At 39.3% G+C, this 144,179-nt stretch overlaps 3 protein-coding genes and 1 long non-coding RNA gene across 4 annotated transcripts; 3 read left to right on the forward strand and 1 right to left on the reverse strand.

The window, feature by feature from the left end:
* The first annotated feature begins 13,844 nt into the window (after positions 1-13,844).
* adgrl4 (adhesion G protein-coupled receptor L4) lies at positions 13,845-77,938 on the forward strand. The gene is made up of 16 exons (XM_051673407.1): positions 13,845-13,937; positions 15,298-15,447; positions 30,775-30,924; positions 31,098-31,244; positions 46,468-46,538; positions 51,513-51,680; positions 54,880-55,063; positions 56,007-56,123; positions 56,222-56,421; positions 57,037-57,213; positions 59,494-59,697; positions 60,598-60,818; positions 62,068-62,134; positions 68,126-68,217; positions 76,031-76,199; positions 76,323-77,938. The coding sequence occupies exons 1-16, from the start codon at positions 13,892-13,894 to the stop codon at positions 76,383-76,385; spliced, it is 2,226 nt and encodes a 741-aa protein (XP_051529367.1). The 5' UTR covers positions 13,845-13,891; the 3' UTR covers positions 76,386-77,938.
* A 3,867-nt stretch (positions 77,939-81,805) lies between these two features.
* On the reverse strand, positions 81,806-83,982 carry LOC127426420 (uncharacterized). Its single transcript, XR_007894773.1, has 4 exons — positions 83,739-83,982; positions 83,347-83,502; positions 83,165-83,251; positions 81,806-82,135 (listed from the first exon to the last, which is right to left on the reverse strand). It is a non-coding gene; the product is annotated as an uncharacterized LOC127426420 (long non-coding RNA).
* Positions 83,983-94,187: 10,205 nt separating this feature from the next.
* vtg3 (vitellogenin 3, phosvitinless) lies at positions 94,188-116,304 on the forward strand. Its single transcript, XM_051672169.1, is given in 19 exon segments — positions 94,188-94,361; positions 94,492-94,614; positions 94,616-94,744; positions 94,846-95,007; positions 95,108-95,253; positions 102,554-102,592; positions 102,594-102,636; positions 102,763-102,821; positions 102,823-102,915; positions 102,987-103,006; positions 103,009-103,151; positions 114,495-114,596; positions 114,686-114,714; positions 114,716-114,791; positions 114,893-115,082; positions 115,192-115,279; positions 115,631-115,780; positions 115,782-115,808; positions 116,289-116,304. Coding segments are annotated over 19 exon segments (1,809 nt in total).
* Positions 116,305-128,335: 12,031 nt separating this feature from the next.
* Positions 128,336-135,986, forward strand: ifi30b (IFI30 lysosomal thiol reductase b). The gene is made up of 7 exons (XM_051673107.1): positions 128,336-128,525; positions 129,541-129,729; positions 130,790-130,858; positions 131,015-131,104; positions 131,403-131,555; positions 131,668-131,736; positions 134,907-135,986. The coding sequence occupies exons 1-7, from the start codon at positions 128,385-128,387 to the stop codon at positions 134,973-134,975; spliced, it is 780 nt and encodes a 259-aa protein (XP_051529067.1). The 5' UTR covers positions 128,336-128,384; the 3' UTR covers positions 134,976-135,986.
* The last annotated feature ends 8,193 nt before the right edge of the window (positions 135,987-144,179 follow it).

Consider the following 144,179-nt stretch of genomic DNA (forward strand, 5'->3'; position numbering starts at 1 on the left):
ATTCTTTCTAATTTACCTAACTGAGATTTAGATGCTGATCTGTATGTTATACAACCATAATCAAATACCATTCTTATCATTGTTGTATAAATGTTTTTTAAAGCCATTCTATCAGCCCCCCATTCACTTCCTGAAACACATCTCATTACATTTAACATCTTCTTGCATTTCTCTACCATTTTATCTATGTGTATTTTCCATGTTGCTTTACTGTCAAACCGTACTCCTAGAAATCTTACTTCTGAAACTCTTTCTAATTCCTTATTATATATATCTTTATTTTTAAATCTTTATTTACCTTTTTATTTGTAAAGAAGATGGATTTAGCTTTCTCTACTGAGAATTTAATGCCCACTTATGGGACCATTTTTCAACATTATTTAAGGCTGATTAAATTTTTTAACTATATTCTTCATTTCCTCCTCTGAACCAAAGGGCTCCATCATCTGCAAACAGCGATTTACCCTAATTAATATCAGCTGTAGCAAAAACATAATTAATCATAATAATAAACAGTAATGGACTTATGACACTTCCTTGGGGTGTCCCGTTTTCTATCAAGCCCCTATAGGATATAACTTCTCCAATCTTCACTTTAATGTTTCTTTCAATTAGGAAATCTTTAATCCAATTATATATTCTTCCTCCTATTCCAATCTGATCAAATTTTATTAGCAGTCCTTCCTTCCATAACATGTCGTACGCCTTTTACACATCAAAAAATACTGCTATTACTGTTTCTTTACTTATTAAGGCTTTCCTTATATCCCCCCACTTTGGTATGGGGATAAGAAATTTCTTTTCTCCAGATAGTACATTAATCAATCAGTTATCATCTTTTCCATTCATTTACATAAATGTGTAGTTAAAGCTATAGGCCTGTAATTTAATGGTTTGCTTGGGTCTTTCCCTGATTTCCTTATAGGTATTATTAATGCACCTTTCCAGTTCTGTGGTAAAACTCCTTCCTCCCATATTATATTATAAAACTTTAATATTATTTCTAATGAGTCTTCACTAAGTTGCTTTAACATACTATAGCTTATTTTGTCTTGTCCTGGTGCTGATGTCTTCATTTTTTAATGCTCTCTTTAATTCCTGATTTGAGAAAGGTACATCCAACATACCATTCCATGTTTCCCTCTTTTCCAATAGATGTGGATATTCTTTTGAGAGTTTCTCTCTCATTTCCTTACTCTCCTGTGTCAAATTGGCTGACATGTTTATTTTTGTAAAAGCACTCCTGAACATTCCAGCTTTCTCCTTATCTTCTATAGCATTCTCATCTTCTATAGGTGTGTTTTTACCTATTTCTTCACAAAATGATCTCCAGTATTCTTTCTTTGCTTCTCTTATTGTTCTTATTGTTTCTGCCTGAGATTTCTTATATATTATCATATTTTCCCAGTTGTGGGTTTTCTTCAATATTTTAAATGCTTTCCTTTTCTTCTTTACTGTTTTTATACATTTCTCATTCCACCATGGTACTATCCTCTCCATCCTCTTTCCTTTACTTTTTGGAATACATATTTCTGCAGCATTCTTTATGGCTGCAACTATTTCTGTATTTATCCTATCTATATTTCTTTCTTCATTAATCTCAATTCTTTCCAATCCTTCCTCACTCATTATCTTAATTTTTTCCCAATTGGCTTTCTCATACTTTCATTTTTCTGCATTTCCTTGTTTTCCCTTCCTTATCTCACTTGTATTCATGATTGTACTTCTTATTGGGTAATGATCACTTCCAATTGTACATTTCTTTAAAACTTCCCAGTTCATTATTCCTCCTAATGTACTTGATACATGTGTTAGATCCAGTGCTGACTCTAATCCTGATTTTACATCCACCCATGTACAATTCCCATCATTTAAGCATACCAAGTTTTTTGCTTCCATTTTTCAATCATCATTCCATTTATATCTGTTCTTTTTCCACCCCATAACGTATTAAAATCCCTACACCATATCACCCTTTCACCAATTTGACCTTTTATATTTTCTATATTCTCCATTGTTAATTTTTGCCATGGGTTATAGAAGTTTAGTATTACATATTTCTTCTTTTCCATCCATATTTCCACTACTATATATTCCATTATTTCTCCTTTTTCCAAGATTCTATATGGTATTCCATCTTTTAAGAATGTGACACACCCACCACCTTTACCTTCTTCCCTGTCTCTTCTCACACTTGTTTATCCTTTTAAAACAAAATCTATCCTAGGATTCAGCCATGTTTCCTGGACTCATATTACGTCTGGTTTATTTACCATATGATTTATATACTCTTTAAATTCTTGACCATTAGCACATAGACTTCTTGCATTCCATTAATAACATAATCGATGTTATCCAACCCATGACTCCTGACTTTGTTGACTGTCCGTTTGTTAAGTCCTTTCCTTACTGTCTCCCATGTCAATCCTCTTATATCTAGAAATCTCAGCTGCTTTTACTATGATCTGAATCTTTTCAGTTCTTCTTTCTGTCTGGGCTGTGCAATTAATTACTTCTGCTACAAAGAGCACAAAGTTTTTCTTGCTTAATATCATTGTATCTTCTGTTATTCTGCTATCACCATTTAATCTCCTTGTCTCTTCATTCTCTTTATCATTTCCCATTCTTTCCTTTCCACTTTGCTTGTTCCTTGAATCTACTGCTTTAACTGCTTCCGCATATGTTATATTATGCTTGACTTTTTCTTGTTGTATCTCCACTGCCCTTTTCCTGACCAAAGATCCTCCACATGCCATGCTGTGATTTCTTCCACAATTATAGCATTTCACTTCTGCTCCAACTTCATACTTCCCATACTTTTATGTATGTATGTGTTAATTTTTGTATCATTTTTGTTTCTCCATTGCAACTCCCAAAGGGACCCCAGAAATCACTCCATCCACCCATGCATTTTAGCCAACTATCTTATAGTTCATTACCACTTGTCTGCCCACCATTTGTAGTTTTATTGCTTTATTTTTCTGCTCTTCGTTATTGCACATTATCATCAATGCGCCGTCCTGTAGTGTTTTAGACAATTTAATTTCACCTACTAGTTTCCTTAATTCATGAGTCAATGCCATTGGATTCATTCTTGCTATACCATGTCTTCCTTTAAATTTCAGTATTACCCAGTATTCCTTCCTATTCTTATCTCTTTCAACTTCCTCTCCCTCACTATCTAAGGAACTATTCCGATCCTTCCTCTTTCCTTTTTTTCCTCTTTTTTGTTGCATATTTTCCTGTCCTTCCTTCTACCTGTGTCCATCCTACCTCCATTTCGTCCTCATCTTCACCTGTGTCTTCCACTCCTCTTTTATTCCTTGATCCATTCCCATTTCTATTTCCTTGAGATCTTGTCATCTCAAGAGAAATTTTATGTTTTTTCCAACCTCACACTCCTAAATCCTTAGTAATCCTACAGCGAATCTCTGCTCCTCCAGAGTTGGTTTTCTGCCTGATTCACCATGTGTAAGCTTGGTAACTTTGTTTCCAATTAAAATTGTAAAAACCTGTGCACAGCCCCAATTCCCAACCAATCAGATTGGAGATGTTATACTATTTTTAATATATTTAAAATGTAATATTGCATGAATATTTCATGAAAAAAATTCTAATTCATCAAGTATTTACTCAACTTAATTTAATGTCACTTCAGTTCCATATGACTTTCTTTCTTCTGTGGAACACAGTTATCATTCTCTCTCAAAATCAAATACTTGATCATCAATATTGGGCAGTTGTGATGTCATGACGTTTGGTCACGAGACAAGCAAGAACCAATGAGGTTTGATGTTATTGACGTCCAATCTGGGCTGTAATCATCATCTTTGATATAGCCTCAGTCAACTTAAATTCCGGCTATTCATCATGCAAAGTAACCATATGCCTTTAAAAGTCTAGATATTAAAAGCATAAGTCATAGACTACTTTTACTGTTGTTTTACGCTGTCATTATATGGCAAAAAGCAGTGTTAAGATATATATATATATATATATATATATATATATATATATATATATATATATATATATATATATATGTATGTGTGTGTGTGTGTGTGTGTGTGTGTGTGTGTGTGTGTGTGTGTGTGTGTGTGTGTTTTTTCCTTTTGTGTTGTGTATAAGTTAATTGGGAACTGGTTTAGGGAAGTTGTGTTCCCACTGGTGTGTCGATCAGGACACAGGAGGCAGGAGTTCGAAGTTCACAGTCTTTAAAAGTTTGACAACAAGCATTTGAAATGGGTACTGCAGTCCAAATAAAAATATTGGAGAGTTGTCTGCCCCGCCCCAGACTCGAAGCTCATGCGGGTTGCCAGAATGTTGACACACAAATTAGACAACTCAGCGTCCGTTTTAAAGGATTTCTGGGCTATAAGCTGTCTCCATCTTCCAAAGGCATCTCCAATATTTATCCTTGTTTTACTACGCCTCTGATCATGGTGGTTTTAGATGGATGGCGAGGCTTTTTAGGTCAGGTGGAATCTGTTATCTCTGATCCAGTTTGTTTGCTGGCTTCCATGGCTGCAGCACGCAGTGTTGTTAGCCTGCAAACTTGTTCAAATCTGGCAACCCGGCGGTGTGGAAATACTATTGGTGAGTAGGCAGTGGACGGGATCACACAGGCCAAAACATAAAACAGAAATTCCTGCCCGGAATGTAAATGTGAATTGCTTCGTGCTAGGTCATCAGCCGGGTTGCTATGGGAGTCCACATACCTCCAGGTACATCCAGCAGTCCGCTCCTGGATCTCTGCTATCCTTGTCCCAACAAACATTTTGAATCTGTATGATTCAGAATTTATCCAAACAAGGACAGTTTTGGAGTCTGTCCAGATGATTACTTTATTGACTTTCAAAGTGAGCTCGGTCTTGAGGAGTTTGGCTAGCTGAGCACCATTCAGGGCTGTACACAACTCTAGTCGGGGGATGGTATGCTATCATTTAGGGCAACTCTGGATCTTGCCATAATGAAGGAGAGCTGGATGTGGCCGTGGTGATCTTCTGTGCGTAGATAGGAAACAGACCCATAAGCCTGCTCAGAAGCGTCACAGAAGATATGGATCTGTCTGGTAACCCAAGACTTTTCAGTATCTGACCAGAACTTGGAATGTGGAGCATTGATTCATGTAATGATCCCTGCTATCACAGTAAGGACAGAAGGCATTGCCATTTTAAATTTTTTTAGCTGGCTACGGCAGCATCTGAGCTAAAGTTGCATGATTTGTACCATGAAGGATAGTGGCTGGCCTAATCTGGGGTCTTTGCAAAAATCCACTTTTTATTTCCCCATGTCTTCCTCGGATTTGTCTCTGCCGAAGCTCTCATGGTCTTGACACCATGACTCAAATTTCAGCCACTTTGCTGAGTCAAGGAGTGTGTAAACTGTATCAGGTTCATGGCTCATGTTCCTTCTAAAGGCTGCCCATAGATCTGGTGGTAATTTAGTGAGAAGTCGAGCCACATGGGAACCACACCGTAATTCAACTTCTCCCTCTGTTCCCAAAGTCTTAAGGAGGCCTACCAGTGCCTGAACCTGGAGAGCGAAGTGCTCAAAGCTTGGTGTGTCGCCAGGTTGAATGTCTGGGGAGTCCAATACGGCTGCTATTTTACTTAGAGCCAGTTGACGAGATCAACCAAACCTCTCAGTGCTGCCATAGTCTCTGAATATGGGGTGAGTGAGTTCAGAAATGAGTCTGCTATCAGACGTGCTTCCATTAACTTGAAATGATCAACTAGCACCTGGTATTTAAAGAGCTCAGTTGCATCTTCTGGTTGCAGGTTACCAAAGGCTAACTTAAGGCAGGCAAATTCACCTGCGTCTCGATGGATTAAATCAGGTATGGTTGACTGAGGACCCCTATAGGTTGTCTCCTGCCTAGTTATACTTGTCTGCCACTGCATGGGGTTTACTGTAGACCCATAGGGTTGAGAGTGGGAATAAACTGCAGGTATGTAGGGAGTAGAGGTTTTCATCTCAGTCTTCATCTGCCGTGTGTCCTGATAGTTTCTGGAGGGATCAGGTGTGCTTAAGGGAACATGACTTACTCTCTCAGCAGCAAAGCTTTCTGAGTAACGATGTCAGATTGGTGATGGAGCAAGGTGGGCCTCTCTGTCTGTAACATCAGTAATAACTGGCATTTACACTGATAACTGTCCAATGCAACCATTAATTACTTGGCAGTAGTACCACTTTTCACTGCTAGGACACCATAAATGGAGTTCTCTCTAGAGACATCTTTTTGCTGAGTCATTACACAATTGGTTAACTAATGATAATTAATACTAAACAGAACTATACAAGATTCAAATATATAAATTAACACATACATACATATATATACATATCACTTATTAATACCAATGTTGTAATAAATGTAAATATAAGGTAAATTATCTTGAAGAGCAGATTATGCAAGGCATGGGAATATTCCTATCACTCAATAAGCGAAGGAGTTCACGACATCTTAATTATTGTTATAATATATATTAAGTAAACAACACTCATGAAATGACTTACTCATTGTCATTTATGCACAAAATCAACACATATGCACTTTAATAAGGCAGCAGGTGAGTTCAGTCCTTGTACTGGGAAGACCACAAGTTACTCAATGCTCTCCACTCATCGGAAACGGAAAGTGACTGACATCACACTATAACCAAAGCTCTGATTGGCTGACTTCCGTACATGTGTTACATGAAAGAAAGAAAGTTGTATGTCATTGAAGCGACATTAGGATGAGTAAATAATGACAAAATACTATTGTTTAATGGTAGTATTCTATTTCGAAAATAGCCTAAACTCATGGTAACAACATTCAAGATGGGGGCAGACACCCCATATCAGCTATCAGGTATGCTCAAAGTTCCTCTGCTATCTATGCACTTTCTGAGTAAATGGACTTTTCAAACCTTGTATTTTTTGACATTTCCCACCAAATGAAATTTTTGCATTTATATGTTATTTTGTAGTTAAACTCTTGATTTTTATTCATTTGTAGCATTTTTACAGTCCCTAATTTTTTTTTTTTTTTTTTTTTTTTTTTTTTTTTTGCTAATATATTGGTGTTAAATGCTATGTTCATAGAAGTAAGATAATGAAAAATGGACTTTCAAATCTGCTGTTCAATGTTCAGACTAGAGGTCGACTGATATATCGGTTTTGCCAATTAATCGTCACCGATAACAGAATGGTTATCGGCAAAAATCCACACTGATAGTTTTTCCCCATTGCGTCTGGTACTGGAGCAACAGGGAAGGGTCTGCTATACAGTATGAGAGCGGCACTTCACTGATGCCTTGTGGTGTTTGTTTTGACATGTGAGACTATACTCTGCATGGAACGGAACACTTCAGATGCGGATTTAAAACATCAACAACGAAAAGGTATGTACACCGTACACTACAGTACATGTTGTCATATCATTATAAAGTAATTAATTTGTTGACTAGATGCTGCATTAGTAGAGAACAGCAGTATGTTTGCCGACAAGGCTGAGAGGACGCTAACATTAAAGCTAACTGCAAGCGGTTAGAACAATGTGATAAAAATATACGCAAGTCCTACCCAAATGTTTAAATGTTACGATTGTTACCATCTATTACCATCTATTTGCATTAGTTTATATCTAGCTGGTCATGTTTATGCATTTGTTAGCCAGCTAATTTGCACATTTAAAGCTAGTGAAGTGAGAAAGCAAATTAATATCTTCATTCAGCTGAGAGAAACGTATAAACAAATCAGAAACGCATCTGATTTCAATAAAAACATTTTATGCTCTCTGTAATATGATGACTTCAGATTGATCACATTCTTGTGCTAAAAAAGGCTAGACACAGCGCAACAAATACAGTTTAACAGAAAGCAGGTGTCTCAGTATGCTTTTAAAGTTCTTTTTAATTAGACACATCATCTAAAAAACTGCACTCCTGCACGAGACGCTGAATAAACAAAAATGAAGGGAAACAAAGACGTTCGTCTAGCGCACGTTTACATAGAAAAACAAATGGATGGTTGCAAAAGCATTCGGTGCAGCCCCTTACAGTAGGTGGAGGTCTTTGGCCATTGCGTCTTGCTCTCTTATAAGCATTTCTCAGATTAAGCAGTGAGTTGTTTAAATGCGTTGTCAGGAAAGATATTCAACTTGGAAATATGTGTCTCAATATTCTCGCTTTCGGTTCCAGTCTGTTGTGTTCCATCTGTTTGAACAGCCCCTGGCCTGGGCTCATAGTCTGAGCCGCTTCACCACCGAGTAGAACCGAATACCACTGCTACTCTACATACAACTGGACTGAATAAAAACCAATGTGGTATTTCGCTGTTATTATAAAGCTTGAGTTTATTTATTTATGCTCATTAGCTGAAAATGAAATGCTCTTTTTTTAACAGCCAGGATAGGAATGTTCTATGCAATAATATAATGGTGCTGAATGGTTTATTTATTTATTGCGCCTAAGGACCAAGGAAACAACGTCAATTAAAAAATCAGCTGACTTTAAAATTTGAAAATTAGTTATTTCATTAAAAAAAGTACAATACATTTTCATGGTTCAGTCAGTACTGTTTATTTTTGTAATAAAGTTAAGCACTATTTTACTTTGAATGTTATTTTTTCATTCTGTATCAATTTTAAAAACTATCGGTTGATTAATCGGTTATCGACAGGTACTGCCCAACTTAGTTATCGTATCGGTAAAATCCACTATCGGTCGACCTCTAGTTCAGACAGTTTTAGCCATCAGTTGGACCATTTCAGGAAAACAAATGGGTAGAATTTACTAAGACAATAAAAACAGGACACAACTGTACACTGATATTTCTTATTTGATGCACATTCAACCTGTGCTTTGTGTCTGGCAAGATGGCCACCAACACTTTCAGAGCACAAAGGTGACTTCCATTAGAAGAGTGGCCAATATTGCTGGGTTTCCTATGGAAGTTATAGTGAAAGCTAAGTATTGGCTAATAATAGTTTTTTGAACATGAGATACTGAGCTCTCTGAAGAACAGCAGGCAGTCATAAGTCAAGAGTCTATGATAAAGAGTCCAATGTCATCTATGTTATTTTGTAGCACTTACTTGGCTGATGGAACGCAGCACTTGTACTTGTAGCGTCTAAGTTGTATGCCAGTGTTTTAAATTAAATATTAAGTAAGAAATTGTTAATTTAAAAAAATAAATTAGATTAAAATACTAAATAAGAAATTGTTCATTAAAAAAAAAAAAAATAATAATAATAATCAAAGATTCTGGGATGCTTAATTTAACTGAGCAACCAAAGCTGTGTCCCAAATGAAGCACTATACACTATGCGCTTACAGAATACACTATGCACTCAGACATGTAGTCTATACATTTTCAGTGTAGCATCATCCCAAACGTTTTTGTTTTACTACACGGAAGCATTCGCTGTTTAACAGCTAATGGAATTGACGTTTTTCACTTGATGTGTTGCAAGTTTGCCGCAAAGCTCATTTGCATGTGAAAATTATCAGTGGCGAATTTGCTTCAAGTTTGTGGCAAATTTGCCATGAACTCTTGATTTTTGTAAGGGAGTACAGAAGTGTACGGTCGTGCCGGCCTGTGTGGCGGGGGATGTCAGCTTCCTGTGGGGGGCTCTAAGTTGGGGCCGAGAACTGGGCTCGAGCTGAGGCGAAGCCGCCTGTGCTTTCACCGCCGCAGGGGGACGCCCTCGGTGAGCAGACAGGATACGGGATCTTGAGCCGCGCCGGGGCAAGATGTGTTGTATAGCCTCCGTCTGCTTCCTCACCACCGAGAACTGCTGGGTGAAGTCCTCGACAGTGTCGCTGAATAGGCCGATCTAGGAGATGGGGGCGTTGAGAAAGCGAACCTTGTCCGTGTCCCTCATCTTGACCAGATTCAGCCACAGGTGGCGTTCCTGGACCATGAGGGTGGACATCGCCTGCCCAAGTGCTCGCGCCGTGACCTTCGTCTTCCGGAGGGCAAGGTCGGTCGCCGAGCGCAGCTCCTGCTTCACATCGGGATCAGGACTACCCACGTGCAGTTCCTTTAGTACCTTGGCCTGCTGTGCTTGCAGGAGGGCCATGGCATGCAGGGCAGAGGCAGCCTGACCAGCAGCGCTGTAGGCTTTGAGACAACGTCGTCCTACAGGCCTTGGAAGGGAGTGCCGGGCGATCCCGCCAGGTGGCTGCGCTTTGCTTGGAGGGTGGAAGGTTCCACTCCAACCAGACACACGCAGCGGCCCGGGCAAGCATGGCGGTCATCTCGTCGTCAGCCTCAGACTGGGCGAGCTGACCCGAAGGTGGCAGCCGACCAGAAGGTGGATTTACCCGGCGGAGCCGCGCCCATTGAAGCCCCCAAATCGCCTCCAGCACCAGCCGGGCCGGCCTCGTACCCGGAGGTAAAAGGCGAGGTGCGGGGGATGGCTAGAGTGGCTTTCCCCCAGAAGAAGGAAAGCCGCGACCGCAACGTTGCCATGGTCATATTCTTGCAATGAGAACATGAACCATCCACGAATGCTGCCTCAGTGTGATCGCTGCCCAGACACATGAGGCGTGGCCGTCGGACGCGGAGAGATAGCGAACGCATCCAGGAATCACACAAAGACGGAAAGACGTTCAACGTCAATGTGTGTGCTCTAATAGAGAAAATATACTCTTTAGCAGGAATATACACTCTTTTAGGACTGTCGAAGCGCCCAGGGGCGAAATCTGCACTCGTTGTGCAGAAGGAGAGAAAGCCGCTGGAAATGCGCCATATATCCAACAGCATACGCTTCTTGAGAGGTGAATGGATCAGCAGTAGTATTCAGCTCGCTGATAGTACAACCGCTCGGCTCCAAAGAAAAAATCTGAATGAGTGGTTGCGAGCCAACTCCTTTTATACCCGTATGTCTGGGGGAGTGGCATGCAAATTCCACTCGCCAATTCTCATTGGCCTTTTCTCAAAGATCTGAGGTATTCGGGGCTCTCAAGATCGACCCCTAGTGTCACTACATCGACACAACTTCGAGTGAGTAACAGAAGGGGAAGTGTGAATTTGCATTTATGCATGAAAGTAAGGTTCTATCACTTCAAGATGTGAGCTATAATATGCAACACAACAAATTTTGATTAAATATTACAGACATTTTTTTTCATGAATCATGCAAGCAAGTAAATAGTGTTAATTTAATTTCATGCAGGTTTAAACCATTTTAAACAGTGTGAGGGCGTCATCATACAACATTAGCCACAAGAGGGCAGTCTGGATGTCAGGATCAACTCGATGAGAACTTATTCAATGATTACAGTAAACACCATCCCTGTTCAGAGCGGAAGTGTGGCCGGCAAGAAGTCCGGTCTTATTTTTTGAAACAGAAGGAAAAGCCGCACCCTCTATCTTGCTGTCATGGGTCACACAGGGATACATTTACAATCAGACCCACATCACTGTGAGAGAAATAGAGAGTTCATGTCACAGTCAAGCAAATATACAAACACAAAGTTTTTACTTTGTTTTTTTAAATACATTTTCTATTAAAAAAAAAAAAAGGTCATGCTTGAGGAAAGATTAACTTTAAACAGTTAGACATATGTTGTCCCAATAACTGCATATTACTCAAAAAAATAGGCTACTTAAACCTAATAACATCATTCAGATGTCAAAAGCCCTGATGTGTCCTGTAAAAAAATAGTAACAGAGATCAATTTGTAAACTTTGTAATGATTTATACTCTTTTTAGTATCATGTTGAATGTAAAAAATAAAAACAAAATAAATAAATAAACAGTGGCCCCAAAAACTATTTGGACACTTAAGCCAAACTTTAAAAAAATGTCTTTAAATTACATAACTAAATATTAAACCAAGTGACATTTTTTAAAAGAAAGACACAAGCACAAAACACTTCACGAAAATACGTTTTTTAGGATTTAAATTAAAAAAATAAAAATAAATAAAAACAATAAGATAATAGATACTGTATACTGTTTTCTAATAAAGACAAAAAGTATTGTGAAACGTTCTGGTATATCAATTTGTAATGAGCTAAACCAATTTGATCAATTTGTAAACTTTGTAATGATTTATACTCTTTTTAGTATCATGTTGAATGTAAAAAATAAAAACAAAATAAATAAATAAACAGTGGCCCCAAAAACTATTTGGACACTTAAGCCAAACTTTAAAAAATGTCTTTAAATTACATAACTAAATATTAAACCAAGTGGCATTTTTTAAAAGAAAGACACAAGCACAAAACGCTTCACGAAAATACGTTTTTTAGGTTTTAAATAAAATAAAAATTAATAAAAACAATAAGATAATAGATACTGTATACTGTTTTCTAATAAAGACAAAAAGTATTGTGAAACTTTCTGGTATATCAATTTGTAATGAGCTAAATCTGTGGTTTCTATAGGACACCTGTGAACTTGAGGAGAACTGACTTACAACCTCTAATAAACACCTTAAAATGTAATTGCAAATTGCCTATTGGTTAAGATTTGTTCAAAGAAAAGGTGCAGCATAATTTGTTTCCAGCTAATGCAATGAAATTCAGTCCAAATACTTTTGGGGGCTATTGTATCTGGCCTCTGTAAATTAAACTTTTTTTTTAAGTGAAATCTCGAAGGTCAAAATGAAACTAAAACACAAAGGATTCTAATTAGACAATATGAAAAAAACAATAGGTTTAAGATAAAAATAATAATAATAATAATAATAATAATAATAATAATAATAATAATAAAATAAATCGTATTCAAAAACTTTTTGTGATTCTGAAGTTTCTCTTTCAGATTTCTCCTATAGTCTGGAGAGTCCAAAGTCATCTAGTGGGTGTTGTGGTCCAATTGGTCCTGACAGGGCGCTTGTGTTTCTTATCTTCAAGCACACAGACGTCTAGAACAAAGAGGCTTGTGGTTAAAAATATACCTCTCCACCCAAATCTGATACTTAGACTCTGTTGATAGAAACGTTCAGAAATAAAGCTTTTGGCTGCAAGAAGTGACCATTTTGTAACACAACAATATAAACAATCACAGTCCAGTGACATTCTCAATGAATCTGAAGTGTGAAATAAACAAATCAACATTAAACTTGTGCTTGCATAGAAGTGTCTATACGTTCACGTACATGCGTAGAGTATTTTTTAGGCTTGTTTCACTTCAGTGTCTCACACAATGAGCTCTTGCAAGGAGAAAAAAATCCTTGACTGCAACGTTTTAGATGTCTACAACAGAGAATTTCAAAGTAAAACTGTTTTTAAATTTACAGTGGGTTTCAAAAATCTACAATTTACAATTATGATTAGGAAATCAAATTTAAGCACATTTGTGACATTGATCATGTTAACTCCCTTGTACAAAAGATCAGATTTCCTTGCTTCCATTAAAGCACACAAGATGCTTTTTTGGAACATTCTCAAATCATGCTGGGATAACATGGATCATTAGCATTTGCAATTTGCACAAACTTTCAAATTTTGTAAGATGGAGTGCATGCTGTCATTAAAGCAAAGGGGGGACATACCAGATACTAAGAAATTATGCAATTTTCAAAATTATATATAATATATATATTATTATTTTTATTTTTTTTAAATTTCCATGTCAACTCAAATTGTTATGCTTATAATATTATTTGTAATGATATATTTTGCTTTTATTTAGATTTTTATTTTTAATAATTCCAAAAGACTTTTGGACCCTTTTGTATATATATTTTTAATTTTTGTGTGTTAGATTACAGTAGTATTATGTGTGTGAGAGGATGAGTTGCTGTGTCCCTTATGCTGTTTTTGTGATTTGATTGAGGCATCAGACAGGAAGGGTCAGGATTAGAGAAACAGGAAACTGACATAGGGAAATGCCGTGCGTCACAGACAGTCACTTACTGCTTAAAGACATTCCAGCCTCGGTTCTGAAATGGAGTTTTTCCACAGTTCTCCAATAAATCTCCTGTTTTTAGCTGGTAAGTCACTTTGATAACACCGATCAGACTGCATTTGATGATTATAGATGCACTTAAAATGAACCTTTAAAAAAATAAACTTTAAAATTAGCTTAATTGTTTTTGTATTTGTGTAGCTGACAGATAACATAACCATGAACTTTTTTAATCAACATCAAGATTTTAGGTTAAAATTTTATGAATGTATATGGGAAAGTGTATCTTGTTCACCTTTTAAATTGATCACCATTATGAATTGCCTTTTTGCCTTCACTTGTACATTTTAAATGGTCCTGCAGTGACAAATATTCTTTTTTTAGTTGCATATATTCCATGCAGTCCCTCAATTAATATAAGGTCATAAAAACTGCATGTATAATAATTATAAAAGCATTAAAAAAAGAAATAATATTAGAAAAAATATTTCAAGTCAACTACCCATTTGTCTATTTTTCGAATATGTTTAACAAATTTCAAAGTTGGTCATTTGTATTATTGTGATTTATGAAGGATAATAGTTACAGTATTTATGCTGAAAAGACTCAAAGCTGAAGAAATCATAAATATACTATATATATATATATATATATATATATATATATATATATATATATAATGTATGTATGTATGTATGTATATATAAACAAACCTAATTTGTTGTAGTCTAATTTAGGAGAGACCGCGGTTAGTCGTCACACCTTTTACTTCAGAAAGTATTTCTCAAGGAAGGTTTATTTTTGAAAGTCAATTTTTGTACAGACACATACAGTACTGTACCTTAAAGTCTTGGCAACAAAAGGTATGAACATTTCCTCTGTCATTGCCCAGGAAAAAAGGTACAGTTCATGTAAGTTATCAATATGGGAGCCTGACACTGAAACATCTTCAACATATCTCTATTTTAAGTGTATTATAGGCTATTTAATAGCTTTTCTGCAAAATTATAATGGTCAATAATAAGTTTAAATGCAAAACAATTCATGAAGTAATTTAAACTTAATTAATAATTTAATGAACTTAATAATTTAAATAAAAAACTAAATATTGAATTGTATGCAATTGCAATATTTAAAACACATGTGAAAACTTGCCCCAATATAAATATGACAACATGCATGCCTGACTTGACATTTTTGAAATATATCAACCTTTTGGTTAAAATCTAAAATTCTTAGTTTGAGACTAAGAGACTTTGAACTAAGTGTTTGAAACCAACATACAAAACAACTGCTAGTGAAATTGGACTTCCAACTCAATACCTTGTTGTAATTAAGATTAAGCCTTTTCTTCAACTTACACGTGTGACCACTAGCCCTGTACTCCTCTATGTATTTTAACAAGTGCTGTAATTCATGCGCAGATGTTGACCTTTGTTTTAAAGCCTGGTTTTCAAGTGTGCTGGATCCATGCAGATTGTCTGACATTTGCCAGTCCTGTCATCAGCATGCCAGTTGTCCTCTAAATGATGACGTCAAACATGCCTGCTTCTGCAAAAATGGTTTCACTGGTGATGGAATCAACATTTGCCAGGGTTCGTAATTTATTTTTATTGTATAAAAACAAATGATAAATGTACTTCAGGGCTTTTGTTATTTGTATAAGATAAAAAATAAAAATAAAAGAAATCTGACAATTCTTACATTATTTATCAATCTTGGGTGTAATGTAGCAATGTTTTAGGTCAATATCAAATATAATTCTTAGAATAAATGTGAGTCAGATCAGTGCCAGATAAAGCGTCAGTTGACTTATGCAATAAACATGGGCTTGTATCAGTTATGCAGTATATGAAATGGCCCATCTGATTATCTGGTGTAACATATGGGCTTATTTGTTATGAACCTGAGACACTGTTTCCATTGGTTGTTCTGTATGTCAGTCACACCCACTTGACAGGTATGTGACATGCCTCTGTATGTGTGACCAGTGAGTTAAACGCATTCCAGTGTCCCGTCTTGATTTCTTAAAAGCACACGTAACATGGAAATATATTACAGTGGAGACGAGGATTGAAAGGGGACATGAGATAGACTGTTTTCGCTGAAAAAGAAATTGCAACAGTGCACTTGTCGTAAAAAGGAATGAGGCACGAGTTGGATTAAGCGGCTAACAGGTGTGCGAGCATGGTGGCGGGAAGACTTTGAATCCTAACTGAAACATTTTGAACTGTGGATGCAAGTCAATGATGTCGCAACTAAGAAAAAGGTCAGCGTTTTTCGGTGCGAAAACTTATGGAGAAATTTGGTCACGGCGATGAAACTGAGCTCCATGTCGTATGATGAGCTAAAAACAGTGCTTTTAGCACATTACAGACCACAGCCACTATTGGATATTGCAGAACTATTTCAATTCCAGAAATGGAACCAAAAAGAGGATGAGTCAGTGGCGAATTATGTTGTGGCTTTGAGACAATTATCAGTTAATTGTGCTTTTGGACAGTATTTGGGAGATGTATTAAAAGACAGATTTGTGAGTGGACTAAATTCGGAATCATTGCAATGCAAATTGCTGAGTCAAAAAGGCTTAATGTTCAACCAGGCATGTGAAATTGCGTCATCAATGGAGTCGGCCTCAAGGAACGCACTGGAATTTGCAGGAAAGACAAAGGATGCACCATCAGTGAATGCAGTGCAAGAAGCAAAACATTTTCCTTAGAGGGGGAAAGTGCAGTTAAAAAGCAGTACAGATTTTTCAAAGGAATGATTCCAAAAAAATTTACTCAAAAAAGAAATGCCAGCAAATGTTACAGGTGTGCAGGGAAGCATTTGGCCAGGGACTGTAGATACAAAAATGAAAATGTAATGTGTACAGTGAAAAAGGACACATTGCCAGAGCCTGCAGAAACAAAAGATCTGCTGTACAGACTCATTATGTGGAAGCTGGAAGTGGCAGTAATATAAGGGAGGATGAGACTGAACTTTTTGGGGGTCTATACAGTGTACTTAGCATCAAATGGAACCATGGGAAATACAGTGAATGTGAAACTGGATGGTAAAGTCCTTGACATGCAGTTAGACACAGGGGCTGTGGTGTAACATATTTCAGAACAGTCTTACAAGGTGGCTCTGTCACACCTGCCATTGAACAAAACAAGTTTTTAGCTAACCACGTACTCAGGTGAGAGGATTCCATTGCTTGGATATGTGAATGTGCCAGTATGTGACATTGCCTTTGATAATTGTAAAAGGAAACAGGCCATCCTTAATAGGCCGAAATTGGCTTGAGAAATTTCAGTTCAATTGGCAGAACATTTTCACTGTTGAAAAAGCTGAGGTGACTGATGACCCAGCTGTAAAATCAGTGCTGCAGCGACACCCAGAGGTGTTTTCAAATGAGCCTAGTGCAACAAAAGAGTTCCAAGTTACCATCCAAATCAGACCAAATGCAAAACCCATTTTTCAGAAGGCTAGACCAGTTCCTGATTCTCTAAGAGAAGCAGTGGATAATTAGCTGGAGAGACTAAAAACGGGAATAATCTCAAAGGTTAAGAGGAGTGAATGGGCAGCACCCTTTGTAGTTGTTCCAAAAAAGTGTCAAGTCCATCTGCATATGTGGTGATTATAAAGTCACTATAAATCAGAGTCTGGAAGAGGACACCTACCCATTGTCAAACACAGAGGACTTGTTTGCGACCTTGGTGGGAGGGACATAGTTCAGTAAACTTGATCTGGCACATGCTTACCAGCAACTGAAATTGGATGCTGATTCAGAGAAATACTTTACTATACCTTACCATAAATTCTTACATGACTGTATAGGAACCACCATCTCAGCTATGGGGTTGCTAGTGCTCCCTCATTTTTCCAAGCAGTCATGGATCAAATATTACAGGGAGGCTGGATGAGGTGCTTACCAGACTGGAGAGATATGGACTGAGAGTGTAAATTCATGCAAAGTAGTGTGGAGTATCTAGGAAATCGCATTGACAAGGAGGTGTTGCATCCTACTGTAGAAAAGGTTGCTGCAATTATCAATGCACCTAAACCAAACAATGTCACCGAACCACGGTCATTCCTGGGTTTACTCAGTTATTATGGCCGTTTTCTCCAGAACTTATCCAGCCTACTCCAGCCATTGTATGTCCTGTTGAAAAAAGAGAAGCACTGGACAGCTGCCTGTGATGAAGCGTTTGAGAGAGCAAAACAGCTGCTGCTTAGTAGCAGAGCACTCGTGCACTACGATGCTAGAAAACCACACAAGTTGTCATGTGATGCTCGCCTTATGGTGTTGGGGAGGTAATTTCTCATATCATGGAAAATGGAGACAAGTGCCCAATAGCTTTTGCATCTCGCACACTGCCTGAGGCAGAGAAAAAATATGCCCAAATTGAGCGAGAGGCACTGGCAATCATCAAGTCAAAAAGTTCCATAAATACATCTACGGTTGTAAATTCATGCTTATAACCGACCACAGCCCTCTGCTGACAATCCTGGGGCCAAAGGCAGCAATATCCACCCTAGCTGTCCTCAGAATGCAGAGATGGGCCTTAATTCTCATGGCGTACAACTACAACATTGAGTACCGAAAGTCAGCTGACCACATGAATGCGGACGCCATTTCCAGGCTACCTAGAGCTGAAAAGGACTGTACCAGTGATGAGGCGAGTATATTTTACTTTTCTCATGTTGGAGAGCTGCCTATGTGTGCTAAAGACATTGCACAGGCCACAAGGAAAGATCCAGTTCTATGCAAGGTGTGAAATTACACCGTAAATGGCTGGCCCAACTATGTGTTGGAGAAGAGCCTGAAGCCATACTTTACACATTGACATGAGCTGTCTGAGGATCAAGGATGTGTGCTGTGGGGGATGCGTGTAGTAGTACCACCTAAATACAGACACAGACTGCTGGATGATTTGCACCATGAGCATCCTGGTGTTTGAACCATCCGTATGAAAGCAATGAGTTAAAACACATTCCAGTGTCCTGTCTTGATTTCTTAAAAGTAAGCACACCGTAACATGGAAATATATTACATCTAGTATTTTATTTGTTACCTTAAAGGGATAGTTCACCCAAACATGAAAATTCAGTCATTGTTTACTCACCCATGTGTTGTTATAACCCCATACGACTCTCTTTCTTTTTCTTAACACAAAGGGAGAAATTGTGAAAACGTTGTGCTCAGTGATGTCATGCAATGGCAGCTTATGGTGACCACCTCTTCAAGATTTAAAAGGACACAAAAGTATAATTCAGGAGTCTAATACAGTAAATTATTGTATGCGACTTGTGTCTTGTTCTGAAGGAATACGGTAAGGTTTGTTGAGAAACAAACTGAAATCGAATGCATTATTTAGTGAAAATCTTCAAGGACCACTGGTCTCCTGTGTGCATTCATGAGACAGCCTGCACGTGAGCTTTAGAGCTCCTTGCAGGAGAGAATCAGTACACTGCATGAAAAGAGTCAAATCTGGAAAAATGTTGGAATGGTAAACCCCCACATAACTTCAAGTTTGTCAAATGTATTAGGGAAAAAACTGCCCCAAGAAACATGTAACCGTTAACGTCCACAAAGCCACATTCCTCAATTCAGTGGACATTTAAAGGGAACTGTGAAGTTTGATGGAAATTTACAGAGGAAATTCGGCTGGTTGTGACGACTGATGGCAATTATGCTGTGAGGGCCTTTTATATGTTAATGACTGGCAATTGTGTTCCAGGAGCTACAGAAGAGACTTGATGCAGACCCACACTATACTTGGACTGATCACTTTCATGTGATGACAAGTGACAGAGTCATTTCATTTACGGAACTCTAATTGAAGTTTCACAATGTGTTTCAGATGTTTGCATATTTTATTATTGTTATATTTTTTTATATTTCACGTTTTTCTTTTAAATAAAAATATTTTAACCCAATTATTGTCTCAGCATTTAGGTTGACTCAACATTGATTAAAAGCCTGTAATAAGAGGCATAAGATAAATGCTGTTTGGGATTGGGTGGTGTAAATTTTAAGTTTAACCAATAAAATATCTATCAAGATTTATTGATGTGTTACATGTCTGAAGAGTTTGTAGTCGAAAAATAGATGCATTTATTTGCCCAGAACCATAGAGAAAGGCAGAGGGAGCGGGAATGTCTGTCACCTCTTCTCCATTCTGTGTGTGTGTGTGACAGACCTCTGCCTAAATAGACGTATGCGAAAACAGTTGGTAGGTGTTACATTTTCTGCCAAAAACAAGTAGTTTTAACCAGCAAGTGAAATGCTGGCTTCAATATAATGTTATCAGAATGATTTTGGAGCGGTGCCAGTTCATAGCAGACGCCACTCATGGCACACTGCCAAATATAGAAAGCAAGTGATCAGCAGAATGTCCCGTCACTTGTCGCAGCTGCTTAGGACAAAAACTTTTATTGCGTGTCATTTGGAATCTGGTTAGGACACGGTGTGACTTTAGCTACCTTCAGCCCCATCTCTCTGTTTGAATGAGGACTCTGGTTCAGACAAATAAGGCTGGTCATAGAAATGCATCTATTTTTCGACTACAAACACTTCAGAAATGTTTTGTAAGTTCTGTTCTCTGGTTTGTGTGCAGCCATGTTGTGTTTTCTATTGTTAATATCGCTGGTGGTCCTGCTGAAGTGAAACATAATGAGTTTTCGCTTGAACGAACCACCACGCCAGCGCTGCAGCGCTCTGCTCTCCTGCAAGGAGCTCACAGGGATTGAAGCTCGTGTGCAGGCTGTCTCATGAATATGCACAGGAGACCAACTGTCGTTGAAGATTTTCACTTAAAAATTTGATTTCGGTTGGTTTCTCAACAAACCTTGTCTGATTCCTTCAGAACAAAACATGAGTCGCACAATAATTTATAAGACTCCTGAATTATACTTTTGTGTTCTTTTGAAGCTTGAAGAGGTGGTCACCATGAATTGCCATTGTATGACATCACTGAGCACAACATTTTTTCACAATTTCTCCCTTTGTGTTAAGAAAAAGAAAGTAAGTCATATAGGGTTATAACAGCATAGGGGTGAGTAAACAATGACTCAGTTTTCATTTTTGGGTGAACTAATCCTTTAAGGTTTTATTTCTGCCTGATCTGATCCTTAAAAATAACTGTAACATGTAACATAATATAGTCAGATTGATTCAGTGGTATTAAAAATATTTTTATCTTGATTCTTTCCGTGTTATGGCCATTTGTTGTCAGGAGACTTTTTCACATCTGAGTTACATTTGCATTTCTCACCTTTAAGATAAAATGGTCACCCCTATTGGTTTTTGACTTGACCAGTTAATTTAGATTTTACCACAATCAATTTAGAATTGCACTTTTTTTCCCTTACAAAACACCTTTACAGTACAATGTAATTTTACAATATAATTTGGTAGATATTTACATACGAACCTGTTAACCCATTTCAAAAAAAATGTTCCTGCTTATTTTCATATACATTTAAGCTATGATGAAATATTCTTTATTAAGTTTTAATTATTCTCAATCTTTTAAAATGTTGAGCCACAACACAGTGGATCAGTGGGTACTAGCACTGTCGCCTCATAGCAAAAATGTCCCAGGGTGAGTCCCGGCTCAACCTGGCCCTTTCTTTGTGAAGTTTAAATGTTCTCCCTGTGTTTGCTTGGGTTTCCTCTGGGTGCTCTGGTTTCCCCCACAGTCAAAAGACAATGCAGGTCAAGTGAATTGGACTCTAAATTGCCCTTTAATGTAAGTGAGAGTGCGAATGTGTTTGTCTGTGTGTGTTTGCTCTAAGATGGTCTGGTGTTCAGAGGTGCAAAAACTACAGTAAATATGTAATGCATGCAATGCATAGGGGCGCCAAACAATGCATAGGGGCCCCACACAACGGAGGGTGCCAACAAGTGCTAAGGGAGAGAGCTAAACAATGCTTACCACATCACACCAAATCATAAATTCAGTCAAGTATGTTTAGGTAACCTGGGTGTTACCAGCTAGACACAACCGTTCTTAACAGCTGGATGAAGCAGAGAATGCAAGGATTGTCATGGCAGATTCCTCAAAACAGCCATCGAAGCACAGTCGAGTCAAAGATTTCTCGGAGGCACAAAGTTCTGATTTCGAAAATAGACTTATATTACAGAGTAACAAAGCCGAGGTGGTCCATGGAGCACTAAAATTACACTTCAGAATCATGCATTTTTTATACAGTTTCTGTTCCCCCTTATCTCTTTGAGTGTTGGCCTCTTCATCCAATTAAATCATCTTATGCCTCTCTAGTTTCATCTTCGCCGTCTCCCTTCTAGCTGGTCACCCTTGACCCCAACGTGCTTCAATGATGGCAAAAGCATGATCATTTTCTATGTATAAAACACACTGTAATCACTTCATATGGTTAGATATTTTATATTGACTAACTATCATTACTTTCTGCATTAATTTGATTAGTATATTAAATGATTTCCCTTATTACAGTCATTGGTTACACACATTCCCAAAAATGGAGAGCTGTATGTCCACCCACATGTTTCATCTCATTTCTAGCACTAATTAATGCACATATATCATCTGCCTTTTTTGGACACAAGGCAGTTCCTGTCTCTGACATTAAGTCATTATTTTAATATCCACACACACATCCCCTTTAGAATCATATAGAGTTTAACAAAAAGAGGCTGCCCACATATGTGTTTCATGTCATTTCTAGCAATAATTAACACACATATATTATCTGAATTTTTTGGACACCAGCTCTGCTCTTATTAAAACATTAAACCATCCTTTTAGTATCTCCACATATCTCCCTTAGAGTCATACAAATTTTAACAAAAAGAGGCTGTAATTCTCCCTAAAGAAGCCAATCTGCATTTTCCCATTAATTTGCACCTTGATTATTAAACTGAGTAAATGATAATTTAATCAATAAATGAATGATTAAATATCGAACATATTGAATCTGTAATGAATGAGGCTGGTGTCCCTTCAGCCGACCACCAGAGGGAGCCCTCTCCCGAATACTGACACTGTATCGTTTCTTCTATGGTGACTTCCTGTTTGCATCATATAAATAGCCATGCTTTTCCATTGTTACTTTGTGAAGTATTGCCAGTTTCACTGTCTTACCAAGTGTTATTTCCATTGCCTGTTTATTGCCTTCTTGTTATGACCATTGTGCCTGCTTCATTGATTACCGATTCTTAGATTACTGTTTTGCTCTGTTTGCCTGGTTGGACTGATTACCTTTTAACAACTACTTTGCCTGCATCAACGATTACTTCTCTGCCTTGTGTCTTGGATTTTTTGCTGTTTGTTAATAAACTTCCTGCATATGGATTCTACCTTCGCCTCCATGTTGATTCCCTCACAGAATACTTTGCCACCAATGAATCCAGTGGAAGTTTTTCAGCTCCAGGCTGCATTCGCTTACCAGAGCGAACTTCTCACAAGTTACCAAGAACAACTGAACAACCTAAGAGCTGCAAATGAGAACCTCACCCACTACATCCGCTCTCTTCCATCCCCACAAGCTACACCGGTAAGATTTGCTCTTCCTGATAAGTTGGATGGCTTGCCAGAGAAATGTAAGTGATTTTTACGTCAATGTAAAATATTTATCCAATCAACAAGAGTCATTCAGCCAGGATTCAAAGAAATGTGCATTTATGATGACATTACTTACCGGAAAAGCGTTAGACTGGGCCTCAGCTGTTTGGGAGAATGATAGACAACTTCAAATGCCATTCGATTACTTCGCTTCCCAGATCCATGAAGTGTTTGAATACCCAGAGGGAGGTAAAGATGTCTCTGTTCAGCTGCTTTATGTATGCCAGGGTTCACATTCTGCAGCTGACTTTGCCATACACTTCAGGACATTAGCAGCCCAAAGTGGATGGAATGAGATCGCACTCAAGACTGTGTTCAGAGAGGGACTGAACTACAACCTGCAGGCCGAACTTGCATGCAAGGGTGAGTATTCAATGCTCACTGAATTAATTTTGTTGGCTGTAAAGATTGATAAATTATTGCGCAATTCACCACGCTCAAGGATTAGCTCCAAGTCACAACCATCAGTCCATAGTCAAGTTCAGGCATGCCCCGAAGCTCCTGAACCGATGCAGATCACCTGTGCTAGAGTTTCTGATGAAGAACATGATCGTCGTCATAAGGAGGGACTGTTACTACTGTGGTGAAAGGAGTTATCGAAACTCTGCATGCCCTCACAAAGGCAAGAAATATCTAATCTAGAACAAATGTGACTACCAAGAATATCTCTTCTCCCGTACACCACAGTTTTTCTCTTCCCATCGAACTCTCCTTTGATGTTAAAGTAAAATGTGTTTCTGCACTCGTCGACCCAGGGGCTGCTGTAAATGTAATTCATCAAGATCTTGTACAAGAACTCAATATCCCTACAGTACCGTGCATACCCACCATTAACATCACTGCTGTGAATAATACACCTATAGGCACAGGCATCACTCACCAAACCGTTCCAGTGACACTACGAGTTGGATTATTTTAACAGAAAAAAATCTGTCATCAACTCACACAAGCATATCCTCATCCTGGGTCATCCATGGCTGGCTATCCACGATCCCATCATCTCCTGGAACCAGGGTGAGCTAAAACAATGGTCAGACTATTGTCAAATTGTCTTCATGTTGCTGTCACCATGCCATGTTTAACCACTAGCACTGAGAGTCCTGATATTCTAACCCAAATCAAAATCCCCAAGGAATATTCAGGGTTTTCAGCAAGATCAAGGCAACACAACTACCTTCTCATCGTCCATGGGACTGCACTATTGAGTTTCTGTCCAACACGGCACCCCCCAGGAGCAAAGCCTATCCATTATCAAGACCTGAGACCATGGCCATGGAGATCTACGTTGAGGAGGCACTAGCTTCAGATTTCGTTCGTCCATCCACCTCACCAGCTGCAGCAGGCTTTTTCTTCTTTGAGAAAAAGATGGAGGGCTTCGTCCATGTATTGAGGGCTGAATACAGTAACCATCAAATACAGGTACCCACTCTTGTTCCATCTGCCCTTGAACAACTCCGTGAAACATGCATCTACACTAAGCTTGACTTGAGAAGTGCATACAATCTAATTCGTATTAGAGGATATGAGTGGAAAACCACTTTCATCACCACTAGGGGGCGCTATGAATACCAGGTGATGCCTTATTGCCTGGCCAATGCACCAGCTGTGTTCCAATCGTTCATTAACGAGATTTTCAGAGACCTCCTCAAGTGTGTCATTGCCTACATCGACATACTCATCTACTCCCAAGATAAAGCACAGCACATCAAGGATGTCAAGATGGTCCTCTCACGCCTACAGAAACACCAACTCTACGCGAAAGCAGAAAAATGTGAGTTCCACGCTACCCATACAACATTCTTGGGGTATATAATCAGTAATGGAGGTGTCGAGATGGATAACTCCAAGATCCAGGCAGTTACGGAATGGCCAAGACCCAGTACTGTTAAGGAGCTACAACATTTCCTGGGCTTTGCAAACTTCTACAGGAGGTTTATTCGCAACTACAGTCTTATCTCTGCCCCTTTAATGTCATTGCTCAAAGGTAAACCATCCAAACTACCATGGAGTGACTGTTCAAAAAGCCTTCGAAACCCTCAAGACAAGTTTCACGACCGCCCATTCTCAAGCACCCCGATCCTAACCAACCATTCATCGTGGAAGTGGATGCATCAGACTGCGGCATCGGGGCGGTTCTCTCTCAACGCCATGGTAACCCTGGAAAACTTTATCCTTTTCACATAAACTGAACTCCGCTGAAAGAAACTATATGTTGGAAACAAAGAGCTACTCCATGAAGGCTGCATTAGAAGAGTGGCGCCAATGGCTTGAAGGATCTGTTCATCCATTTCAAGTAATCACTGACCATAAGAACCTCGAATACATCAAGGGAGCAAAATGACTCCATCCACAACAAGCCTGATGGTCACTATTCACAAGATTTCAATTCACTGTCACCTACCGCCCTGGCAGTAAGAACTGCAAAGCTGATGCTCTTTCCCGTCGTTATGATCTTCCTCACAACATACCTCAAAGTATCCATATTACCACCTTCAGTCATCATCGCACCCATAAGCTGGGACATTATGGAAGAAATCCAAAGAGCCCAACAGACAGACCCTGCACCACCAGAATGCCCTCCAAATAAGCAGTATGTACCACGCACTCTACATCAAAGAACGATCCAATGGATCCATACCTCCCTCAGCACTGGACACCCTGGCATCCAGAGGACAATAAGCCTGGAACGTAACTCATTCTGGTGGCCATCACTTATAAATGATGTCAATAAATATGTTAAGTCATGTCAAGTTTGTGCACAGTCAAAGACCCCCAGAGAACTGCCAGCCAGCCTTCTACAACCACTGCCTATCCCTCAGACCCTGGTCCTACCTGTCCGTCGACTTCATCACAGAGCTGCCAAACTCCAATGGGTATACCACCATTTTTGTTATCATTGACCGTTTCTCTAAGTCATGCAGACTAATCCCCATGAAAGGTCTACCCACTGCCATGGAGACCGTTAACGTTCTTTTCCACCAAGTTTACAGGATCAATGGTCTGCCAGAAGACATAATATCTGACCGGGGACCACAGTTTACCTCCAGAGTCTGGCAGCCTTTCTGCAAACAACTAGACATCAATGTTAGCCTGACGTCTGGTTATCATCCTCAGGCAAACGGACAGGTGGAGAGGCTAAACCAGGAGATAGGCAGATACCTCAGGTCTTACTGCAGTCGTGAAAACAGGTGGAGCGACTTCCTCCCATGAGTGGAATATGCCCAGAACTCACTCGCTCTACTGGACTCACTCCCTTCCAATATGTGCTGGGGTACCAACCGCCAATGTTCCCTTGGTCAGGTGAACCCTCTACAGTGCCAGTGGTGGATGATTGGATCAGGCGGAGCGAGCAGGTGTGGGACAGTGCGCACGTCAGATTGCAGCAGGCCCAATTGATCCAAGCTGATCGGAGGCATCCCCACCCCGACTACCAGCCTGGTCAGAGAGTCTGGCTATCTACACATGACCAAGTTACGGCTACCCTGCAGGAAGCTCAGCCCCAGGTATGTTGGTCCATTCAGAATTATCAGACAGATCAATCCTGTAACTTATTGACTGGAGCTTCCTGCTTACTACCGCATCTCTCCTTCCTTTCATGTGTCATTGTTGAAACCGGTCCACCCAACATCTGGCCCTGGGACCACGGATCCATTGGAGATCGACAGATCACCTGCTTACATGGTCGGAGAGATCATTGACTCACGTTGTCGAGGGGGCCAGATGCAGTACCTGGTGGACTGGGAAGGTTATGGACCAGAGGAGAGATCTTGGGGAGCCGCCAAGGACATTCTGGACCCATCATTGATCCATGACTTCCGAGCGCACCCGAATCATCCTGCACCACGACCAAGGGGATGACCCAGAAGAACAACACTGGGAGTTGTTCGTAGAGGGGGAGGTTCTGTAATGAATGAGGCTGGTATCCTTCAGCCGACCACCAGATGGAGTCCTCTCCCGAATACTAACACTGTACCGTTTCTTCTATGGTGACTTCCCGTTTGCATCATAAACAGCCATGCTTTTCCAGTGTTACTTTGCGAAGTATTGCCAGTTTCACTGCCTTATCAAGTGTTATTCCCACTGCCTGTTTATTGCCTTATGACCATTTTGACTGCTTCATTGATTACCGATTCTTGGATTACTGTTTTGCTCTTTGCCTGGTTGGACTGATTACCTGTTAACGACTAGTTTGCTTGCATCAACGATTACTTCTTTGCCTTGTGTCTTGGATTTGTTTGCTGTTTAATAAACTTCCTACATATGGATTCTACCTTCGCCTCCATGTCGACTTCCTTACAGAATAACATTCATGATGCAGTTATTCGTAGTACATTGACTACACATTATCATTGTTAAAGTATTGCATACATGTTAATTATCAAAATGGAATAACTGAATGATTAAATGAAAATATACCATAGGATCTCGATACGTGATTTTCATAGTTTAACCTATTTTTAACTTGACACAGCGTCCATATGTGACACTGAAAACCAGTGAGACGCTCAAAGTGTCCGTCTGACGCATAAGCACAAACAATTGTAGGAACCGTATGTGTTCAGAATTCATTTAAACTGTCCTTATTCTACGTCATTATGTAAGGAAATGTTTAATGGAATTAGTCGCGTTCAACCATTATAAGAAAGATAAATGACAAATAATTTGATTGTGTCTGACTAGAATTCTCCACCATTAAAATACAACGTCTCATATCCGCTCACAATTTCTATTGTAAGGAATTAGCTTTAAGGGAATTGATTAATTCACTTATTGGAGTGAAATTATTCTCATGGCTTACTGAAAATAACATCACCTATTTTAGGTATAGCTTTGAGGCAAGATCTTTTAAAATCATGTGACGAGATTATTTATCAAAATATACCACAGTCAAATTATCTTCGAATACAACTTATTTTTATTGCTATTCTAAACATAAATGAATCTAACACATACATGAAACCGGTTGGTGAGTAAAGTGACAGAATGTGAAATAATCAATATGGAGAAAATGAACTTTATGGAGTCTGTAGACAATGCCTTAACCATTTATTCTTTATCTATAGTCTAAATCGATTTGCAATCAGATTACACAAAGTATTTAAATAATACACCAGCACTTTCAGCAAAAGTCTGGAGATGTACTTGCGTGTCGTTACATTTCCTTGCGTTGCTTTTCCTTGCTATGGCTTGGTTCTTTGGCTCTTTGTAGAAAGTTCATTCTGTCGATGTCTTGGACTCTGTTATGATCGTGGATAGTTATTGTCTCGATGAATGATGAGGATGGCTTTGAAGTGAGGCCTTCCACAAAGAGGACTTGTGACTCCCATTATGTGTGTAAACCATAGAGCAGAGAGTGAGAGGTTTCCTCCGGACTTTGTGTCCCGGGTTTCCTTGGACTCCACATGGCACGGAGGCTGCAAGCCACGAGGGCAAGAGCGTGGATGAATGTGGAGCTGCAGAGGAAGTGAAGAAGCAAGAGAGCCGAAGAAGAGAGGAGATCACCACCGTCTTCCTTGGTAGAAAACTTTTGAGCTGAAATTGGCCACACCCCAAAGCTGTCCTGAGCCAATCAGAAGTGGCTTTTCAGAGTCACATGGTCAACTGGTCTGTCCTTTTCAAAGTTGATTTACAATCCTTTGTGTGGATGATTCTTACAAACTTCCTGCTCATAATAGTGCATGTTTAATCATGAACTTTTATATCTTGGATACAACTGAATATATCAAAAATTAATTAACATAAACATACCAAAAATGCAGAAAGAATTTCAACAACAGTAAACATGAGGTGTTTTATCCTAAATAGTTACTATTCTTAGTAAAAATTACATGAATAACACAAGATTAAAGATTATAATAATCGATTTGTCAGTTATAAGTGATTACAAATCACTACACATATTTTAAAAGGTACATCAGGCTATACTCATAAATTTGTCAGTTATAAAAGTAATCAAAAAGTAATTTTCAGAATTATCTAGCAAAGCTAGGTACTGTGTACATTTTGGGTCCAAATGCATTCTGTACATTTTAGAGGGTTAAATCACAAGTACTGGGACTTTGTGTGAAATGTTCATGATTCCTTTTTAGCTGCTGTTTGCACAATAATGATCATGATGTCTCGTGATCTGATGAGTCTAGTTTAAGTGTAGCAAATTGGTTTATATAGAATGACAAAAACAGAGTGTATTAAGCCTTTCCCGGTGTTTCCAGGGAGTGTGTTCTCTGTCTTTTATTGCCCATAACCTCTGCCCTTAGGGTCTCTTTGCAGAGATGGTCTTGATGGCAGTGTCAGGCGATAACCATTAAATGTGGGGATATTTCCTCAGAAGCATGAAGTTCTCAAGTCATGTGCTATCTGGACAAGTCCCTTTTGATAGTTTTATTTGCCAGATGTGAGCGTCAGTTAGACTTCTTGGTGCCTAGTCAAGCAGAATATTTTAATTTATGATGTTGAGGAATTCCAGGATTAAAAGGTTGGGTTTTCTAGATTCAAGTCATATTGCAGCAATTGTTCGCTCTTCTGCATCAAATATCCTACACAATATAATTTAAAATAGCACAGACAGAATGTAAGAACTTGTCCTTTGAGAATAGGAAAGATTGACAAACTCAGTTGCAAAATGGATTGGAGACTGTAGGCTTATTGAGTTACACTCACTAAGCACTTTATTAGAAAAGCCTGTATACCTATATATTCATGGGATTATCTAATCATGTGGCAGCAGTGCAATGCATAAAATCATGCAGATATGTCAGGAGCTTCGGTTAATGTTCACATCAACCATCAGAATGGGGAAAAAAATGTGATCTCAGTTATTTCATCCGTTGCATGATTGTTGGTGCCAGACGGGCTGTTTTGAGTATTTCTGTAACTGCTGAACTACTGGGATTTTCATACACAACAGTCTCTAGAGTTTACTCAGAATGGTGCCAAATAAAAAAAAATGTCCAGTGAGTGGCAGTTTTGTGGACAGAAATGCTTTGTTGATGTCAACAGAGAATAGCCAGCCTGGTTCGAGCTGACAGAAAGGCTACAGTAACTCAGATAACCACTCTGTACAATTGTAGTAAGCAGAATAGCATCTCAGAATGTACAAAACGTTGAACCTTGAGGCAGATGGGCTACAATAACAGAAGACCACATCGGGCACTTTATTAGGACAAAATGTTCCTAATAAAGTGCTCAGAGAGTATATGTGTTTTGTGGGCCTTTCTCAGTTAATCTGATTAATTAATTGGCATGTCATATAAGTACTTAGAAATGTAAAATTTAATTGATTGACAGCCCTAATAGTTTCTGTGTATCTGTGTATCTGACCTCTCACAGATGACAATGAGTGTGACAATGTAACAGGAATATGTGGCCCAAATGCCAACTGCACCAACACTGATGGAAGTTATTACTGCACCTGTGTTTCTGGCTACACTTCAAATGGACAGCAACAATTTCAAACCAATGACGGCACCCACTGCAAAGGTATGGCATAACATGGATAAGAACCAAATTATGTATATTCATAGTATATGAATGCCTTATTTGTTTATGTCATATTTATGTCAAAATGATTTGTATACTGATCATTTAAACTGAAGTATAATTATATTTACATTGCTTTGCATGTGTAATTTTTTTGTGCATGCTAAATGCAGATATTGATGAGTGCTTGGATGCCGGTAGATGTGGTCCCTTCTCTAAATGCAACAACACAAATGGTTCATTCATCTGCTCATGTCTGAGAGGTTATACATCCCCAGCTGGTCCCTGGTTCAAGCCAGGCAGAGGGACAGACTGCACTGGTAAGAACAGTACAGTTACTCACTGCTCATACTATAGGGGGCCATTTGTCATAAAGAATATTTCTCAATGTAATCTTATTTTTTAAAGTCAGTTTCTGTATAGAAATGTTGGGCCTCATGTATTCAGATAGAAGACAAAGGCAGGCCTAACACAGTCGTAAAACCTAACTGAGGCCCACAAACTCCATCATAAATCTTACTGATAAAAACCGTGCCAAAATCAAACAAAGGGAGTCCAAAACAGACTACAAATCCCATGAAGCCTTGCTCACTAAAGGATCGAACTCTCAACTCCTATTGGATGAGGCACACGACAGAACACCCCTCAACCATGACGTCATCATGAGTAGAAATACATCTGAGATGCTTCCGGGATTTGTTTCCAGCAACTTTGCTTGCCGTGTGTAGACACAGCTCATCGCTGCTCTCAGGTGTAGCCTCATGGCACAAGGAAGTAACATCCGATTTGAAACTGTGGCCATACAATCTCCATCTTGCTGGACGAGTTGAGATTACTCTGTGTTCCACCGAACACTCTAACGGATCCGAAGGAGGCCGCCGAGCAATCCGCATCTTCATCCGTTTGCCTGCAGAAGTGAAGAGAAAAGATTTCTCTTCCCTCTTCAATCAAGTCGACATCGCTGATTTCTCCGCCAGCCCGCCTAGAATCAGCAGCCGTACCGCCCGCCGACAGAGCGAGGAAACGGCCTCCCGTCATCACCCAAGCCTCAAGGAACCGAGTCGGAGTCAAACGAAGGATGAACACACATTCTAACTGCATCCCCCTGCGATTCAAGTAAGAGGTTTACGTCTGGGCAGAGCTAGAATATTATAGTGTGTTATTCTTGTGTATCAAGGTTATTGCTTGTACAGCTACGGACCGCCGAGTCCACTCATTGCTGCTAATAATACTCAAGGTATTACTGTAATGTACTGTTATCACGAATGAGATCTGCTGTGTTGTAGTCCAACCACATTGGACTGTTGTGTATTTCCGCCATCGCGGGTGAGACCAACACTGAGTTTATCCATTCAAGAACCAAAGACCGCGGGATGGGTTATGAGCTGTCCACCGCGTCTCTGAGTGATAAACTAACAGTTGCTTTCTCTCCCACGATTGCGAAACCGGCTTTGGTGCCGCCACTTTATTCTCTCTCTCTCTCTCATACTAACCACACACACACACACACACGACCCCTCACAAACATTCTCGCACACACTTTTGGCTAGTAGATAACTTCATGATAAAGCTCAGCTTTGTCCCTAAGTTATCGTACAAGCGGAGACACATGGTAAACGGGCAGACGCCATTTACAGGTTTCTCTCCGCCCACATTCGTGGCCATATTCTCTGGCCAGAAATCTCACGTGACGTACCCTCCACGAGAGTCACGTCTGCCATTTTGTGCATGTTACACCTTACACACTCACATTCACACACACACACACACACACACACACCTACTTTCCTCTCATGTGTTATAGGCTTATTTTGGTTACCATATCTACTCACGTCACTGTTTAGTTTGTAGTTGTAAGTCGGAAGTTTATTGACTGCATTATATTGATTATTAATTGATATTACTGCATAAATAACTTTGTTATATTTCAAAGAGAAGTGTTTTGGTTTGTTTTGCATACACCTGTCAAATGCTGACAGGGGATGTCAGTGCTCAGATTCAAGCCTTCATTGTTTCTTTTCGAAAATCGATATTCTTCGGATGTCGATTTTCCTTTGAGAACAGTCTAATATTGAGACTGTTATACTATCTAGTTATTAGTCCCTGATTCCAGGGTAGTGCCCCGGCGATATTAATCCTCATTAATATTCTATTGATTTTTGATAATTGATAATTATCTTTGATGATTATTGAATTTGAAGGATCAATAAGCTAGTGTTAATTTTAATCAATGTTTCATCGATGTTAATAATTAATGATTATCTTTGATAATTGTTGATTTTAAGGATTAAAAAAGCTAACATTGATTCTCATCAATGTTCTATTGATTTTAATAATTAATGATTGTCTTTGATAAATATTAATTATTGCTAATAACCAAACCCGCTCCTGAACGTAGCGCACTACATTTACTGGAGCCCCGTATGAGGTTTTAATGAGTTCGATTCTATTATTTAATTTAAATATTAATTAATAACTAAAGAAATAATTATTAATTATTTCTGATAGTAACACTGATCTAAACAACCAGTAGAACCTACAGAAACATACCTGAAAGTCTTGGCTAAAAAAAGTTTCTTAACATTTCCACTGTTATTGCCCACACTGAAAAAAGTGGTAACCTAAAAAATGTGCTTCATGTGGTAATATCTAATCTAACTGGTTTGACTCAAGTCAAAAATATTTTACATGTCTGAATCTACTGCACTACATTAGATTACACTGACAAAAAATAATGTTAAGTGTTAGGAAATAGCACCTAAGTTCATGGGCGTCACTTTGTTTTAAAAAGTGGTGGGGACATCTAGCGGGGTGGTGGTGATGTCACGAAGCGGCGAAACTCATGCATATTAATTTTATTATGTGCAGACAATGTCAAATAATCTATTTAATGTTTTGATAAATAACCATTCTTTATGACCAATACAAGCGCTCCAATAAATATTTCACATAATTATTTGATAACTTAATATGTACATATTTTGTTAGTCAGTTAATAAATACATAGATCAGTGAGCTTTAACCATAATGACTGATTGGTCTCATGGTAAAGAATTTGCCACTAATACAAGGAGTTCTGGGTTATAATCTGCCCTAATATAACTTTTTTATTTAGTAGATTGCATTTGTATGTCAGTTGATGTATTTCCTTAATGGGGACACATCAGTTCGCATTTTATTTTGCGATTTAACTGTAAAGGAGTGTGAGGTTTGGCGTGAGTAGAGAACACATCTGGAATCCCGAGAGAACATCGCTGCCCACTGTCACTCAATGCCACTGATAACAGCCGCAACGAGCACTCATTACAACTTAAAAAATAACTCCAGTGCTGGATCGCTTCTTATTCTAACAAACACAAATGAAATGGAAACTCCTGCTCAAGAACTGGAGATGTTTATTCTGCATTTTACACTTACTTGAAGAAAGCTATTTCAAAAAGTGGTGGGGGCAAAATTGGCAAAGGCAAAAAGTGGTAGGGACATGTTCCACCCATAAATGATGCCTAAGGTAACAATTGCAGGTTACCACTTTTTACAATGGAGCAAAAAAGATATACTGTATTTTATTAAACACATACTGAATTGATCTCATCTATTGTGAGCATATAGCGGGACATGTTGGCACACTATTTATGTTGTCACAATAAGAATTTGCCATTAAATTGCATATCATAGGGAATAGAGCTTTTCGAATTATGAAACAATTATAACAATTTATAACAATTATAAATAGCAAAAACAATTTCTGAAACAAAATGTCAAATGTAACACACAATAATTGTTGTTTTGGCTAACATAATCTGCTTACAACATATTAAACATTGTTCCCAAAAAGTATTTGGACACTTAAGCTGCACTTAAAGGGGTCATGTCATGTCATGTTTTTTTTTGTTTTTTTTTAACTTAATTATTTTTTCTTGAGGTTCTCTTATAATGTCAGTAAAGGATTTTGCACAAAAACTATAGTACTAAATGACCTTTTTTCACACTGTCTCTGGCCCTCTGCCTGAAACACTCCATTTTCTGTGCTTCCCCCCTTTAATGACTGGCTACCATTTTTGAAGCGCTCCATGTACTTTTGCATCCATTCTCATGTGAGCGGCACCGAAACGCCGCTTTATCTGATTGGTGAACCTGCCCCATCTTCTGTACTGCCTTAATCCTATCAGCCAGAATTAGAGTTGAGATTGCTCTACAAAAATTTGTCACAATTTTCATTAAATATTGTCCCGAACAACCACTAACTGTAAACTATGCATGCCATATGTAGAATCTTGCTGCTTGGACGTCATTGTGTTGTTGTTGCGAGGTGCCTCTAATGGATGACGCGTGAGATATCACAAGCCACATCAATTGGCAATATGCTGACTGGGAGTTGGTCTATTATATAATATTTATATTTTTAATAACATTGTATGATTTTGTAGTGACTGTAGTGCCGCGTCCCATTGATAAATGTAATTTAAAAAAGTTGCGGCACTTTGTATAAAAGCCCCACGAGTTAATATGAGTTAACACAAGTTAATTTATTTTTGACATTTAATAATATATTTACTAAATGTTCATCCAGGCTGAGGCAATCACGTCGGAAGCACACTCTATTAGCATTCTACAGCTTGCAGAAATTAACATTGCACTTATGGAGATAGGGTGACTAGACGTCCCAATAACAGGGACAGACCTGATTTTACACGCCGTGTCCCACATCCCGACGGACCAGTCGGGATGCTTGTGTCCGAATCTTCGCTTTTAGAATATGTCCACTCCAATCCATGTTCATGATGCCTAAACATTAATTTAGCATTCGCTTCTATCCAAAGCAACAGGACTCTTTTTTAATTACATTTATCAATGGGACACGAATACACAGGTACTACTAAATCATATAATATTATAAAAAATAACATATAAAAGACCAACTCCCAGTCAGCATATGGCCAAGTGATGTGGCTTGCGATCTCTCACGCGTCATCCATTAGAGGCACCTCGCAACAACACCATGATGTGCCAAGCAGCAAGATTCTAATACATATGGCATGCATAGGTTTCAGTTAGTGGTGGTTCGTGACAATATTTAATTTGTCCCAGAGCAATCCCAACTCTAATTCTAGCTGATGGGATTAAGGCAGTAGGCTACAGAAGATGGGGCAAGTTGACCAATCAGATAAAAGGGCCGTTTCAGTGTCGCTCACATGTACATATAAAATATTCAAGCCATAAAAACATTTTTTAAACAATGGAAGAAAATGAAAATTGAGCCATTTCCCCCTTTCTCTTTATTCCTTTTTAAACAGAAAATGAAATAGTCAACAGAAAATGAGTTTGTATCTGCTTATTCTATTAATCAGTGTTAAAACCAATAACGAAGAAACCGCATTTTTCATTTTTCGTTTTTGGGTTAAAAAAAGAAAAAGGAATGGATGCAAAGTACACGGACCACACATCTGTATCCCGCCTGAATGAAGTGTTTGCATGTGTGTTCGCCTCTGTAGTGATGCAGTTTAAATAAACTTTCCGTGGGAAACATGGTGTTGCACCAACGATTATATTCACTGGTCAATTGTGAATGGGGATCGCGCTCCATCTATTTCACTGCTTAAATATGTGACAAAGGGCATCCCGTTGCATTTATATCTGCCAGAACATTGTGTCTAAAATGAGACAGATGAGATGCAGCTACTATGCTACACCGTCTTTCGTTGTACTCCGCATTACATTTATTCTTATATTATAAAATAATTATCTCTCACATCAAAAATTAGTGAGAAATTGTGCATTTCTTTGGTAAGTAACCGTGTAAAAAGCACAATCCGCTCCACATTGGAGTCCTGATCATGGTTTATTTTGTGATAAAAACGACTGATAATACAATTCCTTGCATATCAAACACAATTCCTTGCCTATCAAACAAATACAGACAGAAACACTAGTATTCAATTTGTTACTCACCGTGTCATGTTGTGTCCAGTGTTGCTGGTTTCTATGTTTCTTTGCAAAGTCTGAATCATAATAGTTCTCAAAAGAATCCTTAAAGAAATGTGCTGACCAAACCATATAATCCACATTGACGAGTTCAGGAACAAAAACAAATGTTGTCATCCTTCAAAAGGCTATGCAGAGATGCTAAATTTCCATAGCCAGGAACGTCTCTTTGTTAGTTCAATAACAACTACAGCAATAGTTCCTCTATGTGTGTAGGAATGGCTGCACCTGTCCAGTTCTCTCCTTGTCACTCACTCGAGCTGCGCACCAGTGGGTGGGACAAACAGGCAATGATGTAAATGGAGGTGTTGATGTCCTGCTGTCTTGGAGGCAGTCATGCATTAATGAATACCCTTTGTGACATCACAAATATAAAGATGTAGAGAACGAGGTGTTTCTGAAGCTTGGTGTCAATAAATCCTCTTTTTGGACTGGGGAGGAAGTTCTAAGTTCTGAAACTTACAGTATGTTTTTATAGTACAATGAACTCTTATATGTCAAAAGATCAAGGAAAATTGTATTCCTCATGACATGACCCCTTTAAAATATTTGTATTCCATTGCATTAGAGAACAAAATATCAAACCAAAAGGCATTCATTGTAAAGAAAGATAACATACTGAAAGCACACTGTGGAAGTGAGGGTGTAGTCGAGCGCCCGTCTGGGGAGAGAGACAGACCAGAGTCTTCGTGTCTGACCCCTGAGAGAGAGTCTTGTGTTGTGTGAAGCTGAAAAGCGGACTGTTTATTTGAGTGACTCTGAAAAGCTGACTTGTGTTTTGAGTGAAGCTGTACAGTGATTGCTGGTTATTTGTGAATAAAACGGACTCACGTGAACTGTGGAAACCGGTTCCTGCTTCCTCCTTTATCTGCCCAACCTGAACATTTGTTACACTGGTGCCAAAACCCGAGATAGAGGAGGAAGCGGGAATCGGTTTCCACAGTTCACTTGAGTCTGTTTAATTCATTTAATTCATAATTTAGAACTGTGTGTTTAATTCACTTTCACACAAATCAAGACTGCAACGGCTGATTATGACTTTATTAACACTTATTTTTCACTCTATTACTCACACACGGCTATGTTATGATATTGAAACACTTTTACTATAATGCATCATTTGAAAAAAGATACATTTTAGCGCTTGTATTACAGACCCACCTACATTGACACACATGTTTCAATGTGATTAGCTTCCACTGTAGCTCACTTCAAAGAGCGTTGGACTTTGGACTCGGAGGACTGTGGCCCGAGACCAGTCAAGCACGCAAGCTGACATGTAGGATGAGTGTGTCATAGAAGTGACACAAAATCACATGGTTGTTTCAGAAAATGTGCTTTTCATTTCTCATTTGGTTTTTGGACATTATTGTTTAGGTTTAGGTTAAAGTTTTAGGTTAGGGAGGCACGTTTTACTCATTAAAACCTCCAACTAATATTCACCTTAAAATCCACATCTGATTATGACACAATTTCACTTGCTTTTTGGTGCCCCCCACTGGAAATTTCACTGGGAAACTGCAGCGAAATCTTCATGGTGAAAGTTTTCTCATTGATGTCTGAGGCAATCCTTGCCGCTGTCTCTTAACTATGTCTATTATTCTGTCCAATTTGCTGGGTGTTTTAAATATTCTCAGTCACAAGTCCTTCATCTTTAAACTTTTTTTTACAATAAACCCAACTGTAAAGGATAGAAGATTACGTTTATTTGCTGATCTGGCAAATAGAGTGGCCTTCTTTGAGCAAACATCAAATGATCAAATTAACTACTATTATAGTTCAACATATTAACTATTTACTTGTTCCATTTCATTTTCACTATGCAAGTGTCCAAATGCTTTGGTTTGATATTTTGTTCTCTAATGGAATAAAATTAATATACACCGATGAGCCAAAACATTATGACATTATGCCAAATATGCTATTGGTCCTCAGCATGTCGCTAAAACAGCACCGACCCACCGAGGCATGGAATCTACGAGACCCCTGAAGGTGTTTTGTGGTATCTGGAAGCGGTATTAGATATTGTGGTATTTGAGGTGGAGCCACCATGTATCGGACTCCAGCACATCCCACAGATGCTCAATGGGATTAAGATCCGGGGAATTTGGAGGCCAGGGAAACACCTTGAACTCTTCATCATGTTACTCAAGCCATTCACCAGACCGAAAGCTCATCCTCGTTGCAAGCCGCGAACGACACATTAAACCCGTACTAAGGCAGACCACCTGCATTGCTCGACAGCTCGTCCGGACAGAATACGGGGGCTGAGCCGGCGGAAACACTCCCATGTCCACATCCAAGTTGCCCGTGGTGCTTGCCAACCTGGCCGGCTGAGTGTCAGCCCAGGATGGACCGGGTTGGGGAGCAACCGCGGTGGCTCCTTGCTTCACGAAGAAGGAAGTGATCCTCGACCGCAACGTTCTCATGTGCATGTTCTCACAATGAGAACATAACCCTTCCACGAAAGCCACGTGCTGGTGCCCCAGACACTTGAGGCAGATTTCATGGGTATCCGGAGGGGAGAGATAATGGGCACATCCAGTAGCGCAAACGCGGAAGGACATCTTTAAAAAGACACCAAGCGTTTGTGCGAGCTCTTTTAGAAGGAAAATATACTTTCTTGAATATACTCTTTTAGCACCTGCAGACTCAGGCTGCCGAAGCGCCCAGGGGAAGCACAGCACTCAACCATGCGAGGGTGACCGCTGATATGTCGCAGTAAAAATCCAGCAGCGTAGCATGAGGTGAGAGGACGAATACACACACACATGCATTTGGCTCTGAAGAAAAAATCTGAATGAGTGAGGAACGCCATCTCCTTTTATACCCGTATGTCCGGGGTGGAGATTGGCATGCAAATTCCACTCGCCAATTTTCATTGGCCTTTTCAATTTTAAGCAAAGGTGATTGGGGCTCTCAAAATCGAACCCCTAGTGTCACTACTGTGACACAACGTCGAGTGAGTGAAAGACAGGGAAAAGGGGTCATCATGGGCACTCTGACCGGTCTGCAACTACGCTGCCCCATACGCAGCAGGGTGCGATGCACTGTGTGATGTGACACATTCCTCCCGTACCCATCATTAAAATTGTCTGTGACTTGTGCCACAGTAGACCTTCAGGCGGTTCAGACCAGATGGGATAACCTTCGTTGCCCTCACGCATCGATGAGCCTTGGGCACCCAACACCCTGTCGCCGGTTTGTGGTTTGTCCCTTCTCGGACCACTGTCAGTAGATACTTACCACTGCTGACCAGGAGCACCCCACAAGCTTTGCCGTTCATAGATGCTTTGACCCAGTCGTCTGGCCATAACAACTTGGCCCTTGTCAAAGTTGCTCAGGTCTTTACTCCTTCCCATTTCTCTTGCATTCAACACGTTGACTACGATAACTGATTGTTCAGTTATCATCTAATCTACCCCTACCTTGACATGTGGCCTTGCTAGGAAATGATCAATATTATTTGTTTCACCTGTGAGTGGTCATAATGTTTTTGCTCATCAGTGTGTGTTTATGGGTAGCTTAAGTGTCTAAATATTTTTTGGGGGCAGTATGTGACAACTTGCCTCAATAAAAAGGCAACAACTTGCTCCAACCTGACATTTATGACAAATAACCTTGACTTGAAAACACAGTTAAACCTTTCGGTTGAAGTCTTCATTATATACAATATTTGACTCTTGCCATAATGTATGACAGTATGGTTTTATTGCGATAACTTATTTTACAAAGCTATTTCACAGCTATTTTAAAAATATGATGATATTGGAATCTTAGCCTTGAGAATAAAAGTTGCATAAATAAATGAATAAATAAAACATTATCCTACTGTCACAGACCCACCGGGCTCTCCCTCTCTTTCTCCCTCACTGCTGACACAGCGCTCACTCTCCCCTGAGTTTTGATCACACGCACCTGCACATCATTAGTGGATAATCAAGGACGGCATTTATACCCAGCTTTCACATACACCCTTTATCTGTTCTCGTCAATGTTTTCTCAGAGACTACGGACCTTCCTAGTATTGACAAACTTACCTGTTGATACTTACCAGATGTTATATTCTGTGGATATTATCTCCTTGTTGTTATCCTCATCTGGGTTTGTGTGTTGGTTCCTCCTCCGGTTATCCTCCAGCGTTGTTACTCTCCTGTTTCTTCAAAGTTACCTGCAAGTATCAAAAGACTATTGTGAGTTATCTATTCATCTGTACATTGTGTTATTTCCCTGTCTGGAAATTACTTACCTGCTGTTTGCAACACTACTCAAACTGGATTTACTCACCTGTTGTTTACATTGCTGTTTCATTCACCTGTTCAATAAAACCCCACTGTTGAGTCCATATCTCTGCCTTCATGAGTTTCTCCATGACAGAAGAACAGACCACCAAAATGGACTCAGCGGGGCTTCCAATATTCCTTCAACACCGATGAGCACAATCATTGAGGAGCTGGTGAATGAACTTCATCGGGTCATCTCTCCATCTGGAGTTTCAGATGGCAGTTCCTCTTCCCTTTCCTCACCCACCTCTCCATCTCCGGTTTTTCTTCATGCCAGTCCCATGGTCAATCCTTCTCCTTATTCAGGTATGGCGGAGGATTGCAGCGGATTACTGCTGCAGTGTTCGCTGATGCTCGAGATGCAGTCTCAGAGGTTTCAAACAGATAGAGCAAAGATCGCCTACATAATTTCATTACTTTCTAGACGTGCACTGCAGTGGGCAAACTCTCTGTGGGATCAGGATGGCCCAGTCACCCAGTCATTGGATTCTTTCTTCATACACTTTAAGGAGGTTTTTTTGGACTACCTGTTGGTGATTCATCGGTGAGTGAACAACTTTATCAAATCAAACAAGGAAAGAAGTCGATCACAGATTATGCTCTGCAGTTTTGCATGCTTGCAGCCGTGAGTGGCTGGAATGAACCGGCCCTTCTAACAACCTACCGACAGGGGCTGGAACCTTCTCTTCGGTTGCAGCTGGCGGTGCAAGATGACTCCATTGGCTTGGAATGCTTTATTCAGCTTTCCATATGTGTGTCCCAGCGGATGAAGACCTACATCAGCGAACAGAAAATTATGCAATCCCCACCTGCATGCCGTTATGCATGCTTTCCAGAATCAGAAGAAGAACCAATGCAAATTGATTCATTCAGATTGTCCCCACTCGAGCATCAATGGAGACTATAAGAATGGCTATGTTTGTACAGTGGAGCTGGTGGGTATGTGATCGCCAAATGTACTGTTTGCCCCTTACGACATACAGGGAGTCATGCTTATTCGAAGCCCATTATACATGCTCCGTTGTCTACTATAGTTTCAGTGATCAGTCAACAAGTTTCTCTCTCAGTCAAGGCCCTCATTGACTCTGGGACAGCAGGCAGCTTCGTCTCAAAACAACTCTGCCACTGGCTCCAACTCCCGTCGATCAAATGTTCCTCCCCGATCTCCATCCACTCAGTGATTGGAAGAGCTCTTGGAAGAGGCATCATCACACATCGGACTCAATCAATTACGCTTCGAGTGGGTTGCACACATTTTGAAGAAATGTAATTTATGATTCTGGAGGGCTCTACAGCTGATATCATCCTTGGGCATCCTTGGCTACAACTACACTCACCGCAGCTCTCATGGACTACAGGAGAAGTGATGGCTTTGGTAAGGAGTGTTTTCATGGATGTTTACAACTTCCCCGTCCCAAATGTTCCAGCGATGCTGTGTCTGTGTGTGCCACTTTAGTAGAGAGTCCTGCGAGTGAGCTTCAAGTAGACATGTCCCAGGAATATAATGCATTCAGAGATGTCTTTAGCCGACAAAGAGCAACTAGATTACCTCCTCATCGACCATGGGACTGTGCCAACGATCTTATGCCAGGAGCACCATTGCCCAGCAGATGGATTTATCCTCTTTCACTGCCCGAGCAGAAGGCCATGGAGGATTACATCGATGAGGCTCTGAAGCAAGATTACATCCACCCATCTACTTCCCCTACCGCTTCCAGCTTTTTCTATGTGGCCAAGAAGGATGGAGGCTTGCAGTCCTGCATCCATTACAGTGCACTGAACAAAGTTACTGTCAAGTTCCAGTATCCCCTTCCTGCAGCTCTAGAACTCCTAAGAGAAGCCACTGTGTTCTCTAAGTTTGACTTGCGTAGCACCTTCAACCTCGTTAATATCCGGAGGGGGGATGAGTGGAAGACCACCATTGTGACCCCAACAGGCCACTATGAATACCGGGTCATGCCCTATGGCCTGGCAAATGCCCCCTCCGTGTTCCAGAACTTAAGAACGAGGTGTTCCGGGAGTATCTCCAATGATTCACTATTGTCTATATCGATGATATCCTCATCTACTCCTGAACGAGACCGACTATTGTCAGCATGTGGCACTCATACTGGAGAAGCTTAGAGAACACCATCTGTACCTAAAACTGGAGAAATGTGAATTTCATCAACCATCTATTCATTTCCTCAGATACATCATAAGTCCCAGAGGGGTGGAAATGGACCAGGGGAAGGTTAGTGCAGTTCATTCCTGGCCCAAACCCACCACAATTAAAGAACTTCAGAGATTTCTAGGTTTTGCAAACTTCTATCATCGCTTCATACGCAATTACAGTTTTATGTCTGCTCCTCTAACCTCTCTTCTCAAGTCTAAGCCCAAGTCTCTGTCCTGGAACCAGCCCGCCTTGGAGGCATTCTAACGCCTAAAAGAAGCATTCATGACTGCCCCCATATTAGTTCATCCTGACCCGGAACGACCTTTCGTTGTGGAAGTAGATGCCTCCACCTTAGGCGTTGGAGCTGTATTATCTCAGCATCAGGGGAATCCACCCTTCTTCTCGTGGAAGCTCACTCTGGCAGAGCAGAATTATGACATAGGCAACTGGGAGCTACTCGCCATCAAGCTGGCGCTAGAGGAGTGGCTCCACTGGTTGGAGGGTTCATGTTATCCATTTCTGGTCATCACAGATCATCACAACCTTGAATAATTGAGAGAAGCAAAATGGTTGAACCCCCACCAGGCCCAGTGGGCCTTGTTTTTTACACGGTTTAACTTCTCTGTTTCTTATTGTCCAGGGTCCAAGATCACCAAAGTAGATGCTCTGTCTTGACTGCATGCTGTGGAACCTCTTAATGGTACACCTGAATCCATTCTACCACCAGCATATATCATCAGTCCCATCCAATGGGCCCTGGATGATCAAATAGAGGAGGCCACCAGAGAAGAACCTGCTCTGCCGGGGTGACCTGAGGGACGCAAATACATCCACACATGCCTTCGGACTTCCCTCGTCACTTCTGTCCACTCTTCCCTGGGCTCTGGACATCCTGGTTACCATCAAACCCTCTCATTTCTCCAAAATCGATACTGGAGGCCCATATGTCCCATGAAGTCCAGCGATATGTCCAAGACTGTCCAGAATGTGCCATCTCCAAATCTCCTCGCCATCTTCCATCTGGTAAGCTCCTTCCTCTGCCCGTTCCTCAGTGCCCCTGGTCACACCTGGGGGTGGATTTTATAACTGACTTACCTGCATCGGATTCCTTCACCTGTGTATTAGTTGCTGTTGACAGATTCTCCAAGGCATGTTGTCTGGTTCCGATGAAGGGCCTCCCCACGGTGCTGGAGACCGCAGAAGCCTTATTCCATCATGTCTTCTGGAATTACGGCCTCCCAGAAGACATAGTGTCTGACCGCTTCCCCCAGTTTATCTCATGGGTATGGAGGTCCTTCTTCTCCGTCCTGGGTGTATCAGTGAGTTTAACCTCTGGATATCATCCGCAATCCAATGGGCAGACGGAGCAGAAAATTCAGGAGATTTGTCGCTTCCTGCGGACCTATTGCCATAACCACCAGGACAGTTGGAACCGTTTCCTACCCTGGGCCGAGTATGCACAGAACTCTGTCCGTCAACCAGCCACCAGACTCACCCCATTCCAGTGCATGCTCGGCTTTCAGCCCCCTCTGTTTCCCTGGTCTGGGACTCAGCTCATGTCCATCTTCAATGAGACTCCTACTTACCATCCTGGGCAGAAGGTGTGGCTCTCCACTCTTGTCGAAAGTTGAATCCCATATACATTGGTCCATTCACTATACAACATCAAGTAAATGCAGTCACATACTGGTTACAACTACCCTCACATTACAGAATCAATCCCATTTTCCATGTTTTTCTCCTCAAACCTTACTATCCTTCTCTGTCTCCTCCTTCCCCAGAGCCCGGTGTGACCGAGGAACCCCCTCAGCCTTTGCTCCTGGAGGATGGGTCAGTGTACGAGTTTCGAGCCGTCCTAGACTCCCGATGTCGGAGAGGACATCTGGAGTACCTGGTAGACTGGGAAGGTTATGGTCCTGAGGAGAGGTCCTGGGTTGCTCGAGATGACATCCTGAAATCCTATTCGCCCAGCTCCGCGTGGACTAGGTCGGCCCCGATGTCAGAGACTCTGGCCCTCAGGAGCAGCCCCTGAATTGGGGGGGGGTACTGCCACGGATACACCGGGCTCTCCCTCACTGCCGACACAGCGCTCATTCTCCCCTGAGTTTTGATCACATGCATCTGCACATCATTAGTGGATAATCAAGGACGGCACTCACACACATCCTTTGTCTGTTCTCGTCTATGCTTTCTCAGAGACTACGGACCTTCCTAGTATTGACAAACTTACCTGTCGATACTTACCTGATGTTACATTCTGTGGATATTACCTCCTTGTTATTATCCTCATCTGGGTTTGTGTGTTGGTTCCCCCGATTATCCTCCAGCATTGTTACTCTCCTGTTTCTTCAAAGTTACCTGCAAGTATCAAAAGACTTGTGAGATATCTATTCATCTGTACATCGTGTTATTTCCCTGTCTGGAAATTACTTACCTGCTGTTTGCAACACTGCTCAAACTGGATTTACTCACCTGTTGTTTACATCGCTGTTTCATTCACCTGTTCAATAAAACCCCACTGTTGAGTCCGTACCTCTGCCTCCGTGAGTTTCTCCGTGACACCTACTCTGTAAAAAGTGGTAATTTGCAATTGTTACATTAAGAAGCTATTTCTACCTAGTCTAACCTTTTAAAATTTGTTGATGTAACCTAATGTATTCAGGTTTATTCAGTAATGTTAAATAATATGTTTGACTTGAATGAAACCAGTTAATTTAAATGGTACCACATGAAGCACATTTTTTGGGTTACTTCACAAAATGTTTTACAGTGTAATTATGACAGTTTTAAACTTGGTGTTTGAAACAAACATAGATAACCACTGCTAGAGAAATCAAGCATTTTTGCATTTGGACTTTTGACTCAAAATCTAATAGTTATTGAGGTACTTGTGACAGCTAGCCCCTGTCTCCCCAACTATAGTGTGTTTATAAAAGCAATCAGAAGATGCTTCAAATTTGCATTTCATCTTTCTCCCCATGTGCCTTTTTGTACATTTCTTAAACAATTGAAGTACAGTATATTAAAATAACATTTTCAAAATGTATGCTTTTTAATACTGTAATATCCGATTTCCATTTACATGCAATTGAGTGTTTCTGTGTTTTGTTTTGTTTTTGTCAGAAAACCCAAAGAAGCACTGCCATCAGGACCACAGGTGTATTTTACAGGCAGTTAACAACACACTGGAAACAGTGAGTTTCATAATTCCAGTCAAATATTCACTTTGCTCCATGATTTCACTATAATCACAGACTATAAACACTGTTGCTACTACAAAGGGAAACACCAGCTGTCTAACCAGCTGTTTGCCATTACACAGCAAACCACAGAGGAAGAAATATAGTAATATATGCTGGAGCCAAAAAATTTTCATCCTGCTTACTTAAAGTATGTGTAAACATTTTTGGTAACACTTTCTATAAAGCCTGTACATTGTGATATGCTTAATGCATTGTAATGGCTTACAATACACTTTATAAACAGTTGTATGTTCTTGGGAACAATTGTAGGCAGTTATAAAACATTATAATACTTACAGAATTATGATTATATCCTAAGAATTTAGTGCAATAAAACACATGATCAACACTCATTTTCATGTTGTCAGCATATAATGTGTTATCTTACATTATAATGCATTACAGACCTAGTCTTTAAAGGTTTAATAATTAATTTGAATATATTTAAGTAATATCACACAAGCAAGAATGTGTCGTTCTGTATATCAGTACTAGGGGTATAAATATTTGCTCTAACAATGATTCAGTTACTATTCTTAACCTAACAATTAAGATGCATGGTGAAATCAGGATTTTGGTCACGATTTGATTCTATCCGATTTGATTATTTTGGGACGATTCATAATTATGTTTAAATTATACAGATAATTGTTTAAAAGTTTTAATTGAATATTCTTAATTTAGACAGCACGGACATGCGCACTACAGTCACATGCATTTAGGACCAAGGAGGTTTGGCTTATGTGTGGCTGCATATGTAAACAGAAAAATAATATTGTAGTTACAAGCTTTATAGATCTGATACGAATAAGGGATAAGATAACATAACATCTGATGCAACATAATGACTTGATCCAAACACACACAGATGAAATGTAAAGTGTGAATTAATTGTAATAGATTTGCCTATCATGTAGGCTAATGTTAAGATTTATTACACCAATAATTACAAATGAAAAACATCATGTGCAGGCAGATAAGGCCCATGTTTAAATCAAGCAGGGCCATAGAATTAAAAACTATCTATTAGTATAGCATATAAAGGCGTTTTACATGGTATGTGGTAACTGTGAGTTCCCTATTCATTTTCAATGGCAGATAGCTGGCACCGGTGGCAAGCTCATTCACGAGAATTCAGCTGCATTGTTATACAGGACTGCTTGCGAGACAAAAATGTGTTATCTTTTTGCGGCTGCCGTGTGACATTAAACACAACCAGAAGTGACTTTAATCAACCATCATTTAGCTTTTAAGAACTGAAATCGCCACATATTCCCTATATAGTGCACGATGTGGCATTCACGATGAAGGTAATAAGTGAACGAGAGAGCAATTTCGGACACAGCAAATGTCAATGTTTTTGGTAAATTATTGGCTGCTGAATGCATAAAGCCATTGTAATTCAAGAGACTTTCAGAAAACATTTAATAACTTTGCACATTGTTGGACCAATGCGTGCTAATAGGCCTGTCAATAGATTTCAATATTTAATCTAAAGGATATATTTGTTTACTAGATGTGTAACGGTAGCCAGCTGGTTGCTGTGGTGTGCTGTGCAGGTTAGCTGTGCAGTGTGTAAACCTCACTCCCCTGGTCTCAAAAGGCGCACTAGCGACTTACACTAGAGGCTGTAGTCTTTAGTCTCCTCATTAGCGCACACACCTACCATGCCGGAGATGCCTGTTCGAATCCTGCTCGGTGTGGGTCGAGCAGGACCGGTTACAGATGTCCAATGTAAATCTAGATCCTGAAGCAAAACCAGTTGAGAACAAATGTTATAAGGCATTATTTAATATACACATTTAACATGGTCGCATACACAGGCTGCATAGAAAGAGTTGCTGATTGGGAAAATGGATGGGAAAAAGTATAAGGCTGCACTGTAAAAAGTTGTAACTGACAAATTTTACATTAAGGAGCTTTTTCTATTTGATCTAACCCTTAAAAAAAAAAAATCTGATGTAACCTAATGTATTCAGGTTGATTCAGTGATGTTAAATCATATTTTTCACATGAATAACCAGCTGTTTTAGATGTTATCACATGAAGCACGGCTTAACATTTGTTTTTTCAGAGTGCTTTATGAAGCATCTATTCAATCTATATTTAAAAAGTCTACTGTGTGCAATAGGTCAAAGACAGTAGACTAACTGATAACTGGAAATGTCTGAAGTTTAGTCATGTTCCTCTCACATGTTTTTCCTCTCACCTTGCTGAGAACAGCTATAATGCAGGAAACAGCTGCTCCTGATGTAACTACCAGGATGGACAGAGTGTTTCAGGAATGGTGTGAGAAGCCTCACTATATTGTAAAGAGTTCACCTGCAATTGTTACCTTAAAGAGCTATTTCTACCTAATCTAACCCTAGACAACTTTTTTTATTTTATTTTTTAGTGCAACCTAATGTAGCCATGTGTCACAGTCTGGCCTGACTGTGCCTCCCCTGACTATCTGTTTGTCTTGTCTTAGTGTTTTTTTCCTGTGTTGCATTGTCTCTCACACCCTCTTGTGTATTGCAGTTTTGTTGGTGTAACCTAATGTATTCATTACTAATGTACTGATTTAATAATGTTAAATAATATTTTTTGATTTGAATCAAACCAGTTAATTTGATGTTACCACATGAAGCACATTTTATAGGTTACCATAGGTTACAGATTAACATTTTTCATTAACCATTATATCACATTCATCTAAAACGGTGTTTCCCAACCACTGTGCCATGGCACACTAGTGTGCCATGAAAGACTGCCAAGTGTGCCGTGGAAAATTATCAAATTCCACAAAATAAATAAATGCATGGAGAAAAAAAAAAAAAAACAATTCAGGGATCCAAACTCCTCACCTTTCTGAGAAATTCACCGTTTTGAAACCATAATCGGTCACTTGTGTGATTGTGAAGAGCAGTGATTAATGTGCAAAAGTGACTGATATTGATACGCATTAAGGGTCTTTCACATGATTCATGTCGGCGCTGCAGAATACATTGAAGTCTATGAAGTTACGCCACTTTACACCAAAGTGTTTTTCACACACACATTTTTGCTTCACCAATAATGTCTTTGAGAGTACTAAGCAACAAGAAATATTTAAAAACTGTCCAAATCTGTGAAGAGACATTGAATGTCTCATAATTTCTTAATTAAATATTACCTTATCATTTCCGAATTTCAGAGACCCCAGTTATTGAACTTATTTAAATTCACCAAGAAAACCTAAACATAAACGAGTCCTTTTATTACTTTCTGCTATCAAAGCAACTGCAAGCTTTTTTCTCTCTAACAAATACATGTTTTCAGTGTTTATTGTGCACACCTCCCGCTTTTTTACATGGCAAACTCGTAAAATCGCCCTTCTGTGACGCTTTATGTAACGCTTGTCATGTGGAGGGCAATGCGGCACTTGACACTGGCGTTGAATGGAGCGTTGACGCCTCGACTCAACTCGTGAAATGCGCTTTACAATGACGAAAGAACATAATTGAAACTCAAAATTATTGTTATTTGTCTATTATTTATGCTCAGCAGTTTAAATAGTCTACTGTAGGAAAATGGTACCGTAGATCTGCTTTGTGTTTATAATTCTTATACTGAAGTCAGTAGATTTGTAGCCATGCAAGTTTTAATAAAGAAGGTAAGGATGTTATTGAAACTCACTATTATTGTTGTCTTTTTGGATGAAAAATAATGCTCAGACTGAAGGAAGACTATAGATCTGCTTTGTTCTTTTAATGCTTAAACACTATAAAGTATCTTGGTAGATTTCGGTCATGAACAACTCAAAATGATTCACTGACTCACTCATAGCACATAAGATGCTCATTTGTTGCCACCTAGTGACATTTCCAGAAGGGGTCACTGAACTAATCAGTTAATAAAATTGAACAAATTTGTGAAACAGAAGCAAGCCTCATCAAAATACTCTTTGTTTTGCAGCTAATTCTGCACAATTGTAAACTTGAATAAACTTGAATCACTAAAAAATATCCCCAGAAAAAAATGTTCTTACCTTTTTTGCCCCTCATGAGTTTGCATCCCTGGAATTTGTTGTGGCATTGCAAGAACAAATCTACAAATTAGAAAAGAAGAAACAATTTTTTTTTCATTACCCATTTAGTGCTCTTACCACCTGTGACCTCACACAGCATAGTCTACCTATGTGATTTTTTTTTCTTTTTTTTTTTTGCATAGGCGAATTTCAAACATTACAAGTAAACATGCTACTAAGACGGACAGAAAACATGGACAAGTTCTTGAAAAGGAAAAATATTGACGATGGTTAGCTATGTGGGATAGTGGTGTGATTTTTTTAGTCATAAAAAGTGTGCCAAGTTGGGAAATGTGACACTGATCTAAACACTGATCTAAAACAACTGGTTTGATTCAAGTAAAAATTCTTTGGCACTTTGGCAGATACGCAGCTCTTATTTAAGTGTGAGAGAATGGCGTCCCCTGCTGATACCACGCAAGATGTGCAGCTTCTCTATAAAGAGATGTCAGAAAAGTATCTAATTTCAGCAGTGCCCTTTAAACTGATTCATTTAGCTTGTTTGCTGGTTGTTGAGACCCTGTTAGGAAAAAAGTTCTACCTATATATATATATATATATATATATATATATATATATATATATATATATATATATATATATGGGGGGGGGTGCTTGCTGATGAAGAAACTGGAAAATGTTGTATTTCATCTCAATATATTATTACAAGATAGTGAAATCACATCTATATATTTATGTAAATGTAAGTATTAATTATAGATACCATGACATATAATGACACACATGAATAAGAATGCTAGATCTGGGTTTTCTGTATATTCCTGTGATGGATATTCTTATAAATTCTGACATTAACATTGCATCATATTCAGTCTTTGTGAGAACATTAAATCTCTTTTGCTCTCTCTTTGCTTTAGATGATTCATCTGTCAACTCCAGAGCGCCTGAGGGAGATAAGACATCAAACATCAGCTCACCTCTCTCCAGTTCTCCTCATATCGTACATCGAGGCTATGGCCAGCCATAAACTGAGTTCTACAGATAAGCTTGAACATCCTGAGGAACACATAAATGAAACGATCATGGTAATCTATACGTGCTGTCGCACATACAAGATATAATTTGAGAAAATTAGAGAAACGTGGCTGTAAGTTATAATAAACCTGAAACTTGAAACTGGTTGAATGATGTGGATTTTTAATGACTGATGCCAATAATCAATAGGGTGGCAGATGGTCGATTATATTTATCCTATGCCAACCTTATATCTTTGAGGTGAAACTATAACTACTGTTTGGAACTAGATAGGTAAAGTTTGCCAAGACAAACTTTTACTAGTTGTAAAAGCTTGATGGTTATACAGACATTACAGTAAGATAAACAGCTTGTTAGATAGTCAGACGGACTGTCAGATAGTCAGACAAACAGTCAAATAGATAGATGGATAGATCAAAGGCCTTTTGAGGGTTTGCTTACATTTACATTTTTGACAGTTGGAGTTTTAATTAACGAGCATTCGTTGGACAATTTGAACATTCCATCAATGCATTTCTTTTGAATTTTTCAGATTTTTGATCATCTGCTTTGTAAAAACTGTAAGTCTGATTAGTTAGAAAAGATATAGCACACTATTCCAGAACAGTCTGAGGGTATGTGCTGATATTGGTTGATGTAGCTTGGAGGAGTTACAGTCAAAAAATGTGGTCTTAGTTTAGTTGTTTTTTTTTTTTGTTTTTTTTAACCCTAAACCAAGTTGGTAGAATAACGATATGTTGGCTTCATCAAGCAAACATAATACCAAAGTCTTTCTAGCAAGTCAGTCAACTTACGGGCATGTTTGTAATGCTCTCGGGAGGCTGTTTCCAGTCATGACAGTGCAGCTATGTACTTGAATGGGGAAAGACCGATATCTCCAAAACAGTTGATCAAGATTACGATCAGATTTCAAATCAGAAGTAAAATCTGACAACACTAGTATCATGAAATTGTGATTCTTTTCCTCAGATTACACTAAAAAACAAAATTTTCCCTTCTTGTATAGTTAATGCGCATGTGTGTTATCGAGTTGATTGACAGGTGATGTCTGTATCTAAAAGGTAATTGGCTCGTCTTTTACCTGTAAGGCGAGACTTTCTTTCTACATCCGTTGACCGTTGGTCTACATTCCAATTTCTCCCATTCATTTAAATAGAAGTGGCCTGTCTCTGCTAAAATAGTCTGTGATAGCCCTCACTTCTGTCAGTCGGCCAATTATCTCCATGCAGATTCTTAAAATGGCCAAATATTGGCAGATTATTCGGCCAGGCGGATACACTGTATTGGTCAATCACTAGTTCAAGCTGCATTATGTACATTAACCATTTAAACTGAGAGTTTCAGCATTTACAGATAACAGCATGTATAAACTGATTCCATATCCAGGCCTCATAAACATCTAAACCTTTTTTACTGTAAATCTTAAAATGAAATATTGGGCTCTATTTTTGTGAGGTGCAAAGCGCAGCGCAATGCGCTACGACCGTGAGCAACGTTTTATCCAATTTTCATGAGAGTGCTAATTCTAAATGCAATTTTCGTGCAAATGGCCGTGGGTGGATGTGTTTGCGCTACTGTGGGTAGAGGCACGCAAACTGTGGGTGTATTGTTTTTAAATGAAGTGGTGCAAAGCGGAATTTGCTATTTTGCTAAGAATTCGGTCATTGCGCTAAGTGGTTTCAGTGGCGGAGCTAGGGGGTGGCCAGGGGTGGCCGTGGCCACCATGGACTGAAGCCTGGCCACCCCATTGGCCACGCCACTCACAATTGCCATTTTTGAGCACAAGACTTAACATGAACTGCCCAAAAATTTCTGTGCCACCACAGACTGATTGCTGGCCCCTGCCTGGCCAACCCTGTGAAAAACTCCTGGCTCCGCCCCTGGTTTCAATACCACCTGTTAACTCAGTTCCTGCATTTGCAGTTTGGAGATTTCACCAGCAGGTGGTAATAAAGTCCATGTCCAAATTCTGAAAGTACAGAACATCAAATTATGTCCCTGATGATCGCTGTTGAAGCAATTTGTTGAAACAAAAATTATGAGATTTGTGTAACATTTTCTAGATGTCATGGTTTATTTTTTCAGTTATTATTATTATTATTATTATTATTACTGCAAAAGGAGCCGGTGGAAGAAGGAGAGAGTAAAATATTTGGATTTTGGATTATTTATTTTTTTTACCACTTCGTTATTTTGATTATATTTTCATTTCGTTAGAAGTGTAATTTGAATTTAGAAATATTTTTGGTTAAATTGTTTCATGTTTCAATAAATGAATTTAATTTTTCAAAATCACTGTTGACTGGTAGAATTGAAGTGCGTGCCAGTACAGTCACTGTTAATAATAGCCATGATTTGTGTGTCAGTAGATGAAAATTATTAATAATACTTACATTCTCTATAATTTTACAGAGCCTACATCCATATCCTGAACCACACGTTCCATGCGTATAAAAGGAATGTGTCCCATTTAACAAGGATGCGCAACATTATGTAAATCCATATTTTTATTCTTCCAATTCATTGCATGCAGTCAATTTACACTACCAACTTCTTATGAATGTACTGTCTTTATTTATATATATTTTTATAGCTTGACAGGGAATGGACTGTATAATAGGACGGAAACGGTGCTGGAGATGAACCTCCATTGACCCGCTTAACGCCTTGCGTCGGCAATTTCGCCAAATCCACTTGTGCCTAGACTTAGCACACGTTTACCCAAAGATACCAATACTTCATGCCCATGCCCACTGACTTTGCGCTTATAAGTTAAGGCATTACGCTGCGCTTAGTGCTTGCACCCTTAAAATAGGACCCCTTACCTTCTAATAGTAAGGCTGTAGTGTATAATTTCTGCACCACTAGCTAGCATCATTTCCTACAATAATAAAAATCAGTTTTCAAAGCACTTTCCTGAATACTCTCCCAATCTACCATTGGTTGAACGAACACAATCTTGCTACAAACTTGCATCATTGGAGTCAATGTTGCTGTGCCTGGCTAGACAGGCCACTAAAACATAGAGAGCATTATTTAATAGCGCTAAAGAACAGTGTTGACACTTTTTGGTAAAATTCTACTTGACTGCATTTTAAGCTGGAATAGGGGAAAGTATTTTAACCTTGAAAAAACTGCACATCATATTCAATTAATGACTGTTGTCATTAATGAAACTGATTTAAAGATCTTAAATAACAGCTGATACATGTTTAATGCATGTTAGTTTTGTGTTTTTTTTCCTGTCAGGATTTGGTTTTTAGTGTGAATAATTTGGTGGAGAGTGATGAAAAAGTGGAATGGGACAGAATAAAGGAGGATTTAAGAAATTATTATCTCACCACACTACTTCACACAGCAGAGAAGCAAACACTGGCCCTTTCTGCATCATACACACACTCGGTGCAGATGCAGGTGAACGCTGGTGATGTAGGTGAGTTAGTCTGAGGCTTAACATCACATTTAACCCACTATGATTCTTTATTTATGACTCTTAAAGAAAAGCTCACACAAAAATGAAAATGTCATTATGTAATTCCTCATGTCATTCCAACCTTATATGCTGTTTTTCTTTTTCCTTTTCTCATGGGAACTCAAATGAAGGATCTTGACAAATCTTCATGCAGCTTTTTACAATACAGTAAAAATTCATAGTGACCATAGCTGTCAAGATCCAAAAATGACACCATAAATGTCACAAAGACTACACCACAGAGGGTAAGGTGGACCCAAATGCTGGGACTTTATTCCACAAATAAAACAGTAACCAAAGAATCCAAAAATCCAGAAGACAAAGGCACAAGCCAAAACAAAGATGTAAAACAAACAGAAATAACTTCAATAGTGAACAATCACAGGTTGACGACAAACAGGATAGAGTCCAGGATATCTCTGATGACTAGACAGAGAGTGCAGGCAATGTGTGTGTATATGTAGTGTGTGTGCTGGTTAGTGAATGGGGAACAGGGGTGGAGTGCTGATTAGTTAGTGGGGAACAGGTGAGAAGGGAAACCGTGGTTCAGTAGTCCAGGGAATTGGTGCGGATGGTGTCAGGGAGAGGAGAGACCGATGAGGGCGTGACAATAAAAGTGCAATAAATGTAGTTCAAATGGAATTCAAATGGTATATTCCAAGTCTTCTGAAGTCATTTGAAAGCTTTGAGGAACAGACCTAATTTTAAATCATTATTCACTAAAATCCTCCCCTCCACCAAAGTTCTAGCAGCATTCTGGTTTGGAATGATATGAGGGTGAGTAAATAATGACAGTATTGTCATTTTTGGGTAAACGATCCCTTTAACTAGTCCTATTCTTACTTTAGGATTGTTGAGTCTGACTATACTGCTATTTAATCGCTGTGTGCTTAATCATTTCTAGAAATGAAACTATTCACATTTGAACCGCACCAAGCACACAAGCATCCAGTTTCAGCCAACATGCATGGAAACTCCATTGCATTGACTCCTAAGAACACAAAGGATGAAAGGAAAAATGGTAAGTAAAATTAATTTTATGAAACTTCACAGTCTAACTGAAATCAAATCTGCTAACTAATGCAAGTTTATTTCTATATTGTTTTGTCTCTGCTGTAGGGAGCACCTCCATTGTCTTTCTCGTTTATAAGAGTATTGGGGGTCTTCTGAAGCCCACCGATGACCCTGGTGTCGCTGATTACACACGATATGCTGCAGCTGGTGAAATTACAGTTCATTCTCCAGTAATAGCAGCTGCCATTAGTAACCCAAAGACATTCACCCTGAACAATGTGACCTTCACTCTCATACACACAGAGGTACAGTGCAACTGATTGCTCCATCAGGGCTTCATCTGAATAGTTCTAATACACTGTATGGCCAAAAGTGGACACCCCATTCTTATTAACATTTTAAGTTATTAAAGTAATTCCAGTGAAGACATGTCTTAATGCTGTGGCATATAATGGCATTCCAGAGAATTGTGTGTTTCCAACTTTGTGGCAACAGTTTTGGGAGGGCCCTGTTCTTTTTCAGAATGACAGCCCCCCTGTGTAAAAAGCAAGGTCCTTAAATAAATGGATTGGAAATCTGCTGTTGAGTACTTGATTAGTCTGCACAAAGCCCAGACCTGAACCCCAATGAACACCTTTGGGAAGAATAAGAATTCTGACTTTGAGCCCAAGCCCCATCACTCAACATTAGAACCTCACTGATGCTCTTGTGTCTTAATTGGAGCAAATCCCTGTAGCCATTTTCCAATATTTAGTGGAAAACCTTCTCAGAAGAATAGAAGCTGTTTAGAAGGACCAGCTTTTAATGCCCGTGGTTTTAAAATTAAACATTCACAAGCCCACATGGATGTATTGTTTGGAAGTCCACATAACTTTGTCCATGTAGTGTATGTATTGACTGAGTTTAACTTTTTTATACAGGAAATAGACCCTGCCCGTGATGAAACAAAGTGTGCATTCTGGGAGTATTATCAGAGCATGGTGGGACACTGGAGTTTGGAAGGGTGTAAACGAACCCATGTGAACGCCACACACACTTCCTGTTCTTGTAATCACCTGACACACTTTGCGATTCTTATGTCCTCAGCTCAGGCCAATGTAAGTCACCACTGCTCACAATCATTCTTGTTGCCCCCTGCCCACAAAAACTTTATAGACACTTAAGCCACACTTGTCTGAATGTCATTGAATTAGATAACAAAATATCAACCAAGTAGCATCTGCAAGCAAATGATACTAGATATTTTTTCTAAACTAACTTTAAACTGAGTCATGCAGTTACTTTTAACCAACTGGTTTTAAGGTGATTTTTAGTGGATAAATGAAGTCAGTTACCTTTATTTTTACATAACTGTGACAAGGAGGAGGGCACGGCCGGGCCGTGACTATGCACGCCCGGCCCCCGATTGGGCTAATCAGCCGAGGAGATTAGCCCAATCGGGGGCCGGGCATGCGTAGTCACGGCCCGGCCCTGCCCTCCTCCTTGTCACACTAACATTACATTTATTAATGGGCAGATGCTTTTTTCAAAGTGACTTACAAAATGAGGACGTATACAACATAAGCGATTCATCTTAAGGAGACAGTAGTATGAAAAGTGCTGCATTACAAAGTTTCAGTTGCATCCTGTCTACTGAGATACTTTCATCTGATCGATTTTTTTTTTTTTTTTAAGGCAGCATAGATGCATCCTTTGCTGCCTATGAAATCCCACAATCCTGTGCATGCCGTTCTTCAACGATTGAGCTGAAGACAAAAAAAAAAAATGGCAGCCTAAGAGGCAGTTGATAGCCAATTTGTGTAAAACTGTATTTTTATTCACTTTTTCCAAATTTTGATTCCATTTCTAGTGAGAAAGTAGTATTGTAGTTATTAAATATGCACTTGGTTATTGCCAAAACTCTCTTGGTTTTGTTCTAGATTATTAGACTATTCAGTCCAATCGAACCACAATATAGCAGATGTGTTACCTTCAGTAGACACCAGATGGTTGGTATCTTAGCAACAATGTGACGTTTTGCTGCCTTAGTAGCCCGTCCAAAACCAGTTTTTGGAGGTACCTTCTTATGCAAATGCTGTCTGTTGAATCATTGACTGATAGGGCAGAGAGGCAACAAGGCAGCTACCTTTGGTTTCGGATGCAGCCTAGATCAAACAACTCTCAAAGAACACAGGCTTAGAAAATAATTTAAACATAGTTTATTTACCTTTTTGTTTGTAAGAAGATACTACTGTCAGCTGTTGAAAAGCTGTTGTGGCTCAAGAAGATTGCTTTAGCTTGCATAATTTTTAGAAAAACAAAAACACTGCCACCTTCAGAATAATGATTAAAGATAAAATATATCCACAAACTGTTTAAAGTCAGTGAAGTGTGTTGTATCTAAGTATCTTCAGGATATGTCAAGTCATTTTTATTTGTATAGCGCTTTTCATATCGTTTCAAAGCAGCTTTACAGAAAATCATGCTTTAACAGACAATGATACTGTAATATCTATAAAGTCATAGAGTCATCATTGTGTAATTTGATTAAATATTATTGTAAATTATGTATACAGTTAAATAATAATTGTATATAGAACCTAAGTGAGCAAGCCAACTACAATCTTGAAATGGAATACATAGACTATCAGTTAATTGCCAACAAAACACTTCATCAGCCAACTAACAAAGGACAATGCAACTGTGTGAAATTCTGCAGTTAATCCAGGATGGACTTCAAAGACATTAGTTATTAATCTTACAGTTCATACAAAATCTTTGTTTAAACACTGGCCCTTAACACTTACTTAGTTCACACATTTTAATCCATGTCTTTCACTGCACACAGATAACTAATATTGGCATTATATTCATGCTGTTAGCCAGAGAGGAACTGGCCCCCACAGAGAGCCTGGTTTCTCCCAAGGTTATTTTTCTCCATTAACCAACATCTCATGGAGTTTTGTGTTCCTTGCCACAGTCGCCTTCGGCATGCTCACAGGGTTTCTAAATACAATTATTTTTTAATTACTTATTTTTATACATACTTCATAATCATATTTAATCAAACCACACAATGATTACTCTATGACTTTATAAATATGACAGTTTCATTTTCTGTTAATGCATGATTTTCTGTAAAGCTGCTTTGTATAGCATAATTTATGTGTGTTGTGAAAGGCGCTATACAAATAAAAATGATTTGACTTGACACAGTTGACTGTGCCTGTGTAAACATGGCACAATTGGTAAAGTAGCATTTAAAATGTGCTTTTAAGAAGTCTTAAAGGGATAGTTCACTCAAAAATTCTCTCATCATTAACTCACCCTCATGCTTTCTTCTGCTGAACACAAACAACTATACCTTTAAAAGCCTGTTCCTGCTCTGTTTTGTGCAGTTGTTTGCGCACTATAATGTTCTGACGAGGATAACACAGCTGGGAATGGTTATCTCCCTTATCTGTCTGTTCATGTGTATCTTCACCTTCTGGTTCTTCCGAGACATCCAGACCACCAGAACCATGATCCACAAGAACCTGTGCTGCAGCCTTTTTATGGCCCAGTTCATCTTCCTCATCGGCATCAACAAGTTTGCACACAAGGTATCTGCCTATGATTGAGAGATGAGAAAAGTCAAAAGCATTTTTATTTCTCTCTCTCCTTTCTCCTTGACTAGAGCACAACTTAAAGGTATAGTTCAACTAAAATGAAAATTCTGCCATCATTCACTCTTCCTCATGTTGTTTCAAACCCATATGACTTTATTTCATAGAACGCAAAAGGCGATGTAAACCTCAGTCACCATTCACTTTTATTGCATCTTTGCACAATGGCAGTATTCCCTAAGGTTCAAGTCATAAGGGTTTGGAACAACACAAGGGTGAGTAAATGATGACAGAATTTTCTTTTTTGGGTGAACTATCCCTTGCAACACTCTCATGACGAAACTTCACTGGGACAACTTTTTGCCTGCACCAACAAACCATCAACATTTTTTGGAATAAATTATTGTGACTGCATTTGTATCTGTTACATCATTTATACTGTTGAGAACTGGTGAGTTTAAGACATAGGGGTAGGGTTAGGTGTTAAAAAATATCTATATACTGTGTAATATAAAATTATTGTGACTAATTTTACCTATCCTGTTCCATGTTTCATATTGTTGATTATTGGTTATGTTGAGGAATCAGGTTGGGTTAGGGGATCTAAAATATCGATATGATATTATAATGTTACTAAAAATAACATGTTTCTAACTATAACAAAACAGATTGCAAATAAACTCGCAATATAATACAAATATTGCAGAGCCTGTGAATGAATCATCCATACTGAGGAGAGATCGTTCTCTCCTTGATGTTTTCATGGTGCAGGAAATTGTCTATATGGTGATGAGCTTGTGAGTCTGCCTTGGTCCCACTTGCACGCCACTGTCCTCTACATAAAAAATAATAATATAAAAGAATGTCTGTAATATTTGTTTACTGTGTGTGTTTCAGTGGTTCTGTTCCCTTATTGCTGGCCTGCTCCATTATTTCTTCTTGGCTGCATTTGCGTGGATGTGTATTGAGGGAATTCATTTATATCTTATCGTTGTTGGCGTCATCTATAACAAAGGTTTCCTCCACCGGAACTTCTACATATTTGGTTATGGAAGCCCTGCTGTGGTCGTTGCCATATCTGCAACTCTTGGCTATAAATATTATGGCACTAGTACTGTGTAAGTTATTAGTATTGTTAAAAAATAAAAAATTATAATCCATAGATTTTTATGAAGTCAATGATACCTCAAATCATGTGATTTGCTTAGGAGAGGTGTGCTATTAATTTTCTAAGTGATGAGACTTACGGTTTTCGCCTGACGGATGATAAAAATGGGCAAAAAATCCCAAACACCTATATTATGGAGGCACCCGAGCCATATCTGGGGACCAGAATATCATGGAGACTTTGGGGTGGGCTCTGATTTGGGCCAGTAAGCACCCACTTTGCAACCACCCAGAACATCTTAGCAAATGCATATCAATGCCATGGCAACCACCCACAACACCCTACACTATAAAAAAATGTTTTGTCAGGCAACCTATAAATATGCTTCATGTGGTATCATTTCAATTAACTAGTTAATTAAAAAAAAAATTAAATGTCTCTCATCATTTACTCACCCTTATGCCATCCCAGATGTGTATTACTTTCTTTCTTCTGCTGAACACAGAGTTTTAGAAGAATATCTCAACTCTGTTGGTCCATACAATGCAAGTGAATGGTGGCCAGAACTTTTAAGGGCGAAAAAGCTTAAAGGCAGCATAAACGTAACCAGTGGTTAAATCCATATCTTCAGAAGTGATAAGATAGGTGTGGGTGAGAATCGGATCAATAGTAAAGTCATTTTTTACTCTAAATTCTCCTGCCTGTCAAGTAGGTGGCGATATGCACAGAATGTGAATCGCCAAAAACAAAAGAAGAATGTAAAAGTGAAAGCGAAAGTGGATATTTATAGTAGAAAAGGACTTAAATATTGATCTGTTTCTCACCCACACTTATATTGCTTCTGAAGATATGTATTTAACCCCTGGAGTCATATGGATTACTTTTCTGCTGCCTTTATATGTTTTTTGGATCTTCAAAGTTCTGGTCACCATTCACTTGCTTTGTATGGACCTACTGAAATGAAATATTTTTTCTAAAAATCTTAGTTTGTGTTCAGCAGAAGAAAGAAAGTCATAGCATGAGAGTGAGTAAATGAATAGAGAATTTTCTGTTTTTGGTGAACTATCCCTTTAAGTTCTACCAGCTAAAATAATTTTTAAGGGTTACATAAAAATAAATAGATCCTTAAGATAAAAATGGCATACTACCAATTTTAACATTGTAGCATTGTGGTGCCGAGTTTTGTAGTTGTCATATTTTCTTCAGACGATCTAAAAATATAGTTTTACAATAAATGTGATTTTATTTTTCCTCTTAAGGTGTTGGCTGAGCACTGAAAATAACTTCATCTGGAGTTTCATTGGACCAGCCTGTCTGATCATTCTGGCAAGTATCTGCTCATGAACTACTGTAATATTCAGTAAAATGCACAGACCCTCCATTGGCCAGGTGCACTATTCAATATTCACATACACTCAGTAACTTACAAAAGTCAGTTACATTAATGCAACTCTAAAGTACCTTGCATTATGCTGTGTACTCAGTGTTGGGTAGTAATGCATTTCATGTAATCTAGATTACAAAATAAGACAATAAAACCAAGTACTTGTAAACAGATTATATTGCATTACATAAAAATATGAATAGTCAGATGACATTTTTTATGGATTTTTAATTACATTACCAATCATCTAATAGCAATAATTAGTGCTTAATTTACTGATTATGCTGCTAAATTTTAAAAGAGCACTTTGAGCCAGAGCCTAAAATATTTGTGATAGGCCTAACAAGACAGCACAACATACAGTACGTTGAAGACAGTGCGGCCTTGTTCCTCATTTGACCACATCCAGAAATAACTTGACTTTCAAAGAGACAGGGGAAAAATAACAAAGCAAAGCAATCTTTTCCTTACAAATATTATATCCCCCATTCAAAAAGACCTCCAATCTTAAGAATCTTAATGCACTTTAACATTTGTAATGGTGTTGATAATGTATTGAAAGTACGAGTGTTTTAAACAAACCTGCGTCCACCTGTACATAATTAGACACTCAAACAAACAAACATGGGTGCCTGTAGGATTTAATCTGAGGGTACGAACATAAATCTGCCTAGAGGTCTGCACAGGCCTTAAAATGAAACCCGACCCGAACCCGACACCATGTGGCCTGACCCTACCCGGCCCGAATGATACTGTCAGATTTTAAGCCCCGACCCAAAACTGCTTGCTATCTAATTTCTTCTCCTAGTATCTTCTCCTAGTATAGCTGTATTTTATTAAAGCATATAGGTAACATTCTTAACAGTATTAAAACAGTACACATACACATTTTTAACAAGGTACGGCAGCCCCTTAGTACACTAGAGCAGAAGGGAAAAAATAATTGCCTTACCGTTTATTTGCTGAAACTTCACCTGGTGCAGAACAATCTGTAATAATATGAAACAATGCAACAGTCACCTCTATGCAGCCTGAACTTGTTCAGATTGCTGAATCTTTGTAACAACTGCGCTAAAAACAATTTAGACGCAGCGCAAAGAATGAAACAGAGCGCAGGTGTCTCAACATGCGTTTTAACACGATGTTAAAAGAGTGCCGGTCCTGCACGAGACGCAAATGTTCAAACAATGGGAAAGCAGAACAGACGTGCGCAAAAAAACATTCTGTGTAATCGACCCCTAACTCGTCCATTCACGCATGTCTGAGCGTGAGAGCGCATGCACGAAACAAGATCGGTAGGCCTGTTTATTTTTTCATTAATTACAAACCTGGACGTGGGTTGCAGACCTATAAATCTGCCTAATAAACCTTATATCTAGGGGGGTCCATGGGCATGCTTTTTTTTTCTGTGCAAAAAACAACACCAAAGCTTTCAATTTTGGTGACTTTGAGATAAGCATTTATTTATTTTCTCAAGTATGAGTAGCATTTATGTAATTATTGGCTAAAGTATTTCTTTCAGTAACCGTTCAGACAGACGCGTAATATTTTGATTTTAGATAATAATACATTTTGAGTTTTAATTATTTAAATAGTGCAATCTAATTCCCTGACGAAAAGGCATGTCAAAAAATAATGTACTATATTAGTTAAACCATCATCATAAAATCATGAAGATACACTAAACACAATCATTTTTAACTTTTATTAACTTCACTCAAATATTAGCAAACTTGGCCAGCTACCTTGAAACAACTGAGTTACCTAGGCATTGGCAAATTGACAATCGTGACAGTCCTTCAGCTTGGCTGAGCATGGTTAGCTGTGTTTGGCCCAATGGTGGAAAAGCGCTTAATGATTAGATTGATCAAAACATGCAATGAATAATCAAAAAGTAATCAGATTTGATTACCTAAAAGTGTTATGTTATGTTACTGTGGTGATGGGGGCCTGGCCAAGTGACATCTGTGGAGAGCGAGGCCAAGAGAGTGAGTGCTGTAAGGGTTGGAACCTGAGGGAAATCACCTCTAACAGCTGTTTTATGTTTGCAATAATAGCGGAGAGTGATTTAAAGGGTGATCCAGACTGCCGAAGGGGAGAGAGAGCCGAGCCTGCACGTGTGTGTGTGTGTGTGTCAGTGCAGCTAACATTTCAGTTTGAAGCTTTTGAGTGAGAGGAAATAAAAATACATTTTGAGTTTGATTCGCCGTCTCCCGCTTCGTCCTTGAGCGAGTTAGCAACTTTTGCCACAGTGGTGCCAAAACCCAGGAAGGAGAAAGGATACGCTGCCATGACTTCCTCGCCGCTGGAAGAAGTCTTCAAGTCCCTCGACCAGCATCCACCAAGCACAACACCAGGCCCTCATGGAGCTGCGGATGGAGCAGGAGCAGTGCTTCGAGGTGCTCCTCCAGGCCCAAGCGGAGGACCGGCGGGTGTTGCGGAGCTTGCTGCCCCCTGGAGGGGTCTTCAGCCGTAACCCCAGCAGTAGCAGGACCCCATGTGACACAAGTGAAGATGACACCGCAGGACGACCCGGAGGCCTTCATGGAGCTCTTTGAGCACACAGCCAGAGCTCTGAAGTGGCCGCGCTCACAGTGGGCGGTCCATCTGCTACCGCTGCTGTCTGGGGAAGCCCAACTCGCAGCACACCAACTTCCGCTGGCCAACCTCCTGGGGTATTCCGATTTGAAGAAAGCATCACCAGCTGTTTCGCACTCTGACGCTGAGCGAGGTCAACCGCCGTTCACCTTCGCACAACAGCTCCGCGATGCCTGCCGGGGTGATTGCTGGCTGAGGAGGAGGGCGACGACGTCATCAACATCATGATGCTGGAGCAGTTCGTCTCCCGGCTGCCGAAGTGGACGGCAGAGTGGGTCCAGTGCCACTGTCCGGCATCACTGGAGGAAGCGATCCATTTGGTTGAGGACCATAAAGCGGTGTATCCAGGGGACGGCAAGCCATTCTCTCTCTCTCTCTCTCTCTCTCTTTCTCTCTTTCCCCGCCTCACCCATCCACTAATCTTGGGTACAAATTGGCCAGCATTTACTGCTTTACTGAGGGAAATCTGTGTGGATGCGTCCTGTAACAGAGTGTTTCAGTGTGTGGTTTGCAGTGCACTGGCTGAGTAGGCGGAGCCGGGGCCGTCTACGTCAGCTCCGCGTCAGGGAGAAGGAAGTGCCGGCTTCCCCCGTATTTTTCAATTATCATGGATCAGTTGTATCGAGTGACACAGGATGCTCAGACAAAGGAAAACACAACCCAATTGTTAGCACCGAAGAGCCGTCGGGAAATGTTATTCCAGACAGCTCATTATAATCCAGTCCAATCCTTCCACATCTCTTTCTGTCCTTTTTAGAGCCAGTTGTCCTTTGTCTTTGAAGACTGTAGTGTACATCTTTGTATGAAATCTTCAGTTATTGACTGATGAGTTTCTAGAGAAAGCTGTTTCTTTTTTGCCTTTTTTTAAACCTAATATTGACCTAAAGACATGCCAGGAAAAAACACTGAACCATCAAATGGTGCATTTCTATTAGCTGGGCATTTACAGGGATGTTCGCAGATGGTGTGTGGCATGCCGTGAATGTCAGCTAGTAAATCTGCCAGCCACCCCAAGAGTGCCATTGCGGCCGCTTCCCTTGATCGAGGTCCCCTTCGAATGAATTGGCATGGACCTCGTCGGGCCATTAAAGCAGACAGCATGCAGGCATCGCTTTGTTTTGGTTCTGGTGGACTACACAACACAATATCCAGAAACGGTGCCTCTGCGCAACATCCCAGCACGTAATGTTGCGGAGGCATTCTTCAGAATTATCTCCTGAGTGGGGATTCCGAAAGAAATCCTCACGTACACTATGCTAACTGTACGAATTACTGGGGATTAAATCGCTTCAGGCCAGCGTTTATTACCCCCAAACAGACGGCTTGGTCGAACGATTTAATCAGACACTAAAGAATATGATTCGTAAGTTTGTGCATGAAGACATTCAAAATTGGGACAATTATTTGCAGTACAAGAGGTCCCACAAGCCTCCATGGGGTTTTCCCCATTTTAATTATTGTATGGGCATCCACCACGTGGCGTGCTCAACGTCCTATGGGAAAATTGGGAGGAGGGACCTTCAAACAGCAAAAATGAAATTCAATACGTTCTTGACCTGAGAGCAAAACTCCACACACTGGGGCAATTAACACAGGAGAATTTGCTCAAGAACGTCAAAGCCGCCTGTATAATAGGGGTACTCGACTACAGGAATTTACACCGGGAGACAAAATCCTTGTATTACTCCCCACATCGAGCTCTAAAGGCCCTTTGAGGTCACACGGCGAGTCAGGGAAATTGATTATGAGGTTAAACAAACAGATAGAGGCAGAGCACATCAGATTTACCACCTCAGTCTCTTAAAACCATGGAGAGAGGCGGTCCCCGTAATGTTGGTGACGGTGGTTCTGGAGAGAAATGAGCTCGAACTGGACTTAAAAGTCACTGATCGAGTCCCCCCGCTCACTTGCGTGGGGGGACTCAATTGCATACTGTGGCAACTCAAAAACAAACACAAAGACAATATTAAGCTTCAAACCAAACAACCAAATAGCTTACCACTGTGTTTGATATAATGGCAAGTGATTTTCTAGTACCAAATTAGCAATTTAGCATGATTACTCAAGGATAAGGTGCTGGACTGATGGCTGCTGGAAATGGGTCCTGTCTAGATTTAATAAAAAATAACTTTTTTCAAATAGTGATGGTGCTGTTTTTTACATCAGTAATGTCCTGACTATACTTTGTGATTAGTTGAATGCCACTTGGTGAATTAAAGTACCAATTTCCTTCTGAAACAGCAAAATCTGTCCATTATTCCAAACTTTTGGCCACCAGTGTACATTCTAAATTCACATAGAAATGACTGCTTATAATAAACCCAATGAAATAATAAATATAATTATAACATTACGTAACTGAGCGGAGAAATTAAGGTGAGTATCTTACCAGACGCTGATATTGCAGTGGCCAGTCTTAGCAGTTTCTGTGATTTGGACCTCCTTGTTAATTTTATTTTATTTTTTTCTAAGTTGAAAGTCACGCAGCAGGCAGAAGATTGGCGCGCACGGCTCATATATGTACGATTTTAATGGTAGTTCATATAGGTCAAAATACATGAGGAGTTCGTTGTGAAAATCCAATATCGGCAATCACAGACATTCGCATTCAGACAGGATTAGATTTTTCTGAGGACTCTTGAATTAGCCAAAATAAGGTAGGTAATTTGCTCTGGAATTTTTTACAGAGGTTGTGTGAGAAAAACACAGACTTGTCAGATTTGGACAGGATTAAAATCACAAAGTACGTCTGTGAAACACGTATTTCCCTAACCTCCTCAGGGAAAACTAGTCCCATCTGAATAGTGTTTTTCCAACACACTCTCATGGAGAAATCGTCAGGATTCATATGGCTTTTCTAAATTTGGCTAATTCGTATGATATCGTGCAACTGCACTTGTTTGAATTCCTACGACTTTCACTACAGCCGATGACGTCGCTGGACATCGTTTCCATCTAATATGCGACAATTACTTGCTTCTGTCACACACAACAATGTCCTATCATGTTAACACACTCTACTGATTGGTTAAGTTTAGATAAAGGGTTTGGGTAAGGGCATAATATTAATAAGTATGTCCTTAACGCCTCGTGCGCGGAACTCACGCTTACTGATGCATTTGACATCCGGGAGTTTGCACGTGATGATGTCGTACAGGTTTATGCGAACAACCTTGAGCGAGATCATATGCAATAGCCAACTCGTAAATTATGTTAGCATTTTCTTGAGATTGGGTTGGGTTTTTGTCGCATACAGTTCCTACAATCTTGTCAGATAAATATTTGTCTAATGCGTTGAGGCAGTTGTCCAAATTATTGTTTTTTTTTCCCCCCAGGTTAATCTGCTGGCATTTGCGGTGATCATCTTTAAGGTTTATCGTCACACAGCAGTAAAGACACCTGAAATCAGTCACTATGAAAATATCAGGTAAAGAAACGTCTCCGGTTACACACACAACCTCGGTTCCCTGAGATGAAGGGAACGAGACATTGCTGTAAGGATTGGGAGGGTTACTTTTTAAATGTAATCTGTAACAGATTACTGATTACTTAATAATAAATGTAATCAGTAATGTAATCCAGTTTTATGAGTTTTGTTGTAGCTGTTATTATATCTAAGGAAAAGAAACATGGACACTGCACCCTACTAAGAAAATTAAATGTTAATGTAGAACAACTCAGTATTTTTAAAGAAATCAGGCGAGTCCTCTGTCTACTACAGAAAATACAGAAAAAGACATTTCTCATAAAGCAGATATTATCAAAACAGATGTACTGAATTATGTTTTGGTTATCATTAAACTAAATTTGACAGGATATACCTCAGATTCAAAAACACTGAAAAGTTTAACTTTGCAATGTATTGCAGTTAGTGTGTATAGGAAATTGTAATTTGCACTATTCATTAACTTCAGACTGTATTTAATATGTTGATCACAAATTATCATCATCATTATTATTATCATAATTAAATGATGGAGAGTGTGCTTGCTAATGATCTTAAGTCAAACATCATGAGCTAACAGTTTATGGCTGATTTCTATGTTTATGCTTCTGTTTCTGATTCCAAAAAGAAAAAAATATATAGTTTTAAAGAACAGATCAAAATAGATTTTTATAGATAGTCTTTTCAATTACTTTTTCCTAATTACTATGAGTTTGCCAGAATGTCTCCCATACTCAGTCTTTTGAACTGTTCTCAACAATAATTTATCAACAAAATCTGATACATTCTTAATTGAACTTTTTTCCTAAGGACTTAAAAAACATTTTCAATTAATGTGGATTTGTTAATAAGCAGGAGTTCCAGGGGTATTTTTTCAGTTGATTTTTGTAGTTGTTGTATTTAAACCTTTTTTTTCTTAAATGTGTGAGTTTATAGTACTGTTCACCGGGGGAGGGATAATTTTTTCAGCTTCAATACGGAACGGAACAACATGCAGGACATCCTGGCTAATGTAGTACAGATCGCATTTGCAATCATGTTAGCGGATTTCTATGTCATACCGGTGTTATGGATCAATGGGGATCATGTTAACTGGGGATGTGCACGTGAATACATTTAATTGCATATTCAGCAGATTTGTTCAATGTGAATTGCCAAGGAGCCAAGAAAAGGCATTTTACACATCATACAAATTTTTGGGTATCATTATTAACCTGCTTTGTATGATCGATGTCTGTTCCAAAGAATTTGACACAGTTTAAGAGTAATTTTGTTAACGTGGGACATTGGTTTGAATGGGAACTGGTGATTACTACTCTGACAAATGTAAATTACATGTGGAAGTCTTTTATTTGCAACAATAAAGCATCATAGGCTTATATGTGTCAACAATAGGCCTATACTCTATTTATTAAAAAACAATAGCTTGATAAAGTTGATAAAACAATTATTGTTCACATAGAAGGTCTGTTGGTTTAGGGGTAGTGTGTTTGCTAACCACGTGTACAGAACTGGGTTCAATTTTCTGTAAGTACCTGCATTTAAATTGTTATAATAGCGTCTTTTACTTTTCAAAGTTTCTGTGCGTGGCAACTGTCATATATTTCAATACCCATGACACTTCCAAAAGATGATCTTTCAGAACAGTGCAATATTTTTAGTGGAGAGTAAGTACAAAGGCCAAACTGACCAATGGGTAAGAATAAATGGTACTCTGAGAAAGCATGAGAAAGTTCTTCAGAAACATAATGATTTTGTTTGTTAGGCAAAATCTTAAAATTTTCAATCTTAAATCTTAAAATTGTAAAAACCACCTTTGAAAATATGTCACTTGGGAAGGCACTGCCAACTAATGGCAATTCCTGATGACAGCCCTGAATTTTCAAACTATCCTGATTGAAAATAAATGGAGTCGAAGAGTCGATTCCATCGACTCCAACGGCTGGAGTCGGGAATTGGAGTCGACTCTTGAAAACTTGAAATCAAACACCCCTACGGGTCACTATGTTTACTGCCAAAATGACTTTCCACGTGACCAGAGTCCCATCTATAATTATTCATTCACTTTGTCTGAGAAAGTTACTATTAGTTCATCAAGCCATTATTCATTATAAAGAAATAAAAGCAATTGAAAGAATATTATTTTGACACATATCAGCATATGATGCTTTAGAGCTGTAAATAAAAGAATTCAACATGTGATTTACTTCTCTGACAAATGTAAATGCAAGTTCCCATTCAAACCAATGTCCCATGTTAATATGGGCAAACGTGTTACCATGTGAAACGGTTAAAATCGCTCTTAAACTATGTCAAAATCATTAGAACAGACATCGATAAAAAAGCTCGGATTAATAATGATACCAAATTTTTTGATAATGTGAAAAACATATTTTCTTTGCTCCTTAACAATTCACAAACAAATCTGCTGAAAAGGCAAGTAAAATGATTCACATGCAGGCACACATCCCCAGTTAATACAATCCCCAGTTGATCCGTAACACCGGCAATGATGCGCAAATCATGTCAGTAATGGCAACTATTCCTGCTCCCGCCAAATGATGAGGGCCACGGATTTCTTCAAGCACTAATGCGAACTCATTTTAATACATTTTAATAGTAAATAATTTTAGCTAACCTAGCTAATGTGACTTCTGTGTGGCTCTTGCCTTCAAATAAATAAAAGACAGCATCTTCACAACAGGAAGGCATAAATTCCATTGAAATTTAATGTTGTTTTGCTTTTAAAGAGCAAATATTGTTGAAATTTCCATGAAAATAATGCATCAGCTGTGTGCCTTGAGAGCAGAGTGCTGATGTGAGACAGGTGTTATTTGCACATGCGACAGTAGGGGGTGCTCCTGACTCATGTGATTCACAAGAGAGAACCCGAAGAGAATGTGCATCTTATCCATCTCTCACTCTAAGAAAACAGCTGTCTGTATCACTTTATATCAGGAGGAATCACTTTTTCTTTTGTCAGAAATTTTAATCCTTAAGGTAATACTATTTTTTAAAATGTAACTGTAATCTAATTACAATGGATTTTTTTATGTAACTTTAATGGATTACAGTTAAAAAAAACCTATCCTGATTACGTAACACCGTTACAAGTAATCCGTTACTCCCCAAGCCTGGCGGTAAGCAGTATGGGAAGTCCTTAGATGACCTGGTTGAAACCCTATTCAATCACGCCAATTCTCTGATTGGCAATGGTGTTTGAGCCCCGCCCCCTTAGGCGCACAGTTGGCCTATATATGTGGGCACTCAATCACCATTTCTTCAGAATTTTCTGACTGAGGGACAGGAATGAGTCACTCGAATCTTTAACTCTAAAAGTAGTAGTGCGGCCGGCTTTCTCAGTGTCTCGTTCCATTCATCTCAGGGAACCGAGGTTACACGTGTAACCGGAGATGTTCCCTTTCGATTCAGTTCACTCGACTTTGCTGTAAGCAGTACAGGAACAGTATCCCATCACTACGTAACGTCACACCCCAATATATAACACTTAGTATAGAGATTTGCATAAGGAGTCACAGGCCTTATGAGGAGATGGATGCCATGTCCAGGTTATAAAATCTCGTGAACGTGTTTTGTGAGGACCATCCTGCTGCCAGACCTATGTCCTGTAAGGACACACCATTTGTCCATGCCCATGAAGAGGCCATGCCTCTGGTTGAATGCACTTTGACACCAATAGGACAATTCGCGCCCTATGATTCGAACCATTGTTTAGAGACAGACATTCCTTTTGTGCATCCTCCATAGCAAAAAAAAGCTGATCCGACAGCCTAAATTGACTGGTGTGCTCGACATATTATGCAGTGCCCTTACTGGGCATACTGTGTGCATAGACTGTCTTCATCTGAATTAAATGGTGGGGGAAAGAAGACTTGTAAACGGACCACCTGAGCCCTGAAGGGTATTGATAAAACCTTAGGCACGAAGCCTTTTTTAGGTTTAATGGTGGCTTTTGACAAATCTGGACTTGACTCCAGGCATGAGCTGTCGGTCGACAGCGCCTGCATGTCACCCACCCATTTAAATGAGGCCAAAGCCAATAGGAGTGCGGTCTTTAAGGAAAGCAAATGCAGCTCCACAGGTTCCAATGGCTCGAACGGGGAGTTTGTGAGCACCTTCAGCACCAGATTTAAGTACCAAGTTGGCACCATAGCAGGGCGAGGGGGTTTCAAACGCCTCACTCCCCTAAGGAACTTTGATTAAATCGTGTTTACCTATAGAGAAGCCAGCCTCTGGGGTGTGGTATGCCGAAATAGTTGCTAAATAAACCTTAAGTATCGACGGGTAAGACCAGCATCCAACCGCTCTTGAAGGAATGTAAGAATCTCAGATATGGGGCAATTCACCGGGTTTTTACCTCGTGAAGAGCACCACGTCTCAAACACATGCCATTTAAGTGCATAGAGGCGTCTTGTGGACGGTAATATGGTGTTCATAGTCGATGGAGTAAATTCTGGCTCATTCGGTGTGTTACATTCAGCGACCACACATGCAGGTTCCACAGCTGGGGATGACAAATCGTGCCCTGCGCTTGAGAGACGAGGTCCCTACATGCTTATTGAATCGAGCCTGACACCCAAAAAGGAGATTCGTTGGCTGGGGGAGAGTGTGCTTTTCACCCAGTTGACATGTAAACCCAGGTTTTCAGATAGCAAAGCAGCAGGTCCCTGTGATCACTCAGTAGAGCCTCTGAGTGGGCTAGTAATAGCCAATCATTGAGGTAATTAAAAATACGCATACCGTTTATTTTCAATGGGGTGAGCACCGCATCAATACATTTCGTGAACTTGTGAGGAGCCAGGTACAAGCCGAAAAGAAGGACTTTAAATTGATATGCAGTTCCCTCAAACGTGAATCTCAAGAACCGCCTGTGAGGCAGCGCAATTTGAACATGAAACTCCGCGTCCTTCAGATCTATTGATGCAAACCAGTCCTGAGGACGGATGTGCAATAAGATCTGGTTCTGAGTTAACATTTTGAATGGGCGCTTCGTGAGTGAGCGAATCAAGCATCTCAAATCAAGAATGGGCTGAAGCCCACCGTCTTTCTTCGGAACGAGAATATAGTGGTGGTAAAACCTGTTGTGGTGTCGCAGTTTGGAAAAATCTCTTTCGCATAATACGCATTCTGTGTCAGAACCGTGGACTGTAATACGCCATTGAAGCGAGTCGGTCAGTGTGCGAACTGAACCGTATAGCCATGTTTGATAGTTTTTAACACCCAGTCTGACACACCTATGAGGGCTCGCCACACATCTGCGTAGTGGGACAGCGTGCTAATTCATCTGTTCGCTAAGGGAGATAGTGTCGCTCAGCATAGGGAAGCGGTTGGCCGTAATGTGAGGGGTGAGTGTAACATGAAGAGGATATAGCCCTTTTATTGAGAATGTATGCATGACCCGTGTTTGTATAAAGGACGCATTTCTCTTTTTTGGCAACGCATTATTTATTAAAGTGTGACACATAGGAACAACATTTTGACATACATCCCGTTCCTGACAAACTGCCATGGGGAAGAGGGGAGGAACACTCTGCATGTTGAAATGACCCCGCTTTGGCTCCATGCCGAAAAGAACTGCAGGCTATATTTTCCTTTTCATGGGGCTGAAACAATCAGGAATGCTTCTGCTGCTCAGGGGGGTGGGGGGGTCCCTCGGCGCGTGGTTCGCGTTGTGACGGTAGATGCTTTTGCTTAGGCCATGGTTTGCGTGGTCTCACCGACGTCTCTTTGGCGGCTCTAGCCAGCTCTGGAGCAGTGAGGGTGGGATTCTTAGCTGGGCATTGACCAGAAGTAGAGCGGGAGCGAGCTGGTTGAGAGGGAGTGCTGCTTCCCTTCGGAAGGAAGTGTTTCATCACCTGTGATTATTTTTGTGTCGTGATGAAGCGCTCAGCAAATCCTTCTATGGCATTGCTGAAAAGGCAGTGAGGTGACACCAGGGTGTCAAGGAGGGCTGCTTTCTCTGAGTCACGCATTTCTGTAAGCGTCAACCAGATGTGCCTGTGCGGACCACCAGGCTGCTCATAGCCTTTCCAATGGCTTGTGTGGTCGCTTTTGTGGCACACAGCGCCAGATCAGTGGTGGTGCAGAGTTCCTTTAAAAGCTCTGGATCCAGGGCTTGCTCGTCCATCCCATGGGGGTAGATGGACAGAGGTGTGCTGCGACCACTTGTTCAACTGGAGTGAGCCTGCGTAGCCCTTCTCCTCAACATGATCCACTGTTGTGAGGACGGCAGCCCCTCTGAGCTGGGTGCGTAGAGAGTAGGGCGCACGCCAGGACTTCGTGAGAATGTTGCATGCTGATGGGCCACAGACTGTTGGCGATAGCCAATTTGCAGGAACCATTCATCTAGATGAGAGTTTTGCGGTTTGTCCAGAGGGAACAACTCAAAACTGAGCTCCTCAACCGCCCTCGCAAGGATGCGGAGAAGATCCTTATCAGTGGCATGTGCACGCTCCTCGCCCTCGCTGGGAGAAAGGGCAGTGACATCATCCATGGACCACTCGCCAGATGCTGCAAGGGACACAGCGTCATCCTGATCATCAGAGCTGCCAAACGAGATGAGGCCGTGTGCTCCAATATAGGGCCGGACCTCATCACATGCATTTTGGACAGGCGAGGATGTTATATCTGATGCTCGGGAGGCTCCTGGGGCTTGTGCTGGCACGAGGTTCTGCTTAAGCACGTCCATCTTTTCCACCATTCATTTTTTTCCATAGGGAAGTAGTTTTAGAGTGTAGAAAGAACGACTTGATTGCGGCATTCAACATATGTCATGCAAGTGGGCGGTCGCTGCGTGCTTATCTGAAGCATTTATTTATTTTTTTTTTGCCAGTGATTCTCTGATTGGTGGAGCATTTCTCTTCAGGATCATGGGTAGTGTAGTTCTCCACCAGGATTTCCGGTATTAAACATAATTTCAAAAAAATGAAGTTGAAATAATGTGGACTGATGGCTTCAACAGAAGCATTTACCATTAACAACATCTGAGGTCATGGTGGGTCTGTCTTTAAAGGTTTAAGTTATCATTAAAAATAAATTTTGTCTATGGAAGAAATAAATGAGATTTTTACTTCTGGAACCTGACTGTTCCACTCTCTTGGTTTCACTTTACAAACTAAAGGTTTGTTATTTGTTTAAAACAATGATATTGGAAAATAACTAAATAACCACAAATAAATCTAAACTGACACATTGAGACCAAAATTGTGTTCTTTCACTTCTTTGAATGGATTTGATGTGAAAGGCACAGCATGTCCAATATTTGGAAATTTTTAAGAAGTAATTACATTAATATAGTCCAAAACCTAACCCAAACACTAAACCTAATAGTATAACAGTAATAACAGTACAGAGACCAAAACATTGTTCTTTCACTTACTTCATTGAATGGATGTGACATGAAAGGCACAGTCTGACTTTCAGAAACATTTGAGTAGTAATTGCATTAATATTGTTCTAAGTCTAACCCAAACCTAACCCTGAACATTTTGCTACTGTATACCAGTGCAGAAAGCAACTGCTTAAAATATATTTCAGGTGGTAAGTGAATAAGGTGAAACAACACACATCAGTGTGGTGCAGTTGTTTAGTGAATTCACCACTCAATTCTCACAGGGTAACCAATGTATAGATTTATGCAGATAATTTCACAAATCAATCTACAACCTGAATCACTCATAAATAGCACATAATTTATATAATTTATTTTACAGCAATGATATTTTTTGATTATACAGATTATTACAGTTAGATGTTGTATATCATTTTTCCTCAGGTCTTGTGCTAGAGGAGCTATTGCTCTTCTGTTTGTTCTAGGAGTTACCTGGACATTTGGTGTCATGCACATCCTATATGAGACCACCCTCACTGCATATCTCTTTACCTTTGCCAACACATTCCAAGGGATGTTCATTTTCATATTCCTTTGCGTTCTATCCAGAAGGGTAAGGTTCTGACTCTTTTGTGTACAAGCAAATCACATTTGTAATGTTAATCAGTATAATGACAATGACATACAGTATATATATTACATTTAAATTTAATGATCTTTCCACTTTTATTATCAGATTCAAGAGGAGTACTACAGATTATTCAAGAATGTTCCATGTTGTTTCGAGTGTCTGCGATGAACTTAAAAAAGTGTTATCTACAGCACCATCCTGCAAATATTTTTAAATCTACACTGTAAAAAATACTGTCACCTATAAAAAGTGCTTCATGTGGTAAAATCTAAATTAACTAGTTTTATTCAAGTCAAATATGTTGTTTAATCTGACTAAATCAACCTGACAAATTAGGTTACACCAACAAAACAAATTTTTATGGGTTAGATATACAAGTAGTAGAAAAATATAATTGAGGTAACAACTGCAGTGTTAAGTAGGGATGCACCGATACCACTTTTTCACTTCCGATTCCAATATCGGAAATCTCAGTATCGGCCGATGCCGATACCAGTGTTGTTTTTTTGCATAATCCGTTTAGAATATCTTTACATTATTGTGTGGAACTAATTGGGAGTACTCTTTAATATGTAAAGAAACACAAACCTCTAACTACACATTATTTCAATATAAATGTATAGTTTATTAAGAAACACTTTATTATTAACTAGTATACTTGATAATGTAGCAGCAAAATTAACAGTAATTCCTGTCTTCAGGTCTTCAGTAGAAAAGAAACCAGTTTTATTTTTGCCTTTTTTTATTTATTTTTTTTATTTTATTTTTTTATGTTTCAACTTGCATCTGGACTTTAAAGGATTCAGATCTCTTTTTTGTTCAGTTTAGTTGTAGGACATCAGTCCACTTTTCATTCACACAGTTATTTTTTGGAACCCATTCAACTTAAATATTGTTATAAATTGTAAACAAATACTAATGATGATGATAATAATAATAATAAATTGTTATTAATATTATTATTATTGACATTTAATACAACAGTAATATATTTAAATCGTGCACTTTTTAAACCCTCACGCTTTTATTTTGACATTCTAAACTCTCACAGTAGTTTAATTCGCATCTTATTCAAATTCTGGTCAAATGCATCTCCGGTGAGTTTGTGTCAACAGAGCAGCACCATTCACTAACGCGCTGGCACTGCGCATACTATATATTTACTTATTAAACACAGACTTTTGTGATTCACAGAGCTATCGCACGTCTTCAAGTGGCTTTGAATCAAATGCACGAGTCATATGAACTGCATTAATGGTGTTTTTATGGTTCTTTTATGTCATTTTTGGAGCTTGACAGTAACGAACATGACTAACACACAGTATCGGATTTGGATCGGGCTCGTCGGAACGATACCCGATCCGTCTAAAAGCTTCAGTATCGGAGCTGATACCGATCCAGGTATCGGATCGGTGCATCCCTAGTGTTAAGCTCTATAAAAATGTACTAAGGATGGAGGTGTATTTCTACAGTACATCTAGACCACTGGAGTAAGATGTTTTAAAAGAACCTCAACTGGGAAAGTTTCAATATATACATTTTTTGGAGAAATTTATTCTAAAATGTTACTGCTTGCAAAATATCTTAATGTTTCTAAAAAAAAATAAAAATAAAAAATAAAAAGGTTTTTACATTCAGTAGCTAAACAGTATTTCCACCTGGAGATATATGTACTTTGTATGTACTTTATGCTGGAGTAATAAAACATTTTCTGCCTTTTATATGTTCACCTCTACATTGTATAGAGATCAAGAGAATTTCAGTTTAAATCTTGTTGATTGGTGATTTAGCTGTAATCAGTGAACATATTGTACAGTTTTTGGTTTATTCGTTTTGCCCCTATCTTTTGATATCACAGTAATATCCAATTCATTCTCACTCCCAAGCCGTCAAACACTGACACTATATACATGCTAAAAAAAAACCTCACAGCATCTGTTTTCAGTATTTTTTCATTATTTTAAGTCTTCTAACTCAACTCCATTCCTAAACCTAACCACTTTTTAACGATATAAAATGTAAAAGGCAAGTTCATTTACATTCACAATAATTGTATTTAAACTACATTTTTATATACATAAAATATTTTTGAGCACCTAACCCCACCCTAAAACTAACCAATTGTCAACAAAATAAAAGTAACAAGCACATCAAGTATAGTCACAATAATTTATTCTGAAAATGACAAAAAAGCACTATTAAAGTATTCCATACCATAAAATAGTTTTGTGTGAGGAACAGAGTGAAAGTCTTGGAAAATCTTACGACTGAAGCCTTGGTTCCCTGACAGGAGGGAACGAGACGCTGTGTTGGTAGCTGATGCTATGGGAACTCTCCCAGGAGTGACAATCTCTGAAGCTCATATAGACTTACACCAATCTATTAGCAGATGGCACAAGACACTCTGCCCTTTTTGCACACGTCATCACGGGCATATAATATTTTTTCCGTATTTTTCTACTGAAGGGAGGAGCCATCTCAGTCCATAAACAGTGAAAAATTAGTAGTGTAGCAAAGCTACAAAGCATCTTGTTCCCTACCATCAGGTAACCAAGGTTAAATTCATTACGAGACCTTCCCTTTCAAGCCCCACCCTTTGACGCTGCATTAGTAGCTAATGCTATAGGAACCGTATACTATAACTACTTCACATGTACAAAAAAGCAGTGCACACTAGCCAGACTGGGTTGTGAAAATATTGTAAATAAATCCTTCTAAGTTAAAATCAGGGAAGAGAGGCACAAAAAATCCAGGTTATAGAACCTAGCAAAAGTGTTAGAGGACACCCAGCCTGCCACCAGTCAGATATCTTCCAAGGACACCCCTTTTGACCAAGCTCAGCCAGTCTCACAACGGAAGTGGACTGAAGATGAGAAGAGGTGCAACTTTATGAGCCTCATTTGGGCAGCGGATGATGAGGCACACTTGATATGAGTGGAGCCTCGTCAATGCAGCAGAGCGTGCCTCTATTTGGAGAGACGGCTTCTATCTCCTTTTGTGCATACACTGGTGTCCTTGCATGTCCATGAGCAGAACGGGGAAGGTACCAGCCAAATTAGATGTGCGTTGGACCCGCACCCCTGGCACAAATTATATACGACGCTGGGAGATTGGAGCATGTGTCGCAGCAGACAGGCATGATGCTCTCACATTTGCTGCAGCCTTTTGGAGGACAGGCCGCCACAGAAGCTGCTGCCCCTCATGCAAGGGACCACTGAGGGGAGTTGGTGAAAAGCATGGCTATGCTGGTCCACCAGCTAGACCAGCATTAACCAGCATTAACCAGCCTAGACCATCATAGGAATTGCATTCTGGTTAAGCTGGTCTTTTTAGCAGAGACAACTTTAGAAAAGCCTGGTCTAAACTCTTAACAAGACTCCATGGCCGACAGGGCCCCTACATGTTTCACTGAGGCCAATGCGAGCAGCAGCAGTCTTCAGCAAGAGTATGCATAGGCTTACCTCAACTAATGGCTCAAACGGGGGACCCTTAAGTGACTGTAACACCAGTGCTAAGTCCCAAACTAGGACAGTAAAAATAATCATAATAATCAGTTTATTTTATATAGCACCTTTCTTCAAACTCAAGGACACTTTACAAATCCATTACAGAACACAAAAATCCAAGACAAAAACATACAGCGGAGAATACAATATCAAAAAAAAATTATAGGAACATACAAGATCAGAAAAAAAGGAAAGAGCAGATACATTACAAAGTCTATAAATGTTACAAAGGTGAAAACAAGCTGATTTGGGGAAAGTATAAATGTGAGGGACTAAAGAATGAGTAGGATTTAAAAAATTAATAATACAGATATTATGGACTGTAGAAGAGGGATTGACCAGGACACCATCTATATCAACAGACAGATCAGAGTGGCAGGTTGTAAGATTTTGGATCCAACTAGTAGTACATCTTGTTTTTTCAGTATTAAGTTTGAGAACATTACTGGTCATCCAGGACTTGATATCATTGATGCAGGCAGACAGAGAGCTGGTTGGGAAAGGGGCAGTGGGTTTGAAGCTTACATAAACTTGTGTGTCATCAGCATAACAATAGAACTTGAGTCCATGCTGACGAATAATGTGACCCAGGGGAAGCATATAGACAATGAAGAGCAGCGGACCAAGAACAGAACCCAGTGGGAAACCTTGAGAAACAGATATAATAGTGGATTTGGACTGGCGGATAGAGATGTAGTGTTGGCGGTCAGAAAGGTAAGAAATAAACCAAGAGAGAGCAGTACCAGAAACGGCAACAGCAGAGAGGCGAGAGATGAGTATGTGGTGTGAGATGGTGTCAAATGCAGAACTAAGATTGAGAAGAACCAGAATAGTGAGGACACTGGAGTCTGTGGCCAAAAGAAGGTCATTAACTACCCTAATGAGAGCTTTTTCTGTGCTATGGAGTGGGCATAAACCAGACTGAAAACACTCAAAGAGGCCAGATAGGAATTAAGCTGAGACGCAACTACTTTTTCCAATAGTTTAGACAGAAAAGGGAAATTAAAAATAGGGCAGAAATTTTTCAGATCACAAGGATCCAGGCCATCTTTTTTTTAAAACAGGGGTGATAGACGAATGTAGCAAGTTCATAATTTGAGCAATGGAGGAGTCAAGAGGCAGTGAACTGTCAATATGAGTATTTTATAACTCTTCAGCGTCACTCAAATACTTAAACCAAAAGGACTCTCTGTAACCACATAAAACACACAAACGCATCATATTGCTGCAGATACAGGAAAAGTCTCTCTGGTTCCACACACACTATCACTCTGATGCCCCGTCCGCCTTTTTATGTCTCCCTCCACCATCACTACAACAAGAAACAGGTGTTAGAGATAATGACAACCCAGGTTACCTCAAATTTGAATGGCTGAAGTGTCAGGTACCAACGGGTGATCCGCGCATTGGTATCCTTCATGCGGTGGAGACACTGAAGTGGGGCGTGATCTGAACAGAGGGTGAAAGCCTCTCACATATATTTCGAATATTTCAAGTTTGTCCTTACAATGCAAGTAAACAGGTGCCACCTTCTGAAACAAATCGATAGGTATGTGGAAGAAATAAACAATGCAAATGCGACTGTTGTGCTGAAGCGGGAGATGATAATTTGTTACGTTTTAAATATTGATCTAAGTGTGTTGCAAGATTTGGCTTTTTGGACCCTCAAAATGGTGGCACCTGTTTACTTGCATTGCATCTTATTTCTTCTGAAGAAAAAGTCTTGATGGTGAGTAAACAATGAGAGAATTTTCATTTTTTGGGTGAACTATTAAGCATACCCAAGATGAAACACAAATGAGGTTTAGTGAACAGTTTAATATTATTTCCAAAACAAAAGAAATAGAGTGAACAGTCGACTTTGGAAACTGATGTTATAAAAAGGCTTTACACATTCAAACATCTTAAAGGCCAATACAATTTCTGCTGATTTTGAAAATAAACTTTTGGTTGAAAACTGCTTTTAAAGTGGTATTATACAACCAAATACACTGAAAATAAAGCATCTGTCAAATTGGCCAATTTAAAAAATAAAACAATGAAAATGGTTTCACCTTCAGCAGAAAATTGTAGCTGGGTTAAAGGAGACGAATTCACTCCTGCAGCTTCGAAGAGAGGTTCTGCTCCCTTCGGCTCATCTGCTTATTCTCTGATAATCATGTCCATGATTATTTTTTGAAAGGCCTCAAAGGTATATTTAAGTCCTTCAGGATATTTTAAGTTCATTGCATAAATGAGTCCAAACATCATGCTACAGGCACATGGAACAGAGGACAACTCATTTAGTACCTCCACACCGTCAATGACAACGCCAATGTCCAGTGGAGAGCTGAGAGCATCACTTTCATGTAGCACAAAAATTGCCATGGTGGTCTTTTCAAATTCTCTCTCCGCTTCATCCCTCTGGCCAGCCTAAATACATACAAGAACAGAGAGCGATTGACAGAGTGTGGAAGAAAAAAAAACACCTGAGTATGCCCAGAGCTGCCAGGGTCCCTCAAGGGCTACACAAGTTAAAGGATTAGTCCACCCAAAAATGATAATTGGTTGCCTATACTGCCATTCTATGTCCCTCCACATCTGAAAACCTTTTCTAAAAATCTTCATTTGTATTCAGATCAACAACAAAAGCCATCCACATCTGAGATGGAATGAGGGTGAGTAAATTATGAGAGAATTTTCATTTTTGGGTGGACTAATCCTTTAAGGCTGTATGAGAACCTTTGTGAAGTTGTCAACCTACAAAATTAAATCAACAAAAATATACACATTGTTTGTGCTGCAAAAACAAACATCTGTGTTGGTTGTTACATGATTTGCACTGGTGTTTGCCATTCTAACAAACACTGTAACTCTGTAAATTTTCTTTTTTAGACATAAAAAGATACTTTACAGGAGCAGTGAGATAACTTCCCACACCATCATCTAAATCAGTGTTTCTCTACTCCAGTCTCCAGGCCCCCCCTCCCAGAATATTTTAGATGTCTCCCTATTTAACACACTAAAAAGCTGATGAGTTGAATCAGGTGTTTTAATTAGTGAGATATCTAAAACATTCTGAGAAGGAGGGCCCGAGGACTGGAGTTGAGAAACACTGCTTTAAATTACTGTTAACCAGTGTCTTTTTAAAATCGAGCACAAACAAACATCAGTGGTTTAGAGAAATTTTTACGAGTGGAGAGTCAAACATCCACAAAAAAGGTGTAATATCTCAGAGACCAAACAGGCACAAATGTTTGCTTTTGTGGCACAAATCAGCAAAAAATACATGTATATTTTTCTTGATAATTCAGTTATATGGGGTGCCAATGTCACAGAGGTTGAGTGAAAATTAATTTCACAATTTAGACATAATAAAAGTATCCAGAAACAACAGTCACAAGTTTAAGGCAAACATGGTTGGAAATAATTTCAGTGGTTTATCAAGTATTCCAACATTACCTGGTATTCTTTGATCAAACAGCTTGCATCTTCACCCAGGTATATGATGAGGCACTTCAGCAGGCACTCTCATCTGAGGCACCGTCTCTACAAAATGTTTCAAGATGTATGGTTTTCAGTGGACCAAAGCACTGCTGAATTTATTAGCACAAACAATTCTATTCACATGCAATACCTAATACCTGATCCATAACTTCAATAGTGTCCTTAGTTTTTTCACGAACGGCTCCACCTTTGCTCCTAATAACCTGGATAAGCTGAGAGCTCTGTCTGTCCAAAGAGGCCAAAAATTTCGGTTGTAAAGGTAAAGTCGTGATGCGCAAAAATTCTGCATTAATCTGTAAGAAAGAGAAACAGACAATATACTTTGGAAAGAAGCTGATATTACTTTAAGAAAATTCGTTTTAAAAATACACAGAGCATTAAACAACAAAAAGTATAATTAGGGCTTGTGAAAATTTATTTTAAGACATTTTCAAAAACACTAAATGCTAAAATCCATAATTTAAATTATGATAACTTCATGATTAATCACTAAAATTTTACAATTTTACAATGAAATGACTGCTTTTACCTCTTCTTGAAACAGTGCTTGCTATCGTTCTTGCAGTTCCTGAACACTAGATAGTTTTTCTTGTCTATGCAAGGCAAACGTCTTTGCCATTTTTTTCTCTGATAGTCCCTGCATTGTTTCTTTTCTTCACTTCCTTTAAAAGTTCCAGGCGCTCAGTTTCAAGGTTTTCTGATGTCTCTCCAGCAGGAAGGGACAGCATATGGTTGGCCTCGCCACGTTTAGGTCGTTTCACATTTTTGGCTGGAAAAGCATCATCTGAAGCTTTGGTTTTCAGGGAATTGATCGAATACTCAGGGCATCCAAGGCCTTTCAACTGTGTGCGGAGGTTTCCCATCTTCATTTTAAGTCTCTGCGTCCACCCGTAACAACCATTGAAAGATCCTTTTTCTGCCAAGCAAGGATGTTTCTTGATTAGTGCCTCTAATAAAAGTTTGCACTGCTTTATACTTGTAGATCTCATGACATATCTTCTCCAGAATGTCAGATTTCATCTTTGGAGTGACAGTCATCCTTGTGCCATTAGCCTTAATAAGTGCATTTCCTCTCTCTAATTGGAGTTCAGTGTCATAAGAAAAGCATGGAATATTAAATTCCTTTGGCCACTGTTCAGTTCTTGAAAAAACTGTTTCCGAGCCAGGGGATGAGAGGAGGATTGTATAATCAGTATCACCAGAGCCAAAGGACAGGGAATCATCATTAGACTGGGTCCCTTTACTTGTTTGAACAGTGAATGGGTCTTCACCTGGCAAATTGATTGCCTTTAGAGTACCAAGACTCTGAAGTTCTCCAGTGTTTTTCAAATTTACAAATATGTCACCAAAGTCTTTGTCCTGATACTGAAGTCTGAATTTCCCCTTTAATCTACATGCTTCCCTCACATTTTCAATGAGCTCATCCACTGATTCTGGAATCCCATCTGACAGAAGCAACTTTCATGAATCATCTTGACTCAAAATCACCAAAAGCTTAGCAGATCTTTTTCCTGCCATGCTTAACAGATTCTGAAAAAAAAAATTTTTAATAATTAAGATTAGATATATTATAACAAGTAATAGAAAATTGTTAGACATTAATATGTTTAGCATATTTTCACTACATCATCTTATGCACTTTTTTAAAATATATAAACAAATGTATACTTACACATGTATAAATCTCTTTAGAACCACCATGCGTCTCCCCCTAATTGTGTACTGAACCAGTGGTTATGGATCTGTAAGATAATGGTGCTCTAAAAGTTAAATTTTCTTGTTAGCTGACTGGACCAAGACATAGGCTCTATAATGTTCAGTATACCATGTGTCAGGTCTTTTAACAATAAACAGTGGTTTTTCCTGCAGCACAATCATTTGATCAATTTTGCCAAACTCTGGAAGTCCTGAAAGCTCCATGCTTGACCATGCTTTCTCTGTAGGTGAAGCCTTTAAATGTTACTTCCTTGGCCAGGCACAAAATATCCAGGTTTGGGTGTTTCTGCCATACAGTCTGTTGTATGTCTTCATTCAGAACATCAATGGGAAGATTAGAAATGTGTGATACTTCCAATCTTGGTGTAAGGGAGCTGCACTGATACAGATGTTATGCCATATTAAACTGATGCCTTTGTGACAATGATAGGAGCACATTCTTGAAGCAGTTTGTATGATGCACAACTCTTTTATAGAAGCTATGCTTAGCCTCGAACCGCATCATCCACAGAGCAACCAGGGGGCTAAATTTCTCAAATAGCTGAGGATAATGCTCCAAGTAGTGGTGTTTGGGCAAAAGTTTAGTCTCAGGGAAAACCTCTTGGAATCTGATCCTATGCTCAGATATCTTGAAGGCCAGATAAGCTATAGAATCTTTGGTGTGTGAAGGAGGTTCATTGGCAGGCACTTTCACTCCAATCATAAAAGGAAAAATCCTCAACAGGCTCCAATTTTCACCACCATTGTTCTTCTTGCAGAAAATGTGAGAGTAACAGTATGGGGAAGATTTGTTTTGTCATTCCATTTGAATGGAAAGTTCTGAATTGCTTCATTAAGGTGTACCAAGGTGAAGTATTTTTTAGATAAAAAGACAATCAAGGACAAAGCCATTTCAAAAGGGACAATGCCCTCAAAGAGATCATGTACAATATCAGGTGGGAATCCGGTGGAAACATTGAAGTGTGATAACTTCTCTGAAAGTGCACAAACCCCTTTCACACCAAAATGATGAGGCAAGTCATTGTCTTTGATAATCTGAAGAAGAGCAGAATGTAGTTCTTCAATTCCCTATCTGACACTCACTCAAAGTTGTGTCGATGTAGTGACACTAGGGGTCACTCTTGGGAGCCCGAGACACCTCTGGTCTTTGATAAAAGTCCAATGAAAATTGGCGAGTAGTATTTGCATGCCACTCCCCCGGACATACGGGTATAAAAGGAGCTGGTATGCAACCACTCATTCAGATTTTCTCTTCGGAGCCAAACGATTTTCTCTTCGGATCCAAACGGTCATGCTCACTGAGCTGAATTCTCACGACTGTTCATTCACCTCTGCTGGATCTGACGGCGCATTTCAGCGGCTTCTCCCTCCTCTGCACTGGTGCACTGCAGAGAACGCCCCTGGGCGCTTCGTCAGAAAAAAGAGAGTATATTTTCCTGAAAGAGTATATTTCTCTAAAAGTGCGGCACACATGGAATGTCTTTTTAAAGACGCGTCTTTTTAAAGATGCCTTTCCGATTGTGTGTTATTCCTGGTTGCGGTCGTTACCTCTCAACTTCAGATGGTCACGATTGCTGTCTTTCATGTCTGGGCGTGACCCACATGGAGGCAGCGTTCGTGGATGGTTCATGTTCTCGCAGTGAGGACCATGGCAACGTTGCGGTCGCGGCTTGCTTTCGTAAGAAACCCCACCCCAGCGGCTCCCAGCCTCGGCCCTTCAACCTACGGGTTTGAGGCCAGCACGGCTAGCACTGGGGGTGATTTGGGGACCCCAATGGGACCGCCTCCGCCAGGTATCCCCCCACGGACCTCCCATTCCCCAGCACGCTCATCTGCCCCGATTGGGCTTCCGGTTGAGTCCGCCGGCACTTCTCATGGCGAGTTCGTCCTCTTGTTCGGAGCCCGTGAAGCTGATGAGCTCTCGAGTGCATTACACAGACTCCCGTTCAAGATGCTGACGCAAAAATGCATTCTGGCGAGCGTCCGGCATCAAGATTGGTTCACGGTGGTAGACCTGAAGGATGCGTACTTTCATGTCTCGATTCTGCGTCTTCACGAAGGTCGCAGAGGCAGCTCTTAACCCGTTAAGGGAAGTGGGCATTCGCATTCTCAACTATCTCGACGATTGGCTAATCATAGCTCATTCTCGGGACATGTTGTGCACACAGGGACTTGGTGCTCTCGCACCTCTCGTTGACAGTGCGCCTCACAAACGAGCGCGCACAGTCGTTGCTGACCTGTTTGAAGGCGTTCAAACAGAAAACAGCGGTTCCACTAAAACTCTCTCAGAGGCTCCTGGGGCATATGGCATCCTCAGCGGTGGCCACCCCGCTCGGGTTGATGCATATGAGACCGCTTCAGCACTGGCTTCAGACTCGAGTCCCGAGATGGGCATGGCACTGCAGGACACATCGCGTGGTCATCACGCCGGTCTGTCACCCTCTCTTCAGCCCTTGGACCGACCTCTCATTTCTACGGGCAGGTGTTCCCCTAGAGCAGGTCTCCAGGCACGTCGTGGTCAAGACAGATGCCTCCAAAATGGGCTGGGGCGCTGTTTGCAACGGGCATGCAGCCGCCGGCTTATGGACGGGCCCGCGGCTGTGTTGGCACATCAACTGCCTTGAGTTGTTGGCAATTCTGCTCACCCTGCGGAGGTTCCGGCCGTTGATCCAGGGCAAGCACGTGTTAGTTCGGACAGACAACATGGCAACGATAACATATGTCAACCGCCAAGGCGGCCTGTGCTCTCATTGTATGTCACAACTCGCCAGCCATCTCCTCCTCTGGAGTCAGCAGCACTTCAAGTCGCTGCGAGCCACTCACATCCCGGGGGACCTCAACACTGCAGCGGACGCGCTGTCATGGCAGGTTACCCTGAGGGGAGAGTGGAGACTCCACCCTCAGGTGGTCCAGCTGATTTGGAGTCAATTCGGACAGGCACAGGTAGACCTGTTCACCTCTCAAGAATCCTCCCACTGCCTGCTCTGGTATGCCCTGACCGAGGCACCTCTCGGCATAGACGCGCTGGCACACAGCTGGCCTCCTGGCCTACGCAAATATACGTTTCCCCCAGTGAGCCTACTTGCACAGACTCTGTTCAGGGAGGACGAGGAGCAGGTCATCCTGGTAGCACCCTACTGGCCCACCCAGACATGGTTCTCGGACCTCACGCTCCTCGCGACAGCCCCCCCGGCGAATTCCCCTGAGGAAGGACCTTCTTTCTCAGGGACAGGGCACCATCTGGCACCCGCGACCAGACCTCTGGAATCTCCATGTCTGGCCCCTGGATGGGACGTGGAAGACCTAAGAGGTCTACCACCCACGGTGGTAGACACAATCACTCAGGCTAGGGCCCCCTCTACAAAGCGCCTGTATGCCTTTAAGTGGTGTCTGTTCGTTAAGTGGCGTTCTTCCCGACGGGAAGACCCCCAGAGATGCGCAGTCGGATCGGTGCTTTCCTTCCTGCAGGAGAGGTTGGAAGGGCGGCTGTCCCCTTCCACCTTGAAGGAGTACGTTGCTGCTATGGCAGCACACCACGACACAGTGGACGGTAAGTCCTTAGGGAAGCACGACGTGATCATCAGGTTCCTGAGATGTGCCAGGAGGCTGAACCCCTCCAGACCACGCCTCGTTCCCTCATGGGACCTCTCTGTAGTTCTTCGGGGTCTACAGAGAACCCCCTTTGAACCTTTGCAGTCAGCTGAGCTTAAGGCACTCTCCTTGAAGACTGCCCTCCTGACTGCGCTCACTTCCATCTAGAGGGTAGGAGACCTGCAAGCTTTCTCTTTCAGTGAAATGTGCCTGGAGTTCGGTCCGGGCTACTCTCACGTGATCTTGAGACCCCAACCGGGCTATGTGCCCAAGGTTCCCACGACCCCTTTTAGGGACCAGGCGGTGAACCTGCGAGCGCTGCCCCAGGAGAAGGCAGACCTAGCCCTGTCGTTGCTGTGTCCGGTGCATGCTTTACGCATCTATTTGGATCGCACGCAGTGCTTTAGGATCTCTGAGCAGCTCTTTGTCTGCTTTGGTGCACAGCGGAAAGGAAGCGCTGTCTCCAAGAAGAGGATCGCCCACTGGCTCATTAACGCCATAGCTATGGCATATCACGCCCAGGACGTGCTGCCCCCAGTAGGGCTATGAGCCCATTCAACCAGGGGTGTAGCAGCCTCCTGGGCCCTGGCCATGGGTGCCTCTCTAACAGACATTTGCAGAGCAGCGGGCTGGGCAACACCCAACACCTTTGCAAGGTTCTACAACCTCCGGGTGGAACCGCTTTCATCCCAGGTAGTGGCATGCAATACAAGCGGATAAGCCCAGGATAGCCAGCCGGGTGTATCGCTTGCACATAGCGCCTTTCACCTCCTCTGAGCTGAAGACTTGCACCATTAATTCCCAGTAGTGTTCACAAACTATGTTCCCTGGTTGACTTCATCTGAGCCCTGTGGCAGTCGAGTTTTCAGAGAGACTTGCTGCCGGCCCAGTACACGTGCTAACTAAGAGCCCTGTTCTGGGGTAGGTGCTCCGCATGTGGTGGTTCCCTGTAAGGTAACCCCATGCGATGTATATCTTCCGCTATTTCGTTTCCCTGTTGGTAAACTGCGTCTTCCTTGGGCAGAGCCCCCTCTGCCACAGTCTCCATGTTTGTAGTAACTCCTTCCCCATTAGGTAGGATCTACCATGAGGCTCTCCACATGGTCGGCAAGACAATGTGACGTATTTTCCACTTAAATATCCCCCCTCTCTTTGGGCGAGGTGTGTTCTCCGTGGTGTCCTCCCTTTGGGAGGGACACCCCTCTACTAGACCTGGTGGCCCAGTCGGATAATCCCCCTTCTTTTTTAGGGAGTGGGAAAAAAAGAAGGGGAAAAGAGGCCACGACTGGGTTAGCCTGTCTCTATCTTTTGGGTAGTCAACTTGTCCCCAAAGGGCCGTTCGACACTCATAACTATGTTGGGGGAGGTTACGTGTCGGCCTGGTGTGCTGGCTATGAGGCACACAGTTGTCTGCCCGTCGCACACCGCCAGTTCACATAACACAGTTCAGCCAGTTGCAGAGTTTTGTATAGGGACCCCTAGTGTCACTACATCGACACAACGTCGAGTGAGTGACAGATAGGGAACGTCCTGGTTACTTGCGTAACCTCCATTCCCTGATGGAGGGAACGAGACGTTGTGTCCCTCCTGCCACAACGCTGAACTACCCACTGAAATGGCTGGACCTTGTCTTGGCTCCTCAGCATAAAACCTGAATGAGTGGTTGCATACCAGCTCCTTTTATAGCCGTATGTCCGGGGGAGTGGCATGCAAATACCACTCGCCAATTTTCATTGGCCTTTTATCAAAGACCAGAGGTGTCCCGGGCTCCCAAGAGTGACCCCTAGTGTCACTACATCGACACAACATCTCGTTCCTTCCATCAGGGAACGGAGGTTACGCAAGTAACCAGGACGTTCTCAGGCAGAATATTTCTGATCCGACTTCTTTAGTCTGATATTCTTCTTTCTCTGATGTAGAAAATCTGCAGACATATCTTCCAGAGAAATTTTCCACAAATCCTGCAATATTATGTGCACCAAGACTGTCAGCAACAATGCACTGAACTGTGCCCTTCACTGTCTTTCCCAGTTTTTCAATGAAAAGCCCATGTATCTCCAATGTGACAAGGTCATCAATCAATGGTTCCAGCACTATGTCATATCCAAAACACTTAACATCATTGCTATTAATCAAAGCAGCTAAATTTATAGCAGACAGGGATGACTGACATCCTTCATGTAAATTACCTAATATCCAGTAAATTCCAAAAATTTTGTGTTTTTTCTTTGACATGCCAAAGGGGTTACATATCTCAAATTCATCAACATACAATATTAAAGAGATAGCAGGTTCAGAAAGCAGTGCATTCCTTTGGAAGTTGAGTGAATCAAAAAATAATGTATATTTACATTCATCACCTCTATATACTGATTTTAAATGAAGTGTATTATCAAGTATTGGCTGGCAAGCTGCAGAGACTTTAGAATCGAAATATACTGAAATGTCCTTCCATCCTTTCAGTCAAGCACATACTCTATGGGCTTTAGTATTGAAAATTGTGCTTTGTAGTATGCCTTCCGTTTCCATGTAGTGGAAAGGGGATCTTGCTCTCCGATTGCTGTTTGAATTGGATGTGACTGGCAGATAATGGAGGCAAACTCCCCTACAACAACTTTATCAACCTGCAAATTATGGTCTTGCAGTAACTGGATTATGGATTGATTAACAACTGGAACCGAAACTGTACAAATCAAATACTGCAACTCCTGCAAAAGGTCATCAATGAACACACCAGGTACAAGAAAAACATGCTCTAACTTTAATAGGACTGAGGCTATTTTACGCTCTATAGCTTTGGACAAGTCTTCTGTATTTTCTGTGATTGGGACAGAAAAGGTAGGTTCATCAACTGAGACTTCTTTATCTGATTCAATACCATCTTCAGCAGAAAGACTAGGGACTGGCCTTTCACTGACAACAACGCCAGGCTTTAAGTCCTCTACAGAGGATGACTTGTGTTTTCTTGACTTGTGTGTCCTGAATGATCCATAAATATTGGTTTCGTATGAGCACCCACTAAAAATACAAGGAACAGATTCATTATTTTTCAGGCACTGCTCAGTGTGATGGAAGTAATCTTTGAACGATGATGTGTGTTTGTATTCACAAAGTCTGCATTTATATGTTGTCAATGCATCTTTTTGAGGGGGACGTTGGGGATAACTCCTTGACAAATGGCTCTTCAGAGAACTCCAGATTTTATATGAACAAGGACAGTCTGAATAAGTACAAGGGTAAGTATGATGGTGTCCAAAATGCCTATGAACGAGCTTAAAATGCTTAAGAAGCTCATATCGCTTAGCTTTAGTGACACCACAATCTTTGCATTTCCACATTGAGTTACTTGCCTAAAAGAAGGGGGAGGTGGGGCATGGAAGGAAAAAACCCCAAAAAGTTGATACATTACAGAATAGACCCTACACAGCAATCATTAAAAGATGAAAATTACTTACATTTATCTTATGTCTGGATTATTCCAAAACTGTCCTGAAAAGTCGTTCAGCAGTACTCTTATCCTACAAAAAACAAAGAGAATTATAACAAACTGGCTTATATAAAAGTTAACATTTATGAAAATAATAATAATTAAACAATTTCTTCAAAAAAAGTTTGGTATATGAGGTAAAAAAAAATTATTGGTTAATAATACAAACGGGTAAAAAAAAGTTTTCATTCAATATTTCTCAAAATGCATTAAACAGAGTAAAGGCAAAACCAACACAAACCATATTTGCAGTAATGGAATAATACAACTTTCCTCACATTTTAATTGATTAATTGATTGATTAATAATTAATCCTTCATTTTAATGTTATGACATGTAAAGATTAATTTAACCGCTGCTGCAGTCCTGTATGGTATTCTAATCTACATGTTTAAATTCAATACAAGTGTAATTCTACAATTTCAATATGGCTAATAACTGTTGCTTTGAGTTCTCTGACAAGTTTCCACTGATCTATAATATACTATAATAACAATTCAATGCAGATCATCAATATTTAAACCATGCAAATGCAATTTGTCTACACACATTTGTCTGAAAAAATCTAAAACGACGAGTGCCAAGAAAATTCACCTGCTGTAAATGTTGCGATGAGCATAACATAATATTGAGATTTTAAGTGCCCGGGTTCGAACTTTACAGAAGCTTTGAACCGCATGGTGGAAAAAAAATAAAATTGTGTCTCAGTTCCTTCCTAAGCCTAAGTCTTAAAAAAAAATTCTCTTCCAAAAATTTTTTTTTTCTCTCTTCAAAATAATTTTTTTTTTTCTCTCTTCAAATTTTATTTAATTTTTTCTCTCTTCAAAATTTTTTTTGATATCAACAATTCATATCCTGCGAATGAATAAAAGCTAAAACGGCTTGCCATATCTTTCTAATGATGCAAAGGACCGTAGGGTGCACCAGCTGTGCGCAAGTTCTCACATAAGTTAGGATGTAAAGTTCACACTAAGGGCTTAGTAACTACTAGTTAGTTTGTAACTAAGTCAGTGCTTAATTAGGTTGCACCACCTGTTCTTAAGGCAAGACTTAACTAGTAGGTCGTAAGCTCTCCGTAAAGTAATGCGTAGTCGCATAATATGACAACCTTAATTGATACAATATGCAGCCCTCAAATTTGTACACAGAAGTATTAAAAAGCTGTGCATTTCAGTTTTATCTCGTGACGGTTGATGTTCAAACCTTGTTTGTTCAGTGACTGTCCGCTGTAATAAATTATATCCCTATTAAAATATGATACGTAATAAAAGTAGATTTGATAAATAGTGTATTTGCCCTATGTAAATAACAATATTATAGGAACTGTATCTAAAATAAATGAGGGATGATAAATAAATACTAATACATCAGGCTGGAAAAACAGACATTTATTCATTTTAATATCCTATATATTTGGAAAGTGTTGAAACTTCACACCGGGCGACGCCCCCTGAAAACTGCACCGTTAGAGGTTTCATGCTGAAGAGCCGCTTAAAAGTAAGATTTTTTCTCTCTCTCTCTCTCGTAAATATCAACATCATAATGTATGTTGAAAGGATTGATGCCTGTCACGCAAAACATGAGCTCATTGATGTCATAAAATATCAGTCTGCCTTTTTATTCCATCCGTTACGCCTGGTCGGAGGCTTCCGTAAATATTTAGTTTACGTAGGGTTACGTTCTACCTAAGTTTAATGGTGCAACGCTCAAATATTTAGTAGTGCGCAAATTGTGACTTAGTGCCCATTTACGCCACAACTAGGCTAAGTTGTAACTTACGCACAGCTGGTGCAACCTACCCCTGCTCAGTAACAAAAATATATACAGTATATACTACGTCTGCAACACTTAGGACAGACTGTACATCTATGCATATTTGTGTATTTGCAAGTGTTGCTAGGGACATCCCAGTTGAGCTACAAGAACACTGCCTCATTTTTGTGTCTTATTAAATATGCCACTTTTATCAATGTTTTAAGGTAGACAACACTTTAAACACTGTTTATCTAGACATTGTTATGCATTTGCTAGCGACATACCAGTTGAGCTACAAGAACACTGTCTGTTTTCGTTTGTGTCAGATTAATTATGGTGTTCACTTTGACTAAGGTCCATTTGAATTCAGATACATATTAGATCATAATGATTTCAATATAATATAAAAATATCTCTTCCAATTCCTCAATGGACAACATTTTAGAGCCTTTCCTGAACTCTAAAAAAAAAAAAACGTATGAGTATAAATATGAAGGAATGATGCGAGTAGGACATGAACTGTCAGACCTTGTCGAGTCTGCCCTGAAACTGAGGTGCACTTTTAAAATCATCGGTGAATCTCCATAAACCTTTGTACTTCAGGTACCAACACTGTCACTTTTCTTTTAATTCATCCTTAACAAACATCATAAAATATTTTTGTTCTTGACTCAGCACTTGTCAATAATAGTTAATGTTCATAAATAAAGTAAAAAGTGATTTTCCTTTTTAGATCTCAAATGTGGCCTTTGAAGACATTAATTACATCCCTGGGAAAAGTGTCTTCAGCCCATCACAAAAGCTTACTAAGCGCTTGTCTTCTGAGTTCAGCCAGTCCATCGTATTTCAGTTCTCAAAAAGGACATGAGGCTGAAATTCGCACAGCGCCTGGCGTCTCCAACGCAGTAGTAAATATTGTGAGAGGAATCCTTGGATTTTTACAAGTCACAGTCAAAACCATTCAAAGTTTTTATGAACTGGTGGAGGTACGAAATCAACAATTATTCATGCTACAACAATAACCTATAGGAGCATACCTCCTGAGAAAAAAAAAAAAAAAGAAAATATGATTTTTGAATGTCTTTAGCTGGGAATCCATGGTGTATGCCAGAGCAGCTACACTGTTGAAGAAGACGACAGTGCCAAAGAGTTAACTGTAACTCAGATGGTTGATATCTCCAACTGTCATCAACCAGCAGCTTTGTACCGAGGAATGGCCCTTGCCCCTGAAGACAAAGTCAGCAGACAGGTTTGTGTTGATAACCACACTATTTAAATTTCATAACTGAACATGAGAATTATGAAAATGCAAGCCTTGAACTGAAGTGAAAGCATTCTGACTTACAGAGGGTGATAGTGTTGTTTCCATGGTGAAATACATCTACACGGTGAAGTCCACAGCAGATGGCGGTCTGATCACTAAGGCATTTGCACAGGAGCGTCAGTACTTCTCTCCTTTCACTGTGAAGGGAGGAAGCTCCCAAATGTTGCCAGTGTAAGTGCTTCAAACAGAGTCATTGACACAACAGCTAGCAGGTCATTACAGCCAGTGTTGGGGAGTAAGTAGCTAAAAGTACAGATGCTAAAAACTTAAAGACCCTATGAAATGGCTTAAAGAGCACAGTTTTCTGTTTTGTGTTGATGTTAGGGCTGCAACTAATGATTATTTTGATAATCGACTAATCTAACGATTATTAGAGCGATTATTTGACTATTCGGGCAATTATTGCAAAGATTAATCATTAGCTCTTAACTGACTATTCAACTTGTGCCCCGATTTAAAAGGTTGTATTAAACGTGCTTACTAACAATAAAGAGGACAAAATCATCTTTTAAAAATACCTCTAAATGACATTCACTGAATCAAAGGAAAAAAATATATATATTTTTTAATTCAGTAAAAAATTCACTGCAAAAAATCCTATTGTTATCAAGTGTTTTTGTTTTGTTTTCCATTTAAATTGTCTAAAAATCCTTAAAACAAGACACATTTACTTGAGAAGCAACATATAAGATATTTAGACTTGCTTTAAGAGAATGTATCTTAAATATAAGTGAATTATTTCACTTGGTTATACTTCTGCGAGTGCAGTAAAGACAAAATATACTTATATATGAGTCAAAACAACCTTGAGCTGAAAATGCTCAAAACGGTGGAGATGATTGTGGACTTTAGGAGGAACACCCCAACACTGACCCCCCTCACCATTCTAAATATCACTGTGGCAGCAGTGGAGTCATTCAGGTTCCTGGGCACTACCATCTCACAGGACCTAAGTGGGAGACACACATTGACTCCACTGTGAAAAAGGCCCAGCAGAGGTTGTACTTCCTTTGCCAGCTGAGGAAGTTCAACCTGCCACAGGCGCTGCTGATACAGTTCTACTCAGCAGTCATTGAGTCTGTACTCTGCACTTCAAAAACTGTCTGGTTTGGTTCAGCTACGAAATCAGACATCAGAAGACTACAAAGGACAGTTCGGACTGCTGAGAGGATTATTGGTTGCCCCCCCTCTTCAAGAACTATACACTTCCAGAGTGAGGAAAAAGGCTTTAAAAAATTCACTCTGGGCCCCACTCACCCTGCCCATTACCTTTTTGAACTGTTGCCTTCTGGCCGACGCTTCAGAGCTCTGAGCACCAGAACCGTCAGGCACAGGAACAGTTTTTTCCCTCAGGCTATCCATCTCATGAACAGTTAAATCGCCTCATTGAGCAATAACTATGTGCAATACACAGTTTAGTCTTTTTTATATTTATCCAACACATCCAACCTCTTCTGCCATTTCATTCCTCTGAATTTGCACTGTACATAACAGATAACAGATTCGTATTAGATTTGCACTACGTATGTGTGTATGTATGTATGTATGTGTGTGTCTGTGTGTGTATGTACGTATGTGTATAATTATTTTGTATTTGATATTATTATCTATGTCTTGCTGCTGTTTTTGTATTGTTTTTGTATTGTTGTACACTGGAAGCTCCTGTCACCAAGACAAATTCCTTGTATGTGTAAGCATACTTGGCAATAAATCTGATTCTGATTCTGATTCTTCTGATTCTGATATACACAATCTATTCTCTAAAAGCAAGTCTAAATATCTTATATGCTGCTTCTCAGGTGAATGTATATTTTTTAAAGGAATTTTAGATATGAACAAATTTTGTATTTTTAATATTATATTCAACATTCTCAGATACGAGAGTCGCATGGTGCCATGTGATGTTCGGGCGTGTGAACGGCGAGCTTTTCGCACTTTGCTAGTTTTAATACTTTTTATGTCATAAACCGGTGAGATTCAATACATCCTGATTCTTAACTGTTGTAGGAAGACAATATGTCAAAGAATTCAAAATTAATTTTTTAGATCTTATGCTACAGAATTGGCTCCACTTTTGTTAGAAGTTTATATGGAATCATTAAAGAATGGAAAGCTTCCGCCAACCATGACACAAGCCTGGATCAGTCTGATTCTCAAAAAGGACAAAGATCCAAGCGAGTGTAAGAGTTACCACCAATTTCCCTGATCCAGCTAGACGTAAAAATATTGTCAAAAAGTAAAGTAAACTTAAGTAAAGTTATGACATCTCTTATACACATAGATCAGGTGGGTTTTATTCGGGGCCATAGCTCTTCTGTTAACATCAGGCGTTTCATCAATATCATTGACTCCAGTCACTGCCATTTCACTTGACACCAAAAAGGTATTTGATATGGTAGAATGGGATTATCTTTTTAAGATTTTGGAAATATACGGGTTTGGGAATACCTTTATTGGAAGGATTAAGTTACAGTGCATCCGGAAAGTATTCACAGCGCTTCACTTTTTACACATTTTATGTTACAGCCTTATTCCAAAAAGGATTAAATTCATTATTTTCCTCAAAATTCTACAAACAATACCCTATAATGACAACGTGAAAGAAGTTTGTTTGAAATCTTTGCAAATTTATTAAAAATAAAAAACGAAAAAAATCACATGTACATAAGTATTTACAGCCTTTGCCATGACACTCAAAATTGAGCTCAGGTGCATCCTGTTTCCACTGATCATCCTTGAGATGTTTCTACAACTTGATTGGAGTCCACCTGTGGTAAATTCAGTTGATTGGACATGATTTGGAAAGGAAATTCATGATTTCAAACAAACTTCTTTCATGTTGTCATTATGGGGTATTGTTTGTAGAATTTTGAGGAAAATAATGAATTTAATCCATTTTGGAATAAGGCTGTAACATAACAAAATGTGGAAAAAGTGAAGCGCTGTGAATACTTTCCGGATGCACTGTACTTTATAGACACCTGGTGGCAGCGGTACAAACAAATTGATTAATTTCAGATTATTTTACTCTGGATAGGGGCACCCGGCATGGTTGCCCTCTTTCCCCATTATTGTTCTTCTTGCCCTGGAACCATTAGCAGCTGTGATAAGAAAGGAAGATGATTTTCCGGGGGGGTGGCGGGAGGTATGAGCTTTTGCTCTACGCAGATGATATTTTATTATACGTCTCTGACCCCACTAGATCTATGCCTTGCCTCCACAGAATTATTAATTCCTTTTCTAAGTTCTCAGGATACAGAGTCAATTGATCTAAATCCGAAGCTTTGGCTCTGACAGCGTACTGCCCAGCAACTGCTTTTCATCCAGGCATCTTCCAGTGGCCCAAACAGGGCATTAAGTATTTGGGCATTTTATTCCCAGCAAATTTGTGTGATTTAGTTAGAGTTAAATTATACCCCTTAATAAAAAGGTTTTCGAGCGATGTGGGTAGGTGGCTTCATTACATTTATATATGATTGGGAAGGTTAATGTTATTAAAATGAATTGTATTCCAAAATTTAACTCTCCCTGTAGATGTCACCCTCTCTTATTTCAAGCAATTTGATAGCATAGTGAAGTCCTTCATTTTGAATGGTAAGCGTCCCAGATTACATTCAATAAGTTACATAGGCCGATTGACAAAGGTGGGCTAGGCCTACCCAAGATTTTGTTTTATTATTATGCATTCGGTCTCAGACATTTGGCTCATTGGTCGCTTCCACCTGAGAGAGCCCCTCCCTGGTTTTGTATTGAACAGGACGTTCTTGCCCCTATTTCGCCATTGCAAAGCCTTTCTACCAAACTAATCGGAGAAGTTATGTTTCCACATTACATGATATTAAAGCTTAACTCGCATTTGCACTCGGTATGGACAAACGTGTCCAGAGTGTTTTATTCGGACATTTATTTAAATGTTGCCTCGAGCATATGGCTGAACCCAAAATTATGTATTAATAAGTCCCCTTTCTGCTGGTCAGAGTGGATTGTGAGGGAGGTTAATATGCTTGGTGATCTATTTGAGTGTGGAGTGTTGAGATCCTTTGAAAATTTGGCTCAACATTTTGGGATCCCCAGATCTCAGTTCTTTAGGTATTTACAGCTGCGCCATCTGCTCTGTACTATTTTTGGGAGTAGCATGCACCCACCTGAAGCAGCAGATACTCTGGGAGTGGTGATTACTGCTTTTGGAAAAGGTCATGAGGCATCAGTGTATTACTCCCTGCTAATTCAGAGTCTGGGGGATGGAGCTTTAACTTCTATCAAGAGATTATGGGAGAAAGATTTAAACTTGGTACTGGAGGAGGGAGTGTGGGCTAGGATTCTAAAAAATGTCAAGTCTGTATCTAGAGATGCATGGGTGTGCCTTATACAGTTCAAGATTTTACATAGATTCATGGACCCCCTTTAGATTGTATAGGCTCAGTCTTAAAGGCACACCCACCTGCTGGTGATACCAATCAGAAGATGGAGACACAACCCATGTTTTTGGGGGTGTGTTAAGATCCAAGAATTTTGGTTGAAGGTTCAGAGTTTTGTGTGTGACGTGTTGGGCACTCGGGTTTCGTTTTGCCCCAGACTCTGTATTTTAGGCAATGGGGCGGTCATCAAAATAGGGGATTAACACATAAAAAATTGGGTTCTGACAAGTGTTATGACAGGCAGACAGATTGTTTTAAGGGGATGGAAGTCGGCTGGAGTGCCCTCATTTCGGGAGTGGTGCGCGGAGATGGGGAGTGTGGCAGCTTTCGAGGTGTCATGTAGAAGGCTGGGGATCTGGGATTCTTTTGATGGGAAAGGAGGCAGTTATTTTCTGTTTTTGGGGAACTCTCGGGGAGGGGCTGTGGAGAGAGAGGCGTAGTTTTAGATGTGTGTATGATTATTATATTCTTTGTGTGTGTGTGTGTGTGTGTGTGTGTGTGTGTGTGTGTACTTATGTGTGACCACGGGGATGTTCGTTGGGGGTCGGGTGGGGTTGGTGATTGGGGAGGGGGAGGGGTAGTAGAGGGAGTTAAATGTTGATTCAACGTGTATATGTTTTGTTTTTCTTTGTCAACTATATGAATCAATAAAATTTTTTACTAGGAAACATTCCCAGATAAAAAAAATATTTCTGCAGTATGGCTGCTAAAGTAAATGTATATTGTTTTAAAGGAGTTTTATATATTTATATTGGAAAAAAAGCCAAAATAAAGGGTTAGATACGTATCAAAAATGTATTTTGTTGCAGTGTATAATGGGGCAAAGACTACCCTCTCTCACCTTTTTGTTCACTTTAATCCATCTTTAACTCACAAAAAAACAAACTCTCTCTTATTAATAAAGCTGTGTATTGTCAATTTTCTTCACGATAAGAAATGCACAGTGACACGTATATTATGATTCAATAAGTCACGAGCCATCACGTTATAATCTAGCTGCATCAAGCGCACGCGCTTGAGGGATGAGCCTCCCTGAGCCAGAGTGTACATCAGCCGGGTGCAGTTTCAATCTCTTCCCCTTAGATCGGGACACTTCGCGCAACTCATAGAAGAGGCACTGATCGCACAGAGAAATGCCAGTTTCGGAGTTTGTTGTCCTTTACATGACCTGCTTCCTTATTATTTGTACTTTAATAAAGCTATAATGCATTAAATATAACTGCATTAAAGATGTGTTTTTAAAGACGCTCGACACGCAAGTTTTGCTTAAGCGGAGCGACAGCTCCGGCTCCGGCTCTGCTTATTCCACAACGACAGTGCTTCTGTATTTACTTATTTGGTATTTTTGTATAATTCCCTCATACTTTGCGATCTACATCATCCTAAGCTTTTCGGAAAGTTTAGAGTGCATCTAGACTGTGAGCTGTGTTTTCTTTCACTCCTCAGTCAGGCGCGAGCTGCAGTGCTGCTCTTGCGTGCCACCATTTGTTTCATATGATCTCATGTTACATTAAATTACATCAAATGACTATTCGACAACATAAATTTTGGTTGACAATTTTTTATTGTCGACGTTGTCGATAACGTCGACTAATCATTTCAGCCCTAGTTGATGCATTACCTATTGAAAACCCTTACAAAAAATCTAAACTAGCTGCAAACTTGCTCGTTATATTCATATGCAAATTAGCTTTTTATTTGCTGCAAATGTTTGACAGAAGTTCTTCGCCGGTAGTGGTAAACCACCGGCAAACCTTTGGCAACAATGAACAATTTGTCGCAAGTTTGCCGCAAAGCTCATTTGAATGTGAAAATGATCAGTGCCGAATTTGTGGCAAGTTTGCGACTCTCGATTTTCGTAAGGGAAAGGAAGTTGAGCAATATTGAAAGGCTTGGTCCACTTTTTTAAACAGTAAATAGGCTTTATGTCACAGCCATGAACCATGATTTGCTATTTGCTAGTCAGTTGCAGGTGGTATTGGGGGAGGGACAATCTCATTCTAGAGATAATTGAATTGGAGAAAAAGCAGGTGTAGTGCAAAAGGTTTCAGGGTTCTGCCCTTAGTTTTGGGTTTTTTTCCCTTTGAGGCAGAGCCCTGACATGTACGTGTTTTATGTCTTGTGTCTGGATTCAGTCACTTCAGTTGGTTTGATTTATTTACTCTGTGGCTGAGTCTAGGCACTTGTGTTTTGTCTTGTGCCTTGTGAATGCACTTGTGTTTGTGTTTTCTCATTCCCTTGTGCATTCGTGTCTGTCTTCAGTGATAACCTTGCCCCCTTGTTTGCCTTGTTACCTGTCTGATTAGTAGTTGATTGTTCCCACCTGCCCTCCTCATTATCTCCTTGTTTTCTTCCCTATTTAACCCCATTGAGTTTTTTGTCTTGTGCCAGTTCGTTGTGGATTTGTTCCCTGTTATGTGTCTGCCAGTCGGTTCCTGTTTGTCTGTTCCAGCCCTGCTTCAGCCCAGTCTGTCATCTTGTTTGTCGCCCTGGACTGTGTTTTTTCCACTTTGGGGTAGTTTTTGTTTGTTTTTGTTATATATTTCAATCAATAAAAGCCCATATCCCTACTCTGCATTTGAGTCCTACCATTTCCTCCACCAAACCTGACAAAAGGACTCATCAATATTTGTGGGGAGTTTATTTTCCCCCGTAGAGGAAGACTCTAAATTTTAAATGCATTAACGTCTTCATTTTTGTTTCAAAATATTTTGTTAATTGCTGCTATTTCACCACCTTTTCTAATCAGTTATGTAGGTTAGGGTGTTTTCTGGTTTTATTAGTTTTTAATGTAACATTTTCAGGTTGAATGTCTCTTCACGTTTATTGTTGGCACCCTAACTGAAGTTTTTAATTAAATCTTCTGATTATAAATATTTCATATATTTAATATGTTGCCCCTTTAAAATAGCTTCAATGTGATTACATACTTTTTGTTAATAACTGGTGTTTAAATCATCAGTAGCATGTAATTTGGAAGTTTCAAAGTAGCTTCTCCAATACCGGTTCCAGCACTGCTGATTGTAAATAACAATTGCTGTTTTTCTTTGCAGACCGGACATTGAGCTCCTCAAAGTTTCTGACACAACTGATAATTCCAATTTTGATGATCATTCTGAACAATCCAGTGCCAAAGGCAAACCTCCAAGATTGTACACACATGAACATATAAAAATATACAAATGTGTTGATTAAATACAGTTAGTGCTACACTGATAAGATATATAAGTAACTTGGCTTTTGCCGTTTTGTACACCAACAGATTATTGATTTGATCAAGCGTTTGGCACAGTCAAACATATATCAAGTGGACAGTGCATCCAGACATTCTGGATCTGATTCAGTTGCTACATGTGGCAACACTTGACCATCTAGAGCAGTTATGGAAGCAGGTTGCAGGAGATGATGAGCACAAGTACGTTCTAAGCCCCTGTTTATGTAGGAACATACATAATCAGCCAATTGACTCTTCTTTTTGGACTTAAGGAGGTGGAACCTGGACTCAGTTTGGAGGTAACAGATGAGAGGATCCTCAAATTCTTTGAGGCCAGATTCAAAGCAGGAGACATTTCAGCAAATGAGGCAGGACAGGCACTTGTAGTGGCATTTAACCACTTGTCCACTGAACCAGTATCAGTGGCATTAGCTCAGGTGAGTTAATGAGCTAGTTTTACGTCTGGCACAGTTGAATCAGACTAACTATACCTTACAAATGTATGTGAACATTTGGTCTACAAACAAGCTCGACTTAATGCATGGTTGTGTTCGTAAATGTGTCAGATCACACTGATCGCACTTCGCATTTCAACCGGCCGGTGAGGTCTATCCTAAATCCAAGGTTCAGGCAATGGCATATGAAGTATCCCATGTCTTATGGTTGGAGTTGGCATCAGTTCATCCTCTGAGGTCCATCGTAATAGACTGAAGTGATGTCTGGCTGGCACCAGTTGCATTCTGTCGTCATCACTCAGTGACACGCAGCAGTGGAGTCCGATAACAAGCAGGAATGGAGCTGGATCCGGCCGGTTCTGGTGACCTCAGGATAGAAGTCCCGAGGTTGAGACATGGAAAGCACCATGGGTCCATTTCCACTCGGTGGCTATCGGAAAACAACGCATGATGGACACAGCAACATCTCAACATTAATGTAAACTTGGACCCTAATCATACAATGAGTAATAGATATATGCCATCATTCCAGTTTGACTACAACTTCACAAAATGTTCCATCATCAGTGTTTAAACAATTTAAGCAATTTGGGTAAGAGAACTTTTTGTAAGTCCCACACTTCCTGTTGCCAGTTGGTGGCGATATGACCATGTCCAACAATAGCCACATCCATGTGATTAGTCCCCAAGAAAAAACATACTACTCAATTTTAATCTAAATCACACAATGCACGCAGAAGAAATTAGACTATTTTTGCCATTAATTTAGTGAATTGCCATGGCAACACCGTTTGATATTTAAAAATCTGTTCACAATTTTTCATCTTCGATGTCTTGGCATAATGTTGTCTAAATGTGGTGACAGTCTCATGAATCACCATTCAGAGAATCTATCTATTTTTAATTGTAATTAAAAAATTTTTGCTTACTGATTCATTTAACATTTTTGCTATAATTTAATATAATTCTTTATTGAAAAAAATATGTTGATCTAAAGATTATATTGTAATGAATTTATTTACCATTTTTATTTATCCATAAACCAGCTTTAAATTAAATTAACAAATGTAATTCATGGCACTAGGTGTTAAGGTAGTCCAAGTAGATTTTAATATGAGCACAGAAGTCATTTAGGTTTGTAATTTCGTTGCAATTCTGTAGTAGCATTTTTTTTTTCTCTGTGCACTGTCAAAATAAATGAAGTACATTATCTTTGAGTCTGCTTTCATTATTCATATGCACAACTGTTTAAATAGCCTCTAAATTAATGTAGGGTAAATGAGGACATAAATTAGTTTAGAATGCTACATGTTCGCCCATAGAATAATTATTCAAAGCATAAATTACCAACTGGTTTCCAACAAACAATTATTTGTCACGGTTCCGGCATTTGTGCTGGCTCATACTGTTGTTTGTTTTTCTCTCTCTCTCGTGTCTCACAGGTGGAGACGGCACGCGATCAGCGTTTCCATGGGAATGGTGATCGATCTCGGGGAGATGCTGATCACAGCAAGGATTTACTCGCCTGTTACCATCTGCTTCACTCTGATTGCACTCCGTACTTATTCCTTGTGTGTCACCTCATTATTTGCCTGTTTATGGTTAACTGTTATGTTAACTGTGCTCTCTCGTGTAGTTGGAGCATGCTCGTGTGTCTGTTGTTTGCGCCTCTGTAGAGGTGTGGTTACCTTCCTGCTTGCCATCACCCTCACCAGTTCTGTGTGCAGTTCATGTGGAGGAGGATTCCTCGGTCTCTGCCCGCGTCTCGGGGACTATATCATCTGGGCTTTGCTTCGCAAAACACACCAACTTCAACGGATTCTCTTCGGATTGTTCCTGACTTCCACAAAGCACACTTATCATACGAACACACCCTTCACTAGCCCATTGCGGCTCGCTGGATTTCAGCCTTCTGCAGCCGGCGCCAGGTGCACTTTATCTTGACATTGAGAACTTTGTTAATAAAACCATTGAACCGTCATCTCTGCTTTTGTGTCCTTTGTCCCCTCCGTGACACTACTGAACTACGACCTTGCCACAACGTCGTCATGACGGACTGGCACCGCTCCAAAGTTACGTTGTGGCAACGGATACAGAAATTTCACTTTTCCGGTTGTCACAACGTAATCAGTTACATTGCCACAACTAAAGTTTGGTCATCAAATTAAGGTATAGTTAGGAAATGGCCATGTAAGTGGCTAGCTGGAATTACAAAATGGCTGAATTTGCTGCTGCATTTCTCACATTTTGCAATGCAATTTTCTGCATTTTTTGGGGTTGTTTTGCAGTGAACTCACAAATCATCATTATATACCTATATAATTGTGTTAATTACATTTTAAATGCAATTACATGTAAATATTTAGTGCATAATAATTGAATATGCAGTTAGCAACCCAAAAAAAAAAAAATGCACACAAAAATAACTTAAGAGAAAGCTGTGGGTATTGATATACCCTTAATTATTTTTGTATTCAAATTTTCTCCTGCAATAAAACTTGTCTAGGCCTTCAGTGCGATTCATGCCATTAAGAAAACACAGTTTCACAGTGAATAAGATGCTGTATGCCCATCATATACTACGTGGCAGTCAACTAATAATACCAATTGACATTTTAAAAACACGTCCACGCACGAAAGCCAGAACCAAGGAGGTCTAATACAATGAAAAAGCTCTCTAATAATATTTGCGATTTCAATTTTGTTTGCAATAAATTTTGTTTCGTCAGGGTACACGGATACTTTTCAAAACTTGATCTGACACTGAATGCTCAAGCAGCCTAATTTACACTTAGAAAACACCTGACATTGCTATAACAATACAAAAAGCACTTACCAATTTACTTGAAGTGAAAATGTGCAGTAACAAATAATAAAGAATAGGCAAGTGTGATCAAACTTTTCTACAGAGTTCTAGTCTTACACTGAGGGGCCTTTCACATTGAGCGCATTTGTGTCCGGCTGCGCTGTTTTAAAAATGATTTCAATGTAAACGTGGCTAGATAGACGTCTTTGATGGCTTGTTTGTGTTTTTAGATGCCATGTCAAATTAAAAAGAACTTAAACTGTGAAACGTCTCGTGTCAAGACACATACGTTTTGCTCTTTTGTGGCACTGTGTGTTATTTTAGTGCAAAAACAAATGCATTCAAGCATGTGAACGGCACGTTGCGTAAGAGGTTAAAGGTTCTAATCCATCCATATAAAACTATATGTTTTAATTAACAAAGATTGCATCCGCACCTCAGTTGATGTATGTAATGAGTGGGGACACATTTGTTTGTATTTTTCTATGGGATTCAACTGGAAAAGTGTTCAAACTCAAACGCGGGGTTAGTTGTCACACACGCTGGTAAGACAAAACTTAATTTGTTTACTTGTTACCATATCAACACTGCGTAGATAAAAAAAAATTAAAATTGCGGGAAAATCCGCTCCGGGAATTTGCGCGAGACCAAGATGGCACAGCTCACGAACACCCATGGCACAACAGAGCCATGAAACACTCGATTTATATAGGAAGAAAACACACTGCACTGCATGGCTGCACATTAACAATCAGATCACCTGGTTTCCCCACACCTGAGAGCGATTAAGAGAGAGAGAGATAAAGACAAAACACGCTCTACACACACAATCAATACGGCCAAGAAGGCAAATTTCACTTGTGACACATTTCACTTTTCTATTTCCTAGAAAAGAGCGCAAGCTGCAGAAAAAAACTGCTGACACTAAACGACATTGATAACAACAGAAAAACATTTATCATAAATTCAAAATAATACATTCCAGCACCGGATCGGCAATCATAACATACACAGATCAAATGAATCAAACTCCATCTCAAGAACTGGAGATGTTTAACACATGAAATCAGAAATATAATTAACTGAAGAACATAGTTACACATACTTTATATACATAACGTAGGAAACAGGGATCCCTTCCAAACAGGACACCAAATATCTTATGTTATTTTGGGAATCATTCATGGAGCTTGGATGTCCTCTATTGGACATTTCTTGTAACTGACACTCATTACATATCCATATTATGATTAAAATGTAAACATTTCAGTTGATATTTTTATTATATTTTATTTATATAAAAATTAATACATATGTTTATTAACAATAAACTTTAAAAATCAAGCTTACCAAATACCTCAAAACATGTGAATATGCACAAAAAGGAATGATGAGATTTAATGCATTGCCATGGCAACAGTATTTAAGATATCAAGAATCCCTTCAGAATTTTAAATCCGAGTCTTGACATTATTCTAAAATCTTTTGAAGCAATTCAGGTTAATATAATAGGGTATTTCAAAGTCTGTTAAAAGTGACACACTTCCTTCCACCAGTTGGTGGTGCTATGGCCGTGACCCACAATAGCCACATCAATGTGATCAGCCTGCAAGGACAAACATTTGGCTAAATTTTTATGTAAAATCACGCCATGCATGCAGAATATATGAGACATTTCCTTATTCCATTTTTTTGATGTTATTTTATCGCTTCGCCATGGCAACACCGTTCGATATATCAAAAATCCCTTCGCAATTTAGCATCGTCAATGTCTTGGCATGATGTCGCCCACATTTGATACCTTTAACATAAAATACCTGGGAGAAGTATATCAAATTCCTGAGCATGCATTTTTCAAACAATCCATAATGGCCAACTTCCTTTTGGGCAGAGCTTATGACTGTCAGCACGAAAGTTGTCCGGCTTCATGAGATCTATATGTGTACAAAGTTTGGTGACTGTAGCTCCAAAGGGATGTGCTACATAGCCCCCCGAACATGCCCATTTTCTAGGTGGTGCCGCAGAGCCCCCCCCCCCCACACACACACACACACACACACACACCCCCACCTGTAACTTTGCCATGCCCTAATGGCCAGCGACTCTGATGTGTGTGAAAACTTTCAAGAGTTTTCACACATGTTATGTACCCCAAAGAGTTTTCACACATGTTATGTACCCCAAAAGTAACAAAAATAAGTAAATAATAATCCTTAGAAGAACAATAGGGCCCTAATAATATTAACGTAGATGCCATTCAATTTTTTGCAGAGTTATAGATTATGATCAATGTTTCAGGTTCCGGCAGATCTAGCTAAAGCAGTCTGTAGTGACAGAAGGCAGAAGGGAATTAAGAAGCATTAAAACAGAATTTCACCAAGATGGCCTAGAGCACCGAAAATTCCTCAGAGCCATAAAACTAAGAGCTGACAGAATGGCTCCCTAAAGTCTGGCATGCCCCAGCTAAATGGACCACATCTGGCCAATAAAACGAACAAAAGAGACTTGTCCAGATAGCACATAACTTGAAAAGTTCATGCTTCTGAACTCCACCAAATACACAGACATGTGTAGGATTGTACTACAAATATGGACATGTGCAGATGATAACCCTGAACATTATATTTTTCATAACATGTAATATATTATCTGTGTTAAAACTAAAAAGACTAAAAAGGAAGTTTTATCATGCATTATAACTGAATTATAACTGTAATTTAATAAGAAAGTACAAATGTTTGGTATGTAATTGATTGTCTCTTAAATTCCAGAATAATGGTGTGAAGTATTTTCGGGTTATTTGCAGTTATAGTTTTCTTATGAAATTCATGATTAAAATGTTCAGTTTACCTTTGGGGTGCGGCCAATTTCAGCTCAAAACTTTCCTAAAAAGAGGAGTCTTCTCTCTTCTTCGGCTCTCTTCTCCGCTCTTCACTTCCTCTGCAGCTCTGCATCCTCCGCACTCTTGCCCTCGTGGCTTGCAGCCTCGCCCCGGCATCTCTCAAGTTCCTTACCATGTAGAAGTCCACGAAGGCTCGGACCCCTTCTCTTCACTGCTCTAAGACACACACACACACGCCTCATCATCCATCGATGCAACAGACAACAGACATCCACGATCTAACAGAGGTCCAAGACATCGACGGAACAAACTTTCTACAAAGAGCCAAAGAACCAAGCAACTCAACAAAAGCAACGAAATGCAAGTACATCTCCAGACTTTGCTGAAAGTGCTGGTGTCTCTCTAATATAATTTGGGTTACCCGACTGCAAATCGAGCTAGACTCAAAGAAGTATTGAATGGTTTCCAAGGCATTGTCTCTAGACTCCATAAAGTTAATGTTCTCTGTACAGATCATTTCATTCACCTGTTACACTACTCACCAACCTGTTTTATGTTTGTATGTGTTAGATTCGTTTTTATGTTTAGAATAGCAATAAAGTCTTGTTTGTACTCAAAGATAATTTGACTGTGGGATATTTTGATAATAATCTCATCAATTAATTTTTTTTTTCAAAGATCCGGCCCTAAAAGCTATACTTAAAAATATTTGTGATATCATTTTCAATAAGCCATGAGAATAATATTACTCCAATAAGTGAATTAATCATAATTCTCTAATTAAAGTTAATTCCTCACAATAGAAATTGTAAGCGGATACATCAAGACGTTGTAATATGATTTTAATGGTGTCTAATTTTATTCAGACAAATAATCAAATTATTTGTCATTTATAATGGTTGTTGAACGTGGCTAATTCCGTTATAAATTTCCCTATATTAAGATGGAGGTACGCGGCACTTTAACCATACCGTGTACATCTACATTAACTTAAATTCCTACAAGCCTAATTGTGTGGTGAAGAATAAATTAGGTGTATGCCTGGCTAAATAGAATAGATTTAGTCTAGACTTAAACTCAGTGAGTGTGTCTGCACCCTGAACAGTGTTAGGGAAACTATTCCATAGTTTAGGAGCCAAATAAGAAAAGGATCTACCTCCTTTTGTGGATTTTGATTTTCTAGGAACTATTAACAAGTTTTGCGATCGTAATGAACGTGATGGAATATAGCGTGATAGAAGGTCACTTAAGCACCATGGAGCTAGACCATTCAAAGCTTTGTATGTAGTTAACAGAATTTTAAAATGAATATGAAATTTAACAGGTAGCCAATGTAACGACGATAAAATGGGGCTAAACTGATAATATTTCTTGGTTCCTTATTACAATAATCTAGTCTTGAGGTCATGAACACATAAATTAGTTTTTTGGCATCAACAACAGAGAGCATGTGTCATAATTTAGCAATATTTCTGAGGTGGAAGAATGCTGTTCTACAAACATTGGAAATTTGATTTTCAAATGACATATTGGTATCAAATATAACACCTAAATTCTTCACTGTTGAAGACGATGTAACAGTACATCCATCGAGTGTCAGGTTATATTTTAGCGTCTTATTTTAGAGGTTTTCCAATAACTAGTACCTCTGTTTTGTCGGAATTGAGTAGAAGAACATTTCTGGCCATCCGATCTTTGATTTCATTGATACACTCTGCTAATTTGGAGAATTGTGAAATTTCGTCAGGTTTCTAAGAAATATAAAGTTGGGTATCGTCTGCATAACAGTGGAAACTTATTCCATGATTCCTGATATTATCTCCCAGGGGAAGCATATATAAGGAGAAAAGCAGAGGCCCTAAAACTTATCTCTGTGGCACTCCATACTTTTTACTTTTATTTGATTTGACAATTCCTCATTTACACAGACAAAGTGATAGCAGTCTGCTAAATAGGACCTAAACCATGCTAATGCAATTCCACAAATGCCAACATAATTCTCCAGCCTATTCAAGAGAATGTCATGATCTATCATGTTGAAGGCAGCATTAAGATCTAAAATCACTAGAAGAGAAATGCAGCTGCAATCAGATGATAAGAGCAAGTCATTAGTAACTCTGTTAAGTGAAGTCTCTGTACTGTGGTGTGGCCTAAATCCTGACTGAAATTGTTCATATATACTATTTCTCTGTAGAAATGAACATAATTGGGAGGACACAACCTTTTCTAGTATTTTCAACATAAACGGGAGATTTGAAATCGGTCTATAATTAGCCAATTCTCCAGGATCAAGTTGTGGTTTCTTAATAAGCGGTTTGATAACTGCTATTTATAGTTTCTTGGGACATGTCCTAAGGATAGCGAGGAGTTAATAATATTAAGAAGAGCTTACAGGGAATACCACTTTTTTTTAGAGCTTATTTGGTATTTGATCTAACATACGTTGTGGCTTTTGATGTTTCGATAAGTTTAGTTCGTTTTTCATGACCTATGACAGCAAAGGATTGAAGTTGCATGTGAGGAAAATTATGAGACACTGTTTTCTGAGGTGCAGTGACAATTGATTGCATAATTCCAATTTTATTTCTGATGATTTCTATTTTATCAGTAAAGAAATTCATGAAGTCATTACTATTGTGCTGCTACAGAATATCTGGTTCAGTTGAGGCTTTATTCCTAACCAGTTTAGCCACAGTAGGGAATAAACACCTAGGATTGTTGTGGTTATTTTCTATGAGTTTGCTCAAATATGCTGACCTGGAAGCTTTTAGTGCCTGTCTGTGCTACAGACACTATCCTTCCATGCACCGCAAAATACCTCTAATTTTGTATTCTTCCACTTGCGCTCCATTTTCTGAGCTGCTCACTTGAGAGCATGAGTGTGATCATTGTATCATGGTGAGGGGCTTTTTTATTTAATTTTCTTTAATCAAAGGGGGGCTACATTATCAAGAGTGCTAGAGAAGTCTGTATTTATATTTTCTGTTATTTCATTTCAAGTTCTTCTAGACTTTGGGGCTTACTGAGTGTATGAGATAGATCTGGAAGATTATTAGTGAAGCTATCTTTAGTGGTCAAAAGAATTGATCCACCTGAACGATAGTGTGGTGTAGATTGAGTCAAATTAGCTGATCGCAGCATACAAGAGACGAGGTAATGATCTATAATGTCATCGCTCTGTGGTAGAATTTCTATAGTATCAACATCAATTCTGTACAATTAGTGCTTTGGTTGAAAGAGATCTAATGTCTAGTAGCCCTATCTTTATATAATGTTTATCTTCAATTTTTGTTTATCTACAGTTTTTTTTTTCAAGTTTGACCTTAATCAAATGTTTTCTAAATGATCTAGTGAGGGGTTTTTGTTTGGTAGTTCAGGGAACAGACACAGTCTCTATATGATATCTGGGTGATACAGTCTCTATGTGTTGTAGTTTATGTGACCTGTGTGACATCTCAAGGCAGGTAGCAGACGTTCGGTTTAGCCAGTTTGTCTTCTCCCTGACCTGGGCCAGGGATGGAGTCCATCTCTCTTTAGCAGGTCAGGTCTACTCCAAAAACTCTTCCAATTGTCTATAAATCCTATGCTATTCTCCAGACACCACTCAAACATCCAGCCATTCAGTGACACTAATCTACTATAAACCTCATTACCAAGACGAGCAGAGAGGGGGGCAGAGCATATTACAGTGTCTGACATCATTTTTGCAAGTTCACACACCTCTTTAACATTATCTCTAGTGATCTCCGTCTTGTGAAGCTGGATAGCGTTAGTGCCAACATGAATAACAATTTTAGAAAATCTACGTTTAGCATTAGCCAGCACTTGTAAATTTGATCTGATGTCAGACGCTCTGGCACCCGAAATGCATTTAACAATGGTAGCTGGAGTCTCTATTTCCACGTTCCTTACAATAGAATCACCTATGACCAAGGCTCTTTCAACATGATTCTTAGTGGGTGCATCACTGAGTGGGGAGAATTGATTAGAAACCCTAACAGGAACAGGAGAATGTTGTTGCTTTGCTGAGTGAGTATGCCACCGAGACATCACCCAAACGCCCTGCTGCGGGGGCTCTAGAGCCGGAACCAAAGTGTGTGTGTTGCTCACTGTACTACCCGCATCCGAAACAGTATCTACCGGCTTCTCTTTCTCACTGACCTCCACTAGCGTTTGGATGTGGGTCTCTAACTCATTAACCTTCTCCGTCAGCCTGACTAATTCCTTACATTTATCACATGTGAATCCCTCACTGCTGATGGAAGAAGCTATAGTAAACATGTGGTATGTAATGCAGGAAGCAATAACATGAGCGGATGCAATGATTTACCACAGTTGTTTGTTGTTGTTGGTTGTTCCTGAGCGGCGAGGGTTTGAGATCGATGTGAATCCCACACGAAATTGTTTGTTGTTATGGTTGTTTTTGCTTTGAGATCGATGTAATAATCTGTGCAACACAGAGGAGAAAACAGGTGCACGCTGTAAAATGCACGCAGTTTAATCGCGATAAAAAAAGAAAGCGGATGCACGCAGAAAAAAATGCATGCAGTTGAATTGCGGTAAGAGAATAATGCTGGGGAAAAATGGCAGATATTAAAGATTAAAAGCTGAAAACAGATAGATAAGCGATGCTAAAAAAGCTAGCAGGCTACAAACACAGACTCGAGCTATGTGCCAGCAGCAACAGGAAGCGACATCAACTGCCTACATAGGCACTTTATGTAAGCAGAACTTTTTTTTATATACTTTGCAGTAATGAATGAACTATATAGGTACTATATGTTTATGGTCAGCATTTCTTATGTTTTGTCTGTCAACTTACATTTTTTAACTGAGCTAATTGCAAATCATTATGGGATTGCTTTCTAAGTAAAGGTTACATGTGATGTTGCTGCCTTAGAATTTGACCAAACTAAGGTAGTTTAGGGGGCAGTATTATTATGATCCCTGTCTTTTGAAAAAGAAGAAGTGTTTGTGTCAGATCCATGCCTGTGAAGCCTTAAAATTCTGCCTAGATGGGCAGATCAATATGTTTTGGAACAGAGCCATAATCTCTCATTGAGTTAAGTGTTATTTTATACACTCACTGGGCACTTTATTAGGAACACTTTGGTCCTAATAAAGTGCCCGACCTGATCTTCTGCTGTTGTAGCCCAACCGCCTCAAGGTTCGACGTGTTGTGCATTCTGAGATGCTATTCTGCTCACTACAATTGAACAGAGTGGTTATCTGAGTTAACGTAGCCTTTCTGTCAGCTCAAACCAGTCTGGTCATTCTCCGTTGACATCCATCATCAACAAGGCGTTTCCGTTCCCAGAACTGCTGCTCTCTGGATATTTATAGTTTTTGGCAACATTCTGAGTAAACTGTTGTGTGTGAAAATCCCAGGAAAGCAGCAGTTAGAGAAATACTCAAACCAGCCCGTCTGGCATCAACAATCATGCCACAATCAAAATCACTGAGATCAAATTTGTTCCCCTTTCTGATGTGAACATTAACTCAAGCTCCTGAACTGTATCTGAATGAATTGCACTGCTGCCACACGATTGGCTGATTAGATAATCGCATGAATAAGTAAGTGTACAGGTGTTCCTAATAATGTGTTCGGTGAGTGTATTTACCATGGTTTACTGTATTTTAATATAAATTCTGTTGATCAAAATGTATATTTTTCCAGTTCGGAGTTTGTACAGAAGGAATACAAGAGTTTCTTGCTGGAAAAGTCCCTCGAATGGACAAAGATTTTGGAGTCACATATTTTGCAGCTATAATAAAAATTGTGAATGTCTTCAGTCTCAGAATTTCTGAAATGTATAACATATGTCAGTCATCTAACTAACAGCTATTCTTCTAAATTATATTTTCAAGCTCTCTGACTGGCAAAACCTCCTGAAAGGTGTGTTTGGACATTGTGTTTGGACAGGAAGCATTTTTAATGGATATAAATGGAGAACACATTCAGAGCATTGTAAAGGTATTCAAACGTCTGCCTTTTCAACATCTAGTTAATTCATTTTTTATTTTTTTTTCTGGGGATGAAATTGAAATGCGATGCATTTATTTTGTTCTCCACAGTCACTTAGTCCTTCTGTAGGAAAGGAGAGTTCAGTTTGGTAAAAGATTCAGGATCTTCAGAAAGGGACTGCCTGGCACTCGACCAAGCCATTCCTTGCCAAGGAAGCTTGATTCATACAGCCAACATGCCTAGGTCTCCCAGTTGAAATCAGCAAATAATATTCCGTAGTTAATGCCGTTACAATGAATGGTGATTCACTTTTTTATTCAATTTGTTTTCATTTTCCATTAGATATCTGTTAATAATAGATAAAGACAGGAGCTGAATACAATAATGATAATGTATTCTATGACTACAGCTAAAGCTGAAATGAATCCTCCTCTGAAGGAAAATCTGGGTGAGCTGCTAAGCTGAGACATTTCCCCAGAGACAGATGGCTTTGCTGGGTAATAAACAGACTTCAACTGGCATTCATTAAGTCTAAAATCAACTGGAACAGAGGGAAGAATTCACTAAATAGCTGCATCAATTTTGCATGCATTATTTCAGTGCTAATTCTTGCAGCTTATTCACTAACCACCGACAGTCCAACTTGACCAGGAGCTATATGCACTGGTTTATCACTGTGCAAGGAGTATTTAAATTAAGTAATATTTACCACTTGAATTATTTGAATTATTTTTCAGCACAAACACATTTGTTTAGGAAGCAAATAAATGCTATTAGCAGATGCAACTCATTTTTTTGTGTTTTGGGGGATTTTCTGTTCTGAACATTGACTTCCCTCCAGCCTACAGATTTACAAAGGATCATTTTGCCTTCCATGGAATCAACACAGATCTATTTCAGTGTGGGGTTGAGCTGAAGATGAAGGCAGTTGTCGCCCTGCCATGGGCGTTTGGCTAGAACATAAATGTGAAAGAGCAGAAGTATGAAATGACTTAAACCAACCAATACAGAGTTATTTTCAGTCAAGTACATTTTCCAGGAACATTTATCTGTGTCATACCTCTTGTATACGAAAAAAGTGCTACCTGCAAAAATAATACATTTCTGTAAATTATAATAATAAATTAGTGTGACCCTTAATTTTCCAGTCGGAAGTCACAATGGGTAATTTATGTAGAAACATGTTGAAAAAAAACAAAAAACCTTTAACCCTACCCTAACTTCTATGATAAAGATTCTCTGCACCAAATATTTGCATTCTGTGTGGGTAAAAAATCCCCTATAAAAATTAATCATGGTGATAGACTGTAAAAGTACAACTGCAGTAATCATGTTTTTGGCAGATTTATTATTTTCATTCCCAATTTTACAGAAATTTACATGTTTCATGAATAAGTACCTTTGAACAGCCATCAAGTCTCATGTTACAAAATGCAAGACTTTATGTTGGACCTACTATGTTGTCCATGCTGCGTATATGTTTAATAACTTCTTCAATATATTCAGCTATGTCACGGAGTAGCTCATCTGCTGCTGGTACATTGATCAGCCTCCCTCTTGCCCATTCAAGGCTCCTCTGGAATGTTTCCAGTCTAAAAACAAAAACAAAGTAAAATCATAATAAACAGTAATGAAAGCACTAAATGTCATGTATTATTTTTTTTTGGTCTTGTTGAACCATAATGTTTAGGCCTACTGTTTTTCCAGAGACAGAATGTATATACGATATTAAGTGCCAGAAACTGTGGTTTGTAATTTGAAATTATAGTTTTTTATACAGTGCCTCCCATGTATATATATATATATATATATATATATATATATATATATATATATATATATATATATATATATTGTAATGCAAGTGTAACGGTGGCCAGCTGATAGATATCTGTGCAATGTGTATAAACCTCACTCTCCTGACCTCCAGAGGAGTGACTGACACTAGAGGCTGTAGCCTTTAACCAACTTGTTAGTGCACCCGCCTCCCATGCCACAGACACTGGGTCGAGTCCCATACGGAGCAGGTAGAACAGGAGCATCACACAAGGAAAGGACTTGAAATGCAAATTAGCAAATGCTGTTACATCTGAGTAAAATGCATCTTTTTGTCTTTTAACTAGAATTGTGTTTTTTTTGGTACTGTACCTTTACAAATAAACTCACTCTATACCAATAGCCTACAAAGAAAATTACACATTGATCTCCCATCTATCAATGCTGGCCAAATCTGAAGCATTGGGCTATAATAAAAACAACATAAGAAATACCAGTGTTTTCATATAATCCTTGCATTTTCAAATTAGCAGAGATTACCCTGTAAACTTTCCGTTTTGCAGCCAGACATGATTTATCAATTAGTCTGACTATAAAGCCACCCTTACCTCACTAAAGTTGACTGAAGCATACATGGTCATGTATCATCAATAGGTTGCCGAGTGCAGTCGTTCACTGTCCGCTTGCAACGCAAAACGAAGTTTCTTCTTGCCATTTTGGTTTGTCCGAAATGAGCAATATATCACCTGTGAATTCAGCAGCACACTTTGGCAGAAATAATCATCATTGATTGGTTGAGAACAGTTCAAACTTTATTGGCTATGGAAATCAGCAGGCACGGCTCATTCTACTACAGATAAAGCGCTGCTTTTGTGCAATCAAAACGTTATTTATTACGGCGTCACATGGAAAGCCAAACAGCGTAAAAAGTGGCGCTTTTCACAAACACAGAAACGCCGTCAAATGTCACGATTTTCCACACGTATTTTACACCATTTGCTATTTCTGCAGCATATTTACGGTGCTATGACATTGTATAATGCCGTAAAACGCGCCATTTTGTACGTAAACACATTAAAACTCTGCGTAATTCCGACACTTTTGGCTTGCCATAGCCATGTTCTAAAATTCCATGTTCAATTATTTTCTACAAAGTTACACACATGGCAGGCTCGTCATCTCCATAGGCTGTTCTGCAGGAGCTAAACTTGCATAGTTTCTCATTAAATTCAAACCAAATCATTATCAAAAGACACATATTATTTACTCTGGTCATACTGGATGATATATTGCATACAAGTGTCTTTCATAGAGCCTACACAATGTATTTTCAGTTACAAGAATATCTTTTTGTAGTTTGGCAGCTTGAATGAAAGATCTTTTCAATGCTACATACAGTGAAATTGCATAATAAGCGTCACCATTTCTAATCATTCAGTTTGCACAGTTAAATAAGTTTCATGCAGTTACAGAAGTTTCATAAATTAACCTGCAGACTCATCATCGTCACTTTGTTCATTCTTGAAGAAGTACAAAAACCTTTGTAACTTTGGACTGCCATCAGCTCGTAATTTGTGTGTGATATCTGTCCCTTGTCCATGCCATGACCGGTGTTGTTCCAAAATCTGACTGCCCGCCAAATTCTGACTCCCCGCTACCTGACTGGCCCTTATCCCTGAAGCCCAACCCTACACCCACCCCTAACCCTAAGCTTATTGGTACCTACCCCTAAACCCCATCCCTACACCTAACCCTAATCATAAGGATACTAGGGAGTCAAGATTCGGCACTACACCAGCTTCAGTTAATGTTATGTCACCCCCTTGTGGTCTACCAAAGCTATTATGTCAGAATAGATTGAATGGAATGCAACTGGCAGTGAATTGAAAGCACACAAATAAGGCTTCTAATTTAAATGTCGGCTGATGTTAATATATCAATGCCTCAAAAATGCGTAGATAAAATAACACATCGATCAATAATCGATATATCGATATGTTATGACATCCCTAGTTGCTTCACAGCCGTTGGTTAATCATACGACCTTCCTGAAAATCTAAATACCTTGTGAACTATAATAATTTAATTTGTTATCCCTATAAAAAATAGCAATGAAGCAAAATTATGGTTCTGTTATCACCATATTAAGTAACTGACGAGTCAGTATAGTGTGCTAATTATAATAACATTTATTATTTTGTCTATATTGTGTGTGACGTGTTTAAAGTTAAGGTTGTTGCCAGGGCCAGCGCTATGGACGTTGGTGTGCAGTAGACAACATTCCTAAAATATAGTTAAGCCCCGTTCACACCGCCAGCAACATTGTCGTTGATGTCCCTAGTCCCTGTACTGTGAAGTTGCTAGTGGGTGATACTACTGCTGTCTCTTTTACATTATTGGTGGACTGCACATCTGGCCATAGCTTTAGAAAATCAGATCACAGGTGCGATGTACTGCCAGTAAAACGATATCATTCAAACGATGAAAAGATATCATTCTAATTTGAAAATAAATCCATTCTCTTGCCTCTAAAAATTTACATTCTGCATAGGAGAGTGTTTTTATATTACATGCAGCAGTGATTATTGCATCATTTTATTAACAAGATGAACGATCTGCCAATGTATGAATCAAATTCACTCAATGTTTCTGACATATTTCTCCACACATCATTTTTTTTTATATCCATGCATGCGAGTACAGAACAGTGAAATCCCTCATAACATTATAACTTCTCCTCTGTCTTGCTTGCACTCACTCCAGTATCTCACAGGAGATGGATGACGTGAGCTCTGCTGTCTTCACTCTCATTTGTAGTTGCTCCCGAATGCCACTCGTCATTTGCATGAAGTTAAACTTTTCTCAACTTTGTCGTGTCGCTCGCCACGCCCACGTATTGTGGCCCACGGTCTCTGTCGCTCATGTCGCCGGAAGTCGCTCTGCTCTCATTGAAAATGAATGACATCCTGTTGTTTTGTCGCTGTGTTGCTGGCAGTGTGAATGGAGCTTTATAAACTGCTTGTTGCGTGACGGAATATTCAACTTCGCAGCACAAGTACGGGGGTTCGAAACTCAGAAAAATATATTGGGCCTAATTCATCAAACATGAGCAGAAGAAATTTTTGTGTAAATGCATTCTCACTTAAGTTGTCCTCTTGAATCGAATGGGACAATTTAGGTAAGAATCATTTTACTAAAGATTTACATAAAATTTTTCTGCTCATGTTTCATGAATAGGGCCAATTTTCTTTTGCTTAAATCGATGATGAGTGATATGTCTTTATTGCATAAATACACATTTTACCACATAAATAATAACAATTGATATTGATAAGGCTATAAAAGCTGTTTTTGATTGTAATAGTTATTTCTAACATTTAAAACAAATGCAAAGACTTATTTTTTTCAGCATTGCAAGATTTTTATTTGTATATCCTTTCACAAATAGCCAGTTCGTGGCGTGGCAGTTCTGACACTGTGTCCGGTAAGATCATTGATGGTCATTTGGTCTTATAATTTGTATTATACATGGTGTTTTGTATTATACAACTGTGGTTGCAAATTGACACACCAGTGCAACAGGGGGTTTTCTGAGATGTAGCACGTTTATTGTGCTGTTGCCATTCATTTATTACATCAACTGCTTGACCATAATAGCCTAGGCCTACTGTCTCTCATTTATTTAAGCATCATTAAAATAACCCAGTTTTGTGTTTATTTAATTGTCCGGTTGTTTCATTATTCATATGAATATTTCAATCATAATTCATATAATGATTATTTTGACATATTACGATTGCGATTTGAACTATGACGTTATAAACATTTTAAAAAAGTTATAAAAACATATTAAAACAGCAAAAATTAGAAAGTGATCCCTTTTGTCTCCAAATTAAGTCATGTTTTGCTTATGCTCTCTCAGTAGAAGTAATTACTTCTCTTAAACAAGAGAGTGTGAAGAAAAAAGTTTTCTTTGCATTCACATTGTTGCTTGAACATAAAGGTGGACTTTATGAAAAAACATTAATATGTTTACATTCCTGATTTTGTTGCTTTTGTTGAAGCTTTTAAGAACATGTATTCAAATCTTGTTAAAGCTTCAAACTTCTGAGTTTTCAGCAGAGTAGTCTCACAGCCTCAAACCCTTAAAAAGTATGTCTGTTTAAAATAAATTAGAATAAATTACTGTTTTTAGAAAACTGTGCTGATGTGCTTAAAAAGTTTTGAAAGGTTGTTAAAGGGGTCATGACATACTCTTTTTTTATTTTTTTATTTTTTTAAATAATTTTATGATCTGCCCTGAGGTCCACTGATAATGTTAGTAAAGGTAATTTTTTTGCACCAAAGCAGTCATAATTTAGTAATATATGATACATTTCCACCCTGTCTCTGATCCTCTGTCTGAAACGCTAAGTTTTGGCCTAAGCGCCTCCTTACAACTTATATGTAAACACTCACTGTTGTAGGAGAAGAATGTTGACACAAAGTTTTATGAGTTTGAATGAGACTCTCGCAGAAGTTTACGCGAGGGTAGCGCTTGGGAGAGAGAGCGCGAGGGGAAGATAAACAGAGATAAACATATATATATATATATATATATATATATATATATACTTACTGTAAGCCCAACAGTGCAATAAACAAACAGTCATGACATTTGAAACATTCACAAATGAAACTGGTTACTTACCATTTTGCGATCGGGCCCAAATTTTCACTGTCACTCACTCGACGTTGTGTCGATGTAGTGACACTAGGGGTCACTCCTGGGAGCCCCAAACACCTCTGCTTTTTTTTAAAAAGGCCAATGGGAATTGGTGAGTGGAATTTGCATGCCACTCCCCCGGACATACGGGTATAAAAGGAGCTGGTATGCAAACACTCGTTCAGATTTTCTCTTCGGAGCCAAGCGGTTTCATTCAGTGCACTGAATACAATTCCTCCAAATTCACCTCCTAAAACTGCTGGATTTACGGCACATTTCAGCGGCTTCTCCCCCTCTGTGCCTATGGAGTACAGAGAACGCCCCTGGGCATTTCGGCAGAGCGAGAAAAGAGACTATATTCTAAAAGAGTATATTTTCATTCACAAAAAGAGCGGCACACACGGAACGTCTTTTTAAAGATGACTTTCCGTTTGTGTATTATTCCTGGTTGTGGTCGTTATCTCTCCGCTTCTGATGGCCACGATCGCTGTCTTATGTGTCTGGGCGCTGCCCACACGGAGACATCGTTCGTGGATGGGTCATGTCCTCATTGCGAGAACATGACCATGGTAACGTTGCGGTCACAGCTTGCTTTCAGCTCCCCCACTCTTACTGCCCTCGATGGTGGAGCGGCCAGGGGGTATTCGGTGATCCCCCAGGTGGATAAGGCACTCGCAGTGCACTTGTGTCCGCAGAGCGCCGCCACCTGGCATGGGCACCCGAAGCTCCCGTCCAGGGCCTGTAGGTTTACGTCGTCCCTGATGACTAGGGCCTACGGTGCCGCTGGACAAGCCGCCTCCGCCCTGCATGCCATGGCTCTCCTGCAAGGACACCGAGCCAAGGCGCTAAAAGAGCTGCATGAGGGTAGTTCTGACCAGGGATTGATGCAGGAACTGCGCTCGGCGACCGACCTCACTCTCTGGACGACGAAGGTCACGGCGCGGTCTCTCAGGCAGGCGATGTCCACCCTGGTGGTCCAGGAGCACCACCTTTGGTTCAACTTGGTTGAGATGCGAGAGGCTGACAAGGTTGGCCTGTTCGGCGACACCGTCGAGGACTTTGCCCAGCATTTCTCAGCGGTGAAGAAGCAGACGGAGGCCATACAACACATCCTGCCCTGGCGCGGCTCAAGACCCCGCACCCTGTCTGCTCGTCACCAAGGGTGTCCTCCTGCAGCAACAACACCGGCTCCGCCGCAGCCTGCCCCCGTGGCCCAGCCCCGGCGTGGAGCCCAACGCAGGAAGCAGACACCACCCATCTCACGGCCGGGCGCTAAGAACCCGAGGAAGGCTTCGAAGCGCCCCTGAGACGGGTGACCTAGGGGTGAGGAGACCTGCTTCTCTGGAGCTGGTGAACAGACCACTCCATCCCCCGGTGGAGGGCCGGGAGGAGAATTCTTTGTTTCATTTTTTGCCGCATGCCCAAGAGGCTGCGGTACCCAGAAGTTCAACAAAAGAGTGGTTTTCTCGTTTCCTGGTTCACATCTCCTTGAAGTGGTGTCTGTTCGCTAAGTGGCGTTCTTCCTGATGCAAAGACCCCCAGAGATGCGCAGTCAGATTGGTGCTTTCCTTCCTGCAGGAGAGGCTGGAGGGGAGGCTGTCCCCCTCCACCTTGAAGGTGTTTCACTGCTGATGTAAAATTGTAGAGGGATATTTGATATCTTAAATAGTGTTGCCATGGCAACACATTAATTGTTGTTATTCCTTTCTTCCTATATTTGGATGTAAACTTAAATGGTTGTAACTCCTGAATGCTAGGGAGTACAGGCCTAAGCCTGGTCTCTTTTTAAAGAAGACACTTGGCAATTTATTGTGCAAGTGAAAACAGTTTTTAAAGTGAAATAAATATATTATAGAATTATAGAAGTTTTAGTTGATTGTTATGAAAATATACTGCACAAACGTTTTATATTTTTATATAAATATACTAAAAATATCAACTGAAATGTAAAATATTAGAAAATCAAAGCCACATGTCTAACCCAGATCAGATCTGAAATTTTAGGTCGATATACAATATATAAAAAAAATGACCTTTTGGTGGCAGTTTTTATTCAGACGCAGTACCAGAAATGTCAAATAGAGGACAGCCAATTGGCATAAAAACACAAAGGAACCAATGCCACTTGCCTGACCATGTCCTAATATCAGTGTGGGGCGGTACGCAATACTTGCACTTCTGTAATTTACTCTACCGTGTGCAGGTGTCCTGAAAATATATGCTACCTATCAGGATGTGCTACCAATACTATAATCACAATAGGGTTTGGGGTAGGGCTTAGTACAGCCTCACACCCGTATCACATCGCAAGCTTGAGCGATATGTGAGCATTGCGTCAGCTTAACTACAGCGTAACTGCAGCTTCAGACTCGACAGGGCTTTCACTCTGGAAGTGTTTCTATAGCGTCACAGCAGCAGCTCTATACAGAAAAATACTGTGATTTCTATGTTACTAAGGTAAGTATTTATTTTAATAAAGATCATAACTTATAAAATGGTTATCAGGAGTGGGTCATTGATTAGTATTACAAACTTGATCGTCGTGAAATCTTATTTACATGAGGTGGAGGACCACATTTGCATCTAAAAGGTAAACAATAGAGCACTTTGTTCTTCTCCACCTCCACAATCAGTCTGGTATCATTCATTGTTGAACACGAATGAGATAAATTCTGAATTTACTGACGTCTTGGTCTGTCACATGCATGTGTTTACAAGTGAAAGCACACTCAGCTGTAATTTGGTATTGCTGAAGCCTATAAACCTGTTCTATGTTTAACAGTACATAAAAGTTTTTTGTCTCATATTTTCAGGCTCATAAGTTGTAATTTACTGTAGTTTTAAATGATAAACTGGACTTCTGATTAAGATCTATAATTAACATATTTTAAATTGGGATAAATTGTTAAATCTGGAATTTTTCATTTGATTTTCAGATATGCTCTAATTCATACAGTATAAAGACACACTATACTACTAATATAAGCTTATTCTGTGCATTGTGTACTTTTTTGTGTCAAATCACATTCATTTGATCCATCAACAGTGTGCGGTCACTTTAATTGAGCGGCGCAGCAAAAATGGACTCTGAGCCGAAACCCCCACTGCACTGCAGCTCACGCTACGTTCTGACGCGCTGCTGATGCTTCCGATGTGAATGCTCTAATTTATTATTATGGATGGTGAAAAAAATACGCTCTGCTCATGTGCCGATCACGCTTGTGATGTGAAACGGGCATTACACCATATCACACTATCTGATAGTTATGCTGGTAGCACATTCTGATAGGTATTATCTGGCTGACAAGGTGTGCTACCTAGGTTTTTAGCACCATTAATGCCGTTGTAGTATATACCAACAGGTTCTCCCATGCCTTGAGATGCTACCCAAGTTTAGGCTTTACACATTATTGTTTAAACTGCTGGTAGAACATCCTGAACAGGTAGCACAGATTGTCTAAACCGGCAGTTTTCTTGCATACTACCACTTTTCAGAGTCTCCCTGTACGATGTAATGTCTTTATTTAATGTAAGTCAGTGATTTGATGAGGCCAGCCAATCACTTTTATCTGGCCTTCCAAATGATTTTGATAATACGCGACGGTAAACATCCGAGCCCTCTCTGCATAAAACTCAGTGGTGAGTTTAACAACACTCAACACATGCAACAACAGCATCAGCGGTCATCAAGCTATCCATGGTCCAGTTCCAGACCAGAGCGCACATGTTTAAGCTTGTCTGGGCATAGTTAAATTACACTCTTCCAAAACATGAACCAGCAACTTTTAGGTGAGAGCATTTTATTGCATCTTATTCAATCAAATGTATTTATGTAAATTGTTTATCCGCTGGGTGCATTCAAAAGTACAGACTTAAAAAATGTCAAAGCTGTTACAGAAGTGATGTCAGCTCATATGCACAACCTTTTTCACAAAATATAAATCTATGATGAAAACCGAAGCTTCAAAGAAAATACACAGGAAAATGTGCATTTTATTCTCAATTCTTTTCCGTAGTGCTCGTAAAAAGATTATGTGAAGTGTCACTGAACTTGCCTATGCATAAATCCTGACAGTGTTTAATTGCATACAGGTGTGTGTCAGCGTTCACAATCCTGAACATCATCAAATCAGTTTGTTCATCGTTTCTTATGATTATTTATTTTCTGCACAAGTATATGGCTCCTGTGTGCAAATTCATTTGTGCAGGTCTAAATATTCTTCCTCAGATTTCATAAACAATAACCCTACATTGTATGTTTTTATTTTCAAAGTAAAGTTAACCAAAACCTATTTGTTAGTTGAGGGTGTGATGTTTGTTCTTCAGCCAGATCTTAAGGAATTTACAGCCAGACTCAAATGTTAATTAAATACCCCTTATAATGTAATTACATACTATTTTAATGTAAATAAATGCATAATATTAACAGTTTTATTTTTGTTTTGTCAAGGAGTGTACCTGCACTTTTTTCTTCCACTTCAAGCACTGAGAACAGTAGTACAAAAAGATCAGATATGTGAAAGCTTTTTCTACTCCTCGTTGGGGATTCATGAGACTGTCACCACATTATGCCAAGACATTGAAGATGCTAAATTAAGAACAGATTTTGTATATATCGAACGGTGTTGCCATGGCGAGGCATTAAATTAATAGCGAAAAATGGGAAACAGGAAGTGTCTCAATCCTCTGTATGCAATGTGTGATTTAGATCAAAATTGAGATGTATGTTTAATATTGAGGGCTAATCACATGGATGTGACTATTTGGGTCACCATTATAGTGCCACCACCTGGCAGCAGGAAGTGTGGCTTTTAAAACGGACTTTAAAATAGTCTTCTTATATTTACCCAAATTGCTTCAAAATTGTTTAGAATAATGTCAAATGCCAAATGCATGTGTCCACCTTGCAATGTTTTCCGAAAGCCACCAGGTGGAAATGGACCCATGGTGCTTGGGCCCATCATCGCTGCTTGCTGCTATATTTTCCGTTGGCTTTGTTTGTGTTCTTTTCTCCCTCAAGGGAGTTTAATTATGTTTAATTTTCTATTTTACATAAAAGCTCATTGATGCCATCTGCGCTTGGGTCCTTCCTTAAAACACCCCATTCTGTGACATAAAAAAATAAAAATATATTGGAGTCTATTTTAAACCTTCATTTAACAACTCAAATATTTAAAAGATTGTTTCACTTTCATGGTAATTATGAAAGACATTACAAATAACATCTCTTTTAAAGAGAAAATAAGTAATAACTTCATAGTTTTACACTTGTGCTCATCATCTAACGACTTGAGAGACTTCAGAAGACATGACAACGTTTCCGGTAAGGGAAAATAAGTGAGCAAAGATGCTCCTTGTTTTTAATGGTGCATTGTGGGATTTTTTAAGAAAGCGAATGTTTCAGTGCACTGGAAAGATTTTGCGAATGAGACAGCCCTAAAAATGGCAGACTCACTTATCAGTGCCCTGACTACTGAACTAGGGAGCTGACTGAGATGCACCCTGGGTCATTTTCTGATCCCATTCCCCCTCTCACGTCCCTGTCCGTATTTACTTCCCAATAAATAAAAGCTAAAAATACCAAAAATAAAATGTAACAAAAAAAAAATAAAATAATAAAAAAAGAAGAAGAGAGGCAGAATACATTTTTTCTATTGAATTCCAATTAACAATACAACAATTATATACAAGATTACAGTTAATGGATGCTGCAATAGCATAGCATAAAATACTTCGAAAAAGTCAATTTAACACTCCAAGAGCAGGCACTGGTAAACTACAATTAAATATTAGCCAAATATAATATAATAAGTTGAAAAGGTTGCTTGTAAAAATGTCTATATGTCTATTCACATGCCTATTTTTGAATGGACAACAATAGAGAAAAAATCTTTCAGCCAGATGGTGTAGTTTCTACATTTACCAGCAGAGGTAAACTGGACCATTCTAACCATTCCAAACCTTGACTTCCTGTTTTCAATGGTCCCTTTTTTCATTAGGAATAAACTTTTGAGTTCTGAAACTTACTTAAACAGTATGATTTATAAATACTATAAATAATAGCATTTATTAATCTCTGTTAATGTTAGTTAATAAAAAATAAAATAAAAAAATTGTTCATTGTTAGTTCATAGTGCATTAACTATTGTTAACATATACAGCTTTTGATTTTTAAAATGTATTAGTATATGTTGAAATTAACATTAACTAAGATTAGTAAATGCTATAAAAGTATTGTTCATTGTTAGTTCATGTTAACTAATGTTGTTAACTAATGTTAACAAATCAAATCTTGTTGTAAAGTGTGACCGATATTTTATACAAAAAGATCAAGAATTGGTTTGTTTTGTTATGAATGGACCTAATTAAATGACTTATCATTGGGGTATTCTGTTAAAGCAGAAGACTGCTTTAAAGGTGCATTCAGTCATTTTTCCATCAATACATTTTTGCCCCCAAAAGATTCAATAGTACTTTTGAAAAATAGGTTTAAAATTATGTTCACTCACATGAGATGAAGACTCCAGTCATGTCAGTAGCCTCATAAAAGCATTTTTATTTTACATGGAGCAGATCGTCTCATGGGGCCGACATGTGGAGATCGCAATACGAGAAGAAATTTTTGTCGCTTTTAATTATCCTGATGTTACTGGAGGTGTTTGCTTGCAGAATAAATTAATGAACAAGACTGCTGACTGTGAACAGGGCATTTCTATAAATGGATAAGTAGATGAGAACGTTTGCATGATTGAGAAAAAAAAAAATACTTATTGCACCTCTACAGAAGCAAGATTCCATTTCAAAAATATGTTTTGCTATGAGTCAAAGTGACAACAGAGATCAAAAGCATTTTTGACTCCTGTTGTGTCACACAACTGATTCCTATTCATGACACAACTACAGTGACAGAAATTGATCTGAGGTCAGTGTTACTGTTACTGATCCCTCTCAGCTTTAACTGCTCACTGCTGATCTGAGGTCACTGTGTGTGTTCTGTCTGTTTAGCTGGAGCTGCTTACGGCTGTTGATATGTTGATAGGAGGAGACACACACAAGCTTGTAAACTCTACAATTCACACTGCTGACAGAAAGCTCACAGACTCTCTATAAACATCCACAGCATGAACCTTTTAATGCTTCATGTGTTTGCTGTCATATTCCTCAGTGTTTCTGAAATCCATTGTAAGTCTCACCCTAAACCTTCATGTGGATATCCTCCTTCCCAATGGTGCAGGTCTTTGGAGATTGCTATAGAATGTGGGGTAAGTCTGGAAGGCTGTTTGAAGTCTTGAAATAGTTAAATGGTAATTGTTTATTTGTGTACATATGGTCATTTTTTTTAAAGTTTTTCAATGATTGTTAGTAATTTAAATTTAATATTCACTATCAATCAAAAGTTTGGACACACTTGACTGAATTTATGTTTCTCATGTTGTTAAAACCCTTTTTGATCTGAAGGCTTGGTTTTGTAGACAAATATAAATTGTGCCTATGTATGAATACATTTACAAAACTATTTGCATAAGGCATTATAGCTGGTGTTTATTTGCAGTATGTTCCTGACTGTTTGGAATATTGACTTTTATGGAATATTGCACACCATACATTGGTCTTGAATGAACCTGTTTTCAGTGTCGATTTCAAAGGCTCTCTCTGTGCTTTTAAATTAGAGTCATGCTTTAAAGCACACAAGCAGCTTCCAATTAGACTGGGCACGAGGTATTCCCTTCATATGTTTGATAAGTCTCCTCATGTCTACAAATGTTCTTTCTTATTTAGTGGGTTCAGTGTGAGAGGTTTAGCCTGTAAATAGTTGGCCTGAAAGTTGGATTTAGAGAAAACAATGAATATAATCAATATTCAAATATTCAAATTTAAGGGTAAATCAAGCATGCAATTACAACAACGCGTGAACAAATGCATGAATTCCGGCACTAGCCTACTGTTCACACTTAAGTCATATTGCAAGAAATGGGATGCACACTTGATTTATTGCCACATATTAAAATAGCCCAGATTGGAATTGAGATGTTGGATTCAATGTGACTTTTGCTGTTCACACTGCCATCTAAAAAAAACAAAAAAAAACAACAACAACCCTGTATGTGTCATGTGAGGGGGGATTTGGGCCACATTCAACTGAGGTGGGAACGTAGCCTTAGATGCTGTCTAAATAGTGAAATTTAACTTCTTACTTTTTTTTTTTTTTTTCATAATGTTGTCACACCATGTTTTATTATTCTGTATGTATTATTTGCAATGTATTGTTTGTGGTAGGTGAGGAAACAGTGTATGGAATTGAATGCGACCCGGCCAGACCCATTGGTTCCTCCCGTAGAGGTTACTCTGTACTATGAGAGTCTGTGTCCTGGAAGCAGAGCTTTCCTGACGGAGCAACTCTTCCCAACCTGGACTTTACTGAAAGACATAATGAAAGTTAACTTGGTGCCCTTTGGAAATACTGAGGTACAGATCTTGTAGGCAGATCTTGAGGCAGTGGTTTGTTTGGATGTCATTATGGACATAATATTTGAAGCATTTGTTACACTACATAGCCAAAAGTATGTGGACACCTAAACACTATACCCATATGTGGTTATTTTTAGAATTAAAGTAGTAGTTCATCCAAATATGAACTTGTTCAAGTCATTCAACTTGTGTTATCTCAAACTTACATTAGTTACTTTCTAGAGACTCCAGGCTGTGAAGCTCCATAAAGGACAAAAATCACCAAAAGACCACATTGAAATTTGTCGAAATTACTCTTGCACTATTTTCCAAGTTTTTTGAAGCTATATGATCACTTATTGTGATGAACAGACCAAAAATGTATGTCGATATTTACTCTCAAATCCTCAGATCAGCTCCTGTATACAGCACCCAAATCAAACATTGGAACAACGTCAATAATAACAAACCTGTCCTCCATACCAGACCCGGTAAACTAGTTTATAGTGCAATCCCATGGGAGTGCCACATTGAAAGTCACTGACCCCTTTGGTATGACTCATTCTACTGAAAATGTTTGAGAATGAATGGCTGTATGCTTAATGTTATGCAACTGTTAGTAATGGATGTAGCTGGAAAAAGCCAATCATGCAAAAGCTGATATTTAAGAAAAAAACAAACAAAAAAATTAAATACTTACTCCTGTCCCAGCTTAAAATGCAAAGACAACTAAGTAACCCATTCTTGGTTGATTTCCTCAAAACGTGTGAACACCGTGGCTCTGTGGCAAAATCAGAACATTGTTTTTGAGTTTCCAGCCAAACACGGCACCATTTATTTAACCAGTGGTTTGAGTTTGGGGTGGGACTATCTGTTTGATCAACCAACAGCATGCATAGGTAGTATTCAGAGAAAATTGTTTCAAAACAATATTGTTGTTGTTGTTGTTGTTTTGTAATTCTTGATGCCACTAGAGGCGCAGATATGAAACATTTCAGGTGTAGTTAGAAGGCAGTGTCCACATACTGTATGTATGTCACTTGAGCTGTGCTGATTCTTGGCTAACTTGTATCTTTAGGTGCTTCCTGAACAGAATTCATTCTCTTGTCAACATGGAGAGTCAGAGTGCTACGCTAACATGGTGGAGGTGAGTTTGTGAGCTAACACTATTTTAAGGCATCAAAGTTGTGCTCCTGAGATGAAGACTGTTTAAAAAGGTAGGCAGCAACCTAAATGATAAACAGATTTCTCTCTTTATACAGTTTTGGAACACATACTTAACATATCTTCCTTCCTTTTACAGGCATGTGTTTTACATACAGCTGGTCATGCTGCATTGCCCGTCATTTACTGCATGGAGTCGTCTGCGGATGTACTAAAATCGGCTAAGCCTGTAAGCATCCCTCTGAGCCAGCTCTACTGTCCATCATATGTACTTATTATTGCAGCCAATTTCTGGAGCTTTATTAAGGACTGGAGCCCTCCCCTAAAAAACAAAAACAAAAACAGCTTGACATCCTGTTCTTAGCTGGCCCCAAGCTGGTTTCAACTGATCAAGCTGATCTGGTTTACTGTTTTTAGAGGGGTTTAGGGTACTTATCAACTGGTCCGGCTGGGAGACCAGCTGGCTGACTGGCTGGTTTAACATGTTTTTTTCAGCAGTGTCATGACTCCATTGTTCCTTTCCCTAGTGTTTGCAGCTCGGTGCACCATTAGTTAAATGGGGAGCCATAGAGTCCTGTGCAAGAGGACAGCTTGGCCACAGATTGATGCATGAGAATGCAGTGAGGACACAGGCTCTCAAACCAGGACACACTCATGTGCCCTGGGTCACGTTCAATGGGGTGAGGCCTTATCTGAGCATTTCCATTCATCTCTGTCTCTTTCATAATGATAAATGACACTAACACTTCTATGTTCAAAAGTTTGCACTTTAAATTTATTTTCCTTTTTCAGGAATACACGAGTGAATGGGAAGACAAGGCTATGTCCACTCTCTTCAGCCTTGTATGCAAATTGTACAAAGTATGTCCATCTTTCTTTCATTTGCCCATTATCTAGGGTTGTCATGATACCAACATTTTAGTAGTCAGTATGAATACCAGGAAAATTTCACAATGCTCAATACTGATTTCGATACCACCGCAAAAATGTATACTATACTATTGAACACACTTTTTTTTTTAGCCTATTAAAAAAGTTAAATATCAATGTAAATAATACATTTAATTTTTTTTTTTTTAAATCCTTCGTGTTTTTGAATTAAAGATGCACTCAGTAACTTTTGCCTTTATGTCATCTTGGACTTACACTGACACCAAGCGGCTTGGATGCAGCATAATTTAAAATCAATAGTTTTCAGTTTCAGATGCTTTTGTAGAAATTTAGTATTCACAGTCAGCCATGATTACTTTAATCAGTGAGTGAGAGTGTCAGATAATAGGACAGTTACTGAGATTAAGCGAGTAGTATTCGGCTGGTCATGTGATTCTAACATAGCAGCCCCCATGTGCGGACCCTCTCCGTGTAGAATAAAACAGCTTTTATAAGGTTTCTGTTATGACTGGAGTCTACATTTTAATGTGAGCGGTCATGATTTCCTACATATATTGCAAAATTACAGTTCTTGTCTTTAGGGCTTAAACTTTTTTAATGAGGAAAAAAATTACTAAGTGCATCGTTAAGTAAACATTGCTTCAAGTTTTTCAAGGCCCTATAAAACATTTTATTTTTCCCAAATCTTGTGTTTTATTTTATTTTTTTGTGATTAACATTTTTATTGATTAACACAACAAACAAAGCAAAACATATATATACAGAATCAACATTTAACCCCAACTACCACCCCTCCCCCTCCCAATCCCCAACCCTCAACAAACACCCCTGTGGTCACACATGAGCACATACACACACAAAAAAAACACACAAAAAATAACTACACCTCTCTCTCCACTGCCCCACCCCAAGAGCCCTCCAAGAACGCCAAATATTTGCCCCATTTCCCAACAAACAAATCCAAATTCCCCAGTCTTCTAGATGACCCTTCTTCGAAAGCCGCCACCCTCCCTATCTCCGAGCATCACTCCTGAAATGGGGGCGCTCCAACTGACTTCCATCCCCTTAAAACAACTTGTCTGGCGATCAAGACACTGGTTAGGACCCAATTTTTTATGTGTTTATTCTCTATATTGATGACCGCCCTATCACCTAAAATACAGAGTCTGGGGCAAAATGAAATTTGAGTACCCAATACATCACACATAAAACTCTGAACCTTCAACCAAAATTCTTGGATCTTAACACACCACCAAAAAACATGGGTTGTGTCTCCTGATTGGCATCTTTAACACCAAGCCTATACAATCTAGAGGGGGTCCAATAGAATCTATGTAAAATCTTGAATTGCAAAAGGCGCACTCTTGCATCTCTAGATGCAGACTTTACATTTTTTAGAATCCTAGCCCACACTCTCTCCTCCAATACCAAGTTTAAAAATTTCTCCCATAATCTCCTGATAGAAGTTAAAGCTCCACCCCCCAGACTCTGAATTAGCAGGGAGTAATACACTGATGCCTCATGACCTTTTCCAAAAGCAGTAATTACCACTCCCAGTGTATCTGCCGCTTTAGTGGGTGTGTGCTACTCCCAAAAATAGTACAGAGCAGGTGGCGCAGCTATAAATACCTAAAGAACTTAGATCTGGGAATGTTAAACTAAATTTTCAAAGGCTTTCAAAACTCCATTCTCATATACTGTAGGTCACCACGTGTATTACAATCCACTCTGACGAGCAGAAAGGGGACTTATTAATACATAATTCTGGGTTCAGCCATATGCTCGAGGCAACATTTAAATAAATGTCCGAATTAAATACTCTGGACACTTTTGTCCATCTCGAGTGCAAATGCGAGATAACAGGGTGTAACTTAACTTCTCTGGTTAGTTTAATAGAAAGGCTTTGCAATGGCGAAATAGGGGCAAGAATTTCCTGTTCAATACAAAACCAGGGAGGGGCTCTCTCAGATGGAAGCGACCAATGAGCCAAATGTCTGAGACCAAATGCAAAATAATAAAACAAAATCTTGGGTAGGCCTAGCCCACCTTTGTTAATCGGCCTATGCAACTTACTGAAATGTAATCTGGGACGTTTACCAGTTTTGTTTTGTAGTTTAATTTAACTTCAGCAATAAAATGGTGTCTAATGAAATGAATTCATAAAACTTTTGTCAAATGAAAATAGAACAATTGCTTTTCAACATACCCTTGCATTTTTTTTTTTTTTTTTATGAAATAAAGTGATTCTGTAAAGATCCTCACAGCATAATCTAAAACAGAACATAGGTCTTATTTGTTGTCAAATAAAGTGCTGCACAACAGAGCGTCACTTTATAAATGAAAACATTGATAACGTTTATTTAGTATAACAGCACTCTTGGTTTTGAGATATTGCTTAAACAGTATTATAATTATTTTTATTGTGAATATACATTTTTTGTGAATATTAAATTTTGCTATGTTGTATTAACATAATGTATTTCTGATGCAAGTTGAATCAAGCTTTTATGTTGACGTGAAGGTAGATTCACACATCCTAATAAGCAGTTGTTTAAAGGGCCCATTGTGAATATTAAAGAGCAAAATGCTGCAACATAATTATTGTATATAAACATAGTGTTTAGGCACTACACGTGCTTTACGGTGACTAAGTGTTCTGTTCTGTCATCTATTACAAAATGCACAGCTCGCATTTTGCTCTAAATGCGGTGACTTTAGCATATGAGTGGCTTCACACATTCACTGTAAAGTGCGCAGCACATGCAGGCAGTAAATTTATTTAATTAACATACTTTTGTGGGTTAAGTCACACTAGGAACTATCATGAATTTAATTAGCATGACTGTGCATTAATTTCTTCCCAAATATGTAAAATTTGGTGAGCATTAGAAAGCAGTCTTGTGTCAGTCAGACAGTGCATGGGTCTCAAACTAAATGCTTTGTACAACCGGTACTGCATAAACACTGGTATCGTGGCATCTTTTTTTATTTTAGTGTCGACTTGGTACCGTTTTTGACATCCTTACCATTGACATACCATTTCTGGTTACTGAACTAGCTGAAATATTGCAAATGTTCATCAACAGAAAACGCAGTTCTTTAAGGAACTTTGTTTCAAACCTTGTGTACTTCTTTCACAGGGAATAAAGCCACCAGCCTGCACTGGAGCCCTGAAAAAACTGAACCGAAGCTTTTGCTATAAGGAGTGAGGAATGCTACACATTAGTTTTTGTGTTTAGAAAAAGCTAAATGTATAATGCTGTAGCTTAAACAAACTTTTGTTAAATTAAAGGTTAAGTGTGTAATTTCTGCTCCACTAGCATCACCAAATGGAACTGCAAATATGATGACTGTTTTCAAACATATTTTCCTGAACACTCCCCTGTCTTCCATTGGTCGGGTGAACATAAAGTCCAATCCTAAACTCACAGTTGAGCCAAAGGACTACTTGCAAAACTGCTTCTGCTTTCTACTTAGTGCGGCTCAGGCGTTTCCACTAACAATGTTCAGCGCACATACATGCAGAGATTTATTCATGGGAAGGAAGTTTATTCCTACTTTTTAGGGCTGTCAGTTGATTAAAACAATAAATCCTGTTTTTGCACGTGTTTGTCTGGTCTCTCCTGTCACACATGGATCGTGTAGTTGTTTCATTCAAAGAGCGCAGATGCCCTTTTAAAAATGATTTGTGGTTAAATGTCTGCTGCAGACCTCTGTGTGAGGAGAAAAGTTTAAATTAATTAAAGCTTTGAAAACTGTTTTTCCACTGAACTTTGAAGACACTGTACACAGTAATGTTCAGAATATTTATTCTCATGTCTCTGAAATTGTCTGGACATTAAAATCACCTTCTGAACAATCATTTTAAGTGGTATTTCAGGAATTAGGCAACTACAGCACATTGTAAACTCATATAACCAGAAACTAGCAAACTGCATTATTTAAAAGGAGAAGTATGTCATGAAGCACACTGCAAGTAGTTCATATTGCTTTGGGCTGGTTGGAATCCTCAAAATAGCACAACAGTGTTTTGATAGCACTGCAGTCACAGTGTTTACACTTTTCAGGGGAATCGACCTTCTAATGCTTTACATATTGTTGTCTCTGCATATAAAGCAAGGATTGTTAAAAAGTTCATGCGTCACCTTTAAGGTTTTTGTGTGTGTGACTTGAAAAATTAATATTGTATCTTTACTAATGTAGCTATCCATTTAATTAAATTTACATGAAAAAGACATGTGTGGTTATATTGTAGTGTACTGTAAAATGTATTACAGTAAAATAAGTTTACTGTTTAAAAAAAAAAAAAAAAGAATATAGATGCAAGCAGCAATGCCACACTAAGCAGGACACAAAGAACACCTAGTCAAGTAATTTTTATTTGTATAGCGCTTTTCACAAGACACATCGTTTCAAAGCAGCTTTTCAGAAAATCATGCATTAACAAAAAAAATGAAACTGTAATATCTATAAAGTCTTAGAGTGATCATTGTGTAGTTTGATTAAATATGATTGTAAATTGTGTATAAAAATTAAATAAATATTAATTGTATTTAGAACCCCTGTAAGCAAGCTGTAGGCGACTGTGGCAAGGAACATAAAACTCCATAAGATGTTGGTAAATGGAGAAAAATAACCTTGGGAGAAACCAGGCTCACTGTGGGGGCCAGTTCCCCTCTGGCTAATCAGCATGAATATAATGCCAATATTAGTTATTTACGTGCAGTGCAGGTCATGGTTTAAGATTAGTAAACTAAGTGTTAAGGTCCAGTGTTTAAAAAGTTTAATGACTAATGTCTTTGAAGTCCATCCTGGATTAACTGCAGAAGTTCACATAGATGCATTGTCCTTTGTTAGTTGGCCGATGAAGGCTTTTGTTGGCAATTAAATGATAGTCTATGTAGTCCATCAATAGACAAAGGTGATGAAGGCAGAGATCAATGAGGTGCATCGCAGTTCAACCAGCAGGTCATTTCAGTGAGTTTCGGTGTGGTCAATCTTAAGTCCAAGGCTCAGGCAGTGGCATATGAAGTATCCTATGACTTTCAGTTGGAGTTGGCATCAGTGCATCCTCTGATGTCCATTGTAAAAGACTGAAGTGATGTCTGGCTAGCACCGGCTGCATTTAGTTGTCATCAATCAGAGACACATTGCAGCGGAGTCCGACACCAAGCAGGAACAGAGCTGGATCTGGCCAGCTCTGGTAACCTCGGAATATGAATCCCAAGTTTGAGACATGGAAACAAATAGAATAATATTAGCGTAGATGTCATTCAATTTTATGCAGAGTTATAGATCATGATAGATGTTTCTAGTTCCAGCAGACCTAACTAAAGCAGCCTAATTGTGAGTTGATGGATAAATTAGGTGTATGCCTGGCTAAATAGATGAGTCTTTAGTCTAGACTTAAACTGAGTGAGTGTGTCTGCATCCCGAACAGTGTTAGGGAGACTATTCCATAGTTCAGGAGCCAAATAGGAAAAGGATCTACCTCATTTTGTGGATTTTTATATTCTAGGAACTATTAACAAGCCAGAATTTTGTGATTGTAATGAACGTGATGGAATATAGCATGTCAGAAGGTCACTTAAGTACTGTGGAGCTAGACCATTCAAAGCTTTGTATGTAGTTAACAGAATTTTAAAATTAATATGAAATTTAACAGGTAGCCAATGTAATGACGATAAAATGGGGCTAATTGGTTATATTTCTTGGTTCTGGTCAGCACTCTTGCAGCTGCATTTTGAACCAATTGAAGTTTATTTACTGAACTTGCTGGACATCCTCCAAGTAATGCATTACAATAATCTAGTCTTGAGGTCATGAACACATTAATTAGTTTTTCGGCATCAGCAACAGAGAGCATGTGTCATAACTTAGCAATATTTCTGAGGTGGAAGAATGCTGTTCAACAAACATTGGAAATGTGATTTTCAAAGGACAGATTGGTATCAAATATAATACCTAATTTCTTTGCTGTAGAAGACGATGTAACAGTACATTCATTGAGAGTCAAATTATATTTTAGCGGCTTATTTTTAGAGGGTTTTGGTCCAATAATTAGTACCTCTGTTTTGTCGGAATTGAGTAGAAGGAAATTTCTGGCCATCCAATCTTTGATTTTTTTAATCTTTAAATGTATTTATTTTTTTTATTTTTTTTCAAAGTTTGAAAATCTAAATGATTTAATGAGGGGTTTGTGTTTGGTAGTTTGGGGAACAGACACAGTATCTATATGATATCTAGGTGATACAGTCTCTATGGATTGTAGTTTATGTGACCTGTGTGACGTCTCAAGGCAGCTAGCAGACGTTTGGATTAACCAGTTTGTCTGCTTCATGACCTGGGCCCCAATTAGTCAAATACTATCACTATTAAGACTATGAGCCAAATTACTAGAGAGGAGAGCGGCACCTTCCCTGGAGGGATGGAGTCCATCTGTCTTTAGCATGTCAGGTCTACCCCAAAAACTCTTCCAATTGTCTATAAATCCTATGCTATTCTCCGGACACCACTCAAACATCCAGCCATTCAGTGACACTAATGTACTATAAACATCGTCACCACAATGAGCAGGGAGGGGGCCAGAGCATATTACAGTGTCTGTCATCATTTTTGAAAATTCTCACACCTCTTTAACAATATCTTTAGTGATCTCCGACTGGCGAAGCCGGACATCGTTAGTGCCGATATGAATAACAATTTTTGAAAATCTACATTTAGCATTAGCCAGCACTTATAAATTTGATCGGATGTCAGACGCTCAAGCCCCAGAAATGCATTTAACGATGGTGGCTATTTCCACGTTCCTTACAATAGAATCACCAATTATTAAGGCTCTTTCAACATGATTCTCAGTGGGTGCATCAATGAGTGGGGAGAACTGATTGGAAACCCTAACAGGAATGGGAGAGTGGTGCCACTTTGCTGAGCGAATATGCCGCCGAGCATACCCTGCTGCTGGGGCTCTACAGATGGAACTAAAGTGTGCATGTTCCTCGCTGTACTAACCGCATCCGAAACAGTATCTACCGGTTTACTTTCTCACTGACCTCCACTAGAGTTCAGATGCATGCCTCTAACTCATTAACCTTCTCCGTCAGCCAGAATAATTCCTTACATTTAACACATGTATATGCCTCACTGCTGATGGAAGAAGCTATAGTAAACATGTGGCATGCAATGCAGGAAGAATAACATGAGCGGATGCCATGACTTACCACAATTGTTTGTTGTTGTTGTTATGATTGTTCTTGAGCAGGGAGGGTTTGAGATCAGTGTGGTTCTTGATCAGTAGATGTTTGAGATTGATGCTATAATCAGTGTAAAACAAAGTGGAGAAAACAAATGCACGCAGTTGAGATGCAAGATGTAGACAAACGGGAAAAGAAAAAAGAGAGAAAAAGGGTGCACGCGGTAAAATACATGCAGTTGAAACAGGAGAAAAGCATAAAAACCCAAAGCACATGGTAAAATGGCATGGATAAAATGATGAACATATAAGAATAAGCAACGCTAAGCAGGCTTGCAAGCTAAAAACACTCGTGTAGCATGCAGGCAGCAACCGGAACAGGAAGTGGATCAGAATTACACAGATTGAATATGACACGCAAAGCAAACCAACACCACTTCGCAAGTTGCCCCAGGGCAGGATCGAACCTGTACCTTGCAGCTTCACATTTCTGTGCACTATCTAGGACTAACAGCCACCAAAGAGACATACTAAGCTGAGAGTCAGCACAGCCAAGCACAGCAGCCACTCCAATCATAATTCACTTTTAAACAAAAATCAAAATTCCATTTCCAGTGGTTTGGAAAGATGATAATTTTTTTTAGGAGGAGTAGCGGAAAAAAACATACGCCACAAGCCAACATGGCGGCCACTGAAAATAGGTGGACTCCTAATGTAAGTAATGCATTAAAATCTGCTCATTGATACCCAGGATTTCTTCTTTTGCTTTGGCACATGAACTCAAGCTCAGCTAAGATTGAGAAAGGCAATACATCAATAGGTACGGTGAATCCTTGGAATCTCGCTGTGAAGATCTCATTGAGTTTACAGAGAAAGTCAGGGAAGTGAAGCTACTTCATTGTTAGGCAAAGATGTGCTATGTCAGTACGATCCGTTGATTCGACCACAGCAATAGACATATTCCCCTTTACAGTGGTTCTCAAAGAAACATTGTTGGCAAGCAGTTCCACTCTGTGAAGAGTCGATGTGTCAGATAAGGACAACTTTTTAAAAGATGAGATGACATGCACTCTCCTGAACCATTTTGACTTTGACTATCTCATCAATGACTGCTAGCATGCAGGTTTTAACAGTCTCCGACTCCAAGCAACACGCAGTGCAGTGATCGTTGCTCTCTCCTGCTCTGTATCAAAATGGCTTAGGAACTCACAGCTCCGCTGTAAAGGTGATATCAGTGATAGCAACCTCATTTTCCATTCTTCTGACCCCTCTGGAAAATTCTTTAAAAATGAGCAGAGTATCGAATTGTAGTGCCTCTTCACTAAGGCCACTGTTTTATTGCATATTAAACACATTAGTTGAGTACTAGTTGTGTTTGGTAATGTGAAAAAGTATTTGTCAGTTCATGGCCTACTTTACGTTTTTTCGGTTTTGATAATGACATGATGCTATTACATGTAAAGGCTATGCAAAGGTGTCACACTAAATTTTAAAACGGAATGATTGACCGTTGAATGCACATTCTCCTCAGCGCAAGGTCAGGCATTAAAGTTTTACAGCAAATAACAGTGCATAATAATAAAATGTATATTAAAAATATATTTTTCACTTTCATTGTGAAAAATCATTATTCCTGACAGATCTTTAAATTAAATTGATTTATTTAATGGCAAAATTTACAATCACGTGTTTTATCAAAGTGCACAATTATGACAGATATTGCACCCTTTTTTGCAAGCATAATTTTCTGTAAAGCTGCTTTGAAATGATATGTGTTATGAAAAGCGCTATACAAATAAAAATCACTTGACTTGACTAAAAGGAAACCCTCCTTGTGGTAAATATTTTGTCAACTTAAAATTAACATATTTTGGGATATGCTAGGATTCAATGGTACTAAGAAAATCAGGCAAACTTGCAAGGTAGTAGCAGCATCAGAAACAAATGCTCTAGAGATTTGTCAGCTTTTATTCAGTCAGAAAACTTGGATAACATTTTAATTGAAAGCCTGATAGACAGACACGGTGGGGAAATGTAAAAGAACCAAAAATAGAATTACAAGAATGTAAAGGACTACGCCACCCTGGTACTTTCACCCAGGGAATATACACAGACATGGAATTAAATCAATCTACAAAAAGATCACACAGGTCTGTGTCCACCAATGAAAGGAAAGAGGCATGTATACCAGTACAAAAATACATTTTTATTAATCACAAAATAATCAATAAAAGCAGTAAAAGCACTGGAATTGATTAGTTCATATCAATAACAACAATTAATTGCACAGTTACACTCACACTTTAACCCATAAAACACGAAACAGAGCTAAGGCTTACCAGCAGGGAGCAGCTAATTGTAGGCACTTTCTGCCTTGGAAAACGCCATAAATCACACATGCTTTACACACACACGCACGCACATTTGAGTGCCTAAGAGTGACATAGTGATGAGCACAGCACGCAGTGAAGAGAAAACCATCTCCAGACACAGGAGGCAGGTCTCACCCAGTGTGAAGTGCAGCGATTCAGTTGGAGTAAACTTCCGAGGTGGAAAAACAATCCCAATGGGAGGGGAAAATGCACTGGTGTAGCACACATCAAGATGGGGCAAACTGCAGTAAGGGTTCAGAGAAACACTGGCAGCTGGCAGCAGTCAATGGCAGCCAAAGGTACCTGCCAAAATAACAGGAAGTGGAAGGGGCTGTCGTTGGCTTAAGCCAGTCACTTGCATGCTTGAGGGAAGAAGTTTTTTACCTCCATAATAAAAGTGCCAATGTTATATTTGCTGAAAGCGCTAGCAAAAAGGTAAAACTGAACATGTTTTAAAATAAAATCAAGCTTCTGGAATGTCATCTTTTGTTTCCTTCAGTTATTTCATAAAATCACTGGGGACTGTCGTATCACTGGCGTAACAGCTTTAATCGAGGACTATATTTAACGTTACCAATTCAAAATGCAGCATATGGAAAGTGTTGACAACATTTCTAAATGTCTTTTGAATTCGTCATCCATGGAGGTATTTTAAGTGTAATTTTTTTATTTGTAATCATTTGTTAATTACTTCCATGGATGTATGGCTTTGGCCTTGTTGCAATTCTGGAATTTTGCTTGTTTTTTTGTTTTTTATTCATGCTTTGTCGTCACTCTCTCCCTCTTGCAGGCTAATCAACACCAGGTGTCTGCACTAATCAGTCCTTTGTTGGGATTGGTTGGTGGGGAGAGAGAAGCAGAATAAAGCCCTGTAGTCAACGTGTAGTTCTGGTTATTGAGTTGGAAGTAACTTGTTACTTTTGTGGACTGAGTGTGATTTCTGTCATTTAAGTTGTTAAACAGATCTTATTGCTTTTTTTTTTTTTTTTTTTTGTAGTAAATATTGTAAATAGTAAATTTTATATACAGAAGTTGTAGGGAGGTGGGAGCCATTTTGTTTAAATCTTTTTTTTCTCCTGTGTTTAGCTAGTGAGGGAGTTAATTTGTTGTTTATTTGCATTTTCTTTGTTAGGTAAGTTAGTTTTGATTCTCCCACTAGTAATTTTAATTTGGTTGTTTTGGCCTTGTCCCTTCCTGAAGCATTTGATACTTCCTTTCTTTTTCTGTTATTTGACTAAAGTATTATTTGATTTCTAAAGTTGTCTTATTTTTGAGTGCTGGGATGGGAGAAGGGAACTGTCCACAGATGAAACAAACAAATTAATAGAAACAAAACAGCAGTATTCTCCAAGGGGGGGATGCAGAAGGTGAACTCTGCAACTCTAGCCACAGAGGGAACACTTCAGCATGTCAACCAACTAAAAACTAAATATACTAATACAAAAATTCTATAACTGAAGACACTAAAAAATATACATACCATTATACATGGTTAAATCCATATCTTCAGAAGCGATATAAGTGTGTGTGAGAAACAAATCAATATTTAAGTCCTTTTTTACTATAAATCTGTATTTACACTTTCACATTTTGAAAGTGAAAGTGGGGATTTATGGTATAAAATTTAAAAAAAAAAGACATTGATTTATTGATCAAGCTATCATATCACTTCTAAAGATATGGATAAAACCACTGGAGTCTTATGGATTACTTTTCTGTGGCCTATATGTGATTTTTGGAGCTTCAAAGGTCTTGTCACCATTCACTTGCATTGTAAAGACCAACAGAGCTGAGATATTCTTCTAAAAATCTTTGTGTTCTGCAGAATTAAGAAATTCACACATCTGGGATGGCATGAGGGTGAGTAAATTATGAGAGAATTTGTATATTTGGGGTGAACTATCCCTTTAACATAAGATTTAAAATACCTGGGGATGAACAGCCAATGCAGCAGTTCTCAACACCAAAAAACATCTTTAGGTTTTGGTACAAGTAAATTTAACAACAGGCCATGACTTCTTAGCCAAACAGCTAAAGGGAGGTACTCTCGGATAACCCATAGGATACAGGACGGAGGGTGGAGTTGACGGCGATACAACCCCACTTGGCAGACAACAGCCCTAAATAGAAAGGCTGGAACACTGATAGGCCATCAATGAATGAAATAATTACCAAAACATTAAAAAAGGGGAGGTGACAGCCTATCCTGCTACACATACATGACAGACAGGGAGACAGACAGACAGATAGGGCAGGCTCTGCTGGGCTTGGATACTCTAGCTCACAAATGGCCAGCAAAACGCAAATATTTTGTTGCTAGTGACCCTGAAGTGGCCCATGAGCCTTTAGTTTCTGGAGCTGGTGGAGCTTTTGGATGCTCCCCTGTGGGAAATTCCCTTTATGAATGGGCCTGCTCTGGCAATCTAAAGCATACTTTCTTTGAAGACTGTGCTGCTACATACTTCGGCTTCAGTCAAAAGTGTCTTGGACCTTCAGACCTGGTTGGTCAATGACACTTGTTTAGAGTTTGGACCGGGCTTGTCAAAATCTGTTCTCAAGCCCAGAGAGGATTATGTGCCCTCTTTAGGGCTCAGGTTGTTAACCTGCAAGCATTCTCTCCTCCTCCCTTTGCTTCAGATGAGGCTAACAGGCTGCACATGCTGTGCACTATAAGGGCATTACGCATGTACATTGACGAAACGAGTCAATGAGTCTGTTCAAACGAGTCTGAACAGCTCTTTGTCTGCTTTGGAGGCCGTTCAAAGGGTTTGGCTGTCTCCAAGCAAAGACTTTCACACTGGGTTGTGGATGCCATTGTGCTCGCTTACGATTCGCATAGCATACGGTGT

This window comes from Myxocyprinus asiaticus, chromosome 35 (assembly GCF_019703515.2).
Source record: "Myxocyprinus asiaticus isolate MX2 ecotype Aquarium Trade chromosome 35, UBuf_Myxa_2, whole genome shotgun sequence".
In the NCBI taxonomy this organism is placed as follows: domain Eukaryota; kingdom Metazoa; phylum Chordata; class Actinopteri; order Cypriniformes; family Catostomidae; genus Myxocyprinus; species Myxocyprinus asiaticus.

Bases quoted from the DNA above. Each gene is read 5' to 3' on its own strand.
- adgrl4 (XM_051673407.1), top strand. From the start codon at position 13,892: ATGGAGTTTTTCCACAGTTCTCCAATAAATCTCCTGTTTTTAGCTG. The intron at 59,698-60,597 runs GTATCTGCCTAT...TGTGTGTTTCAG, and splicing joins TCAACAAGTTTGCACACAAG to TGGTTCTGTTCCCTTATTGC. The intron at 62,135-68,125 runs GCAAGTATCTGC...TTTTCCCCCCAG, and splicing joins CAGCCTGTCTGATCATTCTG to GTTAATCTGCTGGCATTTGC.
- ifi30b (XM_051673107.1), top strand. From the start codon at position 128,385: ATGAACCTTTTAATGCTTCATGTGTTTGCTGTCATATTCCTCAGTGTT. The intron at 128,526-129,540 runs GTAAGTCTGGAA...TGTTTGTGGTAG, and splicing joins AGATTGCTATAGAATGTGGG to GTGAGGAAACAGTGTATGGA. The intron at 129,730-130,789 runs GTACAGATCTTG...TTGTATCTTTAG, and splicing joins TGCCCTTTGGAAATACTGAG to GTGCTTCCTGAACAGAATTC.